This window comes from Brassica napus, chromosome C3 (genome assembly GCF_020379485.1).
Source record: "Brassica napus cultivar Da-Ae chromosome C3, Da-Ae, whole genome shotgun sequence".
NCBI classification, from domain to species: domain Eukaryota; kingdom Viridiplantae; phylum Streptophyta; class Magnoliopsida; order Brassicales; family Brassicaceae; genus Brassica; species Brassica napus.
In genome coordinates, this window is record NC_063446.1 from 14,085,454 (window position 1) to 14,225,260 (window position 139,807).

General features: G+C 35.7%; 14 protein-coding genes, 1 long non-coding RNA gene, 1 other non-coding gene and 2 pseudogenes across 23 annotated transcripts; 14 read left to right on the top strand and 4 right to left on the bottom strand.

Moving 5' to 3' along the window:
- The first annotated feature begins 15,370 nt into the window (after window positions 1–15,370).
- LOC106454363 lies at window positions 15,371–16,490 on the top strand. Its single transcript, XM_013896493.2, has 2 exons — window positions 15,371–16,175; window positions 16,294–16,490. The coding sequence occupies exons 1-2, from the start codon at window positions 15,371–15,373 to the stop codon at window positions 16,488–16,490; spliced, it is 1,002 nt and encodes a 333-aa protein (XP_013751947.1).
- A 12,258-nt stretch (window positions 16,491–28,748) lies between these two features.
- LOC106345671 (pectin acetylesterase 1) lies at window positions 28,749–33,388 on the top strand. The gene is made up of 12 exons (XM_013784839.2): window positions 28,749–29,565; window positions 30,228–30,310; window positions 31,190–31,319; window positions 31,401–31,474; window positions 31,570–31,656; window positions 31,747–31,871; window positions 31,954–32,014; window positions 32,108–32,161; window positions 32,237–32,314; window positions 32,695–32,797; window positions 32,910–33,055; window positions 33,180–33,388. The coding sequence occupies exons 1-12, from the start codon at window positions 29,343–29,345 to the stop codon at window positions 33,225–33,227; spliced, it is 1,212 nt and encodes a 403-aa protein (XP_013640293.1). The 5' UTR covers window positions 28,749–29,342; the 3' UTR covers window positions 33,228–33,388.
- Window positions 33,389–36,873: 3,485 nt separating this feature from the next.
- Window positions 36,874–48,826, top strand: LOC106454365 (pectin acetylesterase 1-like; the record flags this gene model as incomplete). Its single annotated transcript, XM_048749402.1, has 13 exons — window positions 36,874–36,922; window positions 37,626–37,708; window positions 39,827–39,956; window positions 40,044–40,117; window positions 40,239–40,329; window positions 46,001–46,005; window positions 47,064–47,188; window positions 47,529–47,589; window positions 47,687–47,740; window positions 47,805–47,882; window positions 48,253–48,355; window positions 48,512–48,657; window positions 48,776–48,826. Coding segments are annotated over 13 exons (1,050 nt in total), but the record flags the coding sequence as incomplete, so codon positions are not given.
- A 321-nt stretch (window positions 48,827–49,147) lies between these two features.
- LOC125584310 (transcription factor MYB61-like) lies at window positions 49,148–51,880 on the bottom strand. Its single transcript, XM_048752629.1, has 3 exons — window positions 51,577–51,880; window positions 51,370–51,499; window positions 49,148–51,225 (listed from the first exon to the last, which is right to left on the bottom strand). Exons 1-3 carry the CDS (start codon window positions 51,707–51,709, stop codon window positions 50,448–50,450), a joined length of 1,041 nt encoding a protein of 346 aa, XP_048608586.1. The 5' UTR covers window positions 51,710–51,880; the 3' UTR covers window positions 49,148–50,447.
- A 10,915-nt stretch (window positions 51,881–62,795) lies between these two features.
- LOC106386367 lies at window positions 62,796–64,679 on the top strand. The gene is made up of 7 exons (XM_022698108.2): window positions 62,796–63,373; window positions 63,466–63,568; window positions 63,657–63,725; window positions 63,852–63,930; window positions 64,038–64,141; window positions 64,215–64,276; window positions 64,357–64,679. Exons 1-7 carry the CDS (start codon window positions 63,222–63,224, stop codon window positions 64,469–64,471), a joined length of 684 nt encoding a protein of 227 aa, XP_022553829.1. The 5' UTR covers window positions 62,796–63,221; the 3' UTR covers window positions 64,472–64,679.
- A 520-nt stretch (window positions 64,680–65,199) lies between these two features.
- LOC111204438 (60S ribosomal protein L38-like) lies at window positions 65,200–66,056 on the top strand. The gene is made up of 3 exons (XM_022699155.2): window positions 65,200–65,343; window positions 65,595–65,778; window positions 65,894–66,056. Exons 1-3 carry the CDS (start codon window positions 65,341–65,343, stop codon window positions 65,914–65,916), a joined length of 210 nt encoding a protein of 69 aa, XP_022554876.1. The 5' UTR covers window positions 65,200–65,340; the 3' UTR covers window positions 65,917–66,056.
- Window positions 66,057–67,436: 1,380 nt separating this feature from the next.
- Window positions 67,437–69,988, top strand: LOC106388323 (hydroxyacylglutathione hydrolase 1, mitochondrial). 4 transcript variants are annotated; one of them, XM_013828370.3, is made up of 8 exons: window positions 67,437–67,571; window positions 68,006–68,138; window positions 68,218–68,421; window positions 68,741–68,864; window positions 69,077–69,177; window positions 69,306–69,380; window positions 69,478–69,576; window positions 69,652–69,988. In XM_013828370.3, exons 2-8 carry the CDS (start codon window positions 68,028–68,030, stop codon window positions 69,796–69,798), a joined length of 861 nt encoding a protein of 286 aa, XP_013683824.1. In that variant the 5' UTR covers window positions 67,437–67,571; window positions 68,006–68,027; the 3' UTR covers window positions 69,799–69,988. The 4 variants fall into 4 exon arrangements, with proteins under 4 accessions (XP_013683824.1, XP_013683823.1, XP_013683822.1 ...); XM_013828369.3 differs by having other exon boundaries at window positions 67,446–67,571; window positions 67,956–68,138; XM_013828368.3 differs by having other exon boundaries at window positions 67,458–67,688; window positions 67,956–68,138.
- A 6,804-nt stretch (window positions 69,989–76,792) lies between these two features.
- LOC125582935 lies at window positions 76,793–78,198 on the top strand (annotated as a pseudogene).
- Window positions 78,199–79,968: 1,770 nt separating this feature from the next.
- LOC111204437 lies at window positions 79,969–80,515 on the bottom strand. Its single transcript, XM_022699154.2, has one exon. It carries the CDS (start codon window positions 80,407–80,409, stop codon window positions 80,239–80,241), a length of 171 nt encoding a protein of 56 aa, XP_022554875.1. The 5' UTR covers window positions 80,410–80,515; the 3' UTR covers window positions 79,969–80,238.
- A 105-nt stretch (window positions 80,516–80,620) lies between these two features.
- LOC106388322 (U11/U12 small nuclear ribonucleoprotein 35 kDa protein) lies at window positions 80,621–82,750 on the bottom strand. 4 transcript variants are annotated; one of them, XR_001277830.3, is made up of 9 exons: window positions 82,509–82,750; window positions 82,310–82,407; window positions 82,185–82,236; window positions 82,045–82,115; window positions 81,865–81,955; window positions 81,708–81,783; window positions 81,526–81,604; window positions 80,938–81,373; window positions 80,621–80,859 (listed from the first exon to the last, which is right to left on the bottom strand). XR_001277830.3 is itself a non-coding variant. In XM_013828366.3 (8 exons), the coding sequence occupies exons 1-8, from the start codon at window positions 82,654–82,656 to the stop codon at window positions 81,029–81,031; spliced, it is 960 nt and encodes a 319-aa protein (XP_013683820.1). In that variant the 5' UTR covers window positions 82,657–82,750; the 3' UTR covers window positions 80,831–81,028. The 4 variants fall into 4 exon arrangements, 2 of the variants coding, with proteins under 2 accessions (XP_013683820.1, XP_048608587.1); XR_007321283.1 differs by having other exon boundaries at window positions 82,045–82,236; XM_013828366.3 differs by having other exon boundaries at window positions 80,831–81,373.
- Window positions 82,751–82,857: 107 nt separating this feature from the next.
- LOC106388319 (biotin synthase, mitochondrial) lies at window positions 82,858–85,317 on the top strand. Its single transcript, XM_013828363.3, is given in 6 exon segments — window positions 82,858–83,138; window positions 83,416–83,595; window positions 83,950–84,056; window positions 84,204–84,409; window positions 84,585–84,724; window positions 84,811–85,317. Coding segments are annotated over 6 exon segments (1,143 nt in total). The 5' UTR covers window positions 82,858–82,928; the 3' UTR covers window positions 85,111–85,317.
- Window positions 85,318–85,440: 123 nt separating this feature from the next.
- On the top strand, window positions 85,441–87,384 carry LOC106388318 (probable glutathione peroxidase 3, mitochondrial). 2 transcript variants are annotated; one of them, XM_013828362.2, is made up of 7 exons: window positions 85,441–85,693; window positions 86,090–86,166; window positions 86,287–86,348; window positions 86,426–86,544; window positions 86,643–86,810; window positions 86,911–86,962; window positions 87,236–87,384. In XM_013828362.2, the coding sequence occupies exons 1-6, from the start codon at window positions 85,559–85,561 to the stop codon at window positions 86,941–86,943; spliced, it is 594 nt and encodes a 197-aa protein (XP_013683816.1). In that variant the 5' UTR covers window positions 85,441–85,558; the 3' UTR covers window positions 86,944–86,962; window positions 87,236–87,384. The 2 variants fall into 2 exon arrangements, with proteins under 2 accessions (XP_013683816.1, XP_022554874.1); XM_022699153.2 differs by having other exon boundaries at window positions 87,241–87,384.
- Window positions 87,347–88,281, bottom strand: LOC106388321. Its single transcript, XM_013828365.3, has 2 exons — window positions 87,714–88,281; window positions 87,347–87,633 (listed from the first exon to the last, which is right to left on the bottom strand). The coding sequence occupies exons 1-2, from the start codon at window positions 88,174–88,176 to the stop codon at window positions 87,554–87,556; spliced, it is 543 nt and encodes a 180-aa protein (XP_013683819.2). The 5' UTR covers window positions 88,177–88,281; the 3' UTR covers window positions 87,347–87,553.
- Window positions 88,282–94,459: 6,178 nt separating this feature from the next.
- LOC111197779 lies at window positions 94,460–97,328 on the top strand. The gene is made up of 8 exons (XM_022699151.2): window positions 94,460–94,679; window positions 95,238–95,408; window positions 95,511–95,573; window positions 95,852–95,918; window positions 95,989–96,089; window positions 96,202–96,246; window positions 96,324–96,803; window positions 96,910–97,328. The coding sequence occupies exons 2-8, from the start codon at window positions 95,280–95,282 to the stop codon at window positions 97,078–97,080; spliced, it is 1,056 nt and encodes a 351-aa protein (XP_022554872.1). The 5' UTR covers window positions 94,460–94,679; window positions 95,238–95,279; the 3' UTR covers window positions 97,081–97,328.
- Window positions 97,329–97,450: 122 nt separating this feature from the next.
- Window positions 97,451–97,522, top strand: TRNAT-UGU. The gene has a single exon. It is a non-coding gene; the product is annotated as a tRNA-Thr (tRNA).
- Window positions 97,523–102,983: 5,461 nt separating this feature from the next.
- On the top strand, window positions 102,984–103,913 carry LOC106388316 (calmodulin-like protein 5). The gene has a single exon (XM_013828356.3). The coding sequence runs from the start codon at window positions 103,084–103,086 to the stop codon at window positions 103,726–103,728; it is 645 nt and encodes a 214-aa protein (XP_013683810.2). The 5' UTR covers window positions 102,984–103,083; the 3' UTR covers window positions 103,729–103,913.
- Window positions 103,914–108,330: 4,417 nt separating this feature from the next.
- Window positions 108,331–109,241, top strand: LOC111204061. Its single transcript, XR_002656483.2, has 2 exons — window positions 108,331–108,858; window positions 108,959–109,241. It is a non-coding gene; the product is annotated as an uncharacterized LOC111204061 (long non-coding RNA).
- Window positions 109,242–119,172: 9,931 nt separating this feature from the next.
- LOC125582936 lies at window positions 119,173–121,081 on the top strand (annotated as a pseudogene).
- Window positions 121,082–139,807: the final 18,726 nt, after the last annotated feature.

A 139,807-nucleotide genomic window follows, 5' to 3' on the forward strand; every position in this document is an offset into this window, starting at 1 on the left:
CCGAACAAACGTCCCTTCTTCTTTGGAACCGACTGAATAGAAAAAAGCCAAATTTAGAAATTTAAACCAAGAAATAAATGAATTGAACTTAAAAAAAAAGAACTTACGGATTCAACGATTTCGTTGATTCGAAACCGGGACAAGTTGGTCGAAGCCGTCGAAGCGTCATCCTCGGTTTGAAGCTGAGACACTTCGTCTACCACCTGAGTTTGGACCAGGTCGACCACGTCCCTCACAAGACCGTCATCAATCTGGCCGGTCTTCTTGTTGGTATACGCCCTCCTCATTAGGGCGAGATCATCGACCGGCTCGCCATCATTTTCTTCCGCCTTGAAAAAAAACATAAAATTAAAGAAACATTAGAAATTAGAAGAAATGCACAATAAATTTAAATTCTGAAACTCAAATAATTGAAGAAAAAGCGGTTGAACTTACCATGCGATCTCCGAGAGTGGCAATAGATTGAGCACCCAAGTTATGCTTGTAGATGCCCTTCCCTTTACGGTCGCTCCTGCGGTTGGTGGAGTTGGTGGAAGAAGTTTCTTTCGTCTCCTCCTTATCCCAATGCGCACACAACTCCTTCCAGACCGTATCGTTCATCGACTTTGGGACCTTTTAATTAAAAAAAAAGAAAAAGTTTAATAAATTAAAAAATTGTTTAATAAATTAAATCGAACCTTATTGATTTCCCACTTCTTCTTCCACTCGTGGATCTGCTTCCCATAGTTGTCCATTACTTTATGGACGAAGTGGTGATAGATAAAGAGCGTCTCATCGGAATTCCAGTTGAACTCTTGCTGAAAAAAAAACACAATTAGTAGAAAATTTATATTAAAGATTAAAAATATAAGTAAAAAATTAGAATACTTACCGCAAACTGACGAAACCACAGAACCTGCTTGTCGGTTGGGAAGTGAGTGAAAGTCGGATGTCCACTGTCGAGGGCCGAGTACATCATACGGTTGATCCATGCGCTGATCCCGTTCCCGGATCGGTTGAACCTTATTAAAAGAACAAACGGTTAATAATGAATCCAAATTTAAAGAAAAAAAAATGTTTAATTACCATGTTTGACCCCGTCCATGTGGATACGGAGTGAGATACGGAAGATGGTCACGACCGGGCTGTTGAACCAACTCCGCAACCCTCATCACTCCCGGAGGACCCGGAGGAACAGGAGCGGATGCAGCAGCGGGAGCGAGAGGAGCATGAGCGGGTGCAGCAGAGGGAGATGTATGGTTGGAGCTGTGGGGCGAAGGGGAATCCTGAAAATGGCTGGAATCCCGAGACTGGCTCCCCGTACCACCACGACCACGACGCTGTCGAGGCCGGGTCTGATCATCATGAGACCTGTAAATTAAAAAAATATATTTAATAAATACAGAAATATATAAATTAATTTTTTTTATTAAAAAAAAATCCCAAATAATTTAATCACAGAAAAAGATTTATATATATTAAATTTTTTTAATAAATATATAAAAATAGTTCTAATAAACAAAAATAGTTTTAATAAATAAAAATTGTTTAATAATTAAAATGTTTTGTAAAATCCAAAAAATCGAATTTATATAGAAATTTTTTTTTGTAAAATCCAAAAAATCGAATTTATATAGAAAAATCGTTTTGTAAAATACAAAAATCGATTTTATATACAAAAATCGATTTTATAAATACAAAAAATAAAAAAATTATAAAAAAATTCTAAATCAATTCAACAAAACAAATTATTCAACCAAATCACAATTCTAAACCTATTATACAACCAAATCACAATCCTAACCAATCACCCTAACAAAAATCTATCAAAACTACACAAAAACCTAACAAATAGAACCTAAGAGAGTGGGATAGGGTCCTTACATGATTTGTGTAAGAGAAGAGGGAGATCGCCGGAGATATCGTCGGATTTCAGGGGGAAATCGCCGGAGAGAAAGAGAGGAGTCGCGCAGAGGAAGAAGAGAGAAATGGGGAAGAAGAAGGGGCTCGTGGTTATAAAACCTAGGGTCCGACGGACATTATCCGTCGGAATTCCGTCGGAATTCTAATTTCAATTTTCGCGAAATATTTGCCCGGTAAAATGAAAATATTCCGAGGAAATTCCGACAGATAGTAAAATATCCGTCGGAATTTCCTCGGAATATTCCGAGGAAATACCGAGGAACTAGTGTTTGGGGTTTCAAAACATCAATTTTTTTTGCCGTATTTCATTTCTTATACAATTGTAATGCATACCATTGAGGATTCTTTGTATACATGAGCATAAACCATGAAATAACAAATTTCAAAACTAATTGAAAGTATTCCCTTTACCGTTCGTTAAAAGGTATAAGTGTTTCTCTTATGTTGCGAGATTTCGTTCATACAATCGGAAAAGTGTTAATTATACGGTAAGGAACAAATTTTTGACTTCATAATGAACGTAAGACACTTAATAAGGGTTATATAGGTGTTATTCAAACGGCAAAACGTTGTTTTCGGTTTAAAAACCCTATTTCCTCGGAATTTCCTCGGATTATTCCGAGGGAACTCCGAGGAAACCCTCTTCTTCCTCGAAATTTCCTCGGAATATTCCGAGGAAATTCCGACGAACTAGTGTTTGGGGTTTCAAAACGTAATTTTTTTAAAAAAAACGCATCGATCGATGCGTTTTTGAACAAAAACAAATCGATCGATTACTAAGATGGCCCGGGCCGTAAGATTGTGATCGATCGATGAGAGTATCCCATCGATCTATCGACAATCTGAATTGTTCCTCGGAATTTCCTCGGAAAATCTTGTATGTTTTTTTAAAAATGCATCGATCGATGCGTTATAGAACAAAAACGCATCGATCGATTACTAGGATGGACCGGGCCGTAAGATTGTGATCGATCGATGAGATTAACCCATCGATCTATCGACAATCTGAATTGTTCCTCGGAATTTCATCGGAAAATCTTGTATGTTTTTTTAAAAATGCATCGATCGATGCGTTATAGAACAAAAACGCATCGATCGATTACTAGGATTTACGGGGCCGTAAGATTGTGATCGATCGATGAGAGTAACCCATCGATCTATCGACAATCTGAATTGTTCCTCGGAATTTCGTCGGAAAATCTTGTATGTTTTTTTAAAAATGCATCGATCGATGCGTTATAGAACACAAACGCATCGATCGATTACTAGGATGGACCGGGCCGTAAGATTGTGATCGATCGATGAGAGTATCCCATCGATCGATCGACAATCTGAATTGTTCCTCGGAATTTCCTCGGAAAATCTTGTATGTTTTTTTAAAAACGCATCGATCGATGCGTTATAGAACAAAAACGCATCGATCGATTACCAAGATGGCCCGGGCCGTAAGAATGTGATCGATCGATGCGTTATAGAAACAAAACGCATCGATCGATGCGTGTTCGGAAAACAGAATTATAAGGCAAAACCCGACCTTTTTTGGATCTAAACCTTAGAACTCTCATCCCCTCCGATTTCCCCTATAATTCGCCCCCCCCTTTCTCTCTCTATAATCATCCGATTTGAACAATTTTGGGCTCTATTCCACTTGATTTTTCGAGCTCTACCTGATTCCTACACTCGTCTTCACCCTAAGACAGGTATACTCCGCGAATCTCCACATTCTGAAATCGTGTTCTTGAGCAATTTTTTGGGTTTTGTGAATTTCTTATTTCCGTGTTGATTCCTTGATCAAATATGCATGAAACAGATGTTTAAACATGGAATAGAACACAATTGTCTGTGATCAACGAGTTTGGAACATGATTTGAGATGATTTAGGGATAGAGAATTTTTTTCAATTTCGTTTTTTTTATCACAACTCGATTTTGCTTTTCATTTTCATGTTCAGCTTTGCCTTCTTAATTGATTATAACCATGTTGAGAGCAATGATTCTATTTTGTAGAGAATGAAGCGCACGAAAACATCAGCAAAGAAAAACACACAAGAAGCGGGTTCGTCACAGCTGGAGAAGCAAAGGCCAAAGAAGTGGGATAAGTCTGATACCACCCACTACAACAACATGAAGAAGGTAGCCGTTCCGGCTACACAACTAGCATGTCCTGAGACGATGACAATATTGGGAATCAAAGCAGACATTGAAGGACTGTTCCAGAACATGGGTCTAGGCCAACTATGCAACCTCAAGGAACCCACTTATCCGGAGTTGGTACGCCAGTTCATAGCATCCGCATACGTCACCCGTCCCGATGATAGCCATCAGGAAGGTTTTCTGGCATTCGTAGTGCAGAAAGTATACTATGAGGTATCTTTCACAGACCTCTGCGGACTATTTGGATTGAGTGCGGGGGAGAGGACATATGGTCTTTATTGGACTTCAGAGCTGTTGAACTTCTGGGAAACGATTGGCACAGGGGTTTATAGATCTTCTCAGGCAAAGGAGTCACTTATCCGGAGCCCAGTACTGAGATATGCGACACGCCTCATTGGCTCATTGCTATACGGGACAACCACAGCCGCATCAGTCACGCAATGGGAGTTGTGCCTCCTGTACCAAGGTGTGAGGCATTTGCTACCGGCATTTGGAAACTCTACATTCCCACCTGCTACTGCCTTCAACATGGGAGCGGTGCTGGCCGCAAACTTAGCAGGATACAAGGGGAAAGTAACCAAATCCAAGAGCAATGCATGTGGATTTGGTGCAGTGATTACTCGGATCCTTAGACATGTGGGTGTAGACTGTGAGAACCACCAGGTAGCACTGGACAGATCGAACAACATTGCTTGGAACTACCTGGATGTCATTTCTCTAGTAAGTAAGGAGTTCATAGCTGGTCCCCACTCGAGGATCGATCGGGATGGTCCTTACGTCTACGTATTCCAGGACCGAGCGAAGAAAACACTCTACTGCCACCTGCCTCAGATCGGCCTGACTGCTCTACTTTCAGAGGCTGCAGTTGAGTTTCTACCCCCTGCTACCGCACTAGTAGACAAGCCATCCTTCTTCACGCCAAAATATCAGACCAAAGGCAAGGGCGTGGTTGATGAAGAAGGACAAGATGAGGCTGCACAAGCCATTCCAGATGATTCACAACCCCATCAGCTACTCCCATCAGACTCCAGCCAGTACAAGCTGCAAGAGCTTCCACCGAACGCCACTTCGCGCCAGCAACAACATTGGAGAGATCAGAGCATAAAGACAAACAACGACATGCTACACAAGATCTGGGCTGCCATTTCACGTATCAGGCCGTGTCGTTGCCAAAAGGATGATGTAGTTCATCGGGACAACTCTCCATCCAGCTCTGGTTCGGGTTCGAGTGGTACACACATGGTAAGAAAGAGGTCCAAGAGACCCAACGATGCAGGAACATCTGGAGCAGGAGACGAGGAGTAGGAGCTATCACCGGCTATTTTATTTTCTTTTCTATTCTAACGTTTTATGGTCTTATTTTCTGTTAATTTTGAACTGAGTTTTTTTTTAGGTTTCTTAATTATGAGTTCGTATTTCTTTTACATGGTTTCTTTGTTTTATTTGGTTGTGTTTTGTGTAGCTTTTAATTCGTATTCAGCTTTGCCTTGCTAGATAAACCAAATAACTATTATCCAAGGAAAGAGGTTATATCAAGTGTTCCTCGGAATTTCCTCGGTATTTCTTAAAAAAAAAAAAAAATAAGTTCAATGGTAGTCTGTTTCCGAGTCATCATCACCAGATGAATCTGAATCTGGATCTTGGTGAAACTCTCCAATTACTGGTTCATCCTCTACGTGAACGACGGCTTCCTCTCCAAAGTCGGTTAAATCGACTACAAGGCCAACTCCAGCTAAATCTTCTGCTGCACTACAGTTGCCGGATGTGCTTGGTTGTAGTGGGTCTTCCAGCTCAGAACTTCCCTGAACTCGGCCTCTCGGGTTGAGTCTTGTAACAGTAACCCATGGATCATCTCTGTTCCTTACCCGGGGGTACTTGATATAACAAACCTGTAACATTTAGAAAAATTATAAATTAATACACATGATGATGAATCATTCTGAATAATTAACATTTAATTACCTGATCGGCCTGGGAAGCAAGAATGAAAGGATCATAATATTGCAGCTTTCGCCTCGAATTTACTGATGTAACACCAAATGCATCTGTTCTCACACCTCGATCTGGGGTGTTGTCGTGCCAATCACAATAGAAAACAGTACAGCGCAATCCAACCATGCCCAAATACTTGATTTCCAAAATCTCATGTATGTGTCCGTAGTATACATCATCTCCTGATGCAGAACAAACGCCAGCATCATAAGTCGTACTCGAACGTCTCCTCTTCTGAGTTGTGAATGCATATCCTCGAGTACAAAATCTCGGATATGACTTCACAACAAAGTTTGGTCCAACGACCATCTCACGTATCCAATCGTCAAATGTTTCACCTCTGGCCAAACCAGCAGACACCTATTAATAGCACATATATATATATTATATCAATAAATGTGAATTAGTATAAATATGTGATAAAATATATTTTAATTTGTTTAAAGCACTCACATAAGTAAACATCCATCCAGTAAATTCTCTCTGCTTCATTTCTTCTAGTTCGTCCTCTGTGGCGTATCTATACTCGAACCGCTTTTCTGCCATGAAAATCCTGTATATGATGACAATAATGTAATTAATTAAGATTTAAATTTCAACTTGTTAAAATAAAAATTTGTAAGCTCATTTATTTACCTCTCATATTGAAGAACGTCTTCGCAGTTGGTGAGCAAATATGTTTGCAAATGACTGCGCTCCTGCTCAGTAAGTCGACGGTCCTTTGGTTTTCCGCTAAGTCGTCCAACGTCTGTGAAAATGTCTGGAACCGTAACATGATATGTTGCCCGTTCGCCTCTATCATCATGCCGAGCAGGTCTTCTGTTTTTGGTCTGAACTTCTGCTGGAAAGTAGTACTCGGCAAAGTTTGAAGTTTCTTCATTGATCATCTGTGCGACTATAGAACCTTCCACCCTACTTAAATTTTTCACCATCTTCTTCAAATGGAACATATACCGCTCATACAGATACATCCATCTATACTGCACAGGACCACCAAGTTCCAATTCTCTTGCCAGGTGAATAACAAGATGCTCCATAACATCAAAAAATGAGGGAGGAAATATCTTCTCAAGGTTGCACTGAATCACGGCTATGTTAGTCTTCAAATTTTCAATACCTTCAAGAGTCACTGATCTCGTGCATAAATCGCGGAAGAAACCACTTATCCCTGCAATTGCTTCATGAACATTTCGTGGTAATATTTCCTTGAAGGCGAACGGAAGGAGGCGCTGCATCATTACATGGCAATCGTGGCTTTTCAAGCCAGTAAACTTTCCTTCCTTTCTGTCGATACAGTTACGCAAATTTGATGCGTAACCGTCTGGAAATTCCACATCGTTTGAAATCCAATCAAAGAACGCATCTTTTCCCGCTGCATCAAGTCGGTATATGGGAAAAGGAGCCCTACCATTCTCATCAACATGAAGTTCTGAACGAGCACATATATCGACTAAATCCAGTCTTGACTTCAAATTATCCTTTGTTTTACCTTGAACATTAAGGATCGTGTTCATGAGATTGTCAAAAAAGTTCTTCTCAATATGCATGACATCTAAATTATGCCTTAGCAGATGATCCTCCCAGTATGGCAGATCCCAGAAAATACTTTTTTTGTGCCAGTTATGTAGTTCTCCAACAGCATCTACCGGAAAACGCTCATGTCCACCGACTTCTGGCGTCCTTTCTGCACCAAAATCTCTTAGTTGTATCTTCAAATCTTTCCCACAAATTTCCGGAGGTGGACTGTCAAACACCCTCTTGTTCTTCGTAAACAAATTCCTACTCCTACGATATGGATGATCAGGTGGTAGGAATCTCCTGTGACAGTCAAACCAACACGTTTTCCTTCCGTGCTTTAGTTGGAAAGCATCAGTGTTATCTTGACAATATGGACATGATAGCCTTCCATGCGTTGTCCATCCAGACAACATACCATATGCTGGAAAATCACTTATTGTCCACATTAGTACTGCCCGCATTTGAAAGTTTTCTTTACACGAAACATCGTATGTTTCAGCACCTTGAGCCCATAGTTGTTGCAACTCATATATTAGTGGCTGAAGAAACACATCAAGTGATCTCTTAGGATGCTCTGGTCCGGGAACGAGAATCGAGAGAAACAAAAACTCTCGTCGCAAGCACAAGTTTGGGGGGAGGTTGTATGGTGTAAGAATGACGGGCCATAGAGAATACTGTCTTCCACTCTTGCCAAACGGACTGAAACCATCAGTACATAATCCAAGGTAGACATTTCTTCTCTCATACGCAAAGTCGGGATACTTTGATTGGAAATGCTTCCACGCTTTTGCATCTGAAGGATGTCTGATCTCACCATCTGTTGAGTGCTCCGCATGCCATCTCATTGGTTGCGCTGTGCGTTCAGACAGATACAACCTCTGCAACCTTTCCGTCAAAGGTAAATACCACATCCTTTTATATGGCACTGGAACTCTTCCAATTGTATCTTTATAACGAGGCTTTCCACAAAATTTGCATGTAACCCGCTGTTCATCCACCCTCCAATAAATCATGCAGTTGTCGCTGCATACATCTATTACCTGATACGATAAACCAAGACCAGCTACGAGTTTCTGAACCTCGTAGTATGAACCAGGAGCTACATTATCCTCGGGTAGAATACCTTTTACAAAATCAGCAATCGCATCCACACAGTCTTCAGCCAAATTATAATCTGTTTTAATGCCCATCAATCTTGTAGCAGATGATAAAGCTGAATGACCATCTCTGCAACCTTCGTACAATGGTTGCTTTCCAGCATCCAACATATCATAAAATCTCCTAGCTTCTGCATTGGGTAAATCTTCCCCTCTAAAATGATCATTTACCATCTGCTCAGTACCTACACCATAATCTACATCCGTTCTAATTGGTTCTTCTAATCTAACCGCTGGCTGAGGTTCACTAGTACTACCATGTTCATAATCAGTTTCCCCATGATGATACCAAATTTTGTAACTTCGTGTAAACCCACTCAAATATAGATGAGTCCAAACATCCCACTCTTTAATAACCTTTCTATTTTTACAATTAGAGCAAGGACATCTTAACATACCTGTTTTTGCTTCCGGTTGTCGGTGAACTAACCCCATGAATTCAGTTATACCTCGTTGGTATTCTTCCGTAAGCAATCTCGTGTTCGGATCCAAATGAGGTCGATCGATCCAAGAACGAAAATAATTTGAAGAAGACATATTTTTTATGAATCAAATTCGTGTGTAAATAGAGTAAGAGGGAGGATGAAGATATGAAGTGAATGAAGAGGAAGAGGAGTGCTTGTATTTATAGTTTAAATCCTGCCGACATACCGAGGAAATTCCGACGGAATTCCGACGGACAAAACTAGTTCGTCGGAATTTCCTCGGAATTTTGTAAAATCCCCCAACGGCTCTCCAACGGCTATAATATTTCCTCGGAATTCATCGGTTTTTTCCGAGGAACAGAGTTTTCCTCGGAATTTCCTCGGAATATTCCGACGGACTGTAGTTTCCTCGGAATCCCGTCGGTATATTCCGAGGAAATTCCGAGGAAACCCAATTTTGTGTTTCCTCGGAATTTCCTCGGAATTTCCTCGGAAATTCCTCGATATATTCCGAGGATTTCATTTTCCGTCGGAATGTCCATCAGAATATCGCTGTTTTCTTGTAGTGATGGTAGTATAGAGAAAACTCATACAGTCCGTTACCTATCAATCAGCATTTTAACATCGTCATAGGCGGCTAATAGCCAAAGAGAGTATCCGTGAGGATGTTTTTGGTCGAGGACCATAGTCCTACATGTCTGACCAAAGTATAGAGTGGTCGACAGCAAAGGTTTACTTCTTAGCCATGTACACACGATGTCAGAAGACATGAGAAAAGACCGGAAAGATTAAAGTGGTCTAATTACGGTTTAGTAATAAACTTGGCCGATTTGATTACTCCCTTCCTGCACGTCCAGGAAAGATCACGCATCAGATGCATAGACTAAAGAACTTCTACTGAGGTTCACATCAGGGGGAGTAGTACGTGTTGTACTCTTTTTCCTTCATCATGGTTTTGTCTCACAGGGTTTTCATGATAAGGTTTTAATGAGGCAACGTGAAGCGTATTACAATCCTGTATGGTTATGACATCCAAGGGAGAGTGTTATAAATCAAGTGATGAATGTCCATAACCGGTCCGATCCATAACCGGCCAATACCTAGAAGAGAGAGATGACCGAAACCCTAGAGAAGAGAGAGAGAGGCGGCCGACTTTAGAGAGAGAGAGAGGCGGCTACTAGATTAGGAGAAAAAAAAACCCTATTTCATTTTCCTTATATTTGTAGTTATCCTAAATCTAGATGGATTAGGATTTGTACACTTTTCTTTTATCTCTTTCTTGTAATACTTATAAAAGTAACCCCATTGATTCATTAATAATAGACGGACAAATTCCATACTTTTACAACACTGTTGTTTTCTTCTTGAGAGAATTTGATTATTATTACCTAATGTACTTATTACGTAATGTTTGTCTTTACTCTCTTAAGTCTTATCTGTATTTGTTATCAATGAAAATTTGATGATTTTGCACAAATATCCTCTTGACTTTGATGGCTTTTGCTTCTCGCTCCGAATCTATCTCTACGTTCATTTTGTCTCCAAGCTACGCGTCGTCTTTAGTGGGTTTTGATTGGGTCAATCTTCATAATTTAAGTTTGGGGTTTAGCTGTTACTGAGTCTTTTTGGAAGCAAAGCTTGATTTTGTAGTGCAATGTAGAAAGTAAGAGAGATGATGTTAAGGAGCAGGTTTTTGTTATAATTTTCAACTTATAAATCTCTCATAAGACTGGTAATTAATGATCTTCGCTCTCTGGTCTTCGTTTATGAGTGAAGTTGGAGCCTCGCAGGACTCTCTCTCTCTCTCTCTCTTAAGCATTCCTACAACTGGTGTAGTGAGTTTTGATTAAATGGGCCTGTTTAACAAATTCAGTGTCACAAATGTGTTTCAGAAACCTAGAGCACTCATACATGCCCCAAAACTTGAAAAATAAGAAAAGTTCAATATATAATACTTCGTCCGTTTCACAAAGATACATTTTTTATTGTTTCAAACATATTAAGAAAACTCATTAAATCACTATAATAAATGTATCATTTTCTTAAATTTTCAATAACTTTTAACCAATAATAATTCAATAAAATCAATTAATTTTTTTGAAGTCTACAATTTTTTCATAGAAAACACAAAAAATCTATTTATGTGAAACAATTTTTTTTTCTAAAACATCTATCTTTGTGAAACGGATGGAGTATATAATTTCTTTTGAAAAATAACAATATACTGAAATTGTTATAAAAGAGATGCTGTGAAAACTTATTATTACTCATGACCAGAGGTCTATATTTATACAAGTATTAGACCGTCTTATTTACACCGTCATAAGAGAAAAGGAAATCCTATTCCTAATAGGAATAGGAAATAGTACTTATCCTAAATACATATGGAAAAGGATAAACATTAAGTATAGATAAATGTAAACTCTCATTCGCCTAAGTCATTAGCGAATGGGCCGGATGGATAGCTGATGGGCCAGACGGTTTGGGCCTGATATGGGTCGATCACCACTTGGTTTATAACACTCCCCCTTGATCGACACATCCGGTTCAGGGCTTGTGACATGATTAATGTTGCCTCATTAAAACCTTTCCAGGAAAACCCAGTGGGACAAAACCATGGATAAGGAAAAAGAGTACAACACATGAACTCCCCCTGACTTGTACCCCCGCGTATGTTCTTCAAGTTGGCGCATGGACAATTTGATAGTTTAGCTTCATGGGCGCCAAGTCTTGAACTGGTCCTTTAATTGGCACGTCCCAAACTGATAGATAAATTTCATGGACGTGTGGTTGATGTAAACATGGTGAAGAAGTCGGCTGACATATCATATGACTGAACTTGTAGTCCTTTTGAGCTTCTTGAACGTTGATGTAGGAATAGCTCTTGCCGAATTGTAACTTGAGTTATCTTGTAACTCTCATATCTTCTGGAACTTCATTAAGACATGGTCAAGACGTGCATCTTTGCAGCTGACCACTCTATGTCCTGGTCGGACTGATGGTACTCGACCAGTACTCGGATTGACCTCTAATCTGCGTTCAAACTTTACTCGCAAGTCCTCTCATGTCCCACGGATCCTCTAGTCACATGGCTATGCCATACCGTGGACACTTTAATATATATTGAGTCATCGACCCAAACACATACGAATCACTTGGCTTCTCACGGACATGCCTTCGTCCATTCGGACATACATCAGCCGTAAGTGCTAATGGCTTGTCCATTATAGCCGATCTTTCTTCATTGGTCGATCCATGTTGAGTTATAGACCTTGTCTATACTCGTCCATACCTCATGAGTGTCTAAGGTCATATCATTAATAATCATTGCTGCAATGAGTTTTATAATCTCATCAAACTATGGATCTGCAGTCAAATACACTCAAGGACCTTTATACATGGTTATCGATCTTTCTTGCCTTCAGCAATGCCATATCTATTTGACCTCGATCTGACATACTTCTTGTCACTCTCTTGGACTATTATTGTAATACCCCATCTTCATGAGAAAGAATTATTTTTAAATAAATAATTCTAGTAATTTATTTTGAGAAATTTATTACGAGTTCGTAATTTATTTCTCAAAAATAAATTTTTGTGAAGACAAAAATACTAAGCTAAAGTTGAGGAGCTATCGATGCATTAAAAGTAAGCCAGTTGCTTAATTATAATTGGATAATTAAGTAATCTTTTAAGGAGTAGGGTGACCAATGAGAAAGGAGTTTTGGTCACCAAGTTGGATTATTTAATTATCCTTAAAAAAGGGGGATACGTGGCTAAAATAGAAAGGGAGAAGAGTGATTCATATTCAGTTGTGCTGTGTCATTACCACGTGCTCATCTTGGAGTAGAGACAAAATAGAGATGGTGGTTACGTGGGAAAATTATAGAGAGAGCAATTAGCTTAGTCATTAATAAAACATGTCTAAGGAAGAATGTGACATTTGTCACTACCTTATATGATGTGCTTAGCTATATAAGGGCTCCAACTTTCCACTTCCTCTCGACTCTAACGACGAAGAAAAAAAAAAGCAAAGGAGGAGAAGAAAATAATAAAAGAAAGGGGAAAAATAAAGAAAAAAAAGAAAATAAAATAAGAAGAATAGTGTTAGAGGATTGCCGGGAAAAGCAAGACGTGTTACAATATTGGGGGTTAACGGTACGGAATCAAGACAAATATTGGAAGGGATAAAAGGGGTTTGGTCAACTTCCGGAATCAAAAAGTCGAGCCACATCGGTTAATCACTGTGATTCACGGTTAATTGATTGTTAACAAATTTTTAATGCAAGTTCCTGACATCGGAGACGGCTTCCGAGCTAGGATAGCCGGACCGGTCTAGGTGTCAGTTTGTGAATCTGAGGCTTGAGACGATGTCTGGGCTAAGTGGATAGCAAGACTAGTCTAAGCACCCGGATTATTGTGATTATGTGATTATTATATGTTGTTATGGTGTGTACCTCGTGTTGGTACTGTTGTGTGAGAACCTCGTGGTGGTTCTAGTAGTAGTTTGCAGGTCATTGCTTCCTCAAATGGTACCACTAAGCCGGTCGTGGTCCGGAAAGTGGTGGGATCGGTTTAACTTGGCTTGATCACCAAGGCCGACTGTCACACGTGGATGTGACAGCCCCCGGCGAGTCCGATAGAGGACCGGGGCACGGCGATTCCGATTGAGGACCGTGACCGGGCGATTCCCGAGCGTCTACGCCTGTGTGGTGTAATAGTGAAGGGATTGCCGGTGTCCCTTATGTGGAGGAAGAATGATTCTGTTGGGTCCTAGGAGTATATATATGGTTGATTCATGTGATGACACTCATAAAGAGTGTTTGGAATTATTATGGTTTAATTGTTTACTGCTTAATCATTTAGGATTTAAAATTTGAATATTGATTGTTGACCTACCTTCCTTGCTTGTGTTTGGGGTTTGGTTTAGAATGACGGGTAGTTGCATATGCTAGATAGGGAACCCTGGCTCACTGAGTGAAACTAGCTCACTCACTCCTCACATCCTTTTGCAGGTGACCAGTATAGAGGACCGTAGCACTCGCGGAACTGTAGGAGCTGGTGTAGATTGATCATCTTTTGCTAAAGACTCGTTTTCAAGATATATGAATGTATGTTTTACTTTCGATTGCGTCCATGGACCATATGTATAATATTTTGGTCTTGTGAACTTCATGTTTTATATATATGAAATAAAGTATGTTTTATATTCGTGACGTGTTGAATCTGATATTAGGTTAGTCCAACCTAACACAACTCTATTACTTGGTACGGGTTGCAAAGCCTCATGCCGAAGATTAGAGGAAACGAGTTTTAAATGGATATTCTGGGTTACAAAATTATGTTTTGTGACTTGGAAAGTCTATTCTAAACCCGTTGTGACACTTCCGGATTTGGCAGAGGAAGGTCATTCGGACATGTTCTTGTTTGATTGTTGCCCGACTGACTGACTGAAGTCTAAAACAGTTCGGGGGTGTTACAGAGGTGGTATCAGATCATGGTTTAGATCATGCGGTCAATCACGTACTTTCCGTGTTTTATCGAGTCAAATGTGTCGCAAAAGATGTATTAGGAAACCAGCAGAGTTCCGCTCTAATTAGTATTCTAAATAGGAATTCCCTGTTTATGGATTGCAGATGGCAAGGAGGAGAAGGAGTGATGGGGGACAAGATTTGATGCTGGTTATAGACAAAGTCTCAAGAAGAAGAGGATTAGGATATGAATCTGAGGGAAGGGTGCAAACACTGGCGCATACCAACCAAGGATCCAGTGAAGAAAACGCAAGAAGAAACAACAATCTGTTTGGACATGATCAAGAGATACCACTAGAAGAAAACTTTCCACCAAACCGTACTGTAAGGGGAAGACCAGAAACAGATGATAGCGAGTCAAGTGTCCAAGGACCAAGACCAATAAGGCGGAATAACCCGATTGAACCAGAAGTTCATGATCAACCACAACAAGGAGTAGGAATGGAGCACACTTTGAAGATGCTTCATGACGTGATAGCCAGGACCCTCCAACAACCTCAAGTGCAACCGCTACCAGTCATGCCACCACAACCTACAGTGGCTACACCAATGTTACCATTGATAACTGCCATGAAGAATATGAAGACACCCCAATTTGAAGGAGGGACAGATCCATTGAAGCCGACCAGTGGCTTCGAACCATTGAGAAAAACTTTGAGATGCTGACGTGTTCCGAGGAGTCTAAGAAAAAGATGGCGGTGTATTACTTAGAAAAAGACGCGGCAGAATGGTGGGAGAGTAGGGATCGCCATGTAGGACATCTGGTCACCACTTGGGCGGCATTCAAAAAAGAATTTGAACGCAAGTACTTCACTCCTGAATCCAAGCGAAGGCTTCAACGTCAGTTTGCAAACTTGGTACAAGGAGATAAGACGGTTAGAGAATATGAATCTGAATTTATGCGATTGCGACGACATGTGCTGCGAGGACAAGATGATGAAGAAACCATGGTATCTAACTTTATGTTTGGTCTAAAACCAGAGTTGGAAAATAGACTGGCAGTCGGAAACTACGAGAGTCTCACCGAGCTAGTGGAAAAGGCTGTGAATGTGGAGATTGGATTGGAAGCTGAGAAGGCGGCAACTAAGAAATCCAAGCAGCATCAAGAAGGAAAGTATGGTGGAAACCAAAGATCTTTTAAGGGTAAAGATAAGGAAAAGGAATCGGGAGGGCCAAGTCGACGATCTCTGTTCACAGGGAAATGCTTTAACTGTGGCAAGATAGGCCATAAGTCAAGTGAATGCTACGGGAAGAAACCTGGATCCTTTCAGTCAAACTCCTACAATCCTACATGTTTCACGTGTGGAAAGAAAGGGCACATCTCTACCCAGTGCAGCTTCAACCGTCCTATCCTAGCTACGCCAATCACTGTCCATCCTCCTCCAGCTCCACCTGCAATCGCACCAGCGCCAAAAAGGCAAGCTATAGGAGGTAGAGTTTACGCTTTAGAACTAGAGGATACTAAACCTCCAGGCCCATCTAAGGGTCCCATCACAGGTATTTGGGTTCTTTAACCTTACTAATTTGACTTTTTGTTGTGTGATTGCTTGTGATTGATTGGTTAATTTCTATTGGATAATTATTATGTTGTTGATATATATTGATGTTGTGGCAGGAACTTTACATGTTGCAGGGCGTCCCACACATGTATTGTTCGACTCCGGGGCAACACATAGTTTTGTGACCCCTGAGGTAGCTGCCGAGTTTGTGGGATCATTTGTGATTGACAGGATGGATGTGGCTGTGATGACTCCCGGAGACCAAACCCTCCAAGCAAGAAAATGCATCAGAAGAGTTCCGTTAGTCATTTGAGAGAAGATGTTCTTGGCAGATTTGTTGGTGGTGCCCTTAAAAGGATATGAAGTTAACCTGAGCATGGATTGGTTATCAGGCTATCGGGCACAGTTAGATTGTGGAAAAGGTCGTGTTTTGTTCAAGGATAACGGGCAACGGAAAAAAGTGTTCTACGGGATCAGTCCAAGCAAGTCTGTGTCTTTAGTAGCTGCCTTGAGAGTGGAAGATTTGCTTAAGGATGGAGAAGCGTATCTGGTAACAGTAACTGCTAGTAAAGCACCCGCTAGCAATGGAGTTTAAATTATGGATATTGCGGTAGTACAAGAGTTTGAGGATGTGTTTGCGGCGTTAAAAGAGTTACCTCCACCTCGGAGTAACCTTTCACAATTAACTTGGAACCTAGAGCTAAGCCGATAGCAAAGGCTCCTTACCGCATGGCACCCGCAGAGTTAGCAGAGTTGAAGAAACAACTTGAAGATTTAATGGAGAAAGGTTTCATAAGACCTAGCTCTTCACCATGGGGAGCTCCGGTCTTATTTGTCAAGAAGAAGGATGGTAGCATGCGACTTTGCATTGATTATCGAGGAATCAACAATATCACCATCAAAGATAAGTATCCTCTTCCGAGGATAGACGAGTTGTTGGATCAGCTAAGGGGAGAAAGTTGGTTTTCGAAGATCGACATGGCGTCGGGCTATCATCAGATTCCGATTTCAGAAGGTGATGTCATGAAAACTGCGTTTAGAACTCGTTATGGACAATATGAGTTCGTCGTAATGCCTTTTGGCCTTACTAATGCACCGGCGGCCTTCATGAGATTGATGAATGAAGTCTTCCATGACTATCTCGACAAGTTTGTGATAATCTTCATCGATGACATTTTAATATATTCCAAGACAGAGGTCGAGCACAAAGCACACTTGAAGCTAGTGTTGGAACGGTTAAGAAACCAGAAGCTGTATGCCAAGTTCAGCAAGTGTTCTTTCTGGAAAAGAGAGATCGGGTTCTTGGGGCACCGTGTGTCTGGAGAAGGAGTTTCCGTAGATTCAGAAAAGGTGAAAGCCATCGAGGAATGGCAAAGGCCATCAATGGTAACCGAGGTAAGAAGTTTCCTCGGGTTAGCCGGGTATTATCGAAAGTTCGTCAAGAACTTTTCTTCGATCGTTAAGCCCCTGATGAAGTTGACTGGAAAAGGAGTTCCGTTCATCTGGGGAAAAGAAACGGAGGAAGCATTTCAGAGACTGAAGAAAGCTTTGACCACAACACCGGTATTGGCATTACCTGAACAAGGTAAACCTTACACTGTGTACGCAGATGCTTCTAGGGTTGGGTTGGGTTGTGTGTTGATGCAGGAAGGCAAAATAATTGCTTATGCATCAAGGCAACTCAGGAAACATGAAGAGAACTACCCAACACACGATTTAGAAATGGCGGCAGTGGTGTTTGCGTTAAAGATTTGGAGATCCTACTTATATGGAGAAGTCGTGGAAGTATTCACAGATCATAAGAGTCTCAAGTACTTGTTCACACAGCCTGATTTGAACCTGCGACAAAGGCGATGGATGGAGTTTGTAGCGGATTACGACCTGAAGATTCAATATCATTCAGGCAAAGCTAATGTGGTCGCAGATGCACTAAGTCGTAGAAAGTTGGCATCTGATATTGGAAAAGAAGTGGAAGCGCTATCAAGTGAGCTCAAGTTGATGAGTTTATGGGCAATTGAAGGGGAGCTAAGTGAGCCTTTTGGCATGCGTGCCGTAAACCAGGCAGGTTTACTCGCACGGATCCGACAGGAGCAACAACGTGATGAAAAGTTAAAAGGGATCATCGCAGAAGTTAAAAATCAAGAAGCTCCAAATGCAAGTGGCTATCATGTGGCAGCAGATGGTACATTATTACTTAATGGGAGGATATCAGTACCACAGGGAGAAGGGCAACGAGATGAGATTTTGAAGTCGGCGCATCACTCGTTACTCAGTATCCATCCCGGGAGTACGAAAATGTACCGAGATATCCGAAGGTATTATCATTGGCCAGGAATGAAGAAATCAGTGGCGCGATGGGTGGCTCAATGTCAAACTTTTCAACAAGTCAAAGTCGAGCATCAAATTCCAGGAGGGTTGTTACAAAGCTTACCAGTACCTCAGTGGAAATGGGATTCCATATCCATGGATTTCATCACTGGGTTACCCCCGGCTCGAGGTAGATCAAATAACGCAATATGGGTGATTGTCGACAGACTGACGAAGGTGGCGCACTTGTTACCTATGAAAGAAACCGATAAGGTAGAAGTGTTGGCAGAGATGTATGTGGACCAAATTGTGAGGTTGCATGGTGTGCCAACAGATATAGTCTCCGATCGAGATCCTAGATTTACCTCAAATTTTTGGAAGGCGTTACAAGAAGCAGTGGGAACTAAGTTAATCATAAGCACCGCATATCATCCCGAGACGGACGGCCAAACCGAAAAAACCATTCGCACCATAGAGGATATGATGCGGATGTGTATATTGGATTGGGCGGGAAGCTGGGAAAAGCATTTACCATTAATCGAATTCTCCTACAACAACAGATTTCATTCTAGCATAGGTATGGCACCCTATGAGGCGCTTTATGGGAGGCCATGCAAAACACCTTTATGTTGGACCGAAGTTGGAGAAAGAAGAGAGTTCGGACCCGAAATTGTAGAAGAGACGACAAAAAAGTTGGAGATCATTCAAACCAATATGAAGAAAGCGCAAGACAGACAAAAGAAGTACGCTGATCAATCAAGGAGAGAAATGGTGTTCAGTATTGGTGATTGGGTTTATCTAAAGGTGTCAGCTCAGAAAGGAAAAGATCGATTCGGGAAAGTCGGGAAACTAGCGGTAAGATTCATCGGACCTTATCAGATTATAGAACGAATCGGAGAGGTAGCTTATCGTCTCAACCTACCTGAAGAAATGAGGATACATCCGGTGTTTCATGTATCAATGCTACGTAAACACGTTCATGATCCCAAAGCTATTGAGATGGAGCAAATCGAAAACCTACAAACAAACCTCACTTATCCAGAGGGACCAATCCGAATAGGTAAACGTCGAATACGAAAACTAAAGAACCGAGAGATTCCTCAAGTCCAAGTCTTCTGGGGTAAGCGAAACCGTGTAATTATGACCTGGGAGGATGAGTCAAGGTTCAAAGCGTCGCATCCAGAGTTCTTCCATGAAGATGTAGTGATGGAAGAAGGGGGATCATCCTAGGGAATTCGGGGACGAATTCTAATAAGGGGAGGAGGATGTAATACCCCATCTTCATGAGAAAGAATTATTTTTAAATAAATAATTCTAATAATTTATTTTGGGAAATTTATTACGAGTTTGTAATTTATTTCTCAAAAATAAATTTTTCTCAAAACAATAATACTAAGCTAAAGTTGAGGAGCTATCGATGCATTAAAAGTACGCCAGTTGCTTAATTATAATTGGATAATTAAGTAATCTTTTAAGGAGTAGGGTGACCAATGAGAAAGGAGTTTTGGTCATCAAGTTGGATTATTTATTTATCCTTAAAAAAGAGGGATACATGGCTAAAATAGAAAGGGAGAAGAGTGATTCATATTCAGTTGTGCTGTGTCATTACCACGTGCTCATCTTGGAGTAGAGACAAAATAGAGATGGTGGTTACGTGGGAAAATTATAGAGAGAGCAATTAGCTTAGTCATTATAATAAAACATGTCTAAGGAGGAATGTGACATTTGTCACTACCTTCTATGATGTGCTTAGCTATATAAGGGCTCCAACTTTCCACTTCCTCTCGACTCCAACGACGAAGAAAAAAAAAAGGCAAAGGAGGAGAAGAAAATAATAAAAGAAAGGGAAAAAAAAGAAAAGAAAATAAAAGAAAAATAAGAAGAATAGTGTTAGAGGATTGCCGGGAAAAGCAAGACATGTTACAATATTGGGGATTAACGGTACGAAATCAAGACGAAGATTGGAGGGGATAAAAGGGGTTTGGTCAACTTCCGGAATCAAAAAGTCGAGCCACATCGGTTAATCACTGTGAGTCACGGTTAATTGATTGTTAACGAATTTTTAATGCAGGTTCCTGACATCAGAGATGGCTTCCGAGCTAGGATAGCCGGACCGGTCTAGGTGTCAGTTTGTGAATCTGAGGCTTGAGACGATGTATGGGCTAAGCGGATAGCAAGACTAGTCTAAGCACCCGGATTGTTGTGATTATGTGATTATTATATGTTGTTATGGTGTGTACCTCGTGTTGGTATTGTTGTGTGAGAACCTCGTGGTGGTTCTAGTAGTAGTTTGCAGGTCATTGCTTCCTCAAATGGTACCACTAAGCCGGTCGTGGTCTGGAAAGTGGCGGGCTCGGTTTAACTTGGCTTGATCACCAAAGCCGACTGTCACACGTGGATGTGACAGCCCCCGGCGAGTCCGATAGAGGACCGGGGCACGGCGATTCCGATTGAAGACCGTGACCGGGCGATTCCCGAACGCCTACGCCTGTGTGGTGTAATAGTGAAAGGATTGCCGGTGTCCCTTATGTGGAGGAAGAATGATTCTGTTGGGCCCTAGAAGTATATATATGGTTGATTCATGTGATGACACTCATAAAGAGTTTTTGGAATTATTATGTTTTAATTGTTTACTGCTTAATCATTTAGGATTTAATATTTGAATATTGATTGTTGAACTACCCGTCTTGCTTGTGTTTGGAGTTGGGTTTAGAATGACGGGTAGTTGTATATGCTAGATAGGGAACCCTGGCTCACTGAGTGAAACTAGTTCACTCCCTCCTCACATCCTTTTACAGGTGACCAGTAGAGAGGACCGTAGCACTCGCGGAACTGTAGGAGCTGGTGTAGATTGATCATCTTTTGCTAAAGACTCGTTTTCAAGATATATGAATGTATGTTTTACTTTCGACTGCGTCCATGGACCATATGTATAATATTTTGGTCTTGTGAACTTCATGTTTTATATATATGAAATAAAGTATGTTTTATATTCATGACATGTTGAATCTGATATTAGGTTAGTCCAACCTAACACAACTCTATTACTCGGTACGGGTTGCAAAGCCTCAGGCCGAAGATTAGAGGAAACGAGTTTTAAGTGGATATTCTGGGTTACAGAATTATGTTTTGTGACTTGGAAAGTCTATTCTAAACCCGTTGTGATACTTCCGGATTTGGCAGAGGAAGGTCATTCGGGCATTTTCTTGTTTGATTTTTGCCCGGCTGACTGACTGATGTCTAAAACAGTTCGGGGGTGTTACAATTATGGTTTCCTTTTATCCACTGATTTAAACATAATGGCTTGTGCTTACATTGCATTCCAATACTATAATCTTATTACTTGAAAAACATCGCAGTTCACACTTTCTTTGATGGCATCTCATGACCTACTTGCAGTGCTGATTTATTATAAACACAAGGGATTTTTTTTATACGAATATATGGACTGATTTGAGTTGTTCTTTATCGAACTATCTCACTAAGTTTTACTTAGTCTTATCATATTCAATGCAGCTGCTTTTGCTTCAGTCCATGAACAGTTTAGGAACAATGTTGTTCTTTGAGAACTTCTTTTCTCATCTTTTTGGTACCTTTATTTTCTTTATCCAGTGATCAATATACTGCTTACTACATCATTATTTCTTTTGTTTCCAGACTTCATCAATTTCGAGTTTGTGTAGTAGCATCCACCACATAGGAGCATATTTCCTTATAATCTGTTCCTTTTGTCTCTATGAGTATCCTTGTGTTACAAGCCATTCTTTGAATGTTGTAAGTAGTAATGTGAACGACCTCTTGACTACTTGGTCACGTTCCACATCTCACGATTTTCTTTCCCTCACAAGACCCATTTATCCACTGGTCTATATCATCAGATGGAGTTTCTATATATTTCGCCAATACGCCCATCTCTTCTTTAAACTCTTTAAACCTCACGTTTTCTTTTAATCTGATCTTTATTCTTTATGAGTACTCTTACGTGGGTTCATGATCCTCGCTTTATATCTTTACACTCAAGTGCTACTTTCTTTTATGAGCTCTCTTATATGTAAATACATCATTGGTGTTAACACTCTTATGTAGTTCCATAGTGTTCCAGACATGATCTAATAGATTTGAGATCTTATTATCCAGGACCTTTACTACCTTGCAGTTTGCGTCCCAAACTACATGGTTTGGTACCTTAGATGTTTAGCTGGCCAGCCTTATCTCTCTATCTGAACTGGTTTCCTTTGAACTCGGATTTGTATCATTCTATGCACCTTTCATTTCTTTCCGAGGTTTCTTATCTTTTGGAACTTATTGGTCTATCTTGTATAGACACTGTAGCAACTTGATTGTGTCTCTTAGGACATCAAATTCGTGGTGCTAAGCTGGTATGACTTAGTCATTCTTTTCTTTTTGGGTCAATGTGTCTGGCATCTAGTTCTGCTAGCTTTTGTATCATTTGATCACATTCTTTGGACGTCTTAAATCATATTTTCTAGCCCGAGGATCTTGCCAAGACAATGATGGTAAATACCATTCTATTTCTCTTATTATCTTTTACCAGCTTATTTCTTTCTCCCCCTGATGTTGGATAGTCGGATTCATCAGTCATGCGATCCGTGTACCTGGCCATAATTTGATCACCCATATTTGGCACAAGGTCTCTTAAAAAAATGTGGGAGAAAGACATGTTCCTATCCAACATATATTTCCAATCGTTTTCTCATCCTCTTATGAGGTTCCATCATAGATGGCACATATGTATGTGGTGGTTTATTCAAAATCTCTTAGGATGGTATATGTCTGGTTTATGACCCGTATTCATTCTGAGATGGGATTATCTATGCTCACTTATATGGCCTGATGCATATTAACCTTACACATGTAAATCCTTGTGTCTCCAAGCATTAGGTAGTGGCCTTTGTTGTATAAAGAATTCGGCCAAGTCTTACTATGGTCATAGACCATGTCACACGGATTTGTAGTATGTTCATGGATCACAGTTTGTCCTCACTCCCCCTCATGGACATACTATAATCACGTGGTACTTGGGACAATAGAGCCTAATGAGTTTCCCTTGTGTACATGTTACACAACGTGAGATTTTATGGGATAACTTTTTGTGCCTTTTACAATATGTGCATCAATTATTAAAGACCTGGATGGCTAATCCAGTCATGCCATAAAGTGTATAAAATTTCGTGGGTATACAGGTTACCATGACTTTTGCCTTTATCATACTGATCCTTGGCATATTCTAGATCAGTAGAGTATGTAGGTATAGTCTTGACCACTTTCTTATAAGGCCTTAGGCGATTTTCTTATAATCTGAAAGGAACTTTTGTTTCCTTTGCCCATTGGTTCAATGTGGAAACCATTCATGCTCAAGTCTTTATAACTCAATGGGTCTTTTATTGGGTGAATAAATTCGTGCCCCTTTAGGCAATGTCGTGGTCTATAATAGAATGACTATCCTTTTATTAAGTTTTCATTGTCATTTATCAATCAAGAAATCATCAAGCAAATCAAACATGATAACTAAAAACAACTCTTATTATGGCTATAAAATTGTAAATGACAAGCAAATCAAAGCAAAACATAAAACATAAAATCAGAATGTCGAAATCTCATTTCTTTAGTCAATGTATAAGCCGGCCTCACAATCCATATATTTCCACACGGCTTCCTTGGATTCCTCCTTATCATTTTTAGCCTCATTGGCTTCAGGAGGTCTCATCTCACTATTTTGTTGCTCAATGTATCTTTTCTGAAGTTTTTCAAATCTGCTAATGGTATCTATAACTTTCTGCTCTCTTTGCTCAGTTGCCAATAGGCATGACAATAGGTCATTATAGGTGGTGAAACCCTTAGCCTTATGTGATAACAACAGATCATTTGGATGGAATGTGGAATAAGTTTTATATAGTAAATCCTCATTTGTTATCACTTCACCACATAGTTCAAGACTATAGGCGATTTTCATCAAAGCAAAATTATATTCGTCCACAGATTCAAAATCCTGGAACCTGAGAATCTTCCATTCATTCATGGCTTTTCGCCATAATGCCATTGAGTATCTGGAATTTAGTTTTGTCCAAAGGTCACAAGGATCCTCAGTATTTAAGTACTGATCTCTCAGATCCTCAGTGAGATGATAGCGTATAATTGTTATGGCTCTATGCTTTTCACTTTCAATTGCATTATTGCCATCAATGATACATTTCCCGAGTCCTCTAGACTTCAGGGCAACTTAAGTGTTCATTACCCATTCTAGATAATTATCTCCAGAGAGATTTAGGGCAGCATAATCCGAACGCTCAAATTTTGACATCTGAAACATATTATTAATCAGTTCAAGATGCAACCGAGTCAATCAATGCATACGGTTTCACAAGTCTCTCGACCATACAATTAACTACTCGACCATGGTGCGAGAAAAACAAGTATGCGAGGTCTATATGATGCTTTAGGCCACACGACCTTATAAAATTGTGATGCAACAACTCTAGAGGTCGGATTTTATATCTGAATGTAATCAAAGCATCAAACATAACAACAATCATATTCAGACCGATTTTTAATCAATGTGAGACCAGGTCAATAATTCTTATGTTTTACCTCTCTTAAAACATTTAGTATGATCAAGCAATCAGAATAATAATGCAAGTGTCATCAGATCATATTAGGGTTTCAAGGCCCATTTTTCGGTTTGATTTTATCAATATCAAGCTTTACAAAAGAATTAAATCAGATCAATCAGTCAATTTTAGCAATTCTCTAGCAATCCTAACAGTAAAAAGAAAATTTTCAGCAAGTAGAAAATGAAATTTCAGGAAAAAGGAAATTTTCTACTTTTAGCAAAAAGAAAATTCACAATTCTGGACAGATTACGGTTTTAATCAAAACTAGCAATTTTCCTAATCAGTTCATTCGATATTCAAATAATTAATCACAATATGGAAACTTGTTTTTCAATCGATTTATGCAAAAAGGAAAATTAGGGTTTTCAGCAATTTAAGAATTTTACGATCAAATTCGATTCTAAACCGTTCTATTTACTCAAACAATCATCAAAGATAATTCAAGGTTTTAATATAGCAACCTAAACCTCAGATACATAAAAATCAATCAATCAAAACAGTCGGATCAATTTAGGTTTTTGATATTTCAGATTTTCAAAACATTATAAAGGAAATGGTTCATATAATTTAGATTTAGGGTTTCAATGCCCTTACTGATCAATCAATGTTCTAGCAACCCTAACAGCCATTGATTTATCAACTTAACAGGAAAACAATCTAACCAAAACTTAGTTCCATATGTTAGGGTTTCTATTATCCTAGATTAGGGTTCTTCAAATTTTAATGGTTCAGATCTTTATCAATCAACCAAATTCAGTGTAGGTTCTTTTAAGTTTTGAGTTTTACCTTTAGAAACTTATGGAGTGTAGATTTGGACCACCAAAGAGAGAAGGAGGCCGCGAGCTGATCGTTCTTCGAGTCGGGTCGCGGACGGGCTGCTTGCTTGGTCGGATCACGAACATGGAAGAAGGAGAACGTCTGGTTTACTTGATCACGTCTAGAAAGAGCTAATGTAGCAGAGCGTGACGGCACGTCAGTGATCGGATCGACAAGCGGTTTGCAGCGTCTGATTCGTCTCGGCGAGAGCTTCAGTTTGATATATTGCTCGTCGTCTGGGTCCTCACGGTTTGGGAGAACGATCTCTTTGAAGTTCCTTCGGAATTAGGGTTTTGTGATATTCGGCGGAGTTTAAGGAATTTCGTGGGGGCTTAGGGTTAGAGGCTATCGTGCTGATAACGTGTTATAAAAGAGATGTTGTGAAAGCTTATTATTACTCATGACCAGAGGTCTATATTTATACAAGTATTAGACCGTCTTATTTAGACCGTCATAAGAGAAAATGAAATTCTATTCCTAATAGGAATAGGAAATAGTACTTATCCTAAATACATATGGAAAAGGATAAACATTAAGTATAGATAAATGTAAACTCTCATTCGCCTAAGTCATTAGCGAATGAGCCGGATGGATAGCTGATGGGCCGGACGGTTTGGGCCTGATATGGGTCGATCACCACTTGAGTTATAACAGAAATAGAATTTTCAAGTAATTATAACCAAGCTGATCAAGATTATTTATTCTTTCCAAATTCAGAGTTACAGGTTTAAGGATATGCATACTAAATCAGTTAAATGACCTTTTTGGCGTCAAGAAAGAAAGGAGTGTTAATTACAAGCGGAGAGCAATATACAGGTTACAGGTTTCCAAGAAACTCTCAAGCTCTTAATTAAAGATAACGTGAGATCAAAACCGAAAGACTCGGTTACTACTAATGAGATCTGATTACTAAAATATTGTTTCTAACACATGTTTTTGGATTTGAAAGCCTGTAAAATCACTTTGAGAAATAATGTTGCACTTTTTGTTGGAAAAATAGATTAGTATTTGGAAAGAACAAAAAAGTCAAGCTCATAGACTCTGATTATAAATCGCTGTGACAGCAATAATCGTAATTATGATATGTTTATTTTGCATTATTTCCATCAGGTATGGTTGAGGTTGTCACAGAAAGGCAATACTCGATAGCCCTGGAACGGATCGGGTATCCGGATAATTTTAAGGTATCTGGTTCCGGATCCTTATCCGGCCGATCCATAATTTTACTATCTTTATCCGGATACGGGGTTTTCGGATATCCGGGTGTCGGATATCTTTCTAAAAATTGTAATATCCGGCGGATATCCGGATCCGGATTTGGATCCTTAAAATAAATAAATAAATAATATTAATATATATATAAAATATTAACAATAATTTAAAAATAAAAAAAAAATATATAATGTCTTTAATTATTTCTATGTATAATATTACAAAATTTACATAAAATATTAAAATGTATAAATACTATTATAAAAAATGAAAATATATTAAATAAAATTAATTTATATATATATATATATATATATTACTATTTTTGAATTTTTTTAATAAAACTTACGGATCCGGATATCCGGACTTAAAAATTAAGATATCCGGATCCGGAACCGGTTTTGACGGATCCAACATTTTACTATCTGGATCCGGATTCGGCCCTTCCGGATATCCGGATTTTGGGATCGGATCCGGATCGGATCTAGTACTGGAGGGATTCCACAAATGTACTTGTATACATTTATTCACCCAAAAAACTAATCTCTTATATATTAAAGGAGAAACATTGTAATAAATTCGTTCACACTAAACTGAACACATGTCACGTGTAAAAACATTGTAATAAATGTGTTCACATTAAAATGGAAACATGTTACATGTAAAGAGCTTCTCAGCCAAACTCTACATAAATATGTTCACCCTATGTACTTTATGTATTTAATATAAAACTCACATGCATGGTTCTTCTTTACGTTAATTTTATTGTTTACGAATAGAGCTGGACAAATTATTCATAAATTTTGATTCGATTTGTTATCCGTTTTGATTCGAACCTAAAAATCCAGATATCTGTTACACTATGAAGCAAATAAAATACTAAAATGCAATATCTGTAAAAAAACAAATCACAAATATCAATATTTATAGGAACATATATCCAATTTGATGTGTTATATGCATATATATACACATATATTTAAAGAATTATATATAAGTTATATATTATAGTTTATATAAATTTTACAATATTTTTGTTTTAAAATAATTTCATTTTAAGAATTTTAATTTTCATGTATTATTTTGAAAAAAAAGTCATTTAATATTAATTAACAATATCTTTATATATTTATCAACCATCTTTATATACTTTTACATACACATATATGTGCATATTGACGTTAGTACTTTATAACTAAGTATTTGCCACAATTGAAATATCTAATTTTTTGGAAGTTAAAATATTCTTTTTCTTAATGCTTCTTTCACTATCGACCAAATTGTAGTAAAATGATTTGTCTTAATAATTTTCTTTTCTTTTTTAACTATTATCCGTTTAGAAACTATAATATGAAACCATTGGTTCGACATCACGACTATCTAAGATTAATAACATGAAAACAAACAAATAATAGTAATTTTTGATTATCACAGGAAAAAAACCAAAAACATCAAAAATTTTAAACGAACAAACCAAATAACTATTTATTTAAAATGATAGTTATATTTTAAGAGATTAAAAACAAAAAACAACCTAAAACCGAACCGATATCCAGATTAAACAGCTTAATGTCTCCTTATTAAAAAAATATTGAAACTAATAATCACATCCGCACAAGGCGCGGGTTATTACCTAGTAAACAATGTTATATTGATTGATAAAGCAATGATTGGTTCTGCATTAAGCTCATATGGCTAGTTTTCCCATCAGATTCTTATTTTCCAAGTGTACCATAAGCATTTTTTAACAATTCAAATAGCAAAAGGCCGAACATGCGAGAGCAACAATATTTAGTGGAATTCATTTGCAAATCTTGTATGATTTACTGATTTTAAGATGTAGTAAAACTGTAAAAACAAGATAATAACAGAATCCTTACCAACAAAAGAGATCTTTGAAACCTCCGAAGCTTATCTGATCTGTTCTGTACAGTCTGTCTGTCATAATTTTTAATATCTAGTAAATTATATATGGCAAGATCATGCAGAATTCTTTACTGAAGAGTGCAGAAGACAAAAAAAGATTCTAATATATCTTTCATGTGACTCTATGATAGCATTTGTCTCTCTCTGATCTTTATTTTAAAATTGAACTTTTCCATATCAAAACGTGTTTCTAGTTTCTATAAAGGACCATGAACTTATTCGATGCTTTCTTCTCCGTTTATATATACTGACCACTTTGCATACGTCTCTACATGATCATTTTTAGTAAGAGGAAAATGAATGCTCTTTTGTGGAATTGGAGTCTCACAGGACTCTTTCTCTTGAGCATTCTTGCAGATGGGGTAATGGGTTCTGATGAAATGGATTTGTTTAACAATTTCAGTGGAACAAATGTGTTTCAGAAACAAGATGATGGTGCAGATGTTCTGATGGTAGGACTCACTCTGGTCCAAACCGCTGCAGCTGAAGGAGCTGGTAAATCTCTTTCTTCCATTTTGTTTCAGATCTAGGCTTCGAATGTTTCAAACTCTTTTTCCGTTGGTGTGTTTCTGTGAACAAAAAATTCAAACTAGAAAACATCTTCCAGGTTTTGAGAAAATAATTTACATAAAACGTTGGGTTTGACTTTTCCTTTTTACATTTTTAAGAAAACCAAACAATACTACAACGTCCATCATTGATATTGATGTTTCAATTTTATTAAAAATGAATTACATTAAAACATGTATTTAGATTAGTCAATAAAATAATTATATTATATATAATGCACCTGGTCTGGCGGGTTTTGATGATTTCAAAAAGGGAAAAATAATTAATACATAAATCTAAAAAAATGTTGGTTTATACAGAAATAAAATTAAAAGTTGGTTCCTTTTTTTTCTAAACACTCAAATCATAAGAAAAATAATTAATAGATACATGTGGATATAACTTTATAATAGAATAATGTATTTAATTTAAAGTCTTATACAAATTGGGTCCAAATTTTTTTTTTATGTTTTAATAAGAGAGATTTACCTCTAATATAACATGTAAAAGCAATGCACAAACACAACCAAACATTGGAGACCATGTTTTCATCAATACTATTTTATCAAAACGTTCTTAACTGATATTGACTAACTTTGTTGTGGCAGTGTGTCTGGACGGGTCAGTGCCTGGATATCATTTGTATCGTGGGTACGGTTCAGGAGCAAACAACTGGATCATTCAGTTGCAGGTTCGTACATTAGATATAGTCTTTACTCTTTATGTCTATATATATATACATATATACCTGGCGGCGTAATATAGCCTTTCCTAAGATCCATTTGCAATAATTTCCCACGATATCATAGCTGGAACCAGTATAGTATTTTTATTTCTCTTGTTAGTGTAGTACTGTGGTTAAGGTGTTTATAGTAATCCAGATTAGTAGCTCGAGATTAATAAAATAATGGAATAGACTCTACATAGTACAGACTACCTATCTTTTTCTGATAATCTAATTTTGTAGGGATAATACCAAAAATACTACTTCAATTGAAAAAAAGTTGGTCTATCAACTGAAAACATGGACCGTAAAATTGGAAAAATACATTAAAACTTATGATGTATAACTAAAAATACAACTGTTTCTAGACGTTATTGTTATGGAAAGAGGGAGACAGATGGGTGCAAATGTACTTATGAGTTTTGATTGGTATGTCTGCAGAATAATGCAATAGTAAAAGAGTTTTTGCAAAATAATTTATTAGTCGAATATAACACTTGAACTGAATAAAGTTTTTGAGAAAATAACTACAAAACGTTAAAATTTTGGGGTTTAGCAAGCCAGCTATATATGTGTCGTCTTTTAGTTAAATTTCTAATGCATCCAAATTAAGTGTATCTAAACTGAACGTCGTTAGTTTTCGTGAAAACTTAATAAACATTCTGAACAGGACAATATAGCAGAATCACGTGAAAAAACATGCTAAGGTTCATGAACGTATACGAACATTACACATTAACAATTACTTAATGTTCATCTTTACACATTCCGCATTCCGAGTGGGCTATTAGGCAAACTGGGCGGCTTCTCTACCTCATCACCTAATAAGGCCAATTTTTTTTAAAGGGGGGTGCGTGGTGTGACAGCATAGAAGATTGTCAGAACCGTAAAAGGAGTCGTGTTGGATCGTCTACCTTAATGGAAACACCGATAGAGTTTAAAGGAATACTAAGCAATAAAGCCGCTGAAAATCCAGGTTTTTATCTCAAGAACCCATATCGAAAACAAAAAATGTGATGTGGTGGAACTCTTATTGGGTGATTATCATGTTGCGCAGACTTTTACAATTGGAATAAAGCAGTAGTTCGGTACTGTGATGGCGCATCCTTTAGCGGTGATAGCGAAAACAAGGTTAGCTAAAACCATATAAACATCTCTTTGCTTCTGATTGATTATATAATTTGTTAGTAATTTAACTTGAGATTCATATGGTTGCTTACAATTAGACGGAACAACTTCAGTTTAGAGGAAAGCGTATATTTTTGGCCGTCATGGAAGATTTGATAGCAAAGGGAATGTGTCATGCCAAGCAGGTACTTACATTTTATATTTTGCATTTCGTTTCAATATTTCGTAGAACCCTAATAAGTTGGTAATAAATGTAATAATATTACCTTTGCAAGGCTTTGCTCAACGGATGTTCTTCTGGGGGTCTTGCAGCGATTTTACGCTGCGATGATTTCAGTAGTTTGTTTCCTCATACCACCAAAGTAAAATGCATGAGCGATGCTGGCTTCTTCCTCGACGCGTGAGTAATTTTTTTGTTTGGTTTTTATTTTCCGAATTTAATATGTATATTAAATGGTTTTGTGTCTTGTTTGTCAATGAAGGGTTGATATATCTGGAGCTCGTTCTATAAGGCGTATGTATTCCGGTGTTGTAAACACCCAGGTACGAGTAAAAGTGTACAACGTTATGAATTCTTGATGATGATAGGAAAGGTTGAAAGCTAACCAAAAAAAAAAAAAAATTCTTAACTTTTAGGGTTTACAAAACACGCTTCCTCGCACATGTACGAGCCATCTTGATCCAACTTCGGTATGGATTTCACGTTAGCTATTTTATTGTGAATGGTTTTCTCATTTCACTTAACTTGGTTTCTATATTTCACAGTGTTTTTTCCCTCAAAACATAATCAACCAAGTCAAGACACCTTTGTTTATTCTCAACTCGGCATTTGATTCGTGGCAGGTAACTTATTATTCGATCTCTGCTTTCCTTTTCTCGTTTACTATAGATGATGGATCATGGGGTTTGCCTCGTCTTTAACTATTTGTTGTGGCTTTGGTGAAATTAACGAATTAGCATAATTCATAAAAGAGAATAATAAAACTCGAGCAAGTCGCTATTTTTAGGGTTTTCCTTAATTAAGCATGTGAATCAAATAAATTAGTACACTCATGGATAATTTTTATAAGTCAACCGATAAAGATATTCTTATATCTATACTTCTTGATTTATAAGCCCCAACGTACTGACCCGTAACATTCATCTACTCACACGATAAGCTCCGTAGCATTATTTCTTGATTCTAAGTCAAACCAGAAAACTATCTTGTTTTTTCTATGCAGATTGAGAATAGTATAGCTCCACCATCTGCTGATCCGAGTGGCAGTTGGCATAATTGTAGCTCCAGCTTCAAGTGCAACACCTCTCAGATGCAATTCTTGGAAGGTAACTATAATGATGTTTTCATTAAACCTACCACTCTTTGATCTAATGTTTTGTTCAACATGGATACTACAACACTTCACGAGTTTTTATATACTAACAAACGGAGTTACAGGTTTCAGGATGAGCATGTTAGATGCCTTAAAGACCTTTTCGATGTCAAGCAAGAACGGAATGTATATTAGCTCGCGCTGGGCTCATTGTCTAGCTGGGAGAAAAGATACTTGGTCTCCTGGAAATTCTCAACCGGGTGAAGATACGGTAACAAAACAACTCTTGGTTGATGAAAACGAGTTTTCATATATTGTTTCGAACACACTTTTGTTTGGATTTAGAAAGCCTGTTGTTGATGCCTTGTTGTTTGAACCAAAAAAAAAAAAAACAGGGGATGGCTGTAGCTGTTGGAGATTGGTACTTCGAAAGAGCATTTTGAGAAAAATTAATATTTTTTTAATGCATAGTTGTATCATTAACTAGCATATGATGATGGTCAGAGAGTTTTAGAACCTTTGTTGTCTTCATTTCTTTAGAATAACGATTTTATTATGGTGTACTAATTTAGGGAGCATGTGAATTTTTTACTAAATTAATCGATAAAAAAAAGAATGATACCTATGTACCATGAAAAAGAGTTTAGAATACATTAATACAAATATATAATGTGTTTATAATTATTAAAATAACACTAAAGATTATAGGCTTCAGTATATTAACTATTTACCGAAAAACTGAATATTTTGTAGGGGTTAACACATAGATTTTGAGAAAAATTTAAAAAAATATAACAATATTGTTTTAATGCATAGTTGTATCATGAAAGAACATATGATTATGTTCATAGAGGTTTGGAACCTTTGTTGTCTCCGTTTTTCTAGAATAGCGATTTTATTGTGGTTTGTCAACTAATTTAGGAAGAATATGAAGTTTTACTAAATTAATTGATAAAAAAATATGACGATGCCCATGTACCATGAAAGAGAGTTTAAAATATATTAATACAAATGTATAATAATTTTAGAAATTTTAAAATAACACTAAAGATTATAGGTTTCAGTATATTATCTATTTACCGAAAAACTGAATATTTTGAAGGGGGTTAACACATGGATTTTGAGAAAAAATTTGAAAAAGTATGAAAATGTTTTTTTAATGCATTGTTGTATCATGAACTAACATATGATGATGGTCAGAGAGGTTTGGAACCTTTGTTGTCTCCGTTTCTCTAGAATAAAGATTTTATTATGGTTTGTCAATTAATTTAGGGAACTTATGAAGTTTTACTAAATTAATTAATAAAAAATATAATGATGCCCATGTACCATGAAAGAGTAGTTTAAAATACATTAATACAAATGTAGAATGTGGTTAGAAATTTTAAAACAAGACTAAAGATTATATGCTTCAGTATATTAACATTTACCGAAAAATTGAATATTTTGTAGGGGGTTGGTTAACACATAAAATTTGAGAAAAAAATAAAAACAAATATGACAATACTGTTTTAATAGATAGTTGTATCATAAACTAACATATGATGATGGTCAAAGAGGTTTGGAACTTTTGTTGTCTCCGTTTCTCTAGAATAACGATTTTATTGTGGTGTGTCAACTAATTTAGTGAGCATATGAAGTTTTACTAAATTAATTGATAAAAAATATAACGATGTACATGTACCATGAAAGAGAGTTTAGAATACATTAATACAAATATATAATGTGGTTAGAAATTTTAAAATAACAATAAAGATTATAGGCTTCAGTATATTAACTATTTACCCAAAAACAAAATATTTTGTAGGAGTTTTTTTTTTTGACAACGAACGGCTATTCTATTACTCAAACTTGAGGTGATCTGGGTAACCAAACCGGAATAGAACAAAAAATAAAATAAAGTTCCCTATGAAAAGTCCTAGCAGTCCTAGCTAGAGAGTCTGAAATCTGATTTTGCGCTCGTGGAACATAGGTGATCTTGAAGTCCGGAAAGCATATCTGTAGAGTCTCAATCCTTTCTAATTCTGTTGCGAAGCTCGGCCATGCACGAGGCTCCTTGATCATATCAATCAGCTCCTTATAATCTATCCCAAAGCTCTGACATGTCGAATGTTGAAGCATATTCTCCATCGCCCATCGCAGTGCTTCTACTTCTGAATGCAAGGGTGATTCAAGTCGAGGTTTCGTGTCCCCATAATTTAAGCATTTTCAATGCTGTCCATCCATAACCATCCACATTCACTGAACTGATCTGTGGGTGTCCATGACCTATCTATCATGCAAATATTGTTCAAGCTTAAGACTTGAGGTTCCTCAGTGCTGTGATCTCGTACAATTGGCGGCACCCTCTCATTTGCATTAAACAAGGCTTGACATTCACTCTCTGCATAACGAACTAACTCCAATGGATTTCTGTCTATCCCTCTAAAGAGATTGTCATTACGGACCTTCCAAATGTACCATATTATCCAAGGATAAGGATCCATGTCTAATTCAGGTTCAACAATGCTGTTATTCCTCCAAAAGAGATAGTCCATATTAGCATAAATACTCGGTACCGGAAAGATATCTGGACTTGTTGGGGTCGCTGATAGGGACCAAACTTGTAGAGCAGGCGGACACTCGAATATGGCATGAGTTACAGATTCTTCTGGTTCTCCACATCGTGGGCAATAATTATCGCACCTCATATTACGCCGTACTAAGTTCCTCGTTACAGCGACATTTGTGGGAACCAAAATTCGCACTGTCGATTTTCGTTTAAATTAGGAAACTAGGAAAACCCTAATTTCCCAGAGATCCCGGATATCTACTAATACCACACGTCAAGCAATCAGAACACGAGATAACAACGATAAAGTATAAGGAATCGTAAAAAAAGAGCAAAGATAAGTCTTATTACGAATTTGCGTATGAGCGTTTACAACAAGGTATTAGCCTGGGCTCGAGAGCTGTCGGCGAGATTCCTAGTTCTAAAACCCTAAGACGGCAAAAACCTAATTGAGTCGCAGCTCGAATAACAAAAACGGAAAATTACCTAAAATTGCTCTAAGTGCTAAGTTTGTTGTGTAAAAGTTTTTTCTCATGCCTCTCGCCTAGGAATCCTTATATACTCGCTCCTAGGTCGGTTTACGCTTTTCCATTCCTGCCCCTAAGCCGTCATAGCTCAAAATGGGGATATTTCAATTTTTCCGATCTTCGTGATTATCTTCGAAAACTTCAGATTTATCCGCAGAAACTTGACATTTATCCTTTCCTTACGAACCAAGCATAAACCATCATACGACTTATGGGCTTTTGGTTAAGAAATCGTAAGTGGGCTTCGAGCTGCGTTTTAGGCCTCCTTGGGCCGTCTTTGACTCGAAACGTTTATTATGGTTTCTTCGATAAAAACAAACTTCCCGCAGTTTTTATCGTAAAGTTTGACTGATGACTTCAAGTGACGAGAAACATAGAATGATTTAGCCATGGCCTGCGGGAGATAGCATTAAAGAGTAGACGAGAATACATGGATTCGTGGCGTATCGATGTTTTGGGAGAGCTCGGTCGCTGGTCGCTATGTAGCGACCTAGTAGTACGTGTGCTCGGTCGCTACGTAGCGACCGAGCTGTGTGCATGCTTGGTCGCTGCGTATCGATCGAGCTTGGCTTGTCCGTGGTCCGATTGCCATACTCGAGCTCGTCCATGACCAGTCCGGATACGTGTCCGTTGTCTTGGGACAATTGGTATTTGGTTCAATCGAGATTAGAACAAGATTTTGCCGTGAGGTTCTTTGTAAAGATTCTTTTTACGAAGAATAACTTTCGTAAAAATTGTTCATGCTGATTTTTACGGAGATTTGGATGTTAACTTCGTCGTGACCGTTTTTGACCCCAACAGTTAGCCCCCCTGCCCGTTAGAATCGTGGATTTTTTATGAGATTCTAGCGTGCGGTTAGGCGAGTTAGGCAAGATAGACATGTTGGACGAAGTTCGTATCCGAAGATAGGCAAGATAGGCATGTTGGACGAAGTTCGTATCCAAAGATCCGTAGACAAACATTGACGAAGAAAAACTTATGCATATAAAGAAAACTTTTTTTTTTTTATTGGGGCTGCGCCTTATGAAGGCTGCCTACGTACCCTTGTCGAAGGGATCAAGCCTTTCGCAGTTCGTTTTGGAGTTAAGATGCTTACAATCTGTTTTCCAATGAGACATTTATGGTTTAGTTATGTGTCATGCAGAGATTATCAGGCATGTTGCTGCCGATGGCATTTTATATGGGCGTAGAGGGAAGACTACGGGTTGTCATCTCGTAATCTAACTCTATGTGAACTGCTATATCTGTGATCTGTTTCGAGAGTTTTCCGCAGTGTGTAAACTTTGGGGATTTCTGAAGACGCTCGAATATTGGCCAAGAGACAAATTTTGGGATCTCGTATCAGGGTGTTTGATACTATTCCTAGAGATGTTAGAGACCAGTGCGCTGGGTTTAGGGCAAGACCTAGGTCTAATCACGGCTTTAGGGGGTGCGATGACTACTTCGACTTACGTTACCCGTATCGTTTTCGACCTGATTCCATCCCGCTTTAAAGTCCATGATATGTTCTCGGCTTACGTGACTTGTATGGTAGGAATCGAGCATCTCTTCGAGGATAATTTTTAAGTCTCCCGAAAGTGCTGACCAAAATTTCAGATTTTTTTTATATAGCATTATTACCCTTGTTTCGGGTGTACGAGAGTTATCTCTACGAGATGGCTAAGTCTGTTTAGGACGTTAAGAGTTTGTTGTGATCAGCAACAAACTTATCGGTAGATATTACCGTTTTTGAGTCTTCGCGAAGTATATTAATGTTGTGGCAGTATGTCTGGATGGGTCAGTGCCTGGATATCATTTGTATCGTGGGTACGGCTCAGGAGCAAACAACAGGATCATTCAGTTGGAGGTTCGTGCATATATAAGATATAGTATTTATGTATATTTAGTATATACAACTGTTTTTATAAGTTATAGTTATGGAAACTAAAACCCTAAGAAGAAGGCAGGTAAATGCAAATATTGTACTTATGAGTTATGAGTTTGATTGGTATGTCTGAAGAACAATGCATTAGTAAAAGAGCTTTTGCAAACTAGTTTATTAGTTATTTTAAGTATATAGAGTTTCTGCAACATAATTACAAAACTTCAATATTTTTGTTTTCAGCAAGCCAACTATGTATAGTCTTTTACTTATATTTCTAAAACCTCCAAAGTGGATATACTGGCCGGGATCAGTTTTCCTGAAAACGTAAGGAACATTCTGAACGGTTCAAAATAGCAGAATCACTTGAAAACAATGATCATTCATCAGGGCCGGATCTGAGATTTCAAGAGCTCGTATAAATTTTTTTTCATAATTTAGAGACCTTTATCAATGTTAAATCCCTCCAAAAATTTTGGAGACCGAGACCAATGTCTCATGATCGGGCCCTGTCAGTCATCTCCATGTTAAGTTTCATGAACACATACGAACAGAGAACAGTAAACATTAAGATCAACTTAATATTCATCTATACATATTCCACATTTATTAGGCAAACTGGGCGTCTTCTATACCTCATTGCTAGGGATGTTAATATGGGCTCAACTAAACTCATTTGTAACCCTAACCCTCATTTTTTTAAACAGGGTTTAAACATGGTTGGTCCTAATAGTATCAGGTTTAAATTCTAACCCTTTTATTTTAATTCACACAACTATTATACAATATTTAATAATGTTTTTCACCAAAAAAACTTAAAGTCGAGTTTTCTCGTCAAAAACTAAACAACGAAATTTTTCGTCGAAACCGCAAAATCGAGTTTATAACTAAAACAACAAAATCGAGTTTTCCCTCCAAAAATGCAAAATCGAGTTTTTCGTCAAAACTTCAAAATCGAGTTTTCCCGCCAAAAAATCAAAATCGAATTTTTCGCCAAAACCTCAAAATCGAATTTTCCCGTGAAAACGTAAAATTAAGTTTTTCTGGAAAACCCATAAAACTTAATTTCACGGTTTTGGCGGGAAAACTCAATTTGCCGGTTTTGGAGGGAAAACTCTATATTGCGGTTTTAGTTTTGGCGCAAAAACTCGAATTTGCGGTTTCGGCGGATAAACTTGATTTTGCTGTTTCAGCGGGAAAACGCGATTTTGTAGTTTTGGCGGGAAAACTCGATTTTCCGGTTTCTGCGGGAAAACTCGTTCTTGCGGTTTTGGCGGGAAAACTCGATTTTGCGGTTTTGGCGGGAAAACTCGATTTTGCGGTTTTGAGGGGAAAAACTAGATTTTGCGGTTTCGGTGGGAAAACCCGATTGCCGGTTTCGTCGGAAAACTTGATTTTGCAGTTTCGGCGGGAAAACGCGATTTTACAGTTTTGGCGGGAAAACTCGATTTGCCGGTTTTGGCGGGAAAACTCGATTTTGCGGTTTTGAGGGGAAAAACTAGATTTTGCGGTTTCGGTGAGAAAACCCGATTGCCGGTTTCGTCGGAAAACTTGATTTTGCAGTTTCGGCGGGAAAACGCGATTTTACAGTTTTGGTGGAAAAACTCGATTTGCCGGTTTTGACAGGAAAACTCGATTTTGCGGTTTTGGTGGAAAAACTTGATTTTGCGGTTTTGGCAGGAAAAATTGATTTTGTGGTTTTGGTGGAAAAACTCAAATTAGGTTTTGGCGGAAAAAAACACAATTTTTGTTTTTTGACGGAAAAACTTTATTCTTAGTTGTGGAGCAAAAACTCGATTTTGCGATTTTGGGAGGAAAATTTTTTATTTTGATGCTCAACAAATTGGAAGAAAGAATCATATCATATCTTAATTTTTCTAGTTTTATCTTTAAAATTTAAGAACAAAAATAAATGAAATATTTTTTTCAATTAAATGAGCTAATCCTGGTACCAGTCCTAACCCTTGATTATAATTGGGTTGAAATAGAATTGGGTTAAAAAATGGATGAGCTTATAATAAACAAAAGAGGGTTGGACCCTAACCCTGTAGTTAACATCCCTACTCATTACCTAATCATTAAGGACAATTTTTTTTGTGAAAGGGTGGTGCGTGGTGTAACAGCATAAAAGGTTGTCAGAACCGTAAAACTAGTCGTGTTGGATCGTCTACCTTAATGGATAAACATATAAGTTTTAAAGGAATACTTAGCAATAAAGCTTCTGAGAATCCAGGTTTTTATCCCTTGTTGAAAACAAAAATGTGAGGTAGTGGAACTGTCATTGAATGATTCTCATTTTTTTCTAATCAAAGTTGCGCAGACTTTTACAATTGGAATAAAGCAGAAATTCGGTACTGTGATGGCGCTTCTTTTAGCGGCGATAGCGAAAACAAGGTTAGCTTATAAAACCATAAACATCTATGTGCTTTTGATTGATTGTCTATATATGCATTAATTATCATTATATAATTCAGTAGTGATTTAACTTGAGATTCATACGGCTGCTTACAATTAGACGGCCCAACTTCAGTTTAGAGGAAAGCGTATATTTTTAGCCGTCATGGAAGATTTGATGGCAAAGGGAATGCATGTGGCGTGCGAGGCAGGTACTTACTTAGATTCCATATTATGCTTCTTGTTTCAATATCTCTTGAACCCTAAGTTATAAGTTGGTAAAAAAAGTGTAATAATTTTTCCTTTATGTTGTAAATGAAGAGGGGAACTTGTGTGTATTATTAGGTCGACCAACTTGTCTTTAAATACATATGGTAATGACGGTCTAAGCACTGGATCGACATGAGATCGTATTTATCCTTAACTAGATAATGACTAGCAATACGTAAGATAAACACCAACTATAATGTAGATAAACACAAGAGTAGATAGGCGCCAGTATGATCCTGCGGATGGGCTTGGCCCGTCTTGCTACACGGGCTGATAAATGGGTCGATCACTAAATGGTTTATAACACTCCCCCTTGATCGACACATCCGGTCAAGGTTCATTCATGCTTTGGATGTTGCCTCAATAAAACCTCTCTTGACAAACCCAAAACCCAATGTGGTAAAAGGGAAAACAAGACAGGAAAAAGAGTACACACATGAACTCCCCCTGATGAATGCATCACCGAAGATCCTTCAGTCGACGCATGCCTATCTTCCATATGAGCTTCTTGAACGTTGAGGTTGGTAGTGACTTGGTGAAGAGGTCGGCTGAATTCTCACTCGAACGGACTTGCAATACTTGGACCTCTCCTGCCTTCTGAAGCTCGTGTGTAAAGAAGAACTTAGGAAGAATATGTTTCGTCCTATCTCCTTTAATGTATCCATCCTTAAGCTGTGCGATGCATGCTGTGTTATCCTCGTATAGGATGGTCGGTGGATCCTTTCCTTTGATCATACCACAAGTGGTACGAATATGCTGTGTCATGGATCTCATCCATACACTCTCACGGCTGGCTTCATGCATGGCTAATATTTCTGCGTGGTTAGAGGATGTGGCTGCCATGGTCTGCTTCATGGACCGCCAGGATATAGCTGTCCCACCGTGTGTAAAAACATAACCAGTCTGAGATCTAGCATAATGTGGATCAGAGAGATAACCTGCATCAGCAAAACCAACTAAATCTTCCTTAGATTTGTTAGTAAACATAAGACCCAAGTCTTTCGTTCCTTGTAGGTAACGAAGTATATGTTTAATCCCGTTCCAGTGCCTTTGGGTCGGACAGGAGCTGAACCTAGAAAGTAAGTTCACAGCAAAGCTGATGTCTGGTCGTGTGTGGCCAGCTAAATACATCAGAGCTCCTATGGCACTGAGATAAGGCACTTCGGGACCAAGGACTTCCTCATTTTTCTTCTTCGGACCAAATGGGTCAGTGTCCGGACCAAGACTTCTCACGACCATGGGGCTAGTCAATGGGTGAGACTGGTCCATATTAAATCTTTTGAGTACTTTTTCTGTATATGCCTTTTGATGCACAAGAATTCCATCTTTCATATACTCAAGTTGCAATCCCAAACAAAACTTTGTTTTTCCAAGATCTTTCATCTCGAATTCTTTCTTGAGATATTCAACAGTTTGGGAAATTTCTCCAGAGGTTCCTAGGATATTTAAATCATCTACATATACTGCAATGATTACAAAACCCTTATTGAACTTCTTTATGAATATGCATGGGCAGATCTGGTCGTTTTTGTATCCTTCTTTCAGGAGATATTCGGACAGTCTATTGTACCACATTCGACCTGATTGCTTTAATCCATAAAGAGACTTGTTCAATCTGATACAATGTTGTTCTCGAGAACTCTCTTTGTTTTTCAATTCAATACCATCTGGAATTTTATGTATATCTCATTATCCAGTGGACCATATAAGTAGGCAGTTACAACATCCATTAACCGCATATCAAGACCTTCTCTTACAGCCAGACTTATTAGAAATCTTAAGGTCGTAGCATCCACCACAGGGGAATAAGTTTCCTCATAATCTATTCCTGGTCTTTGTGAGAATCCTTGTGCAACAAGTCGTGCTTTATATCTCACAACTTCTCCTTTCTCATTTCTTTTTCTCACAAAAACCCATTTGTATCCCACTGGTTTTATGTTGTGAGGTGTCCGGATGATCTGTCCAAACACTCCTCTCTTTTTCAGTGATTCTAACTCCACATTAATGGCTTCTTTCCATTTCAACCAATCTGGTCGTTGCATACATTCTAGCATAGATGTGGGTTCTAGATCCTTATTATCCATCAATTCGACTGCTACATTATAAGCAAATATATCACTCATGTCGACATGTTTTCTGTTCCATTTTCTTCCAGACATGACATAATTTATTGAGATCACAATCTCTAGTCCGAGGATCCTGCCATGTTAAGGATGTTTGATTCCATTTTATATCCTGTACCAGCTTACCATAATCTCCCCCTAATGCTGGATACTGGGATTCATCAAAATGACAATCTGCGAACCTGGCCTTAAAAAAATCACCTGTTGTTGGCTCTAGGTACTTAATAATAGAAGGGGAATCGTATCCAACATATACTCCCATCCTCCTCTGAGGTCCCATCTTTGTTCTCTGTGGTGGTGCTATAGGCACTTGGACGGCACATCCAAAAACTCTTAGATGGGATATATCTGGCTCATGACCCGTTAGTAGTTGGGATGGCGAGTATTTGTGCTCACTAGATGGCCTGATGCGAATTAGCTCAGCTGCATGTAGTACTGCATGTCCCCAAGCTGATACTGGGAGTTTGGTATTCATTAAGAGTGGCCGGGCAATCAGCTGGATCCGTTTTATAAAGGATTCAGCCAGGCCATTCTGAGTATGGACATGTGCTACAGAATGCTCCACACTTACCCCCATGGACATACAATAGTCATTAAAAGCTTGGGAAGTGAATTCACTTGCATTGTCTAGACGTATAGTCTTTAATGGAAAATCTGGAAAATGTGCTCTCAGTCTTATTATCTGAGCCAGCAATCTTGCAAGTGCTAGATTACGAGTTGATAGGAGACAAACATGTGACCATCTTGTGGATGCATCAATCAGGACCATAAAATATCTAAATGTCCCACAGGGTGGGTGTATTGGTCCACAAATATCAACTTGTATTCTTTCTAGGAAATTTGTCACTTCCTTATTCACTTTGGTACGTGATGGCTTAGTAATTAGTTTCCCTTGTGAGCATGCTTCACATGTGATATTCTTAGGGATAACTCTTTTTGTTTTCAAACTGTGACCATTTGAATTTGATATGAGTTTTCGCATCATGTTCGAACCGGGGTGTCCCAGCCGATTGTGCCAAAGAGTGAACTCTTCTTTGAATTCTTTATTCAAGACGGCATTAGCCTCAACAAGACTGGTCTGGGCATAATAAAGACCAGTCCCACACGCAGGTATAGTCTCAAAGACTTTCTTATTGCCTTGGGTGATTTTATAAATCTGTAGGAATTCTTTACTTCCTTCACCCATTGTTTCGATGTGGAAACCATTCAGTCTTATGTCTTTAAAGCTCAATAGACTTCTGTTTGAGCTAGGTGAGTACAAAGCATCTTCAATCTCAAGATGTGTACCTTTTGGCAATAAGATATTGGCGTGGCCATAGCCTTCAATTAAGCTAGCCGTGCCAGCTATAGTGGTGATGTTAGCTACCTTATGTGTGAGATGTATGAAAAATCGTTTGTCTCTCAAAATGGTGTGGCTGGTGCCACTGTCCACCACGATTGTATCCATTCCACTTTTCATTCTTCAAAAACAATAATCATAAAGTTAATGAACAATAAAATTTTCAGAGATGGTATCTTTAATGATCTAATTCTTAGGCATATGAGAAATGAAAAAAAAATTTATTCATTCATAAGGATAAAGTTAAATCCAAAGCCAAACACTGATAAATAATCTTAAAGAACACCAAATCCAGGGGAAAACAATAAAAAACGATATGGAATTTTAATTCCTTATTTCAGTATGTCTGAAGTTTCAAACTCCATGTGATCAACTTTGTCTGACTCGTGCTGGTGATCCTGGACGTCTTCCAAGTCATCATCATCATCACCATCATATCCCGGGTCTCGAACCATGTTAGCTTCCGGGTTTCTTTTTAAGCTCTCCATGTAAAGCTCACACAAATGCTTAGGAGTTCGGCAATTCTTTGCCCAATGATTACCCATACCACATCTGTGGCATCGATCAGCTTTGATCTGTGGTTTAAAAGACACACTACGGCCTCGGCCACGACCACGGCTAAAGCCGGGTGTGGTACCGCGACCACGTCCTCGCCCGTGTGCTTTAAAAGAACCACGACCTCGTCCTTGACTTCTTCCACGGTTTGGACCGGGATGGTCATTGTGTTGGACAAGGTTACTCTCTTTCTTTGGCTCTATAGCCAGCTTAGAGATGTCGGGTAATGGAGCTGTACCAGGAGGTCTCATCTCACTGTTTTTCAATAACAGTTCGTTGTTAGCTTCAGCCAACAAGAGACATTCTATCAACTCAGTATATGTGGCGAAATTCCTCTCTCTGTACTGCTGTTGCAATACCATGTTGGTTTGAGGAAACGTGGAGAGAGTTTTATTAAGCATCTCTTCCTCGGTTACTTTTTCACCACATAACCTTAACAAGGACACAATTCTGAACAGGACTGAGTTGTACTCGTCTACTGATTTGTAGTCCAAGAACCTTATGTGTTTCCAATCATATTGAGCCTTTGGAAGCAACACCGTTTTCTGGTGGTCATATCTTCGCTGTAAAGCGATCCAAAGGTCATATGGATTTTCCATGGTCATGTACTGAGTTTTCAAGTTCTCTTGGAGATGGTGGCGTATCATGTAGATAGCTCTATACTTGTCTTTGTCACTGGAATTGTTGTCTTTGGTGATTGTGTCACCAAGATCTTTTGATCGCAGCATGATCTTTGCATCAAGCGCCCATTCCAGGTAGTTGTCACCATTGCTTTTCAAAGCACTGAAATCAAGATTCGCAATCTTTGACATCTGAAAAATATTTGTAGTTTATCCCCATTAGTAAGAAAATAATCGGATCATTCACATACTCTTTCAGTCGGATACAAGCAATGCAAGTAAATAACAATATTTTTTTTCAATGATCCAAACGATTTCATGTATATGCAGGAAGGTAAAGTTAAACCTATACATCTAGGATAAAGTTAAATCCATTGCATGAAATCTGATCAGTTTTATCAATTTTCGACATGAAAGTAAACTAATCAGTATGAATGATCTATCCTAATCAGATGATTTCATGTGATATGCAGGAAGGTAAAGTTAAACCTATACAAAATCGAGATAAAGTTAAATCCATGCATGAAATCAGATTAGTATACATTTTCAAAAAAATGCAATCATTTCTTACTTTTATTTGTTTTCGATATTTATCAGATTAAATATAATGATTTGATAATGCTAGTATATCAGTAATAATCCGAAATTTATTTATTTTCAGATAAATACTAGCAATTCCTATTCCTAGTAGGATTAGAAAAAAAAAATCGATATTTTCTGATAAATGCTGAAAATCCTATTTTTTTTTTTTAAGATAAAGATATAAGGTTTTAAAAAAAAAAGGAAAATCGAATTAAAATATATAATATATTGTTTTCAGTCGGATTTATCAAAAAAATCGGATTTATCTTTAAAATTTCAGATTTATCTATAAGAAAAATCGGATTTATCTTAAAAATATTAAAAAAATTCTTTCAAATTTGAGACAGGTTCTAGTCGATTTCAACATATCAGAGAAAGACTTTAAACATTCAAGAACAAGTTTCTAATGCAAGCAAACAATCAGATTAAGTTGATGCAGCAGTCGGATATGTAAAAAAAAATTGGTGTAATTGTCAACCTAAAAGGTTCTAGCAATTAACTCACATCAGGAAGATTAAAAAAAATCAAACAAGCTTAAACAGGGTGAAACAAGACGAGATTTAAGCTTTGAAAATAGATTAGGGTTTTAGATTTTATTCTGCAAAGACATACGGCTAGATGTAGCTGTATGTATGCGGCTGAGGGTTTAAATCCTTTTTGGTTTTGTTTTGAGTTTTCTGAAGATACCTGAACCTTTTGTGATGAGTTGAACGGTCTGTGAGGAGAGAGAGCTGCTGCTGGTTGCTGACAGAGAGAAAAGGAGGCGACTGGAAGAGCTTTAGGAGTCGCCGGAAAATAGCAAGAGATCGTTTGGTTTCTGATTTATGGGTGGTGGATTTTTGGAAGGGTTTAGAGACAAGGTCGTGCTGATAACGTGTTGTGAATGAAGAGGGAACTTGTGTGTATTATTAGGTCGACCAACTGGTCTTTATATACATATGGTAATGACGGTCTAAGTACTGGATCGACATGAGATCGTACTTATCCTTAACTAGATAATGACTAGCAATACGTAAGATAAACACCAACTATAATGTAGATAAACACAAGAGTAGATAGGCGCCAGTATGATCCTGCGGATGGGCTTGGCCCGTCTTGCTACACGGGCTGATAAATGGGTCGATCACTAAATGGTTTATAACACTTTAAAGACTTTTTTTTTTTTTTTTGCTAAGAATGTTAATATCATAAATGAAAGAAAATGTTACAAAGTTGTTTCCTATACAAATGATTTCTTGGCAAAAAAGAGATAAAAAACAAAAAAACATTAGAACTTATCCAGACATGTGTAATTAGACTGAGATTAAATCAGCCAACTAGCCATAAGGTTTTGGAATCGTCTTCTACGTCTCCTGGCATGGATTGTATTGATGATGGTTCGGTTGATTTCTTTGAAGATCACAAGCGCTGGGATCGATGTTTGGTTGTGCAAAACGTTGTTTCTCTGCCCTTTAAAGGCTTTGCCCAACGAATGTTCTTCTGGGGGTCTTTCAGCGATTTTACGCTGCGATGATTTCAGTAGTTTGTTTCCTCCTACCACTAAAGTAAAATGCATGAGCGATGCTGGCTTTTTCCTCGATGCGTGAGTAATTTTTTTTTCAAACGAACTTCGTGCAATTGATGATGAAAATTAATATATACTGTGTTGTAAATAAAGTGAATCAAATAAGAAAAAGCTAAAATACTTAGAAAAGAATACGATTGACCAAATATCTGTTTTAAAGTTTATATATTGATTACGTGAATGTATAATATTTTAGATTCATATTTATATAATTTCAAAACTCAATATTTCTTTTTCTTTTATGAAAAACTTATTTATCATCATCCGGCCCAATTAATGAATATATTTCCGGTGCACCGAGATTGAAATACTCCAGAGTCAACATATTGACTGGTTTGTGTCTTGTTTGTAAATGAAGGGTTTATATATCTGGAGCTCGTTCTTTAAGGCGTATGTATTTTGGTGTCGTAAATACCCAGGTACCAGTACAAGTGTGCAACGTTATGAAGTCATGATGATGATAAAGTTGGTTGAAGACTTGAAGCTAACCACAAATATGTTTTTCTTAACTTTTAGGGTTTACAAAATACGCTTCCTCGCACATGTACAAGCCATCTTGATGCAACTTCGGTATGGATTTCCTGGCACATGTACACGCTTCCTCATTACTTAACTTGGTTTCAATATTTCACAGTGCTTTTTCCCTCAAAACATAATCAACCAAGTCAAGTCCCCATTATTTATTCTCAACTCGGCATTTGATTCGTGGCAGGTAACTTATTACTGAATCATGTGATTTTCTTTGTCTTTAACTATGTGTGCGGTTTTGGTGAATTTTATGAACTCGCATAAAAGAGAATAACAAAACTCTAGCAAATTGCTGTTTAGAATAACAAAACTCTAGCAAATTGCTGTTTTTAGGGGTTTCCTTAATAAAACATGTGAATAAATTAGTACATTTCTAGGAAATTTCTTTTAGGGTAAGGTGATAAAGATAAATTAGGTGAATCTATACTTCTTGATTTATAAGCCCCGATCGCTGACCCGTGGCCATATCTACTCAGTCAATCGAGTAGAGCTCCCTGGCAATATTTTTTTTATTCTAAGCCAGCAAGAAGACTATCTTGTTTTTTTCTATGCAGATTGAAAGTAGTATAGCTCCACCATCTGCTGATCCGAGTGGCAGTTGGCATAATTGCAGCTCCAGCTTCAAGTGCAACGCCTCTCAGATGCAATTCTTGGAAGGTAACTAATGATGTTTTTATGAAATGTACAACTCTTTGAACCCACGCCCTTTAGGACCAGAACCTTAATCCGGTGCCTTAGACCAACTCGGCCATATCAACTAGGTTTGATGATCCTGGAAGGTTACTAATGATAATTTCATGAAACCTACTACAGGTTTCAAGATGAGTATGTTAGATGCCTTAAAGACCTTTTCGATGTCAAGCAAGAACGGAATGTTTATTAGCTCGCACTGGGCTCATTGTCTAGCTGAGAGAAAAGACACTTGGTTTCCTGGAAATTCTCAACCTGGTGAAGATAAGGTGAGAAAAAACGCAGTTGGTTGATGATAATGAGTACTTTTTATATTGTTTCGAACACACTTTTGTTTGGATTTGAAATCCTGTTGTTGATGCCTTGTTGTTGGAACAAAAAATACAGGGGATTGCTGTAGCTGTTGGAGATTGGTATTTCGAAAGAGCAAAAAAGTAAAGTTCACAGACTGATTGTCACAAGAAACGTTGTTAACGAGATGTTTGTTACACTTTATTATATTGTTGAGTCTTTGATTTTCATAGAAAGGCAGTGAAGGGATTCCATAAATGTGTTTGTGTCAATTTATCTGCCAACCAATAGTTAACAGATTTTTTTTGAGAAAACTGATAGTTCATTATGCCAAACAAATTCTTAATATTGTCGTAAAATTTAAAGCCAAACAAACATTTGTAGGTTTCTCCACTCAGATCTAAGATTCGAATCTCAGACTATGTAATTTTTTTTTAGATTGCACGTTATAAAAAGTCCATACTTCAATTCTCGTAGAAAACAATTTATTAAACAATTATACAGACTACGGAAGACAGAAAAAAGACTTACAAAGGATCTTCAATATGGTGCAAGTAAATCCGGTCAGACGTGAATCTTCATAGAACGATTCATGTAACGTAGTTAAGCATAGATCATCGTAAAGCGGATAGTATTATTAGTTAATATTATATTAAATCAGCGATAAAAAAACAAACACTTAATACTTTTTACTTAACAGTCGAGTTACTGCGTTACGTTATTTCTAAAAGGTAAAAATGGTTGGATTGGAATCTTATAAAATATTCGTGTATAAAGTAAATCAATTTTGACTTTCGGATAGTTTTAGTGAAAACCATCACATCATTTCCAAACTGTCAAATCTTCGAACTATATTTTTAACAGATATTTTCCTTTTGTGAAAATTCTTTACCTACTCCGAATTTTCTACGGCGAAAGAATATTCCGACGCCGGCCAAAACATAAGCTTTGGGTCAATGGCGACAAGTCCAATTTTCTGATAAGACTCTTCAAAAAGCACGTACAAGAGAAGAAGACTAAACAAAAATACAGCCTTTTTCCCCAAAGTTTATAATAGCCAGAAATTAAGTGTATTCGATTCCATTTTTTTCATATATGTGATCAGTCATTAAATTCAATAAAAAGAAATCATTTTTGCAACTTTTTAAATAAAAGTATTAGTTTTAAAATATTAAAATATTCTTTTTAAAAGTCAAAAAAATATACAGTTGACAGATATTTATCTCTATTTTAAAATTCGTCCATTTTAAGGAATAAAATAGAAAATACCCTTAAACTAGATCATTTCTAAAAAAATGTCACTTCTTATTAGTTGAGTTAATTCCCACTTTAGTTTACTAATTATGTTTTGCTTTAATTAAGTGTTTTCTTTGTGTCTTCTGTTTTGTCTTGTAATTAATCACAGGTGTGAAAAATGGTTAAGGATGTGACTCAGGATCACAACTCATTCACAGAAACAGACAGAAACTGATTTATTACGTTCATCATTGTTCTTCAACAGAGTAATTGCAAACTTTAGACATCTAAAACCATCAAGAGTACTACACATCATCATCAACAACGAAACAAAAAATAAATGAATATATAGTACTATGAGACTGAAAGGTTTGCATAAGATAGAAGAAGAATTGACGTATAAAACACACTTAACAAATAAAGACAGCTCAATTTTCACCCCCATGAATATACAGAACACTTAGCTCCACTCTACGTATGTGTATATGGTATATGTTTTTGTTCTATACATCTGTTAGAATTAAAAGAAAAGCTAAAGGGACTGACCAAAAGAGACGGCCATTCTCTGAAGATCCTTGGAGAACACGTCACTAGCTTCGGGTGTGCTTAAATTCTCGTTCTGGCTTTGGCTCCAAGGATCTGTAATGTTCGAAACCTTGGCTAAGTACTCTCCCTCTGATTTGATGTAGATCTGCTGAGAGCTTTGACTCTGTACCGTGCTTCCGTTGAAGAACGGTGTGTTCAAATACTCTGACCATTTCACTTCTTCAAAGTTAGGATTAGGTTTGGTTACTGAAGAAGAAGGGATTGACCATGAGAAACCGCTATTTTCGAAGAAGTTCGAAGTGTTGTTTGTCTGAAACTCCCAGTTAGATGCTGTATGGTCTCCTCTGGAGACAGTACTCGAACTGTTATCCGGAGGAAGACTAATCGAAGGCTTTACGCAAACGGGTGTCTGAAAGACAGAACCAACCATGTTTCCGAGGCTAAACTGCCCCGGAACCATGGAGCAGAGTGAAGACTCAGGTGTAAGGTTGGAGTTGAAGTTAAGCTTCTGAAAACCGAAGTAGTCTGAGAAATCAGATGGCCTTTCCAGGAAGAAGTCTTGGTTAGTTGCAGCAGAGGAGCTAGGAGACTTGTGGTCGTTGTTGCTGCCTCTTGTTGGTTTGTTGTTGTCAGCTTCGGTGATGGGTTTGTGTGTGTTCGGGTCAATGCCTCTTTGCTTCAGTTTCTTCTTTATGCTAGAGTTCCATAGATTCTTGATCTCGTTGTCGGTTCTTCCCGGAAGTCTAGACGCAATCTGTGACCATCTGATTTAAAAAAAAAAAAACAGAGGAAAAAAACAGAGTAGGCTTTAAAAACAGAGCAAAAAAACAGAGAAGGCTATGTTAAAACAGAGCATAGCCTTAAAAACAGAGGAGGCTCAAGACTTAAATTTTATCCTCTGTAATTACCTGTTTCCGAGAACAGAGTGAAGCTCGACGATGAGATTCTCTTCCTCTGGAGAGAAAGCTCCTCTCTTTAAATCAGGTCTCAAGTAATTGATCCATCTCAATCTACAACTCTTTCCACATCTCTGCAAACCTGTAGCAGACAGACTCAAGACTTTTAGTTACACAAAGGTAGTTTCTTTTTTTTTATCCTGAATTAAAGAATGTTACCAGCGAGTTTGGGGACAGAGCTCCAGCAGCCATGGCCATGATGGGTGATGTGATTGAGAAGCTTCTCGTCTTCTTCAGGAGACCAAAGCCCTTTTCTCAGCTTTTGTTTGTAACAGCAAGAATGTCTCCCCATTTAGTTTATTAAAAGCTGCAATGCTGTGTAAAGGAACAATGAAAGAGAAGAAAGCTCTATTTTTTTTCTTTATATGAAACTTTTGAAGGCTAAAGGAATCTGAGGAGAAGAAAGGTGGAGAAAATGAAGTAACAGAGCTCCAGGGAGAGATAGTATATTAATAGGACTAAGAAAAGTTGCTTTCTTCAGAATAGTTTGTTGAATTTTATGCTCTCTCTCTCTCTAGAAGTTATGAGGCAAAAAAGTGTGTATTATTAAGCTTTTGTAAAAGCAATTGATTGGTACACGTCGGATTGACTTACACCAATGGTAAAAGAATCATGGTTAACAAATGGAGTTCATGTAGTTTTTTTTTGACATTTACATCACTTTAATCATCATACATTCGTCATGTCCTCTGTGGACTCATTTTTTCATACATTCAAATGCAGAAATTAAAGTGTGATCGACATAAATTTTAATCAATCTTTTTTCTGAGTTAATATTGATAATAAGTGTGAGTGTAAGTAGTGGAGAAATGCTCATTGGTGTTTGGCCTGTTCTCGAAGATGTTACTAAATACTCTACGTACGCAGCCAAAACGGTGTGACCTCAGCAACTCTACTAGAGTTTTTAGTTCGGAAATATTCATGAAAGTCATTAGAGATTTTTATATGAAGATGGGAAGGTATGTTAATTCCATACATATATATGAAGATGGCATGAGTGTTACAAATTTTTGTCAAGTGTTCTCCTAAAATATTTTCGATATGTGGCAAGATTATCAAACTCTTTGAGTGACGATATGTCCCAAAAATATTATGAAGCTACACTCGCTGTAATGTTTAAGGTGTGTGCTTTATTGAAAGTGATTCTCAGTATTTTCTGTATATGAAAAACTAACACTTTAAACTCTCTTTTTTGTGAACCCAAAATAATCAGCGGCTCTACCAACAAAAGTACGTAGAACACTCACTACAAGGAAACAGGGGGATTCTGATGGCCGAAATCGTCAGAAATTCGTCGGAATAGACCGATTCCGACGAATTTCTGACGAACCTGTCCGTCAGTATCGTTTTGTCGGAAAAAAAAATTCGTCGGAATTTCGTCAGAACTTCCGACGACTTTCTGACGAATACCGAGAAACGTCATTCTGACGAACTTCCGACGATATTACGATGCGGACACACGAGATTAGAGTTCATCGGAAAAACTATTTACCGACGGAGAACGTTCCTCGGACAATTCCGACGTAGTGGATTCCTCGGTGTATTCCGACGGACGTTGGTTCGTCGGAATATACCGACGGACATTGGTCGTCGGAATATACCGACGGATATTTGTTCGTCGGTATATTCCGACGGAAATTGGTTCGTCAGTAAATTCCGACGGATATTGGTCCGTCGGTATATTCCGACGCCCAGAGTTCGTCGGAATATACCAATTTTAAAAATGAATTAATTTTGCATTTTTATATATTTTTTATATTAAAAATTAATTAATAAATTAAAAAAATTAGAAATTTAAAACTAATAATATTATATCATTTAAATTCATACAAACCGAAATAGAAAAAAACATTCAGAAAGTTTAAAATTCATACAAACCGAAATAGAATAAAAAAACATTCAGAAAGTTTTAAAAAGCCGAAAAAACTAAGATGAACTCGAAGACATCAAACGATCTAGCTTCTGCATTATCTCGGTGTTGAACTTCTTCTGGGATGCCAACTCAGCAAGGATAGTGGCATTCTCCGAACGGATAGTGGCATTCTCAGAAAGGATAGTGGTGTTCTGCTCCTCCAATGCCCCAATCCGTTCATCTTTGTCATGTAGCTCCTCGAGAATCATGGGATCGGCATACGGAGCTTGCGAAGAAGATGCCGGATACGAAGAAGCACGGCGGGCCAACCCAACTAAACGGCCTCCTTTCCTTTTAGGAACCGCCTACAAAAATATTTAAAGTTAGTAAATAGGGACAAGTTAGTAATCGACATTATAAAAAAAAATATTAATAAAAAAAATTACCTTTTCAACCATCTCATTTATTTGCAATAGAGACAAGTTGGTTGAAGCTCCCGTAGAATCGCCGTCATCAGAGAGAGGCTGAGATTGAGATACTATTTCAGCTTCCACCAAATCAACGACACCTTTGATCACGGGTCCTGAATTTGACCCGTCGTCTTGTTAGTGTGAGCCACCTTAATGAGTTGGAGACGATCAACGGGATTACCGTCATTTGCTTCGATCTAAAAAAACCGCCATTATTAGCCAAGGAATATATAAAATATTTATTTAAAAAATATAAAGATAAATAATAATAAAAAACTTACAAGTTCATCCTCCTTAGTAGACATAGAGCAAGCGCCGAGGTTGTGCACATACATACCTTTCCCGCCACGATCGCTCTTCCGGTTCTTGGAGTTCCTAGAAGACGTCTCTGCAGTTTCTTCCTTCTCCCAATGAGCTATCAACTGCTCCCACACCGTCCCGTTGATGAACCGTGGCCTCTTGTTCTTCTGCCAAACTGTCTTCCACGCGTTTATCTGCTTCGTAAAAGAGTCCATGACCTTTTCGTTGAATTTCTTACGGACTATTTCCGTAAAATCGGAGTGCCAGTTGAACTCTTGCTACAAAACAAACAAAATTTAATAAGTAAATATATTTAAAAAAATGTAAAAACTTTAAAAAATGAAGAGTTACTATACCGCAAACTGACGAAACCACAACTCTCGTTCGTCGGAAGGGATCACACTCCACTTTGGATATCCAAAACGGAGCATAGAGTACATCATCTGGTTGATGCTCCGGCTAATGTCATTTTTCGACTTGGTGAACCTTTAAAAAAAATACAAGTTAGCAAGTTAATTAAAAGAAAAAAACATAATGGTACAAATAAAAAAAATACTAACCAAGTGCTATGGCCTCGTCGTGGGTTGGGTTGGATAACCGGGAGATGCTCTCGACCTGGTTGTTGAACCAATAGATGAACTGGCATGACCCCCGGATCCTGTTGAGCAGCAGCGCGAGGGGCAGCGGGAGCTGGAACGGGAATATATGCGGGAACCGAGTCATGAGACGATCCCGATGCACGGGAACTGCTCACCGAACTACGTCGAAGACGGGCTGCGGGGCGGGGTTCATCCTCGGCCCTAAAAAAAATTAAAACATCAAAAATATTTTCATCTCATTTCTATTTTTAATGTTTTCATTTATATATTTACAAAAGGTTTTATAAACGTTTTAAAAAAAACTATTAAACCTTTTATTATTTATGTATACACAATTATAAAATGTTTTATAAATGAAGAAAAATGTTGTTAAATATTTATAAATTTTTTTAAAGAACGTTTTATTATACATAGTTTAGTGGAAACTTATAAAAAATTATAAAAAATTTTAAAAATTTTATTCCACATGATTTATATATATATATATATATATGTATACAAAATTAAAAAAAATTATAAATATAGAAAAAATTTGTTAAATATTTTTAAAAAATTTTAAAAACTTTTTATTATATATATTTCATTATTGGAAACTTGAAAAACGTTTTTAAAAATCAAAAAAACGTTTTAAAAAATAAAAAAACGTTTTTAAAAATCAAAAAATGTTTTTAAAAATAAAAAAATGTTCCAAAAAAAACTAAAACAACAATCCAAACAACAATCCTAACTTATATATCCTAAACTATCAATCAAACAACCTAAAATCCGAGATCTAACTTCCAAAACCCTAAACAATTGAGATTAAAGAAGGTTTGGGATGATTCTTACATGATTTAGGGTTTGGGGAACAGATATGAGGGTGAGAAGAGGATTCGCCGGTGAAGGGAGGTGGATAATGGCCGGAATCGCCGGTGTAGAGGGAGGAATCGCCGTGAGAGAGAGGATTTTTGAGAGAGAGAGGCGGAAATAACGAAGAAGGAAGAAGAAGGGTTATTATATCTGAAGATTCCGACGGACACGGGTTCGTCGGTATTCCGTCGGTATAATTAAAATATACCAAATGCCGATTCGCAAAAATTTTCAAGAGGTTTGGTTCTCCCGGGCAAATTGAATTTCCGACGGAATGTGTCCGTCAGTATATTCCGACGGACTGTGTCCGTCAGTATATTCCGACGGAATTCCGACGACTTAGTGTTTAGGGTGTTGATTTCAAGTTTCTAAATGCAAAATCCAAATCTTTGATAATATATATAGTATTTCCATAAAGATTTAACAATAAAAATGTTTTATAACACGATTTTACACAACAACATTTTTTGTAGGGTAAGCTTATATGAATATGATTGTATAAGTATATGAATGTTAAGATGAGATGTTGTGAAAACAATGATATGCATACATAAATATTTTAATGAGTTGTTATATTTGAACGGTTGCGATCTAATACTATACTAAACACTTATTATGTGTTATTTTCATAGTTTTGACATCTAAATTTATAGATTTTTATGATTGAATGTTTTTAGAAACACATGTCGTCGGTATATTCCGACGAATTACCGACGACCTTTCCAAATTTCAATGAAACCCAATGTCGTCGCTATGTCGTCGGTATATTACGAGGGATTTCCGACGGACCAAAAAAAAAAAAAAAAAACTAATGAGAATCTTCTGAATCTTCATCAAACTCCCCAACCTCGGCTTCTGGCTCCGAATGTACAACAACATCATGTCCAAACACAGTCAAATTCTCAACGAGTTGAACATTTTCCAAATCTTCAACTGCCTGGGCGTTGCTGGTAGACTCTGGTTGCAATGGTTCATCATCATCAGAAGTTCCATCCACTCGTCCTCTTGGGTTGATTTGCGTTACAGTAACCCATGGATCGTCTCTGTACGTCACCCGAGGGTAACTGATGTAGCACACCTATACATATCAATTATACAAAGTATTAGTAAAATATATAACATTAATTAATTATATTGGTAAAAAATTATGAATAGATTGACATACCTGATCAGCTTGCGAACCAAGAATGAAGGGATCATAATATTGAAGTTTCCGCCGCGAATGAACTGATGTAACACCAAACGCATCAATCTTCATTCCTCTATCTGGGGTGGTGTCATACCAATCACAATAGAATACTACACAACGCAATCCAACCATTCCAGGAAATTGGATTTCCAATATTTCTTTTATGTTGCCGTAGTAGACATCGTCACCGGAAGAAGATGAAACACCAGCATCATATGTTGTCTTAGAATGACCTTTCCTTGTGAATGCATATCCTCGCGTACAAAATTTAGGATATGATTTGACCACATAGTTTGGTTCCTGCACAAATTCGCGTATCCAATCATCGAACACAAGACCTCTGGCCAAACCATCATTCACCTATAAATTAAAAACATATATGATTGAAAAGTTAATTAGTTTATATTAAATTTAAACTAATCATTTGCATAGGGTAATATGATATATGACTCACATAACTACGAAGCCACGCAGCAAATCCGTTATCTCTAAGTTGTCGAAGCTCATCTTCTGTTGCATGCCTGTGAGTCATACGCAACTCCGCCATATATACACTATATACAAAAATATTATCAATATGAAATAAATTTATTGAATATTAATCTAACAATAAATGAATAAATATTTTTACCTCTCATATTGTAGAACATCTTCACAGTTGGTGAGCAAATATGTTTGCAAATGAGCGTGCTCAGTGTCCGTAAGTCTCCGCTTCGTGAATTTTCCACTAAGTCGTCCTATTTCCTTGAACATGCTTGGGACAGTAACATGATATGTTGCTCTCTCCCCTCTATCATCATGCCGAGCAGGTCTTCGGTGTTTTGTATGCACTTCTGGTGGAAAATAATTTTCAGCAAAGATTGCAGTTTCTTCATTGATCACCTGTGCCACTATAGATCCTTCCACCCTGCTTTGATTTTTGACCATCTTCTTCAGATGATGCATATAACGCTCAAAAATATACATCCATCTGTACTGCACAGGACCACCAAGTTCCAATTCTCTTGCGAGATGAATAGCAAGATGTTCCATTACATCAAAGAATGATGGAGGAAATATCTTCTCAAGGTTGCACATGCTGACTGGTGCGTTTGTCTTCAAATTATTAATACCCTCTTCAGTCACTACTCTGCTGCATAAGTCGCGGAAGAAAACACTAATCCCTACATAGATAAAAGACATAATTTTCGTAAGTATTAAGTTTTTATAAGCATAATTGTTAAATATAAAAATAAATTAAATTGTAAAAATATAATATACCTGCAATTGCTTCATGAACATTACGTGGCAATAATGCTGAAAAAGCAAACGGAAGGAGGCGCTGCATAATTACATGACAATCATGACTCTTCAAGCCAGTAAACTTTCCTTCGCTTCTATCAACGCAGTTCCCCAAATTTGATGCATATCCGTCAGGAAATTTCACTTTATCTGTAATCCAATCAAAGAACTCTTCTTTTCTAGCACCATCTAGCCGATAAATGGGAAAAGGGCCGTACCGTTCTCATCAACGTGAAGTTCAGAACGATCACAATATCGACTAAATCCAACCTTGACTTCAAATTATCCTTCGTTTTACCTTGGATGTTAAGGACTGTGTTCATCAGATTATCGAAGAAGTTCTTCTCAATATGCATGACATCTAAATTATGCCGCAATAGATGACTCTCCCAATATGGCAGATCCCAGAAAATACTCTTTTTGTGCCAGTTATGTAGCTCTCCAACCGCACTGACTCGAATGTTTTCATGTCCACCTACATCTGGCGTCCTTTCTGCATCAAAATACCTAAACTGCTTCAACAAATCTTTCCCACTAACTTCCTCAGGTGGACCATCAAACACCTGCTTGTTCTTCGTAAACGAAGTCTTACTCCTGCGGTATGGATGATCAGGTGGTAGAAATCGTCTGTGACAGTCAAACCAACACGTTTTCCTTCCGTTCTTTAGTTGGAAAGCATCTGTGTCATCTTGACAATATGGACATGATAGCCTCCCATGTGTTGTCCATCCAGATAACATACCATATGCTGGAAAGTCACTTATTGTCCACATAAGTACTGCCCGCATCTGAAAGTTTTCTTTGCACGAAACATCGTATGTCTCAAAACCATGCGCCCATAGTTGTTGCAACTCATATATCAGTGGTTGAAGAAACACATCTAGTGATCTTTTAGGATGATCTGGTCCGGGGACGAGAATTGAGAGAAACAAAAACTCTCGTCGCATGCACAAGCTCGGCCGTAAGTTGTACGGTGTCACAATAACTGGCCATAGAGAATACTGTCTTCCATGCTTTCCAAATGGGCTGAAACCATCAGTAGATAATCCAAGATAAACATTTCTTCTCTCTTCCGCAAATTCTGGATATGTTGACTGGAAATGTTTCCAAGCCTTTGCATCTGAAGGATGTCTAATCTCACCATTTGTGGAATGCTCTGCATGCCATCTCATTGCTTTTGCTGTGCGCTCACACTGATACAACCTCTTCAATCTTTCCGTCAAAGGCAAATACCACATTCTTTTGAATGGGATCGGAACTCTTCCCCTCGTCTCCTGATAACGAGGTTTTCCACAAAATTTGCATACATTCCGTGTCTCATCCGCTCTCCAGTAGATCATGCAGTTGTCAATACATACATCTATCACTTCATACGGTAGTTGAAGACCGGCAACAAGTTTCTGAACCTCGTAGTATGAACCCGGTGCAAGGTTATCCTCAGGTAGAATACCTTTGACAAAATCAGTAATCGCATCCATACATTCTTCAGCCAAATTATAGTCTGTCTTAATACCCATTAATCTAGTTGCAGATGATAAGACTGAATGACCATCTCTACAATTTTGATACAAAGGTTGTTTTCCTGCATCCAACATGTCAAAAAATCTCCTAGATTCGGGATTTGGTTCTTCCCCTCTATAATGATCATGTACCATCTGCTCAGTACCTACACCATAATCTATATCCGTTCTAGATTCTTCTAACCTAATATCAGGCTGAAGTTCACTAACAGGTTGAGGTTCGCTAGTACTACCATATTCATAACCAGTTTCCCCATAAAGGTACCAAACTTTATAATTACGTGAAAACCCTTTCATATACAAATGAGTCCAAACATCAAATTCTTTTATAACCTTATTATTATTGCAAGTAGAGCAGAGACATCTTAACATACCACTTTTTGCATCCGGTTGCTGTTGAACAAGCCTCATGAATTCTCCAATCCCTTGAACGTATTCTTCCGTAAGCAAATTGGTGTTCGGATCCAAATGAGGTTTATCCATCCACGAACGATAATAAACTTCTGAAGACATGATTTTCACGGAATTGTTATGACTAAAGAGAATGAAGAGAGAATGAAGTGTGAATGAGTTGAATGAGGAGGGGTTGTATTTATAGGAAATTGCTTACGGCCCTCCGACGACTTTCCGACGAAATTCCGATGGATGTAAAGCAGTCCGTCGGAATTCCGTCGGTATTGTCCAATCTCAGACGGCTATATAACGGTCATATATATTTGTCGGCAACGGTCACATGGTTCGTCGGAAATTCGTCGGAAAATTCCGACGGAATTCCGACGACTGTACTGTCAATCGGAATGTCATCGGAAATTCGTCGGAATATACAGACGAACTTCCGACGACTACAACGGTTACATTTTTTATCGGAATGTCCTCGGAAAATTCCGACGACCCTTGTTTCGTCGGAATTCCGTCGGAAATGGCCGACGGAATTCCGACGACTTCAAATTTTTGGATTTCGTCGGAAATTGGTCGGTAATCCGTCACAAACGTCCGACGACATTGATGTCCGTCGGAACCTCCGTCGTAATTCGGCATGTTTTCTTGTAGTGATTCTATTATTAATACTCACATTTCCTGTACTGCGTGATCTTCCCCTTTTAACACTACCTTTGTCTTCATAAGACGATCTTCTAATGATCTTAAGATCTATCACCGATATGTGAAAAGATTATGTATTGTTAGACTGAACCAAAGATTGCAAATCAGAAGAAAGAGTAACAAACAAGATACTCAAAAAATTTCCTATTACATATACATGCGAGAGAAAAACCTCTCATTTAATTGTTTAAACATTACTTATGCTCAATAAAAAACTTAGTTGTTGAGAACTCAAAGAAAAGTTCCACTGCCCCCGTGAAACAGCCTTAGAGAATTAACAACGCTTAACAATAAAATTGATTGTTGGTCTTTGCACCAAAAAAATAAATGATGGGCCAACTAAACTTTGTCAAATTCATATATAAATGTCAAAGGTCCATTTTTAAATATTTTTGCAAAATAATTATATATTTTTTTTTTGGTTTTAAAATAGAACATCAGTTTATGTGAAATAATTATATTACAGTATTCTTACTTTTAAAATAAGATTTACAAAATTAAAAATAAAACATAAAGTAATAAAATTAAAATAAACTTATAAATTTTATAAATATTATTTATATAAATTATAAGAAAAATTAATAGATTAAATAATTTTAATAAAAATGTAATTCAAAAATTATTTTATCTGATATACAGGTTATTTAATATATTTATTTGATTATGTCAATATCAAAAACCAAATAAGCAACTGACATAACTTATAAATATTTAAAAACATGATCAAAATGTATAGATAAAAAAAACTAGATCTATATCATTTATCTATAAATCAACCAACAATACAATATATAATACTTATGAACAAAGTTAAACATATACAAACATTTACTAACCGAAAACAACTATAAATATTATATATTGCAAACTAAAATAACACCCGCGCGGATACTCGGGTCAAAGTCTAGTTACAATCTAATGCCACTGCTTTAAACACAGCCGTTTTATATATTTTGTATTGATGAGAGAGAGAGAGAGGAAACAGACTTCCTCTTGATTTCATGTTCATCTTCTGCATCCCTCTCCTCCATCTCAGCTGTCTCGCTTTCGCTTTGGGTCCTTCCTCTGCTTTCATTCCCATGATATATTTCCATAGCACTTATCTGATAACGCTAAAGAAGAAAGCTTGGTTAACTTACACCACTGTCAACCACATGAAGGCTACTTCCACTTAGATCTCTTCGCCAACTTCATCCCTCCTTTCAAGTTCCATCTCCTTCTCTCTCTTTCTTTATCTTTCGGCCTTTAATTTCACATCTTTTTCTGAAAGTTAGAATCTTTGCTAGGTTATGTGAATTGTTTTTTTGTTCATGGGTCTGGTCAAAGCTTTGATTTTTTTGTTCAAAGCCATGTACTTTATCCGTTAATTGATCTGAATGATTCACGTATTCATTGGTTCAGACCTCATGTTGTATTGTTTATGCAAGTCTCTATGAAACAATATAATTCCTCATATTAATGGTTATAGAAACATAGCTTCCAGTGTTCCAAAGCTGCTTCCTTTTTTTGCAGGAATCGAGCAAAGAGCGATACAACGTTCCAGATGCTCCTGTTCGAGCTGAAAGTTGATCCGTATATGAAATTTTAGTTGTAAACATATTAGTATAAATTTTTAATAATATTTTTTCATAATTGGTAGGTCGTAAAATTAATGTGTATTAACTTTAAAAAATTAGAAACCAAAACAAATGTTTCAAAGTTTCAAAAAAAAAAACAAATGCTTCAGTCTGTTATGTTCATGATTGGTCCTACTTGCAATTTGTTAATAGTTCATTTAACATGTTTTGGTCACTGTCCGGAAAACGTTATACAGTAAATGTATAGTTGTTTTGAGGATATTTAAACAGTATGATTCATAATCTATAATCTCTTAATTGTATACAGAAAAAAAAAAAAGACACTACGACATGAGAGGATGTCATATATTGCTATGCATTGAAACAGCTGGAAACTCCTAATTAATAATTAGTACACTGGATCCGCCTGTACGATTTCTCATTCGGTGCATGAATGGTTAGCATTTTCCATTTTTGTGTGCTACAGGTGCATTCTTACAGCCAATGCACACAATCACAAGATTCCATAATAAAATGTGAATTTAATTATATTATTTGTATTTGTTTTATGATGCCATGGTATAGCAAACGTGTATACATATCACATATAAACAAATATATGAATATACAAATCAAGATACGTTCTTTTTATGATGCCATTGTATGCAAATACGCAAATTGTAAAGCAAATGTATATTTCTGTCGCCTCATGTATGAACACATAGATACATGAAATATATTCATTCTGTTTATGGTCTACGATACTATTGCACGATGGTTTTGTTACCTTTTAAATAATAGGAGTATTTTTTTCTAATCAAGCAGACGTTTGTGGTTGTCTTTCCAATCATGAATAATTAACTATTTGTTAAACAAAAATCTATATCTTACTATTGCAAACTAATGAATAAGAAAATTAATGAGAACCAAAGGAACTCTACATTATTATACATTTTTATTATTTTTCGGGTCACATATATAGTTTTTGCTTTTTATTCGGAGCTAGGGTTTTATTTGTATCTTTCAATGTTTGAACTCTTTAGAAATCTGTTTCTTTAGTTTTTTCTTGTGGGGTTTGGTGTGTTTAATGGCGAATCATTCATGGTTAAGCGGCGATTGGAATCACCCGAATGCGTACTTCAGAAACTCCATGACGTCGCCTGAAAGCTCAGAGATGAGACACCACTCGGGATATTGGAGCTCCGAAGAACAAGCAATTCTCGAAGATGGTCTTGCTAGGTAATTAGTGACTTCTCTCAATCAATACTAGTTTTCCCAGTTTCTTGATTTTTTGTTGTGATGATTAATTGACTATTTATTTTTTCACAAAGATATTCGTCGGAACCGAGTATTTCACGTTACGCGAAAATAGCGTTAGAGCTTCAGAACAACAAGACCATTAGAGACGTAGCTACGCGTTGCAGATGGATGCATGTAAAAGTCTTCTTAATTATACCTTCCGCAAGTTATGTTGTTTTCTCTGTTTCTTATTCGCTTCCTTCGGTTCTTGTTTATGTGGCAGACGAAAGAAAATAACAAGAGAAGAAAAGAAGACCACAAGGTGTCGGGAAGAGCCAGGGTTGACAATCAGGTTTTTCAACATACAATCTAACTAGTTCTGTTCGGTTTTTATCAGCTCGTCTTTTTGTTGTTATCTAAAATATTCAGGTTTAAGCTGCATATGATGTAATCTCCGTTTCATGTTTGATAACTTCAGGAGGTTATTGATATGGTGGTGGCTTCAAACTCAGCTACACATATGTTTGCATCATCACATCTTCTTAGAGAAGAAGATGGTAAGTATATATATCTTTGATCCAATGATTCTTAAGGATGCTTCAAGATTTTATCTTGAGGAAATAGATATGGAAATATCAATAAAGATTCGTTTAATGGTATGCAGGGATCAATAGCGAGCTTCTTAAACAGAATGAACAACTCCTCAGTCAGATTTCTGCAAATCTAACAAATTTCAATCAGATTTCTACAAATGTCACATCCTTGAGGGTAAAGTATAGATGCCTTACCAACTTAAACTGAGGGAAAAAGTTATTTTAACTTATTCTTTTTTTTTTAACAGTTAACAAAAAACTTGACTCTCTTTTGCAAGAGCAGAGACAACATCAGGAAACTTCTCACAAAGTACGTAAAAATCATCAATTCTGCAAAATGTCTCGTCTATGTTGTTGTATTCAGTGTAATTAGTTCTTTTGATCTTACAGTTTGAGTGAGAATGCCCCGGAGCAGATGAAGCATATGCCACCATGGCCGGAGAAATTGAGAGATGATCATGATGAGCTACTTGATTCAATCCTTCCTCCCTCACCTATACAATGAACTACTCTTTCTCTTTTTCTTTCTTTGCAATTCAATTCTTCAGGACATTATTTTTTATTTTGTTTTCAATTGGATTTCAGTTATTAGGTTTTCTCCCAGTAGAAGCCCTAGCTTACAGCAGAAGTTTAGATATTTGTAACTGTATCAAACAAAGAACATTTGATGCAAAAGCATTTCCGTTGTTAAATGTCAAGATTAGTCGAGCCAAGAGCACCGGTGTTCTTAATATAAAAAGTGGCGGATCAAAACACATACAACAGATCATGTCCATCAATTCAAGTTGCATGCACACAATGCTAAGTAATGATCTAAAGGATTTTAATGCTTAATCATGTTTCTCTCCCAAACTGAACTAGATTACTGTATACAAGTAAAAATTTGGGTATGTAAATAGTAAAAACGAAATTAATAAATACCTAGATGTAAGAGGATTTCGAGGATGTGAGCACGTCTCATATTCATTGAGGAATGGTCGGGTGGACGCGTTAGCAAAAGAAACAAGGATCAGAAGCTTTATTTTTTTCCATATAGACCAGATCCGGCCAGACCGAGATGCTCATCTGAGAATCGGTTCGTCTGATCACCACTTGATTTAGCGTAGATTGACAGCACACAAAAATATATATATATCACAAAATTGGTAATGTGAGAAACTTCCCAATGGATGGGCTAAAGTGAAATTGGTAATGTGAGAAACTAAAGCCCAATAAGAAAATTGTTTTATAGATGGGCTAAAGGGTAAATCTGATATTTCATATATGTCTTAGGGCTTTTAGAAGTGACTCCTTATATCTTGCGGACGGTGCTTTAACGTATTGGTTCTTGCTCTTTGCGTCGACGGCGGCTAGGTTAAAACAACAGATCCGACAATGGTTCGTCGTCTGTCTTTCTATTTCGGAATGCGTCTAGTTTTGTACTCAATCTTAGTCTAGTTAGCATCGTTGTTCCCGTAGCTTTAAATGTCGATTCTTGTATCATTTTAGCTTTAAATGTCTTCTGTTGCTTTTGATTAGGATGTAGTAAAACTTGTAGGTTACAGAGAGCTTGATCTTCTAAATGTTGTTTTGATGTATTCGTCTGATAATTCATTGATGATGATGATGATTGATATAATGTGGTGCAGCCTAAGCAAATCCATGAGATCAAGGACTTCCTTCTTACAGCAAGAAGGAAAGATGCTCGGTCTGTGAAGATCAAGAGAAGCAAGGACATTGTCAAGTTCAAGGTCAGATGCTCGAAGTACCTCTACACGCTCTGCGTGTTTGATCAAGAGAAAGCCGACAAGCTTAAGCAGTCTCTTCCTCCAGGTTTGTTTATATTCTTAAGAACACACCTAAACACATAGGTTCTTTTATTCTGTAACAATGTTTATGATTGGCAATGCTGACACAGTATATGTTTGCTGTTGCAACTGTTATTCAGGTTTGAGTGTGCAAGACCTTTGAAGATGAGATGATGAAGCCCTCCTTGTTATGATGAATCCATATGAGAATATGTTTTTGTTTAGTTAAGTTATTTTTTCAAACTTTTCGGGTATGCGTGTTTTTGGAATACAATCTCTGGATTCAAAATTTCTTTAGTTACATACTGATTCCATACTTCTACGGTTAAGGTACAATCTGTAGATGTTTTTGTCCTTGATCCTAGCACTGGACTTTCATCTATATACTTAAAATGCCTAATAGTAGGTAGGGCTGGACACGAATACTCGTTACTTGTCTCTTACCCGCTTGACCTGTACTCGCTTCATGTCAAGTATTAAATCGTTGAGTTTTGCTACTTGCAAGTAGCAAGTATCACAAAAAAAGTTACACTCGCCTAGTAATGATAACTAAACCATAAAAACCAAAGCCCTAAACAAATATTTATTTGTCGTAAGAAGTAAACAATACCTTCTTATCAAATTCCATCTTTTTTTTTTAATATTAGGTGCAAATATTTTATTTAAAATAACTCTCGTGTTTTTACCAAGTCGAGTAAATAAAACAAACTTTTATAACTTTATCTTGTAAAATATTATATATCAAGTAATTTTTAGAAACTTGAAAATATATTCAAATAATTAATAAATACTTGTAAGTAGTAACTAATCGAACAAAGCAAGTAACTTGCAAGTAACATATTTTTGGACAAGTACTCGAAATAACAAGTAATTTTTTCCGACAAGTCAAGTACAAGTCGAAAAATTCATTAATAGTTCAAAGCAAACCAATTATCTAATGTACATAAAAAAAACAAGTATCCAACTTGAGTCCACCCCTAATAGTAGCACATAAAACCTGTTATTTTGTACACACATATCCAGACTGACCAGACCTATCTGCGGTGTGGTTTCGTTATCTTCACTATTTCTGTAGTTTATGAGTATTGGGCCGGTTCTGCTTTTTAAGCTCAACTAATGTTTATGGGCTGGACTGGAGTGTGTTAGTTTTCCTGCTCTTTTGCTTAGAAATTACATCTTCATCCCGGGTGATTTTACATGTAATTTGGGGAATGAGTTAGTCTAAACTTCCTGTTTTATATCTTTTGTAAAACCATGTAGTAGTTTTATAAGCTCTCTTCTCAACTTCTTGTATCGTCGTAATACCAAATATAACAAATCATGGTTTCAAAACAAAACCAGCAAATGATTGAATAATTGACCAAATGGAATCTTTGCTTTGTGACATTTTTAAGAGACGGGCCAAAATGAGAATGTTTGTTCCCACCTTACAAAAGAAAATCTAATCTACAAACAACAACATATAAAAAATTATTTACCATGTTAAACCCTAATAAAACTATTTCCTGAAGGTCGAATAAGTAAAAAAAAATGAATAATGATAACAGAGGCTTGCTTTTCTTTGCATTGTAACGTTAATCGAAAGGTTGAGAAAAAAAAAACGAATTATGACGATAGATAGATATAACACGGAACAATTCATTAAAAGGAGATGGTAGGTGAGCTATATAAGTTTGACTTAAAAGCAATAAAACAAAATTAAATATATATATAAAAAAAAGGAGCTGTTTCTCGCTCTGACGTCTTTTCTCTCCAAGTCGCAGACTCGTCTTCGTCACAGCTCCTCCGGCAAAATCTATAAGGAAGGCTTTCGAGAAGGTATAAATCGATCGATTCATCACCCTCTCGTTTCTATCTTAGAGATAGAAGATTCCAATGATCTCCAAAGCTTCTTCATCTACCTCCACCAATTCGTCGATTCCTTCTTCTTCTAGGGTTTATCTCTCTCCCCCTCTCTTCTTACTGTTACCTTTGATTCAGTCCCTGCACAAAACCTTTGATAATTCGGATCCAGATAGCATACCTAAGATCTCGTTAGCTCAGATTCTCAACTTCGTTTGGAAAGTTCCTTGTTTTGGGTTTAGTGTTGTGTCGATTCATTTGAGGATAGTGTACCCTAGGAGGATTAATCTCTGTAGATTGTGATTGAATTAGCTAAGCTCTGCTTCTTTTTTTTTTTTTTTAAAAATTATTATTGAACAGATTGGAGGTCAGCTTTGTGTGTGGCCTGGTTTGACACATCTTTGCCTCAGGAAAAGCTTGCTATACGGAGTTATGTGGTTATTCTCCATGCCCCTCAAAACGCTTCGTGGAGCTAGAAAAACGCTTAAAGTTACTCACTTTTGTAGCATCTCCAACATGCCCTCTTCCTTAAAAATCGAACTGGTTTGTATATGCTTTACCTTATCATCACTTTGCAACTTCATTCTACTTGTTCTTTCTAATTTGTCGGCGAATGTTTCAGGTGCCATGTAGTAAAGACAACTATGCGTATCTTTTGCACGATGAAGACACTGGGACGGTTGGAGTCGTTGATCCTTCTGAGGCTGCGCCTGTTGTTGATGCATTGAGCAGGAAGAATTGGAACTTGACTTACATATTGAATACTCATCATCATCATGACCACATAGTGGGGAATGCTGAGCTGAAAGCTAGGTATGGCGCAAAGGTGAGGGGATACTATCTTCGGTTTAAAATTTGGTTTATTTGGTTTCGTTATGCTCTCTGCGCAACTTAGCCCTATCCCGATAGCTATGGAACATAGAGCTCTACAATATAATGTTTTGTTTTTAAGTAAGGTGTTAGTGTTAACAGAAATAATGGCTTTCTGGCCTTAAATACTCTTGCCTGATTTGAAAAAAGAAGATTGAAGTTGACTTCTACTTTGCTAGTCAGCTGTATTGTGGCTATTTGTTTAGTTCTTTTCTTTATTTGTTGCTTCGGTGATGTATTCTCAAGTGTTTTTATGTGACTTGTGTTTCCGACAGGTGATTGGCTCAGCTGTAGATACGGATCGGATTCCTGGAGTTGACATACTTCTCAAGGATAGTGATAAGTGGATGTTTGCTGGCCATGAGGTTCGGGTAATTGACACTCCTGGTCACACACAAGGTTTGTAGCTGCCATTTACCTCTACAGTTGAAACATATCTCTACTATCAAATATTGCCAACCTTAGAAACGTTTCTTAGTTAACTTAAAATGATATTCACCATACACACTGTGAAACTGCTTTCCTTTTTCATCCTTTAGAAAAACTAGTAACCTCTTCACTACGCTGTGGCATGTTTTACTCTCTTTTTAACTGTTCTTATTCTCAAGCAGGCCATATTAGCTTTTACTTTCCCGGGTCAGCCACAATATTCACAGGAGACCTGATACATAGCTTATCTTGTGGTACCCTCTCAGAAGGTACCCCCGAACAGGTAGCATTTACTCGAATAACCAGTAGAGTACTCTAAACCTAACTTCATCGTTTCTCACAGAAGCAAATTTACTGTGCTCTGTTCTTTTTTAAGTTTTAACGATAATACCTTTTTTCTGCCTGTCTCAGATGCTTTCATCACTCCAAAAGATCGTGTCTTTACCAGATGATACAAATATATATTGCGGTCGCGAAAACACAGCAGTAAGTTTGCACACATAAACATTGCACTCTTATCTCACATTATTCAACTCTCAGTGACTCGGTGAAACAAACTATTTACATGTCTTCCATGATACAGGGCAATATCAAGTTTGCACTATCTATAGAACCAAAGAATGAAACTCTTCACTCTTATGCAACCCGAGTCGCCCATCTTCGTAGCCAGGGACTCCCTTCGGTAAACTATCTTCTCTTCTCCTCTCTATCTGTTAACCTCTTTCTTTTTTTTTCATTTGCGATGTTTTGTTTGTAGATGCCAACGACTGTTAAGGTAGAGAAAGCGTGTAACCCGTTTCTCAGAACATCGAGCAAAGATATCCGTAGATCTTTAAGCATTCCGGACTCGGCAAACGAAGCCGAAGCACTTCGTTGTATACACAGAGCCAGAGATCGTTTCTAAAGAAGCTTTGGGGGTTATCTTCCTTATTGTATATATAGTTGGAAGTCATCATCTGCAAAGATCAATATATTATATGGTTTAGTGTTTTTTAATAACCAATTGAATTTGATGTATTAAAAAAGGTATTCAAAATAAAAGCAGTTATATAAATATTTTACTAAATTATGAATTTAAAGTGTAATTTATGCAATTGTAACTCTATGTTTGGATCTTCTTCATCTTTGACATACCTTTTGAGACATGGAATCACCAGAAATCTTTACATGAACATTCACCGTCTTGAAAATGATGAAACCTGTTTAAAAGCAGAGTGGCAATCACCAATAACTCTGAGGTACTTCATTATTTGATGGGCAATGTAGAGTTCCTCTGGGCCATGATGTGGCATTAATAATCTTTGTTCTCTAATCATCTTGCAAGCATTTACTTTTAAGAAATTTTTATTCAAACACTAAAGTTTTCTATCACCAATCCCTTTAATACATATTTTATCCCCAACTTTATATATTAATTAAATTTTTTATTCATATTAATAAATTAGTTTTCATAAAATCTGCTCTCTCTTATCTCTCTCCTATCTTTCAGAGAGAGAGCGTCGAGTTTTGTTTGTCGGATCTCTTTGGACTCAGTCTCCCAATGGTCGGGTTTCTGCCTCTGGAAGCGGTGGATCCCTTATCACCATCTTCGCCGGCTTTAGGTTTACGGGAAGTGGTGGCTTCTATAGCACCGTTCTTCGTCGGCTTCTCACCGGAGTGATCTGGTTGGTTTTGATTTATGCTTCTAGTCCCTCTTTGCCCAATCTACTCTTGATCTGAAGGCCCAATGTCTCTTTCCTCCCCTCGGTTAGGGTTGTCGCCATTTTCAAGCTTATATAAATCATCAAAGATGGAGTTTTGCGCATGCAAGAAAATTGGATTTCTGATCGATTACAGACGATTGATGTTTTCGTTCAACGATCTAATAGGCTTGGTCGACGTCGGAGTTCCATCACGCCTCTTCGCTGGCTCCGGAGGAAGAATGTTGAAACCGCGTCTTGACGCGTGTACATTGATCGTTGGGTGATCGTATATGGCGTCGTGTGACCCTCTTCCCCAACAGATCTTTCTCTCGTGGGCTTAAGGCCTCAAGATGCTTTGTATATTGGGCTTTATATGCTAGGCCTTTCATTTATGTTTTATTTGCCTTTCAGTTGGACTTTTTTGTAATAGTTTTACTGCCCATCTTCTTGGACCTGTTTTATTTTATAGACCTTGTTTAATAAACATCCAGTTCACAAAAAAAAATAACTAGCTTTCATAATTATTCTTATTTAAGACTTCTTAAGAAGTTAGGAGTTATCACTCATTAGATAATAACTGAAAACAATAAAAAATAATAATTTTTTACTTTTATTTTTTATCTTAAATTCACATAAAAATTTCAAGATTAAAAATTTTGTTAACGGATAATTTTTTAATTCAGAAAGCATGTTAAACTGACTTCTTTTATTTTATTGTCTTCAGCAAATGGTAAACATTTATCTTTATGTAATAACTAGCTGATGCTCCGCACCTTGTGTGGACTAATATATATATCTAACAATTCTTAATTCTGATGTTTATTTTTAATAAATTATAAAATTAGATACAAATTTAGATTAATATTATAATTATAAGATTTTAATATTCATACTGGTAATCAATGTGTTAAATTAAGTTCTTTTGTTTCATATTTTTATTTATGGGATGTGGATTTTGGATAAAAAATGTCTAGTAATAATCAAATTAGAAAACTTGGATTTGAAATTAAGCATTTACTCTTTTTGGACTGAAAGAATTATAATTAATTACAACCCACAAACACAAAAATAACAATAACCTAGGGGTGTTCAATCCGGTAAAACCGAACCATTTAAAACTGAAACAAAATAGAGTAAATAGTTTGGATTTGGTAGTATTAAATAAACCGAATGGATGTTATTTTGAAAACCCCAGTATATGGATATGGTTCAGAATATTAACCGATCCAACCTAATAAACCGAAGAAACAATTAATTAAAATATATTAGTATATTTATATATAAATATATCATAATCTGTATTTTGATCAGTATTTCCAATAAAAATAAGAAAAAACAGCTATAATATTAGTCATTAAAACCATAAACTAAATATAAGAAAAACTTCTAATTAGTCTGTATATATAAACTGTCGGGTAAAAAACAAAAGATGGGACTTCAAATACTTTCTGTGAAAGAACAGACACTATGCCAGAACCAAACACTAACCCGATGTATGTCTCTGCCGATGTACTAGAACTATTACTCCTCAGGCTTCCACCGAAATATCTAGGAAGATTCAAAGCCGTGTCAAAGCAATGGAGATCATTACTGGAATCAAACTTGTTCTTAGAGATGCATCTCAGTTTTCCCCGCCGAGTCTCCGCCCGAACGTAATTTCTAGAGGAGGCGAAGAGATTGTTTATTTGCACTGCGACACGACACGACCGTCCATGAGTTGCGATCCCTGAACCAGGTTGGATCAACGTTTTGAATCCGTCGACCGGACAAAGACTCCGTTTAGCCTCCGGCCCAGATCCGTTGAACCGCCATAGCAGCGACCTTTTCACCAACAGAGGACTGTTTTCAGCTTATTTTCCGGGCAACTGGACGATGGGTTTCGGCAGAGACAAAGTTAACGGAAGCTATAAAGTAGTGAGGATGTTCTGCTTGTGTCAATGGTTCTATCTATTGGTCTGACATCTGGAGGGGTTGTAGGTTACTCTCCTTGGATTCTGCACTCTGAAGAGTTCCACCCTGTCCCACTTCCAACGGATATGAGATTCACTGTGGAGACTCAGATAGTTAACCTTGAGGATCATCTAGCTTTAGAGATGTGGATCATGGATGATGATGATGGTGCATGGAGCAAGACTTACTCCATTAGTTGTGCTTGTATACGTATTAACTCAGATCAGCGAAGGGCGTTCATGCTGGTGATGTCTTGATCTGTGACAATTGGAAAAGTGTGTTCAGATATTGTCAGATTACAAATACCATCAGTCTGATCTTCACATGTACTTACATTATATCTCCTTATCTCGAAAACATGGTCCGATTTGAGAATGAACAAGTCGAGCCAAGGACTAGAGTTACATTCCTCTTTAATGTAAATACGTTTATTAGCTAGTGTAATGTTGAGATATGTGTTTTTATCGTATTTTCCTAACTGCTATATAAAATTTGCAGGCTGGGGTTGGTTTTGCTGCTCATGGTGTATCATCTTCTCAACCAAGAATTGATATATTTCACTGTAAGAGCAAAATGTATAATCTTCCCAATGCTGAAAAGATTTATAACATTTATGATTTTGATTGGCCTTGCAGATCTAGGCGTTTTCCTGCGGTGGGCAAGACTGAGATTGTTTGTTTTGGCTGCTCTTTTGACGTGTTCCCTGTTTAGTTGTGATGATGCTTTATCTTGTGCGGGTAGACCAATATTCCTCCGTTGGTTAGATTGTTTTGGTGTTAGGGACGATTTCATCAAGGTAATTTATCTTCTTTAGTTTAGAATATGTTTGATGGTCTTGTTATCAACATTGCTTCACATATTGATGCTTGTTTGTTTACTTTACAGATGATGGTCTCGCTTTTACTCTGGAAGTTATTTTTTGCAAATACCTAAAGGTGAAATGTGTGACTAACCTAGACCCTAAACTTTAGAACGTCCAAAACTGCTTTTTAAGTTAACTAGTTCGAGACAGTTTAGTTAAATTATGTACATTAAAATAGTTTTACAGATAGCCAAAACTCATATGCACAGCTCCCAATATGTCAGCACATGTTTTGTCTATTGCAATTGGCAGAATTATCTGCCCCTAACCTGAGCATGAATAGGTAGCTCAACCACCATTTTTAAAGCAAAGATCATGATGAAAAGATATGAGTAACAATGAAATGATTAAATCAAGCGACCTTTTCCTAAAAGGTTTAATGTCTCAACAACAATTTTAAAAGCAAAGATCACGATGAAAAGGTCTGAGCAACAAGGAAATGATTAAATCAAATACAGTTTTATGCTATAAGGTTTAATTTCTGAGGTAAGTATTCACAGGGAGATAGACCCACATGGCCGTCACACACAATCACCTTCTTACCAGACCCATGAATCTAGCAAACCATCCAAGCCATCCTGCCAACACCTTGATTACGAGAAGTGCACGGCAACTGAATGATAGAACTGTGACAAAAACAAATATAACATAAACCAACAAAAATATTATTCCAATAGAAGCAGTATAAACACTGTTAAGAAATAAGTAAAATAATAAAAGACCAAGAGCAACAGTACCTAATACAACCAATCGTGGGTAGGATTGAAACACATAGACCTTGTATATCAAAGCAATCACGATAGTCTGCATTGAACATTATATAACAAAAGCAATTAACTCACAGTATACCTATATTTATACACATAATAAACATACAAATAATGCCATAAAATGAAAACACAAACATACCTCAAAGATATTTCCCCACATGTCAAAAGCAGCCGCATATAGGTTTGCAAGGCCTAGATTTACTGCACAAGAAAGCTCACTTCCCTCACAGAACGTGTGGCACAAGAGAATCACCACAAGAAATGATGTCAGAAGATTATTCTTCTTTCTCCAAAGTTTTAAAAGGCAATTCCTAGAAACAAATAATCAAGAAATAAGTAAACCAAATATATAAAACTTATCATAACTAATAGCATTAAAGTACCTTTAGTGGCGAAAACAATCCAAAGAGTTCTAGCTAATATAGGCTCACCAACCTTCTCAAAAACACTTTTAACCTATACATACAAATACAATACAAGCAAATAACACAAAGTCAGGAATAAGACAAACAAACAAAAAAACAAAGGAAAAATTCAAGTCGTACTTGTGCTTTAGAGGCACGAATACGCCTTCGCAAAGACTCTTCGAAAATGACAGTAGACTCCAATGAAAGATAATTAAGAATCAAAGAAGAAGCCGCCATTTTTCCACAGCTTCGAATGGGACGCATAGTCCTAATTTCTCCATTCATAATATTTTCATCAGCATCTCCTAATGAAAAATTATGAATTAGCAAAATATATAAATCAAAGTACTACATTTACAAAAAGATTTTTACCTTTAATACAACTAGGACATATGGAGTCTAAACATCCTAGTAGTTGTCATAGTGTGTCACGATCACACACTCCACATGGAGCCTTGAGATAGAGAAAAAGTCAGTAAGAAGCTTGGTTCGAAAAAGTGAGCGTTTCTGGCGCCATGGCGCTAAGTGCCACATGGCGAGGACCTCAACGCTTAGGGACCCTATTGCCAGGCGAGGTACATAGATTCCTGGCTTTTCCTAGCTTTTGTGATTTCCCTAAAGCCCTAAAAACTACGCTTTGTTGTACCTATAAAAAAAATTTTGATTCAAAATTGTACACTTAACAAAATGGTTTAGGAAGAATATTTAGTGTATCTAAAAGTATATACTCTTTTCACGTATTAGACGTATACATGAGAGTATCCACAATCCCAGTAACCTAGGATACAATCCCACTAACCATATTTCTTCTCCTATATAATAACCTTACAAATTTTAAATTAAAATCATTAGCTTATCTTCTCTTGAACTTAAGACAGTAGCATATCATTTGCAAGATTTTTAGTTGATAGTAACTCTCTTCTTTTGCGACAATAGCTTCTTTAATGTAAGTTTATGATCTTTTCTTGTTTATAACATGCGTTTGATTCTCCTTATGTACTTTTCTTTAATATAAGTTTATGAACTTTTCTTGTTTATAACATGCGTTTGATTCTCCTTATGTCACTAGCTTTTTTTAATATAAGTTTATGATCATGTCTTGGTGATATTATAGATTCTTCTCCTTAAGTTAATAGCTTCTTATTTAATGTTAGTTTATTATCATGTCTTGGTTATAGTCAATAACTTCTTCTCATTCAATGTTTGTCTATGTTGTAGCTGTGATCATGTCTGACTCTGGAGCTGGATCATCTCAAGGAGGAGGATCTCAAGGAGGAGGACAACAAGTGGATCCGGGAAGATCCATTGTTAACAATAACATCAACTACTGGAAGTGTATCTTCTGCTACAAGGTGTTAACTGCTAGAGTTTCACAGTTGAAACAACATCTTGTTGGCGGGTACAAGAATGCAAAGAAGTGTACAATATGTCCAAAACATGTCAGGGTTGAGCTGCATGACTGCTTGGCCAGAAAAGCTGAAGAAAGAGCCTCTATTAATGAAGTACCAACCTGTTGCGCATGAAGATGATGTGGCGGACTTGGATGGTGATCGGCCAATACGAAAGGGTAGCAAGAGGAAGAACTGTGGTCCTTTGGATAAGTTCGTGATGTCACTGCCTCCAGACATCTTGAAAGGCGGAAAGGATATGAAAGGGGTGTTTGGAGCTTGTGACAAGGACTTAAGAGACAATGTGTGTGAAGGCATATCAAGGTGGTTCAAAGATGCTGGGATTCTTTTCGATGCTGCCTCTCATGACAGTTTCAAGGAAATGACAGAGCTGATCGGGCAGTATGGTATGAGGTTAAAGCCGCTTTCTCAGTATGCGCTTTGGTTCTCTTTACTTCAAAAGGAAGTTGCCAATGTTCAAGCTGAGTTGGTTCCTAACAGGGAGGAGTGGGCAGTGAAAGGATGCTCAATCATGTCTGATGGATGGCATGATTCTGTGGTGCAGAAGGACATTGTCAACTTTCTGGCTAACTTACCAAAAGGTAGTGTTCACCAGGTCAAAAGAGGTTTCTGAAGTTGTGAAAGATGCTACAATGCTGTTCAAACTACTCGATGATATGGTTGAGGAAGTTAGAGAGATGAACGTGGTTCAGGTTGTTACTGATAATGCCTCCAACTACGTGAAGGCTGGGAAACTTCTTGAAGCAAAACGTCCACATCTCTTCTAGATTCCTTGTGCTGCACACTGCCTTGATTTGAATCTGGAGGATATTGGATAGATGGAGGCAGTGAAGAGTACGATGAAGAAGTGCATGTTTATTAATGCTTACATCTATTGTCGTGTACCACTTGTGAACATGACGAGGAGGTTAAAAGAGCAAAAGATCTTGCACAGGCCGGCTGTAACAAGATTCACAACTTCTTTCATCACCATGACTCAGTTTCACCTTCAGCAAGCGAATTTGAAGAAGATGGTGAGCTCAGAGGAATTGAACAAATCAAAATGGCCTAAGGAAGCATGATCAAGGAAGCTGAAGCAGTATATTCTTCAAGAGAGCTTCTGGAGGAACATAGCTTATGCTCTGAAGCTTACTTCTCCCTTAGTGAAGGTACTATGAATGGTTGATGGTGAGAAAAAAACACCAATGGGATACATCTATGCTGCTATGGATATGGCAAAAGAAACTATTGCAAAGAGTTTCAAATTGAAGAAGGAGAAGTATGAGAAGGTGTTTGAGATGATAGACAAATGATGGGAATGTCAGCTACATCAACCACTTCACGCAGCATGTTACTTCCTCAATCCAGCCATTCATTATGCCCATCCTTCTGATGTTTGTTATGAAGAAGTGGAGACTGGATTGTACAACTGCATCACAAGGTTGGTTCGAGACAGTGTTGTTTAAGACATGATGATGGTTGAGCTTGAAGTGTTTAAGAATGCAAGTGGGCCATTTGGTCTTCCCATGGCTATTAAGCAAAGAGAGATGAAGTCTCCAGGTAATAACTTTATGATTGGTGGTCAACTTACGGAAGCGCATCTCCTAATCTCAGAGATTTTGTTGTAAGGTCCTTAGTCTAACATGCAGTGCAAGCTGTTGTGAAAGAAATTGGGAAGTTTTTCAGCATGTAAGTCTTTTAGATTCTCTAAATTTATATTTAACTTAATGCTATTCATATGTATGACTTAGTTTGATTATTAACAACTACATACTAAGCAAAGGAATAGATTAGCTCAAAGCCGATTGAATGACATGGTATTTTTCAAGTACAATCGGGCTTTGCAGCGTAGGATGAAGAGAAATGATGCAAAAGATCCAATTCTGTTGGAGGAATTAGATGATAGCAACGAATGGTTAATGGGGAAGATGGACGGGAACTCCTCCAGTGATGAAGATGATGCTTTCGTACATGATGATGAGGACCTGACTTGGAGTGTGGTGAGTGAAGCAGTGGGAGTTGAAGAACCAAACTACACTACTAGAGGAGCGAATACTCCTAGTTCGGCTAAGAGCAAAAAGGGAAAGGAATAACAACTTCTTCAACTCAGAGCAAGTGTTATGGTCCATTACCTTCTCATTTGGAATTGGTTGATGAAGATGATGACGTTGAAGAGGAGTTAGGAGAAGGTGTTGGCTACGAGAAAGATTTGGATTATGAGGAGCATGATTCTGAATCTGAGTAGAGATTTATCTATTGGTGTTTTCATTTGCTTTTGAATTTGCTTCTGAATTTGGTGTTTCATTTGGTATTTTCAGTTTGTGTTTTGCTATATGAACCTTTGAATTTTATTATATGAATTTGGTGTTTTTGGTTTCTTACATGTCTTAGCTTTCTTATCTTAACGTAATATATGTATATATACGGTTTTGCAGATTACCTTTTTCTGTTGCCTGTGGACAAGGCGCTCGCCTTGAAGCGCCATGGTGCTATGAGCTAAGCTCCAACCTCATCGCCTCATGTTGCCACACGCCATTTCGAACCAAGGTAAGAAGATTATATATATTTAGAAACAAACAGTGAAGCTATAAATAAGAAAAACTTTATCAAACTCAGAGATAAAAACTAAACCGTAAACTATAGGTAATAGAAAAAAAAATTGTTAAAGATTTAGAAAGTACTTGTCGTAATTCACATGCTACTTCAATACTAGGATTATGGATGAGGCCAAGAGAAGATATTATTGCACCAGCTGAAAAGCTCCAAAAGTTGGCAATCTTGGATTCATCCCAATTATAAACAATTAACAAGGCAACATGGTTATATTCTCAAGTTCCAAGAGAAATTTTTAATCCTTGCAATAGCATCTTCAGGTAGTATAGGCTCACATGAGCAAAAACACGTTTAATATGTTCACTTTTCTTATAAACATGTTCATACAAACCAAAATATAAACAATGTCAGAAGCATAAAAATAAAAATGGGTAATTTTAGTCATTTTAGAGGTACGGAGATGATTTCTCGTGGACCCGTTGAATATAACATTAGCTTCTAATGAAAGATAAAGAATAACTATGGATGAATCAATTATTTTCCCAAAATTTGGTGTGAAGCTAGATACAAAATAAATTAAAAAAATCAGCAATAATCCTCAATTGCGGATAAAAATAAGAAAACAAATAAAAAATCAACAGTTGAAAACAAATAATTTTCACAACAGCTCTACAACTCATAAGATGATAATTAATACACAATGATAATGTCATAAAGTAATAAATAGATTGAACAATGAGTGTACATTGATCTAATTTCATGTATATAGACAATAAGAAGCATGGTGGCATTTACATATGTGTCGTCACTCAAAATCAGTTGTTTAGTTTTATGTTATGAGATGGATTAGTTAATTATCTTTAGTTTTATACTAGAATAGATTATAACTTCATGTCATATATGTATAGTTAAAATCTAATCTGAATTATTCTCATGTAGGACATATTGAGACGAAGTTATGAGAGGTTAATTGAATCTTAGCTGCCCCAAAATAGATGTTTCATCAATCATTTTTTTTTCACTTTTTATCTCTAAAAGCAAATGTCATATTCAAGCAATCAGTGACAAGTCATGTTCTTGCATTTGAAGCACATAATACTAATAATTGGAGAGTTGGCCATAGCGACGGTTATTGTATTGACTGTTTGAATGTTTTATCATTATTAATGAAGAAACATGTAATAAATAAAAAAATGTTTTAAATAATTTAATTTAAATATGTTTTAAATAATTTAATTTAAATTATGTATAGAACTTATACACCAACATACGACTAGTAGTCATATTGACAAAACAATATATTATGTTAACAATAATACAAACCTATATATTTTCTTGTTACTATGTATAAATATAATATAAATTTGGAATCATGAATGGAAGTGAAATTGTAACTAGCTTAAACATTGACCATAAATAGTCATTCATTTCTTTTAATAAATTGATGCTCTATATATATATTACATAAAACTTTTTTCATTGATCAATTTTCTTGCGGATGTCTTTTATATTTCACGAAAAGGAAGGTTAAGAATTACAGTATATGGTTTATTAAATAAAATGTGTCTTAAAAAAATACATACATGTCATTTAAATACATTGCTAATCAAACATGATGTTCAATGGTCCGGTCCACTTAACTAGATATGTAGGTAGATGATCAATCATCCTCGCAAAAAAGGAAAAATACCAGAAGGAATTATTAGAGAGTATGCAATTAAATGTAGTCAAGTTAATGATGAGGAAAACAACATGTATGAATGAACACATTGCAGCAAGCTCCACCAAAGTCATTTAAGCTCCTTCGGACATTAAATCGGCCATCAGCTTCGGTTGCGGTCACTGCTATGATCATTGAAAATATAGCGATTGACATAATCGCAGTTTTCCTTTCACACGCCATTCTTAGTGTTTTTCTGTTTTTTTTTTCTTTTTTCTCTTCAAATTTTCTGGTTGGTGATTGATTATGGGGCTAGCTATTAGGGTATTTATATGTTTAAGGAAGTTTCTAAAAATAGTATGACTAATCTAGACACTTTGAATGGATTTTTCTGGTGGATGGTCTTTAGCGAAACTTATTGTGATAGAAATATTTGTTGACTAGGTCTTTGGTATAGACGAAGCTTGGATATATATAAAACTTGGTTAAGAAGAAAACAATTTGATACAAAGTAGTCAAAGACCTTGGATGCGACATGGCCGTCAATGAGCTGCCACAGTTCGGTTCGGTCTCATACCTCTCTTCCCACACGAAATCCTTTTCTCATATTGGTGTCTCTCTATTTTCTTCTTCATCAAGCAATAAACCTTAGTAACTGAACTTATTTGGTTTTTGGAACTGGTTTCTATATTCCTGTTCCACATATATTTTATAAAAATCGTGAAATTTTACAAATTTAACAATTAATGTCGATTTATAAAAAGTACATACCATTGAACTCTATACTCCACGTCTTGTCAATACGTTGGTTGACTAATTGACTTGATTGCACAAAGAGAAAGAGCTGTGTTTCTATTGAACACTAGGTGTCTAAGTCAGAAGAATGGTGATGATCCCGGCTAGAAGACCTCCTATGATGAAGGGGACGCCTGTGTTTATGACGTTTGTGAGGACGTTCTTCTCCATGGTTTGATCTTTTGCTCCCAGAAACATCTTCCTTATCACCATATCGGTCTTTTCTGTCATACCGAGACTCTATTCTGGAACGCTCCTCTTTGTCTTTGTTGCGTCTTCTATGAGCACTCTCGCTTTCCCTGTGACTGTGATATGACCCTTCTCTCTTGACAGGGCTCCTCTCTTCTCCCCTATAATAATATCCTTCCTCTCTATCGGACACACACCCTTTTCTCCTCGGTGGTGATGGGATCTACATCCAACAAGCAAATTATCATGTGCTAAGTCTTTAGTATTCTAGACACGTGAAACAACACATCAATAAGCCACTTCTTAGCACAAGAAACACGAACAAAAGACTCAACATAAATAGCATCAGAACGACAAATATATAGTAGTGCAGACCTGGGTACGTGACATGTATCTTCCCTCTGGTGGAAGCTGGATCCCAAGCTTCTTCAAATCTTCATGAGGGATTGGCCGCCTATAACAAACATAATCCACCAGTTATATATGATTTTGAAAGAACCTGATAATTACAAGGCTCATGACAACAGGTTTAAAAGGAAGAGGAAATAAAACCGTACAAGGGAGCACGGAACGGTCTTTCTCGTCCTCCAAAACGAAGTTGTCCAGATTCTTTCCTACCACCAAGTCCACCTCCTGCTTCCAAGGATTAAGCAAAGAGATGAAGATCTAACTCTTATAGAATCTTTAGAGAAAAGGGCATAAGAATAGGGAAACCTAATCGTCTTGGTATCCACCCAGGCATCAGTTGCTGTCTATTGTAATCAACAATAATCTCTCTACCATCAATGAATGAATGATGAGCATCCTGTAAAACCATATACAACATGGATTTCAAACAGCTTTACAGACCAAAGCAAGAGACCAAAAAAAGAAAGAAGAAGAAGCACATTGTACCTCGTAAGCACGACGCATCTCCTTCTCAGTCTCATACTCCACAAAAGCATATCCTCGTGATGCACCCGTCACTATAGAAAGGAAACAACATAATGTGAAGATTATGCTAAAGGCAATATTTTGGAAGAACAAAACCTTACCAATGTGTCTGATCAAACGCAAGCTCTTAACTTTGCCATGTTTGCTCATAGCCTGCAGACAAGAAACATTACATGCTCAGTCAAAGTGCTAAACACACAGCACGAACACAACACAAACTCTTTACCTCACGAAGAGTATCCTCTGTAGTAAGATGAGAGATTCGACCGACGAATAAGGTACAGTAAGGATCTCCGGCAGCTTTCGAATCGCCAAAGGGATCATCTTTCGAAATACCCAAAACAAATACAAATCAATGAGCTTTGCAAATTCAGAAAAACAAAGCGATATAAATTTTGAAAGAGGAACAGAGAGAGATAGTTTACATAGACCGGCGTTGTAACATAGGAGAGCTCGACGGACGCCGTTATCATGAGGCGCAACGTCGGTCCCGTCGATGCTTCCGGCTTGGATAGGATGATACGACGTCGCGTAGAACACTTTGTTCACGACGTTGTTTCCTCCGCCGCTCATCTTCTCTACTCTATCACGGCGACTCCGGCCAGTTTAATACACTAAGGAGGTAAACGCTGTCGTTTAACGATAAACGGTGTCGTTTGGGAATATGTTTAAAAAGAAAACGCCGTCTTAAGTTAATTACTGTTTACGGCCCAATAGAATGTCTGAAAGAGGCCCATTAGTGTCACGAGAGGCGGAAACTCCAACGGTGACTTCACTCAACTCATGGATGATGTCTGAAGACGAAGTTTAGCGCAGAAGAAACATCAACTCGAGAAGAAGAAAGAATGATGCTTGCTCGATTTGCATTTCGATCTCAACTGAGGGCTTCTGTCTCATTTCGTCAATCTGCTTCTTGCTGTTCTTCTTACTCGTCTTCATCCGCAGCCTCAGCTGAAGCTGAAAGGACGATTCGGGAAGGTCCGAGGAATGACTGGAGTAGAGATGAAATCAAGGCTGTTTATGATTCTTCTGTTCTTGAACTCCTCTTCCATGGCGTAAAGTTCCCTCCTTTCTCTCTCTCACGCCTCTCTTTGTAGTTGTACCTCCTCTGTTTCATGAATGTGGAGTTGGGTTTCTGTAAAGTATCGATTTTTAATTTTTTAGCTTTTCCATGAACGTGTTTGTTTGAGTAGAGAACTTTTTTGTTGAGCTTGGATCTCATTGAAATGCATCTGCTTTAATAATTGGTTCATTTGGTCGCACAACTGGTTTTCATTGTTCTTTGTATTTTACTCTGGTAATGATATCGTGTGGGGGCTTTGGGGGTTTTAGGCTCAGGTTCATAGACATGTTCATAACTTCAGGGAAGTGCAGCAATGTACTCTCCTCTCTATAAAGACTGGTGGTTGCAGTGAGGACTGTTCGTATTGTCCTCAGTCCTCCAGATATAGCACTGGAGTCAAGGCACAAAAACTCATGTCCAAGGACGCTGTCATTGAAGCAGCAAAGAAGGTTTGTTGTTTCCCTGTCGATTTCCTTTACTCAATGTATACTCTTTTGCACAATGTGTCTAAAAGAAACATGTGGAATGTTGAAGTGAACATGGAGTTTCTTAGTATAATCCTGTTATCTTCATTTGCTTTTACTATTGTTGGGTTTTATCAGTTAATGCTCTATCCAAGGAGTCTAAAATACATTGTGTAGCAGCTCTATTTACTCTCTAAAACTTATTAATAATCAAGCGTCAGGATGATAATGAAAACTGATAATCTAGGATATTGGGATTGTTTTAATGAAGAATCTTGAGAATGTAATGGCTGCTCTTCAATTCAAATGTTAATCTAACAACGTTTATGTTGCTGTTAGGCAAAAGAAGCTGGTAGCACACGTTTTTGCATGGGTGCTGCGTGGAGAGATACAATAGGAAGGAAAACCAATTTCAACCAGATACTTGACTACATCAAATAAATAAGGTACCCATAGTGTTATATTGTTGCCAATATCTGTGCTTGTGTGCATGCCAAATGTGAGATATCTGAAGTGATCCTTTTAAAGTGAACTTGGTTTAACTGTGAGAAGAATGAACATGATGCTGAATATGTTCTCTCGCTTTACAACAGGGGCATGGGGATGGAGGTTTGCTGCACATTGGGCATGATTGAGAAGCAGCAAGCGTTAGAGCTAAAGAAGGCCGGCCTCACTGCTTATAACCACAATCTTGATACTTCAAGAGAGTACTACCCAAACGTCATCACTACTAGAAGTTATGACGACCGGCTTGAGACTCTTGAGCATGTTCGTGAAGCTGGAATCAATGTCTGTTCAGGTAACTTCAAACAACTAAAATCTAAGGTTTTTCATTCTTGTATGCCTCTATTTTAGCCGGATAGAGGACAGACACCTGTCTTCATTTTAGTCATTAGTCTCATAATTTTCTATTATCCATTGATTAAGAAGAGCAAACGTGTTCTCAAGTGTTTTTCTTATAACCGACTTAACAGGAGGAATAATAGGGCTTGGAGAGGGAGAGGAGGACAGAGTAGGATTATTACACACACTGGCAACACTTCCGTCTCACCCTGAGAGTGTTCCTGTTAATGCTCTGCTCGCAGTGAAAGGCACTCCGCTTGAAGACCAGAAGGTATCTTCATAATGCAACAAGTCACAGGCGCTGCTTAGTGGTAAAAGAGCTTTGAGAAAAATCTTGTGTGTGTTTTTTTTTGGCAGCCGGTTGAGATATGGGAGATGATCAGGATGATTGGGACAGCAAGAATCGTGATGCCGAAAGCCATGGTGAGGTTATCTGCTGGCAGAGTCCGGTTCACCATGCCAGAGCAAGCCTTGTGTTTCCTTGCTGGTGCAAACTCTATCTTCACTGGGGAGAAGCTGTTAACAACACCAAACAATGACTTTGACGCCGACCAGCTCATGTTCAAGACGCTAGGACTCATTCCTAAACCCCCAAGCTTCTCCGAAGATGATTCTGAATCAGAAAATTGCGAGAAAGTTGCTTCTGCTTCTCACTAAAGTTTGAAGTAGCCACCTTTTTACTATGTAGCATTACAGTATCAGGCTATCAGTGAGGCTAATTCTACAATCTTGAGTTGATTATAATACAATAGTAACCAGTATAAACTTGTCACAAAATGTGTTTTAATTCTCGTTGTGATGAATGTGTAGTGGTATTAAGTATTAAGTTAAGGTAACACACTAAAACTACGAAAGTGTTGGGAATGTGGCATTGTATTATCTGCATTCTTGTTGTGATGAATGTTCAGTGGTTCTAAGGCATTGTGATCAAAACCCATGTAAAAGCCCATTAAAGTTTTTAACTTTTAAATCTGGGAAACAGTTGTCCATTGTCTAAGTCAACAAGCTTCTTGGGTTGTGTTGTGTTAGAAACTTGGAACATTTTTGTTTGTTCGTCCTCGTCCTCTTTCACCGTAGAGAAGAAGATTTAACAGAATCTGTCTCGATGCCTAGATCAAGAACTTGTGTCTTGATTCTATTATTGCCTCTAGCCTTTGTCTTCTACCTGTACATGTCCCTGCCTTCTCCAGCTATTGTCGAACAATCATCATACAGCTCCATCTACCACATCTCCGTTAAGGTGTAATAATCAGCTTTAAACTACGAAATTCATTAGCTAGTTGTTATTTCTAATTGATTCCGTTCTTCTGGGTACACTTTATGACATGATTAACAACTCTATGATCGGACATTGCTTTCAGTTTTTTCTTATTATGTTGTCTTCATTGCTATTCAGTACAAAGACTTGATCTTTAAGGGTAGATCACAGGGAATATGATGTTAACTTCGTAGAACTAGACGAATGTTCTTGATTACTAATGGTTACTATTGCAAATGTTGACTGTTAGATGAGAAGATTGGCTATTTTTATGTGTGTGTTTAAAGTGAATGTTTCAAGAATCTATCTGGTTTATGTTAATCTTTATAGTTAACGAGCTCTACAAAGTTATTCATGTCTCTAATTGAAAATTTGCAGGACATTGAAGGGAAGAATGTGAGTTTAAGCAAGTTCACTGGAAAGGTGCTTCTTATTGTCAACGTAGCCTCTAAGTGGTAAGCTTTTAAGTATAAGATCCCATCAGTGGTGCTAACTCTACAATGTTTCAGTGATTATGATGCAGTGAACAATATAAGTTTTGTGTGTAATGTGTTTTTTAATCTTTTATTGGGCAGTGGTTTGACACAAGGAAACTACAAAGAGTTGAACATTTTGTATGCCAAGTACAAAACTAAGGGTATGTCTCTGGCTTTCTTAGGCTTGTAATTAATGGAACATGTATAAGTATTGAGGGAATCATCGTGTCAAATGCAGGGCTTGAGATCTTAGCGTTTCCCTGCAACCAATTTGGAGGTCAAGAGCCAGGTAGCAACAAGGAGATTAAGGAAAACATTTGCACAATGTTCAAAGGAGAGTTTCCCATCTTTGACAAGGTTCTCTTGAACTCTTGAACTTGTTTCTCAGTTCCTATCCACACCACGGTGATGTTTCTGCGTATTTTGATACTTGTTTTTTTTTTTCTGATGTTAAGATTGAAGTGAATGGAGAGAACGCTTCACCTCTATACAAGTTCTTAAAAGAACAGAAAGGCGGATTGTTTGGGGATTCTATCAAGTGGAACTTTGCAAAGTTTCTGGTAGACAAAGAAGGGAACGTTGTGGATCGGTATGCTCCTACAACATCACCTCTTGAAATCGAGGTTAGTCCAAGTTTCCCCCACCCACACACATTGATATTCGTTTCTTTAACCACTAAAGGATCTGTCTGACCTTTTAGATTTGTCCTACTTCTTTTCACAGAAGGACATAGAGAAGCTATTGTCATCTACTTGAACATAAAAAAAAATTCAAGGTGAGTTGTTGTGCTAGATAATTTCACTTTCCTTCTATGGAGTAAGACACGAAGCTAATTCATAGGTTGAATGTGAACATATATCTGTAGTTAGAAACTTGGGATGCAACTTTTTCCAAACTCTTAGGAACAGTTAGGTTGTTATAACTCCGAACTCTTGTGTAGAAACAAAGAAGCATCCTAATCTTGTGAAAGTTGTACATTTTTAATTAAGAACAAAGAACACAGCAATAGTTTCTCTATAGACTTATGATGGGGACCGGTTTGGTGCAGGACAGGAGAGGAGAAGCATGGAACATGTCCGAGATTGAGAATGAGAGACACTTTTATATACTGATTCTCTTTAGATGTATGCTTGTGTGAACCATGTTCTTTGTACCAATCTTCATCAAAAGAATAAAATTTTATTTATTTTGCTCTTATAAGAATGCATTGCAAGAAATTTCTCTAGCAAAATCTTTTTATGCATCTGTTTGTACATACAACAAGTGGGTGGTTCAAGCCAGGTCAGTCTCAAAAGCTTAAACAGAACAGCTTGTAAAGAGACATCACTCCTGCAAGTTTTGTTTGTTGTACATCTTCTTCTTCTTCTCAAGTGCATAGTCTCACGGTGCATGCCACAGCTTGTGCCCAGAATCTCAACCTCGCTTTGACATCATCAGGATTGTCGCCTGTTTTCACACATTTCATTTAATCAGAAAATATGAAAAAGAACAAGAAGAGGTTTAACATTTTGAAAGCTGGAGCTTACCAGGACGAGAGATCTTCCAGCTAGCTAGCGAGCTAACGGGTGATTCAATCTTCTCAGGCGAAGAAGTATGGTGATGATCTTGATCCATGAACTTCTGACTCATCGAGTAACAAAGCTCAAGAGCTGGTAAAGTATTACAAAGCTCAGGAATCTCCTCGTAGTTGAACCCGAAACCAAGATCCACACAGCCTTTCAGCTCCTCGAGATCGTCGTCCGTTAAACTCTTGGTCCTCTTCAAATCATCATTCACCACCGCATCTACAACGTACCCTTCAAGCAACACATTGCTCTTCTTCTTCTTATTCTCCAACTTCTTTGTTGATAGCTCATAACCCAAGTCATTGTTGATCTCTTCCTCAGATTCACTGTACGAAGAGCAAGAGCTGGTGGTAGAGATGTCTGAGTCAGAATCAAAGTCTGCCTCGTATGATGAACAGCGAGAGAGGAAGTGTGAGTCGCACATTCTTGGTTACTGCTTTTCTTCCAGAGAGAAAGGTTAAGAAGAAAGAGAGAGAGAAAGAAGGTGAAGAAGTGCTGCTTCAACGGGCGGCAGCTATTTATTGTCTCTTTCTTAATCATGTTGCGGTTACTAATCCATGTATGTATGTATATGATTATTATATGTATATGATGATGATGATGATTAACATGAACGTGTAAGTCCAAAGTGGGCCGGCAAATCGGGGCCCGCCATGTGCGCATAGAATCTAGATGACTAGATCATCGAATATTATTCTCAGAGAGCACCTTTTGGCCAGATATTCCCACTGATTAAGCTTTATAAATATGTGATTTAAAAATGTTATTTGGTCTAATATATTTTGCTATTTCTACGGTGGTTTACTGCATTAGTTTAGAACTATGTTTTGATTTTAGATGGCGCCGTGAAAATCATTAGACAGTTATTTATCTCTCATATTTTGTAAGTAAACACTGTATAAAACATTGACAGAGTTGATATATGTAAAAAGGGACAAAAACCAATCAGACATTATGTGTTTCATGTTCAAGGACTATTTTGAGATTTTGCTGGAGTTAAACATATTAGTAAAAAAATTATAAAAAACTAAATAATTTGAAGACATATTTATTTATATATATTAATTTTTTTTTTTTGAAAATCTAAACTAATACTATTTTATATGGCTATAACCAGAACCGATTCTTTTCTAATATCATATTTCATCCATCAAATTGTAGTTTAGAAGCTAGATCTGACTTGCGTGTTTAAACTACATATCACCATTTATTTATGCATACGCATCATTCGATATTTAGTTATCTTTTTAGCATGTATGAATGAAATATCATAAATTATTGAACACAATATTGTACATGAATAAAAAGATATATAAAAAAGATTATTGTACAAGATTATCCCATTTTCTGATTAAAATGTAAGATCATCTCATCTTATATATATATATATTTAATGTGTATGCAACGAAAAATGAATCTCACGCTATAATACCACAAAATAACAAAAAGATAATGTCGAATGTATTGAGCAATTGGGCTGAGTCGCGAAGGATCAAACAACAGTTTTTTCTCATTGTAAAATGAAATATATATTTGTTCAAAAAAATAAAATGAAATATATGTGGATGTTCTTTCATCATGAAACAAAAATAAAATACATATGTAGGGTTAAGGGGTCCATGCTTTAAAGGGAATATAATGTATATTGAGTTATTATTGGGACCATCCATGTAAGATCAAACTGCAAAATCATGCTTTGTGTATAATATTATTACATGTGTTAGTCACAGTATTATATATGCATTAGAAATTCACATCTAACTCTCGCGGCCGCAACAAGAAGTCGCTGCTGCAAACTCGTTAGGTTGCTTCAATTATTTTTCTGAATACATTTGTACTCGACAACTATAAAACAGTAAAATATATAATTATGCATTAGTTTCTTAGTTTAATAGATAACTGTGTAGGTGAAAGACTAAGCTATTAGATCATTTAATTATTGCAAATCTAATTATAAACAATTCACCTTGGCCTGCCAATATCGACTAAACCCCCAATTTTTAATACGACAAGTAACTTTAGATTCCACAAGAACATTTTTTTTTTAATCCTACTTTGTAGCTATTGGCAAGCAAATAAAAAGTGTGGTTCTTTAATCTTCTTTAGCCTAAATCGACAAATGTTAGTGATATCAAATCGAGACAAAATCATTTGCATCTGCCGCTAATTAATTGATGCATATAAGTAAAATAAATTGCCAAAATTGCTTTCTCTATTTTAATTGCATTAATTTTATTTTACTTATTTTAGTGATTTAAAATACTAACGTCTAATACTTCACTTTAGAATGTGTATATACACATTAAATATGTATATATGCAAAATAAAGAAATTAGAAGAGTATAACTATATGAGTTACTGCTATATATTGTAGTTTATAACGCGTTTTATCATATCATGGATTAATTCATTGCTGTGTTTTCTGTTAAACTTTTGCTCTCTGTGACCGTGACCGAATGTGGGCGTCGTAGGCGCAAGAAAGATAAACTCGCTATCAAGGTTGACATCTGGGGGGTGCGGTACGGTATGCCTTTTGTAGGTTTAGAAAATTTACTTTTTCTATATAAGCATGTATTCGTAAAGGATAAATGAAATCGGGTTTTGAGGCTGATATAAATATGGATCTAAGGGTTTGTAAGATTATTCATTCACACAATAATAAGAAATCCTAAACGAATATTTGCCTCGATACGTTTTGTTCTCTATTGTCTTCTTGCTTAATTCGTGACTGTTCACAACAGTCCCTAACCAAATATACAAAACCAAAGAAATATTAACAAAACAGTTAAGTTTAAATTATATGAATGTATTGATTGGTTTATCAAATGATAAGCTATTCACTAATATATATATATATATGAAAATAAATATATAAATAGCTAACCAATATTAATACAATTTTGTTAGAAAACTCCTTTCTGTGAACATCTAAAATATAAAATAAAAAAAATCAACAAGAAGAAACAATTTTAGAAGCCAAACAAGATTGCTTCTCGAAATTCCTAATGGAAAAATAAAATACGAAAGAAAAGGATCGTGGTCCAGCTTTTAGTGAACTAATTGGTTTCATTGACAAATCAACATGACTTTGATATATGGTGCGCCGGCGTCAAATGGAGATGAACGTGTCTTGTTAATATATATGATGATGTTTGTCATGATGAAATAAATTGAACGTGGTCCAGCTTTTACCATATATATGTATGTTGACATAGCTTAATGTAGATGATATACCATTATGTTTCTTCAAATAAATGTGGATTGTGTATAAGATACATAGTTAGGTTCCTGTATTGTTGTTCGTATAGAACGAAAAGCTCCAAATGAATGTGGTATTTATGGCGCTGTGAACAGTGTTAACATAAACGCGACTATCGCACATTGAATTAAAGATGTTGATTCAATGGGTGAAGGTTCTTGAGATTAAATATATCTTTTTTTTTTTTGTTTAAAGAGATTAAATATATCATATACCTTTTTGACGTAATATATCATACGTAGAAAACTCAAACGTGGTTAAACAAAATTATTTCGGACGTTATAACCCGTCATAGACGTTGGTTTTCACAGGGTTGACTCTTCAATAGACATTAGAGTCCAATCACCAATGAGATCAACCATTGAAAACTGAATTATGCAATTCCAACGTCTATACATTCATTATGAAGCTCTCTCTCGTTTATCTTTATTTGGTGAAACGTTGGGTTTTTTTAGTTTTTATAAACATGTGCAAGTAAATTATAGTTATCACAGACTAAGCTGCATGGAAACGAAAAAAAAACTATGCATAAAACTAGGGCTGGATATAATATCCGCACTCGACAAACTGATCTTGAATCCGGCCTGAATACTTGAATATATCCTATTTTTTTTGTATCTGAAAAATTGATATCGAAAATCTGATCTTTCTCTGAGTACTCGAACATATCTGAACATATATATTATTTATATATATATATATATATATATAAAAGTTGTAATCATACATATAATAAAATTAATATCTTAAATTAAAATCATAAATCAAATATATTAGTTATTTTGAATATTTATGGATATAAAATACTCAATTCAACTCATATCTATGTTTACTTTCAGGTAAAAATAATCGATTTGTACCGTTATTTTTGGTAATATTTTTTTGGGTAAGTTTGAATAGTTTGAATATAAAATATCCAAAGTGAATCCGGCAATTTGGTTATATAAGTTAAAAATATCAGATTCTGCATCCGATACAATGGATAACCGGTCATTCTCCAGTTCCCAAACTTCAAAACCGAACCCACTTAGATTCAGGAGAACCTAACTTAAACCAGATCCGATTTTTTATAATATCTGAATGAAACTTTTTATCAAAACCTAAAATCCTGATATAAAAAAAAACTGATCCGTACCCGAATGGGTATCCAAATATCAAGACTTACATAAAACAAAACAAAATGTATTGAAATGAAAAACGTGTTTGCCAGAATTTAAGAAACATGTATGTTTAACAATATTATAATATATGTATAATAATATATAAAACAAAACATTAAACATCAAAACTTTATAAAAAATATCTAAAAATATAAATCGAATGTATAATTATTAAAAAAAAAATTAAATATAAGACAAAATTCAAAGTCAAATTTAAACATTATATGTATTCTCATTTCACCAACTCCAAACAAAACTGCATTCAACTGTAAGTTTAAAAGAGGCTACAAAATTATGTTCAGTCAAATTCGATTATATATACGACGGAAGAAATGGTAGCATTCAACTTTTATTGAGAACGTCTATACATATATCATAGAAACTTTGTCAGCAAAAAAATATAATGGAACTCAGTTCAGTCTAGATAGTCTAAAAGTTGGTAGTATATATCAGATAAGTATAAAAAGATAAGAAAAAAAGTTGAAGACAGATGATTAAAGTAAATAGATCACCAGTGACATAAAAGGTATTGAATTACCAAATCACAAACCTACATTGTATAGTGACACATAAGACAACGCAACACAAAGGATAAATCATACAAGATCCAATCATACATCTTGGTGGCCCTTTGATGTCCCTAAATATTGTATTGCCATGTCCAAATACAATAAATGTATCTGTTTCACCTCCCTTTGTTTTCCTCAAATCAATTAACGTTGTGACTAAAAGACAACGACATATTTGTTACTATAATTTAACAGAACAAGAAGATAAATGGAACAGAATTCCTATGACAAGTCTTATGTTTGTGAATGCTCTTGTCAAGTTTTCTATGCTTAGACTTTTCTATGCGCAACGTTTTGATCATAGACACATGCATCAGATATAAAGCTCTAGAACATAAGGCATGGAAAAGACTGGAATCCAAAGTGGACCCTATAACCAACACAGTTCCTAACACACTGTACTATTCCAGCATTGCATTACATATCACTGATCTAAACCGGATCCAATCTTGGTTTACCCTGTTACTGTGATACCACAATGTATGAGCATGAACCACTTAAGACCGAGAACCCTGCTCGAGTAACCCTATCACTGCTACTGCCCAACCACTGTTATTTCCCCAAGCCCCTGTGTTTCCAAATCTGTTCAACTTCAGAGAACGTTAGCCCCGGAGTCTCAGGGACAAACACAATCACAAAGATAACAGCTAGAACCACTATTCCCACCAAAATCAAGAAAGTCACTCCTATACCAGCAGCTTCTGCGATTGACATGAATGTTTGTGCCACAATAAAATTGCTGATCCAGTTAACTGTTTCAGACATGCCTCCGCATTTACCTCGGTACTGTTGTAAGTATATCTCTGAGTTCACCGTCCATGGGACTGGTCCCATTCCCGGTGCAAAGAAACATGTTATAGAGCTAAGCCAAGCACAGCGAGCCCTCCATCAGATGGTGCACTATCATCGTAGGGCTATAGTACATGACACAGTATTGATCCCAGTGAATTGCTGAAATGCCTGCAGACATGTTGTTTATCTTTCATCAAACACTTAAGTCCTATTAAAACATCTCAGTCAAGACTGCAAAAGTTGACATGTATGTTACATGAAACCCCAAGCATCCATCTCCATGTTCCTCGAACCTGCCAGCAACAATAATCTCATGAATCCACAAGCTACCAATAAAATGCCAAAACGTTTCTACACTTTCTCTCTATAGTTTCTTAGACACAAACCTACACTTGCATCTATTACAACCTTACACTTTCATATGATCACCTTCATTTTCTTAACTACATCAACATGAGACATCAACATGACTCAATAGAGATAGCTTAACTAACTAACCTGTGTGAAAGCTGAGTTAACGAGGTACGAAAGAAAATGCCCACCAGTGATCATCAATACATTGGTGCAGTCACATGAGCAACACAAATGCCTAAACCAACGAAGAAACAATCCGCGATCAAGACATACGGATAGGGAGCAGCAGCAACCTCCTGATCGATGCAGCACCGATCATACTTTTACAATAGTTTTCTACAAAAAAAATCACATTCTTTCATGGGTCACACTAAGGTATCAGCTTGGAACAGAAAAATTGGAGAAAAAAACAACAGAAAAATTGGGAAGAGTTTTAGGATCCGGGGAATATTCTCAAACTGGGATAATAATATGGTCAGTTTCTTAATTAGCAAAGAATAAAAGGACTAGAATTATAAAAAGTTAGGACAGATATTACAAAAGCGGACCAGCTTGGTCGGAACAGAAGCTTCGATTAGTTTGGCCAAACTCCCACCCTCTTTGCCTTCTTAGATTTTTTTTTTTTGTAATAAAGATTTTTAATTTGTTACTTTAAACGTGTGTGTGAGAGAGAGAGGTCTTTGCTCTGAATTTTCAACCTTGTTTCTGATTGATCCATAAATCTTCGCCTTGTTAGAGAAGAGTCTCATCTTTCTTCATTTCAAGAACTCCTCCACTGATCGCCTTGTCTCTTGTAAGTTGTCTATTTCTCTCCATTGATCATGTAATTTATTCGCTTAGGAAATGAAATTGACTCGAATTTCTTCTTACTTTATTTGGAATTTTTTGGCTATAACAAGTCACCAAGTCAATTTGTTTTTTTCCATTGATGGTTTATGGTTTTGATCGTGATCCATGTTGGTTAGTTTAGTAGTAAGGATGTGGAATTGAAGAGCCAGCGTAGATCTTGCAGTTGGGTCAGTATTGAATCTGTAAACTTTCCGACTTTTGTCTGTCCTTAGCTTCTCTCTACTTAGTTTCCTGTTTGGTTTGTCATATATTCAAAGTTGCAGTCTTTATTAGGTGAAAATCATGATGCCTAGTCTTAAGGTTTTGTGGGTTTTAAGGTTTTAGAGTTCAAAGATGTTGTTCAGAGAGTGGCATTCCCATCACTAAAGATTAGATCTTTTGATCATTTGAGATTGTTACCACCATTGGAGTATTACTAAAAAAAATTCAAAATCCCTTTTGTTGTTTTGAGGTTTAAGGTTATAGGGTGGCACTAAAGATTAAATCTTTTGATGATTTTTAGATTTGATAACCATTGGAGCAAGAGAACTCAGAAGCTAAAAGAATGCGCGCACCATCTTTGCTTGCGCAATGCTGGCCAGGTTTGATGCCCCAGGACTGTAGTGGTGTGTCTGCACTATCTGAGAAGGATTTGCAGCTTCCATCACCAGCTGTTGAGATCTTACCTTCTAAGGTTGTTTGCTCACTCTCGATTAGTTCATCATTACCATTATAAAATGTATTGAGTACAATTTTTATACCTTGCAATTCTGAATCTCTTTCTTTCTTTTTGTAGACATCAGCTCAACACAGGTATTCAGGTGAAAATCTAGATGTGCCCGGTTTACCAATTTTCAAGGTACTATTATTATAAAGACAGTTAACACCTAGTTCTAAGCTTTAATATGTTAGAAGTATTATGTCAAGAATTGCAAGGTTTGCTAACTTTATATATTAATATGATAATTATATTATCGTCAAAATGCATAAAGCTATTTTTTTTTTTTTGTGATGGCATAGCTTTCATATATGCGCTTATTTTGTTGTTCAATACTCAGAAAGACCATGACACACTTCTCTGAGCATACAGAGAGAATCCTAAATCTTTGGGTTGAAACAGTCATCAATTTCTTGCAGGGAAAAGTAAGTGTTGCTGATATGATCGGACTCTCTAGCTCAGAAACTGCTCCTTTTAAATATGAAGGTATGCGCTTCAGAATGTTCTCCTCTCTTTATGAATCACAATAAAACTGAATCAAAAAAATATTGTGTAGGTTCTATGAAAAGTTGGGAAAGTGCTATTGTTCTTGTTGATGTACTTAAAAACGAGATCCGTGATGGACAGCTTAGCTTCAGGGGCAAAAGGGTCCTCGAGGTACTTCCTCTAATGTCACTGAACGGTTCCTTAGATACGAAGTAAAATTTATGAATGAGTTTGTAAACAATTTTGCTAAAGCTATCTAATATTTGTATGGCGACATGAGCAGCTAGGTTGCAACTATGGAGTTCCTGGGATATTTGCCTGCTTGAAAGTAAGTAAACCAACACTGGAAGATAGCTGTTACTGTCACATTTCTCATAATCTAATCTCTTTTGCTTGATTTTAAAGGGTGCTTCCTCAGTCCACTTTCAAGACCTCAACGCAGAAACAATAAGATGCACAACCATCCCAAACGTTCTTGCGAATCTTGATCAAGCTCGGGACAGGCAAAGCCGTCAGCCAGAAGTCCTTCTCACACCATCAAGACAAGCCGTCTCTGCATCTGTCCGTTTCTATGCAGGAGAATGGGAAGAGCTCCCGACCGTTTTATCTATCATAAGAACAGATGTCCTTGAACCAGTTAACCAGGGAATGAACTTGAGTTTCTCAGAGGAAGACTTCATGGACGGATGTAGCAGCCAAGAAGGGAGCATTACAGGACAGCCAGATTTCTCCTCGAGGCGTTCGAGGAAGCTCTCTGGAAGCAGAGCGTGGGAACGAGCAAATGAGACTGAGCAAGGAGGAGAATGTGGGTATGATGTTATACTAATGACTGAGATCCCTTACTCGGTTACTTCTCTGAAGAAACTATATTCTCTCATTAAGAAGGTTGGTTCTTGATCCTTCTCTCTCTCTCTCGCTCTAGTTCTTGAATAGGTGGTTGTCTCCTTGTTATAGTGATGGTTTTGTTGTCTTTTTGTCTGTGTGGAAACAGTGCCTTAGACCACCTTATGGTGTGGTGTATTTGGCGGCGAAGAAGCAGTATGTGGGATTCAACAGTGGAGCGAGACATCTGAGGAACTTGGTGGATGAGGAAACTATCTTAGGAGCTCATTTGATTAAGGAGACTACAGACAGAGATGTCTGGAAGTTCTTCCTCAAGTAAAGTGTAGAAGAACTCACTCATGACCAGATACTCTGCAGCTGCATCAGTTGAAAACAATCAAATGCAAAACATTTTTTATTATATTGTATAATTTAATGCAGTATTATGTTCCTTCATTGTACCGTTTTAACTGTGGAGTCAAAATTTGATCAAAGTTGGGCAGTAATTTTACTTGACTCTTCTATTTGTGAACTAACTCAATTCATTTGTATATAGAAGTGAACATTGTTACAAATGTTCTTTTTTTAGTTTTTTTGGTAAAATATCTTTTTGTTTAGCTAAGTAGTTGTCTGAGTTACAGTCACACTCATTACCTCTTTCTTATCTCAGTTTTTGTTTCTATACTATCAAGTAGAAATAATAATCGAAAGCCCGTATAGCTCAGTGGTAGAGCGTCAGTCTTGTAAACTGAAGGTCCGTAATTCGATCCTGCGTGTGGGCACTTTTTGTAAACTAACTTTTTTATTTTGTTTTTTTGAGTCTGGAGAGAGTAAGCGGCAAATAGTACAATAAAATCGATACAGAGAGAGTAATTTTTTGTCGTAAATCGTAATCACTTAACTGTATATCATTTATTCATTGTTGAAACTTGAAACGTTTTGGGAATTTGGCTTCTTATTGTATTTGTACGTTAAAATGTTTACTTAACTATAAAATCAAAACCATTATGCGGATAGATAGCGTGACTGTAAATGTAAAGCCTGAATCACTTTATCTTCTTTTCTGGGTGAAATTTCTTGAAAATGTTTTGCGTGAAAATAGTTTTATCAAGTTATTAAGTATTATTATTATTCTTCAAAGGATGGATACTTGAGCTTGAAAATTCATGTCAAATATAAATTAATTTTCCAACTAGCAGATATAAGGAAAAAAAATATAAACAGAACAAAGTTATGGTAAATCAGTGGGGTGAAGTTAATTAATAATAAGACCGTGGTCCGTGAAAATGTTTTGCTTGAAAATAGTTTTATCAAGTTATTAAGTATTATTATTCTTCAAAGGATGGATGGATATTTGAGCTTGAAAATTCATGTCAAATATAAATTAATTTCCCAACTAGCAGCAGATATAAGGAAAAAAACATAAACAGAGCAAAGTTATGGTAAATCAGTGGGGTGAAGTCAATTAATAATAAGACCGTGGTCCGTTGGATATGCTTTCTCCATTCCACAATTTATGTGTATTATCCTGCAACCCCAATGTGTCATGTCTATAACTAATATCTTTTTTTTAAACACTGTCTATAACTAATAACTAATACTTATTGTTTGCTTACTCTAATACAAATATTTTTTTAGCAAGTACGCATTGTTTTTCTATTTTTATTTTTTATTTTTATTTTGTCAGTAACGTACCCAGATTCAACTGACTCTGCAAACCAAACTGATAATTCTGCATCCATGTGAACGATAAAAGACACTTGTTTCTTGCACTGCGTACTAGACTATCCATCTTTAAATTATGCGATTGGAGAACATGGATGATCTCTGAGTTGACAATTGTTTCTTTCAGGGTTTTGATATCTTCCAAATAACCTGCAAAATCTATGCATTCTTCTGTTCTAAAACCATCTTCACTGATTGAGAACAATCCGTTGCAAATATGACCTGAAACTGACACAAATTCCTCATACATTCTATTGTCCAGATTAGTGCTTCTACCTCCGAATGAAAAGGTGAGAGACTAGCCCTTACGTTCCTCGCCCCCATTAAACCATCAAAACTTTCTAGTGTACTATACCAGCGTTGTCCTGAAAATTTTTTTTTATCTTTCCAAGATCATCTGTAAAACACTATCGCCCCAAGATACTTGTAAGTTCGTAGCCTCTACATGTGTAGTCGCCCTCTGTGTACGTGTTATATGTGCCTCAGCCCAAAGTGTAGATTCTATTTTTACTAATTTTAGGAGTTTTCTGGGATTAGTGTCCAAATTACTAAAGACTTTATTATTCATGCATTTCTAAATGTACCAAAGTATCAATGCGAAATGATGATCATCCATTTGTGGGATAACTCTGCGGAACATGTGATCCATATTTGTGAAGAGAAAACTAGTGAAAAAAATAGTTGGATCAGATGATATCTTCGAAAGCGCCTAAACATATCTCGCTGGTGGACATTCAAAAAAAACATGGTTTATTGATTCCTCTAGAGCTTCACAATAGAATTTTTTTTTCTTTGGTGGCACTGTATTTAGGAACAGAATATTTTTAATAGATCGATTGTGGGTCTAAATACTATTAGTGGTTTTTCTTTATCTTGATAAATTCGTTGTACGTGGTTCTTCTTTGATTTACTTTCCAAAGCACTCTTCGACTTTATTTCTTACAAAAGTCTAGTAGTTCCTTTTTTTACTAAAATGTTATTCAACTCATATGATAAGTTAATATTTTCAATATGACTGAAACACTGGTAGTTGAGCAAGTGGGTCCACGTGGAAGATGCCCAACCAATGGAAAGGCGACAACATTCGAGAGATGAGGATATCCAACAATCATAAACTAACTGGCGTCATTCTTGGCGCGTTTTTTTGGTCCCCAGTGTCGTCTTTTGATTCTGAGACCCGTTACATTTTTATCATTAAAACGTTCCCAAACACACTTGTTTTGATGGTCCCAGAGAAATGTCCGGGCTCAAAGATATGAGTTATTCTTAAATTAGATCCAGTAATACTATACAAGACACCAATATAGTCTCGGATTAAGATAAGGGTAATGTATTTTTTTTTTTCCCGCAGAGTTTTTTTTTTTTAATTAATAAAACGGGCCAAGTCTAGAATATACAGCCCGAGGCCCAAATACATAATAAAAAAGCCAGAGGCCCAAAAGCCTAAAAACTACAAACGAAACCATTAACCGGGCCATCGGTCCAAACATTAAAAACCCGTACGAAGTCGGCCGAATCACGCGTCAAGGAAGCTGGCTGCTGGACACGTGGGAACATCTACACCATTAGAACAACACGCGTCGCAACCACCTCGACTTGACCGTCTCCGCTTCGAATCACCGCCGAAACCACATCACCGCAACTTCATTTCGTCGAAGCTCAGAACCCGTAGAACCTCCGCCGAAACCATCTCTGTTCTTCCAACTCTGTGTACCCGTCGGAGAGCTTCATCGCTCTTCGATATCTCATCCGACAAGGCCAAAACTCCAACACTAGAGAGACAAACAATAGCCACCCGATCCACAATCGAAATCCAAACCCTAAGAACCGCAACGAAATACCTAAAGCCGGCGACGCAAAGCTGTGGTAGCCTTCACCCCCCGGAGACTAGAGCCGACGACGGCGAAAGTGAAGAAACTTCCACCTCCCGAAGACAAGAGCCAGCAGCGACGGAGCTGTGGGAGCCTCCACCTCCCGGAATCGGAACCCAAACTACGAACGTCTTCACCGCGCCATAACATCCACGCAACCGCGTCTTCACTGCAATATCAGAAACACCACGGGTGGTGGTTGGCCAGAGCTTAGACAAGACAGACGCCGGAGACGACGGGGAAAAGACAAAGGCCGGATAATTTATGCTGAAGGACGACGGACTCCGGCGACGGCACTCACGCTCACGTGCCGGCCGTACGCCGAACCCAACACTAAGATCTACTTTCTCTCTCTTCTCTCACTTTTCCACCACTCAAGCAAAGTGTGATAAGGGTTATGTATATATTTTTGCTTTTTCTTGTCTTAATATATTTTGAAATTCTGCTTTTTGTTTCCAGTAGTAAAATTAGTTCTTTACGTATATTTGTGTTCCAAAAAAAAAGCCATTTATGTATGTGAACGTAGCCAATATAGTATCGATGACCAAAACAAAATTTCCTGTGTTTTTTCTGATATTTTTTGTTTGTCTTTTCACATTTCTTATACTAGGATGTAGCGACTAAAACCTTGGCTTATTAAACCTTGGGTTGTTTTAATAATTTACATCATTCGAGAGAGTTATAAAGATAATTTAAACAAAATCGTCTTGTTGCTATTTTTCTTGTTGTCTCCAAGGCTGGTCTTTTACGTACGTATTTTGAGCTAAAGAATGTTGTAAACTATACGTACGATACAATGAAGACCGGCACATTTCTTATATAAAATAAGTTAGAATAACCAAACAAATGGAGACAGGAACCAAACATCAACAATTATTTTTACCAAAAAAAAAAAAAAAAACATCAACAATTATGACAACGCGTTTTTGACATTACTTCCTTCTTAATTTATCAAAAGCGATGTGTATATGTTTAACTACCCTTCTTCACGCGTTTTCCTGCAACTTCTTTATGCTATATTGAAAAAACGGGTGGCCTCTTTATTTTACTAACTCAGTACTCTTCGGTTTGGTATCAAGTATCACTTTATGACATTTTTTACGAAGACTAATTAAAAAAATTGTATAATAAATTAATACTCTTTCCGTATCACTTTAAGTGGTGTTTAGAGTAAAACAATTTGTTTCAAAATAATTGATGTTTTTATTATTCTAGATAAAATTTAATACCATTTAAATTTTGTGACCAATTGCAAAATACTGAATTTTTTTATTGGTTGAATTAATTTCATTTAATGATATTTTTATGTAACCAAGATAAATTGTATAGAAGTTTGTATTTTTTAATCTAAGTGCAAAAACCTTAAAAATCACTTAAAATAATACAGAATGAGTATATTTTATTTGATATATGATTAATTAAATAAAAATAATTTAAATAATAGTTTATTGGTTATTCAAAAGGGTAAAACATAATTTTAATCTACAAAATTACATTTGAACTGTAGAATGACATTTATTTTGAAATAAAAAATAAATCTAAAGTGACACTTGTTATAAAACAGATGGAGTAAATTTTTCATAAAAAAATATTAAACATTCGTTTATCATGGTTTATACACTAAAATATTTCGCAAGTCGCGGCTTTATCTCCTTTTAGCATTTCATCGTCATTCATATTTCTGACCTTTGTTGTGGGAAGATATATCATAAATTTAAATAAAATATATTATATGAACTTCATATTAGAAAAGATAAAGAATATAAAATTGTAGTTATCACTTACTTTACTTTTTTTTACTCGTCGGCAAAGGTTTAAAGAAATTCTCTAATCATAATTTATCAAATCTTTATGTTTCTTTGCAATAACTTTATAGCTGTCCAAAGTAATAGTAATAGTAATGTTCAATGTATTGTAAAATGTTATTTAGATAGGATTTTGGTAAATAATGGTATATATATATATATGTTTGAGAAGTCATGCGTAGATGACTAATGTATCTATCAGTCGCTTTGTTTGATTCACAAATCGTCTCATTTCGATTTACCAAAAAGAAAGTTAAAATTGAAAGCTAAAGACTAAGAGAATTCCTAATGGTTTACATCATTTTTCTTCTCAAAATGAGTTTGCATTTTGCTCCAATGGTTTCTCTCATTTTTATCTTCAAAAATACTAATTATTATTAATTCCAAAATACTTATAAAACAAATTTATATATTATTTACTAAAGTATTAATAATTTTTCTAAAGAATAAAACATAAATATTGAATCCTTTTAACTATAAAACAGAATTATATAAAATTTTAAGAACTAATTTATAAATATAAAACTTATAAAACATCAAAAAAATGAGAGATAACCTTTTCCAATGGTACATCATTTGAAGAGAAAATGAGTTTGTGAATAGTGAAGCATCAAATTTGAGGAAAATTATTTACAAACTTATTTTTCTTCCAAAATGATGTACTATTGGAGAAAGTATTCCCTAAATTTTTGATATTTTTCCTCAATATGTGACTATGTGTTGATACAAAATAGCTTCAACGGTCATATATAAGAAAAATAAATTCCTATAAATTTATATTCAATTATCTGAAATATATATTATTTAATTGTAATATATGGAGCACACTTTCTCTTCCCTCTATAAAACAACAGTTTTGAAGTTTTTCTCTACCTCCAAAGCTCTTTGTTTATCAGATCTTCTCTCTGTTTTCTTCAGATCTTGGAGAAAGGATCTAAAGTTATGATGAGAATATTCCTTCTCTATCATCTATTAAACTCTTTTCTTCTCTCTTTAGTACCAAAGAAACTGCGAACTCTCTTCTCTCTCTCTTGGTTCGACAAAACTCTCCACAAGAACTCACCACCGTCACCGTCCATGTTACCCTCTCCGTCACCATCCTCCACGCCGACGACAAAAATAGACCCGTCCGAGCTAAAAAGGGTTTTTCAGACGTTCGACAAGAACGGAGACGGTCGTATCACTAAACAAGAGCTCAAGGACTCACTAGAGAATCTTGGAATCTACATACCAGACAAAGACCTAACTCAAATGATCCACAACATCGACACGAACCACGATGGATGCGTTGACATAGACGAGTTCGAGTCTCTGTACAAATCCATTGTCGATGAGCATCACAACGATGGAGAAACCGAAGAAGAGGACATGAAAGAAGCCTTTAACGTGTTTGACCAGGACGGAGATGGGTTTATCACTGTGGAGGAGTTGAAATCTGTGATGGGTTCCTTGGGACTCAAGCAAGGTAAAACCCAAGAAGGTTGCAAGAAGATGATTATGCAAGTGGATGTTGATGGTGATGGTAGAGTTAATTACAAAGAGTTTCTTCAAATGATGAAAGGTGATGGGTTTAGCAGTCGTAGTTGATATTTGTTTAGGATTTAACAGAAGAGTACGTGTGTGTGTGTGTGTGTTTATTTGATTGATTTGTTTGTTTCTTTTTATGTGTGAATAATTTTTCTGATGATGTATCAAAACATGACCAAGGTGTGTTATCCTTTATTTTTTCTAGGGTTTCTCTGAGATTATGTAAGATTCACCTTCTCATTTCATCTGGTTTAGAGTTCTTTAGTATATTGTAAACGTTTCCTATCAAGATAGTATAGATCCATATGTAACATGTTTGTGTATAAATCCTATATATACATGAGTACTATATTAGTTTCACTTCACCAAGGAAACAGCTGAACCAACTAAAATTGTATTAGGCAAATGTTAAATTTGATATCCGAAACCTGATTTGTATGTAAACAGTATCTCACCAAAGTTCTATAGTATCTCACATTAAATTCCATAGTCTATGATTCAACAACATACACTAATGCAATATGAGATCGGGAAAGTCGGTACAGAAATCTCAACGATTTTTTTAAGAAAACACCGTAGCGCTAGTGTGTTCCTACCGAAACGATCGAGTCAATTGCTATTTTTCTCTGTTTTCTAGTTTAATTATAAAATAAAAATGCTATTAAAAAAATATACTATAGTAAAATCCATTTCTATCATACAAATCTTCTATTTAAGAAGATGTATTAGTATTTAAATTCTATTCAATCCAAGTCTTAACATTAATTAGTATGTAAGTATGTATTATAATACTCTTTTTGTGCAGCTCTGTAGTCAATTCTTGGATTATATTTTGACTAAAAATCTATTATAGTATTAGATATAAAACGAAATGTTATATGGTCTTATATATCTTTAAAAATGTTATAGGTAGCAGTGGCGGGTGCTACATATCCTGCTCTAAATGTTCTACAAAGCTGCAACATGGGATCTCTTCCTGCATGTAGTGACTCAACCTCTGTTGGTGTTGCCAGGTATTGCACGACCATTAACTACATTTTGTGTACAACGCACAAATCATTTACGCCAACCAACATATCCTGCTAAGACATTTGCAACATTTAAAATTCGAAGATATCGTGTGGAGCTGTCCATTTCAGATGGTACAGAGTCTGCAGTGTTTGTTGTTTTCGATGCCGAAATGTCTTGGTTGACTAGTGTGCGTGCAGCGGAAATTAGTGAACTCAACGCTATGTCTGAGTGACCACATCTTATCGCCTAGACTTTATTTAACTCCATTCGATTATTTTTTCACTCTCGTCTACATTTAAATTTTAAAAGCCTATGTTGTTGGGACAAATTAAGATCATCAACGAATGGCATTGAGTTATAACAGAAGGTTCCTGCAGTTGATTTTGAGGATAAATACGTGTGGGGTTTCATGCGTGACAATCTAAAATCACAAATTTTGACGACCCTAATTTTATCAACAAGAAGGTTCAAAGATTTTAAATCCCTATGTAAGTTGGGTGACTGGTGTTCCAGTAGTTCATATCTTTAGCTTGCAATACGATCAGATATTGAACGAGTGTTCGAGGATTAATATGACAATGCTATCCATCTTTATGGTATAATAATATTATGGAGAGGAGAGCATGAGTTCGGTCAACCAATGGTCGATTCCTTGGGATATAAACTAAACAAAATCTGGATGGCCAATTGTTGGAATTACATTAAAAAATCAATCCATAAAATAAGGGTTACTTTTTTTTTTGGTCAAACTTAGACAATTGATATGACACATGCATTTATTACAGGCTAATGAACAAATTTGTATACGTTTTTAAACATAATTTGAGCACAATATGTATTTTCATGGTCTCGATTTTCTATTTCAGTTTTCATAATAAATGAAATTCAACTACATTTTTTCCTTTAATTAAACTACATCTTCCTTTTCAAAAATTACGAAGACGAGAACTGAAGCTATAAAATCCATGAATCGGTAACTTTGGACTATGATAAACAAACTAAAACAACATAAGACAATAAATAATCTTCCTAAAGTATCCACGACAATTCAACTTTCTAGATCATACTAATACTAACACATAAAAAATGACCCAAACAAACAAAAAGTTTACGCCAAAACAGCCAACACCGGAAATATTATAGGATTGAGTTACTTCTTTTGGTTTTAGTCTTTGAAGAAAAAAAATTTCAAAAAATATTTGTACGCAGTTTAGTTCATCTTAATTTCTAGATTATTAATGGATGTGCTACATTTAAGTTATTTTTGTTAGATTACGATTTGGTTTATTCTAGCTTATTCGAAATAAATGATTTGATATGATGTGGTATGAAATATCTCTCTGTGATTGTTTTTCACACTCATTGTTCCGCATGATTACTGGAATTTTGCTCTGTCATCAAACTATACAGAAACAAAGAGACATCAATTATCCCTTATAATAACCATGAGATTAAAAACATCTATATTATTTACCTTTTGAAATTGTTTGGAAACATGAATAACATTATAAAAAAAAGTATAATGTCATTTTAATAATTTCGTTAATATAATTACATTAATTGTCTTTCTATATTTCACTCAGTTTAACAATTTTATTAATTATATTACATTAACAATACAACACATCATTAATTATCTTACCATAATAATAATAGTACATGTTTTTATTTATTAGTTTTCAACATTAACTTTGTGTCAATTATAAAATAAAAAATGTAAAATAATTGAGTTTTGCATATGGTTAAACGTTCGGTTTAGTTTGTTCTACTTATTTGTTTATTTATTTTAGTTTCAATCAGTGAAAAATTACGCAGCCAAAAGCATAATTCAAAGACATGTTTTTGTGAATAAAAGAATGACTTAAATCAAAATAATACAAATGTATTACATTTATTGTAACTTAATTTTTCACTCCGTATAATTATTTTAATATAAAAAGAATTCTTTTAATTTCACTTAATTTAACCAAATCACATTGAAATAATCTTTTTTATTAGTTTATAAAATCAGTTAGACATAAACTTTGGTATCCATTTAGGTACAAATTGTTCCTTTTGGGTATCATTTTTTTTTAAATTAGGCTTCAATTGAATATTATAAATTTATGTGCGGATTTTTGAGTTGGAGCATTTTGGATCATGATGAGTCCGATTTTGATGTATAGGAACTTAAAATTATCTAAATAACAAATGTATCTGAAACGAGTTCAGATATTTGTACCAAAAATAACAATATTACCTTATTTGGTCTAGATCTTTTGAATACAATTAGTTATATTACGATACATCTAAAATATATAATACTAATTATGAAAAAAATATCAATATATAAAAAATGTAAAAACCAATATCCGCGCAGATGCGCCGATTAATCTCTAGTTAACATTAATATATGTACTCATTGTAGGTAGAGGATGATTAGAAGGGAGGTCTGATCATCATTGGTTATAATAAGCAATGTCAGTTTAAGTTGTGAATGTTAAAGATGAGAAGAAAACGATAGATTTCTGGTGCTTTATATTCTTTGTGCTTTATACGACTGAGATAATCAACATTAACAGATTCTTAGAGCTTTATACGCAAGGTATAAACTTTCATGTATATAGTTAAGTTGTTAGATAGCTTTAGAAAATGTGGGTCGACTGAGAAAATATTAAATGGCAAATGTAATTATTCTAGAAATTTATGGGTAGATGTATTTTGATTAAGAATGATTCTGAAGCTGACACGTAGGCACAAAAATGCTCTAAGAAAATAATACCTTAGAAAATCTAAAATATAATTAATATAAAATTGAAGTTATATCTTTTTAATGAATCTCAATTGATATACATGAGATATTTATCTTTGGTTTATATTTGTTTTCTTTTAGAAAAACTATATTTGGCGCTTCACTCATTCGTAGTTGTTGATTTTATACTTACCAATATAACGAAAATATCTCGAGATCAACTTATGATTCTTCTTTGAGAAAATCAGCATCCTTTTTGTGTTCTTCTCCTTTCATAAAATATGAACTCAACGATGTAAAATTCTAGTTGACATTACTTTTATAAGATATATATAGTGGATGAATATATAAAAAAAGGTTATGAGGTTTAAGTCAATTAATTTTCTGAATATATATTTTATTGTAGTAGTTATTAATATAAATATATTTAATTTTTTTTCTTCCTATAATTGTTTCTATTTATAAGTTTATATAATATAATCTACAAAATCATTTTTCCTATAATTATAATTACATCAGATTATCTATATTTAAGATTTGTTTGAAATTTTTAATTTTTGGCTTATCTATGATTAGTTTTTCTTTTTATATTTTAATTAAATAAATAAAAATAAACATATTGTCAAGCAGTCAATTCAAGAGAATTAGTTTTGAGTTTCACTTATGAACGATACATAAGGAATAATCACTTAAGTGATGTCCCTTTTAATATAAGTTGATGTGTAATACAATTTCAAATGATTTTCAAATCCCTATAATTATTTATACAATTATAAATAGACTTATAAGCATTTACAAATGATTTTATACTTTTATAATATTTTATAAGTTAGAAATTAATTCCTAAAATTTGATAAATAATTTATTATTTATATCAATTTCTGTAAATGGTTTTTATTCATTATTTTATAGTTTATAATATATAAAAATAATTAATCTAACATTATTACTCTTTCTATAATTTTGACAATTACTACCATAAATCATTATTTAGACTTACCTTTTATTTTAGATCAAATTATAATAAATTAAAATCATAGACCATTCAAATTATAATAATTTTCTTACAATTATAAATAGATTTGTGTCTCTCTATAGCCAATTCTTGGATTATAATTTGACCAAAAATCTCTTTTTTTTTTTATAAAGACCAAAAATCTCTTATATTTGATATAAAAGGAAGTGTTATATTCTCTTATATATATTTGACCAAGAAAATATTTACTTGTAATGTGCATGTGTCACTATATATATAATCAGAAAAAGTACAGAAAAACACACCAAACAAAACGTTAAAGTGAATATTTTACAACAAAGTTTTAAATTTACTTATAAAATTGTCATCACTATGAAAACTTTAGTTCTGTTTGTTTTCACTACTTTTTTCATCATATCTTTTGTTGATTGTCATACTACAACTATGGCTACTACCCCTGCTAGTACTCCTGGTAACAATTTATTTTTATACTACATTTTTAATTATAGATACAATTTTATTCTTTTTGATTAATATACTTATTGGTTTAATAATTTTTTTCACATAAATAGGTTATGGAATAAATTGGGCGACTGTACTGTGCTTCAAGATCTCAACGCCGTGTGATTTAGCAGGGCGATATGGATGCGCAAAGTTTTGTGACCAGTGGGATTATTTTTTTGACAGGTGTGAACCGGGTAAATGTTGTTGTCACAGATAAGTAGTATGCGTTCAGAATAAAATAATCTTATAAATGTATTGGCATTTGTTTGAAAGTAACATCAACAACTTTCATGCTTTATTATCAATATATGATCAAGAAATGAAATAAATCAAAATTATTAGATTGAAATAGTTTGATTCAATCCATGTAATAATATTAAAAAAAAATTTACGAGAAAAATTTAAATTATATCAGAATACAACTTTTTATTAAAATTTTAAATTATGTAATTAATCAAAAGTCACAAATTACTCTGACTTCCACTTCCAGTCATACAAGTTCACATAACCATGAAATATGTAAGACAATAATAATTTAACATGAAGAGATGAGGATGATTGCTTATAGTCAATAGCAACACAACTTGATGGGGCGAGATCTTTACTGAGCTGAGTGATATGTAAATAAGAATTTCAGTATCTTTGCTCGTGCATCATTGGCAATAAGAAACCTTCTCGAGCCTGAAAATATAACGGATTACTAGATACATCGTTTCACACAAGTCCATAGAGATCAAGGGGACTCCACAAGGATTCTTGTGATGTTTTGATTCGTTTTTGACTCATCTTAGTATCAGTCTTTAAATTTCTACTCTATATGGTAATGTATCTACTATATTAATTTAGAGTTTTATTTTTTATCTACTGATAAAAAAATGTTATTAAATTTTAAAGGGTCCAATAAAACATATAACCGTAGTTAGAGCATTATAAATACATTTATTATATTTCAGTTACTAAAATGATTTCCTGTTAAATAGGATATTTGTTTATATTTAGAAATTCCAATTGAGTAACAACCGTAATTAATTGAAGTATTGTCTATGCCATGTTATTTGAGTTTTAAATAAAATATCATGGGCTTTCAAATTTTATACGTCTACATAAAACACATAATATATTTTTTTTTATACAATTTAAATAATTATAATAATATATAACTATAGTATGATATAAAATTTTAAAGTAATAAAAATAAAATTTTGAAAAGAGTCAAATCCTGCATTTTCAAAAGGCATGTCAAAATCTAGGATACTATTAAAACATAAGCTCGAAAAATCTACTTAGAGAAAGTCTTTGTTGGACCATTATATTATTCCCTCTGTTCCGAAACTAAGATTTTCTAAAGTGTTCACACTTATTAAGAATTCAATAAATATTTATAATTTAATTTTTTTTTTACTTCATTATACACTTTCCAATAACTTTTCACCAATGAAATTTAATCAATTCAAATATTGTCATTTAATGTTTTTTAAAAGTATAAAAAAGTACCTTAAACATATAGAAAATCTATTTTTGTGGAACAAGTAAAAAATCTAAAACATCTTATTTTCGGGAACGGAGAGAGTATTTAACTTCCTATTATTGTATATACAATTAACTTAGTTACTATTAAATAAATACTATAACCTAATATATATATATATATATATATTTACATTTAAGTAAAAACTATTAAAAGATATTTTTAAATGTAATCTTAGAAAAATATACTTAAGAGTATATATATATATATATATATGTTGATATTTAAATAATAAAATTTGTAATTAATATTAAATATAACTATATATAAATATTAATTCATTTTTGTTTGTAGAATAAGATATAAAATGTCTATAATATTTATATATATACATAATTCATATTCATAATTAAGCTGGTAGATCAACTAATAAATATAAAATTACTTAATCTATTTGTTAAATATTTTATAAATTTTGAAATTATAAATAATTACATATACAGAATAACATATGATCATGAATTTTTAAAAGGGTTTTTTGCAAAATTGACCTACAACTTAAAGTCAAACACAAAACTAACCTCTTTTTTTTTTGAAAATTGGTTTTGCCCTATTCACGCCACAAGTTCATATAATTTACGAAAATGTCATCAATTTTTTTTTTTTTTTCGAAAATGACATCTTTACTCTCTCACCCTCATCATCTTCAAGTAATTACAAGATTGCCATTGTCATCAATACCACAACCACCATGAACAACCAATTTGAAGCTCTTTATGCTGCCAAAATCGATTTACCCTTCTTTTTTTTCCATTCTTGTGAACTAAACACAACATATCTCTCACTTTCTCTCCACAATGAGCTAAAAAAACCCAAGATTTTGATTCTAAATTTTTTATGGTTCATAGAGTCATAGAAGCTAACGATTCTGGGTGGGTGACTTCCGTTTGTGATTCTGTGTGCTTGGAGAAGCCTTATGTATGCTAAGGAATTTATCTCACCAATTTAAGGTATGACATCGAGTTTTTTTCCAGATCTGTTCGTCAGACGACTTACTTGGGAAGTCGTCTGGCTGTAGACGACTTACCTGGAAGTCGTCTGGCTGTAGACGACTTACCTGGAAGTCGTCTGGTCAACGCAAAGGTTATTTTTGCAATTGACTTTGAAATCTGTAACCTGAGACGACTGAAAGTTAAGTCGTCTACTATTGTTTGGTTTCAAAATTTTTTCCAAAGAACCTAGACGACTTACATTTCAGTCGTCATAGGTTAGTTTTGTATTTGACTGGATAATTACAGAAGTTTGACTTCCCCAGACGACTTACATTTCAGTCGTCTGTCGGAAATTAAAATAATAATATTTTTTTTAAAGTAAACGACTTACAATTAAGTAGTCATAGGTTAGTTTTGCAATTGAAAAAAAAACTTCAAGATTTAATTATACACAGACGACTTATAATTCAGTCGTCCACCAGACGACTTACTTGTAAGTCGTCGAGGATTTTTTTCCGAGATTCTGGTCAAACCTCGTAAATCCTGGACGACTGAATTATAAGTCGTCTGTATATAATTAAATCTTGAAGTTTTTTTTTTCAATTGCAAAACTAACCTATGACGACTTAACTGTAAGTCGTCTACTTTTAAAAAAATATTATTATTTTAATTTTCACTAGACGACTGAAATATAAGTCGTCCAGAAAAGTCAAACTTCTGAAATAATCCAGTCAAATGCAAAACTAACCTATGACGACTGAAATGTAAGTCGTCTAGCTTTTTTGGAGTTTTTTTTTAACCAAACAATAGTAGACGACTTATTTTTCAGTCGTCCGAAATAACAGATTTCAAAGTCAATTGCAAAAATAACCTCTGCGTTGACCAGACGACGTATAGTTTAGTCGTCTGGACAACTTAGATTGAAGTCGTCCGTGTCTTCTCCGCTAGTTTTTAAGTCTTCTACGTTAGTTTTTGAATAACTTGTATTTTTAAGAGTGGTAAGTAACTTCAAGATATGTAAAACTCATATTTACAAAATATGTTCTCTCCCTTAGTTTTACTAAATTTGACTAAGTTTTTCAACGCAAACTTATAAAAAAATATGATATGCTTTGACTAGTTACTATTGTTTGTTTCCATCTCTTAAGTATTATTGTTATAGACAATAATGATGACTATTGTTATGAGTTGGAAGAAGGGTTAAATGTTTCTTAAAATGTTGTATCAATATGAAGCTACCAACATTCTTGTTTATTAAGATGAGAAAAGGCCATTGGAGTTTATTATTGCATATGAGAGATCCAAAGATAAGAAAAAGGCTACTGAAGTCTATTATTTCATTGATTTGTAAATGTGTAAACACATTGTTAGCACATTTAATACATCTTGGAAAACATTATTACTGATTTTACAAAAAATTCACAACTAAAAGAGTAGACATGCAATTCACAAAACAGATCACAAACAAAACTATTATAGATCATTCCTCTACAAAGACAAGCTTGGATTCCACTTGAGTAGACAAGACCAGACGACTTCTAAGAAGTCCAGACGACTTCTAAGAAGTCCAGACGACTTCCAGGAAGTTCAGACGACTTTGTCAGAAGACTTTTAGGAAGTTCAGACGACTTCCAGACGACTTTACAGGAAGTCCAGACGACTTTTAGGAAGTCCAGACGACTTTCAGACGACTTCCAGACGACTTCCAGACGACTAACAAGTAAGTCGTCCCAGAAGTCTTCCAGATCTGAAAAACCTGCATATTAAATCCAGATCTGAAAAACCTGCATATTCAAAAACGTTCAAATGGCTTAAAAACAGAAAAAATGAGTGGAAGATTAGATAAATCTACTTTTACAGAACACACAAAAATACATATATAAAAATAATTGATCTACCTTTAAATTAGTGGAAGATGAGTACCATCTAATTAAAAACCTGCAAAAAAGATAGATTAGTAAGAAAGACATGAGACAAAACTGAAAAATTCATATAAAGTTTGGTGTTTTCAAGTCAAAGAGATTAGAGTGGGTTTGGAGAGTTTTAGTTTGAGAAAAAAGTAAGAACTTTATACAACAAGAAGTTACCAAATGAAGAAAAATCAGACATAAGAACTTACCAAAACGCTCAGAAAAATCCAGACGACTTTCTGGAAGTCCACACGACTTTCTGGAAGTCCAGACGACTTTCTGGAAGTCCAGACGACTTCCTGGAAGTCCAGACGACTTTGTCAGAAGACTTCCAAGAAGTCCAGACGACTTCCAGACGACTAACAAGTAAGTCGTCTCAGAAGTCTTCCAGATCTGAAAAACCTGCATATCAAATCCAGATCTGAAAAACCTGCATATCCAAAAACGTTCAAATGACTTAAAAATAGAGAAAATGAGTGGAGGATTAGATAAATCTACATTTATAGAACACACAAAAATACATATCTAAAATAAATAGATCTACCTTTAAATTAGTGGAAGATGAGTACCATTTGGTTAAAAACCTGCAAAAGAGATAGATTAGTAAGAAATACATGAGACAAAACTGAAAAATTCATATAAAGCTTGGTGTTTTCAAGTCAAAGAGATTAGAGAGAGGTTGGAGAGTTTTAGAATGATGAACATTACATTTTTGTTGCAGCCATTTGAGAGGAGGAGAGAGAATGTGTAAATTTTTCTTTATATAGGGAGACAAAAAATCCAATTAGGTTAATTATTTTTGACTCAGACGACTTCCTAGACGACTTACATTTCAGTCGTCTGTTGAAGAAATTAAAACAGACGAAGTCGTCTAGAAGAGTTTAATATTTTTAGTGGGAAATTAAATATTTTTAGCGGGAAACTAAAATAGAAGACTTTCCAGACGACTTACAAGTAAGTCGTCTGGTTTAAATTATTTAAGCGGGAAAATAATTTTTTTAAAAAAATTTAGGCAGAAATATTTGGACGACTTACATGTAAGTCGTCTGTTTTAATTTCTTCACCAGACGACTGAAATGTAAGTCGTCCGAGTAAAATGTTCCGGTTAGGTTAAAACGTACATTGGTAAAATTAAAGGTTCGGTACGATGTGGACGACTGAAATATACGTCGTCTGGGTAAATTATTCAACAGACGACTGAAATATAAGTCGTCCACACCCTAAACATAACCCCTAAACTTAATTATCTAATTAAACACTTCGTAAAACCAAATCAAACTTGAAAAGTGTTTACTATACACAAAAATAAACACATATAGGTGAAAACTAATTTTTGAAAAAAAACATTTTAGTTTTCCAAAATCTAACCCTAACAATACATACAATACTACAACATATGTTTGCCAAAGTCCTAAACCAAAGTATTTCATGATTCACTACTTCCACTCATCTATCTTCAAAACAAATCAATTTTATCATATCTTAATTTATATCACTTAAAACTGTTTATAATTACTTGATTTTTATTTTTCACGCATCAAAATATTTTTTTACAAGATTTATAAATTATTTTTAAAATAAACTGGTACCAGACGACTTACACTTCAGTCGTCCAGACGACTTCCAACATCTCAGACGACTCAGACGATTTACTGTGGCTATATTCGTAAAAATGACTTCTGTTTTTTTGTTTGGTCACAAGGGGTTGAGCTGTAATTTCACTAGGCTTTTAGGTTAGTTTTGCATTTGATTCAAGTTTGGGTATAGGTTTGGGATTAAAATCAAGTTGTGGGTTAGTTTTGGCAAAAACCCCTTTTTAAAACTACTTCAACTTATTAAAATAGAATATTAAAGTAAGATATCTAAACTAATAAATTTTATATTTTAAATATTATAACCAGAATATTGGAATATTGAAATAAAATTTAAATATTTTAATTTGATAAAAATACAATACTAAATGTAGTTGGTATTAATATTATTTGATTATAGGTTATATCGAACTATAGGTTATGTTTAACAATTACTGTTTTTTGCGGATTATTTTATAATCATGAAAATATTTATCAAGTATGAGAAGGGTTGAATGAAATATATTTAATTTATATTATAATTAAATAAGTTTTGACCAATATAAAAAGTTAAAGATAAATTCATATTATAATTTTTAGCTTTAAAGTATAAGTAAAATTATAGGGGATGGGTATATAAATGAAGTATCTTATTCTCATAAAATTATGTTTATAGAAATTTTAATTTAATTATATATACTTTAAAAATATATATAAAATACATATGTATATAATATCTAATTTTTAGTAAATTATTATTCGAAAAAAAATTTATCACACGTTTTAAAAGTACGGATTAAAATCTAGTTCTCTTTTATAGCTCACTTTGTCGTTCTATTGGTGTTAGACTTTCGACTGGGAACATAGTCATAAGCAAGAGGCCACATCTCCATTAGTCAAGGTGTATTGAAGAGTTCAAACTATGGAGAAGATGAGCTCAAGGCTGCAGTCAAATCCATAGGAGAGACAATCATCACCAAGAGACAACCTAAAAGTCCAAGCATGGTTTCATGACCGAGGATATGACCATTGGAGACTGTCACTCCAATCTTTACGACGTTGTCAACGATCTCAAGAGTGGCTACTAAATTTCCATTTTCCCTTGGTATTTTGCACTTTGTTTATACACGAAAACTGATTATAAATTATGTATACGGATGCAATTCATTTGTTAAACTACTTTGGTTCTTGCGTTGTCTTTTATAACAAACAACCCTTGCTACAGTGTCTTCTTACATTAAATGGACACATTATTTTTCCATTTGATGAATCTAATTTCTTTGAGTGGAGGCGTTGGGTACTCTTTTCTTACATGTAGCTAAAGTAGTGAACACACTAAAAAATGAAGCAAAAATTGTTCCGGGTCTAAAATAGTTCTGGTTTCTATTTTAAAAGAGTCAGGGCATGACTCGTTACCCTGCTACCATCCGCAAATGCAGCTTTTGCGTTTGGTAGCGGTTGTTGACGTTTTGCAACAATCACAAAAAAACTCCATAAATCGTTTAAACCACTCTAAACTTCTAAAGTTCAAAAGCTGATTCCAGCTAGCGTTTGCGGTTGCGGACGGTTGCTGGAGGGCAAAACAATTTTTTTTCTTTTAAAAAATGTTATATAAATTGATCTCATAATCTCCATCAACGAACCCATCGGAGCCTTTATTGTCGTTCCACTTCCATTTTTTATTTTCTTCGAATATGACATCACGGTTTACTACAATCCGCTTGCTCGGAGGGTCGACCAGTCGGTATGCTTTTGATCCCGGTTCTGTTTCTAGATGAACCAGAACTCTAGACCTATCATCATGCTTCCTTCTACCGGCTGTTTCTGTCCTAGCATAGCACACACACCCGAACACCTTTAGGTGAGACAGGTTCGGTTTTCTACCCTTCAAAGCTTCGTAAGGTGTTTTTCTGTCTAACGATCTCGTTGCCACTCTGTTAATTAAGTAAGTAGCATGTCTTATAGCTTCACCCCAGAGATGATTTGGCATATTCATATGCTTTAAGATGCTCCTAGTCATCTCCAAGAGAGTTCGGTTTTGTCACTCCACTGCGCCGTTTTGCTGAGGTGAGTATGGTGTTGTTAAGTGCCTATTCACTCCATGCTGCTCACAGTAGTATCGAAACTCATTAGAAGTAAACTCACCACCTCGATCAGTTCGGAGGTTTCTTAGTTCTTCACGTGTTTCTTGCTCAACAAGCTTTTTGAAGTGCTTAAATTTCTCAAAAGCTTCACTCTTCTCTTTTAACAGAACTGTCCACATGTAGCGTGAGTGATCATCAATGTGAACGAAGATATATCGGTTGTGTGCTGTTGTTGAGGGCGAGATAGGTCCACAAAGGTCGGTGTTTACTAACTCAAAAAGTTTTGTTGCTCGGTAGTGAGTTGCTTGTGGGAACGATTTTCTGCTTTGCTTTCCACGGAGACATGATACACATGTGTCTGTGCTCCGACTGATAGAAGGTAAACCCGTAACAATCTCCTTGTTGGCCATCATTCTCATTGTCTCTTGATTGAAATGACCTAAGCGGGCATGCAATATCTCACCTTCTCCGCAATTATTTACTTGCAGGCACTGGATAAGATCAACTTGTAGAACCAATTTGTATAGACGATTCTTTGCTCGTGCTGTCTTGACCATCAACTGTCCTTGCCTATCATAGAGAGTTAGTGTGTCATTCTTCATACGTACCTTACAACCTGCCTCAGTTGCTTGTCCCAAGCTGACAATGTTACTGCGTAGTGATGGTATGTAATAGACGTTCTTTAGCACCTTCTTCTCGCCATTCTTGATAATGAATCGAATTGATCCTTTACCCATGATGTCAATTCTTGAGTCATCTCCGAAACACACCTTCCCGGTGACAGTGTCGTCAAGTTCGAAGAAGAACATACGATTGCCGCTCATATGGTTGCTAGCGCCGTTGTCAAGATACCGTACATCCATTGTATCTGATTCGGACTCAAAGTTTGATGGGTTCACCTCTTTCTCGTTCAAATAGACTACTTCGTGCATCATGAGAGTATCAGCTTCTTGGGTATCATAATCCTTCTTCTCAATAGTCTCTTGGAGTTTTAGATGTTTATCGAGACAGTCCGTGGCGTAATGTCCTTGTTTATCGCACTTAAAACAAGTGATATGAGAAGCATCTCCACCTCGTCCTTGTCTATATGCTTCCCTTTGTTTCTGGAACGTTCCGCGGCCACGACCTCTTCCACGGCAATTAGATCGACCGCCGCGTCCTCGACCTCTAGAGTTATATCCATATCCTTCAGAGATCGTGTCAGCATTGCTATACATCAATTTTCCAGTGTCCTCATGTGTTTCTTCTTCTTCATCAGCAACTCTCTCTTCAAACGCCTTTAATCTCCCGACAATATCTTCAAAGCATGTCATGTTATGATCAAGCATCTGGTCAAGAGAAGCGACCATATGAATGTACTTCTTTCTTGGCAAACACTTTAAGAAACTTTTAACAAGCTTTGGCTCTTCTATCATCTGTCCCAAAGAAGCCGATTTGGAGGAGATTTCGGATAGCTTCCCGGAAAAGGTATCGATTGTATCTTCATATTTCATCTTGAGTCTATTGAATTCTGTCTTTAGGGTTTGAAGCGTAGCCTATTTTACCCTCTCAGCTCCTACATGTCTTGTTTTTATAGCATCCCATATCGCTTTTGTTGTGTCTAAGTCGCCAACTTGCATAATCAAACCCTCCGGTATAGACTGGAACAAAAGCACAGTGGCCATACTGTTTTTCTTCTCGTCTTTGGTTCCAGGGTCTATTGCTTCCCAAACTTCGCTAACCTTGAGTGCAATCTTCATTCTCATGGACCAGACGGTGTAGTTTATGGAGGTTAACATCGGGTATTTGATGGATGCTGGTCCGGCTTCTTTGTGTAAAACGATCTCACCTTTAACGTCTCCCATGGTTGTATGTAAGCCCTTCAAAGAAACCTTGTAAGCTCTAATACCAAATATAGAACCACAATATCAATAAGAAATCCTTCTCTTATTCAATCAATCAAAAGCTTAAAATCACAAATCACAAATCACACACAATGCATCTCATTATGCGTCCATATATATAGGACTTTAACAATTCCTAATTCAATCATCATTATCATATTTCCTAATCCTTAAGATAAACATAACTTCATAAATAAAAGGAAACTTGTGTCTCAAGCTTTATCCAAGCTTATCTAACATCCATCACCCTCACCGTCCTTGTAAGAGGTGGATTGCATCCCCCACACAAGGTCCATCAGATAGCAGACCCGGCCCATTATAACTAGGTCCCAGCTCGGCTTCGAGAACTGAGCGGCAAATTACCGGCTTAGCTTATGATTATTTTTAGCCGACTCAAGCAGTCGCCTAAAAATAGATTGTCTCAGCGGCTTAACTCAAACGGCTTAACAAATAAGCTTGACGGGCTGAAGCTCACCAAACGAGGCGAGTTAGGGTAAGGAAAAGTAACGACCAACTATATAAGGAGACAAAGAGACATCAAGAAGGGGATCCGAAAATCAACTACACACTTGGCGACTAGAATTAGGGTTTTACTTCTTCTTATTCTCGGCGACTTGTATTTTCCCGTTGAACTTATCTTCGCCGGGTTGTTTTTACTGTTTGTTTCCTCATTTGAAAACCGACTAAACCTCTTCCGCCTCCGCTCCAACAAGAAAAATAGACCCATCCGAGCTAAAAAGGGTTTTTCAGACGTTGGACAAGAACGGAGACGGTCGTATCACCAAACAAGAGCTCAACGACTCACTAGAGAATCTAGGAATCTACATACCAGACAAAGACCTCACTCGATGATCCATAACATCGACACGAATAGAGATGGATGCGTTGACATATACGAGTTCGAGTCGCTGTACAGATCCATTGTGAATGAGCATCACAACGATGGAGACACAAAAGAAGAAGACATGAAAGCAGCGTTTAACCTGTTTGACCAGGACGGAGATGGGTTTATCACTGTGGAGGAGTTGAAATCTGTGATGTCTTCCTTGGGACTCAAGCAAGGTAAAACCCTAGAAGGTTGCAAGAAGATGATTATGCAAGTGGATGTTGATGGTGATGGCAGAGTCAATTACAAAGAGGTGGGTTTAGCAGTAGTACTTGATCTTTGTTTAGGAGTTAACAGACAAGAAAGTGTGTATTTATTTGATTGATTTGTTTGTTTTCTTTTTTGTGTGTAAATAATTTTTCTGATGATGTATCAAAGACATCGTAGTCGGGACAAGGTGTGTTATCTTTTTCTTTCTTTCCAGGGTTTCTTTGAGGTTATGTAATATTCACCTTCTCATTCCATCTGGTTTAGTGTTCTTTAGTATATTGTAAACGTTTCCTATCAAGATAGTATAGATACATATGTAACATGTTTCTGTATAAATTCTATATATACATGAGTATATTAGTTTCACTTCACCAAGGAAACAGCTGAACCAACTAAAATTGTATTAGGCAAATGTTAAATTTGATGTCCGAAACCTGATTTGTATGTAAACATTCATTTCATGTTAACATGTCCGAAACCTTATTTGTATGTAACCATTCATGTTAAACTCCAATCTATGGTTACACATTATCTCAAATTAAATTCCATAGTCTTTGATTCAACAACATCTAGATTGCACTAACACAATTTGAGATAGAGAAAGTCGGTATAGAAATCTTAACGAATTTAAAAATACACTGTAGAGCTAGTGTGTACGTTTTTTTTTTTTTTTTTGGTAAAAATCTAGTGTGTACGTTCCTACCGAAATATATCGAATCAATTAATATTTTTCTCTTTTGTTTGAACGAACTATTTTTCTCTATATCTAAGAGTATTCCTCTGTTTTCTAGTTTAATTATAAAATGTTATTTAAAGAAAATATATTATAGCAAAATCCATTTCTATCATACAGATCTTTTATTTAAAGACTTAATTAGAGGATGTACTAGTATGTAAATTCCACTCAGTCAAGTCTTGACATTAATTAGTATGTAAGTGTATATATTATCATACTCTTTTTGTGCAGCTCTATAGTTAATTCTTAGATTATATTTTGACTAAATATCTATTATACTAGATATAAAAGGAATTGTTATATTCTCTTATATATCTTTGACCAAGAAAATATTTGCTTTTGATGTGCATGTGTCATTATATATATAATCAGACAAAGTAAAGAAAAACTCAACAAACAAGAAAAGTTAAAGTGAATATCTTACAATAAAGTTTTAAACTTACGTATAAAATGGTTATTACTATGAAAACTTTAGTTATGTTTGTTTTTACTGTTTTTTTCATCGTATTTTTTGTTGATTGTCATACGACAACTGCGACAGTTACCCCTGCTAATACTCCAGGTAAAATTCATTTTATAAGACATTTTAATCATAGGTACAAAGCACGATTTTATCCTTTTTGATTAATATACTTATTGGTTTAATTATATTATTCATCTAAATAGGTTATGGAATAAATTGGGCGACCAAAGTATGCTTCCAGATCTCATCGCCGTGTGACATAAATGGACGATTTGGGTGCTCAAAGTTTTGTGACAAGTGGGGTTATTTTTATGACCATTGTGAACCGTATAAATGTTGTTGTCACAGATAAGTCTGCGTTCAAAATAAAATAATCTAATAAAATGTATTGACATTTTTTTGAAAATAACATCAACAGCTTTCATGCGTTTTTATTAATATATGATCAAGAATTTAAATAAATAAAAATTACTAAATTGAAATAGTTTGATTAAATCCAAGTAATAATAATTTTTAAAAAAAGATTTAAGAGAAAATAAAATCATATCAGAATGCAAATATTTATTAATTTTTTAATTTGTGTAATTAATCAAAAGTCAAAAATTACTATAACTTCTAGTCATACAATTTCACATAAACATGAAAACTGTAAGACAACAAGAAATTAACATGAAGACATGAGGATTGCTTATAGTCGATAGCAACACAATTTGATGGGGTAAGTATAGACTATATATAGATTAGTATAGATGTAAGGACTAGCTTGTAAATACTTTAACCTAATATCCCTCTCTTGTATATGTATATATAGTCATCATAGACTCTAATAAGAATATAATTTCCATAAACCTATATGATATCAGAGCTTAGCTCCTAGAACCTAAAAAATTTCCGATCTCAAGCTGCCTAGCCGCCATGAGTTCTTCATCAAACACAAACGCAAATGAGGTGATCTCCCTCAACAACAACAACAACTCCACATCAACATGTCGAATGTGTCCAAGCTCACTAACACCAACTACCTAATGTGGAACTTGCAAGTCCATGCTTTGCTAGATGGATATGCTCTTGCAAACCATCATGATTCTGTTCCGGACATACCAACTGCAACACTTACCAATGGTGGTGATGCTGTCACCCTGAATCCAGATTTGTTCGCTGGACAAGACAAGACAAGTTGATCTATAACGTTTTACTTGGTGCTATATCAACTTCCATTCAACCTACACTACAAGGAAAAAGGTAATATATAGCGTCCGTAAAACACTATTATAGCGATACATAGCGTTCTAGTGAGCGTTGTGTCTGCCCCGTTATATTTTCCTGGACACTTAATATAGCGGTTTATATGTTCTATGTTAATTAATTCTTTCGATAGCGATTTATTATTCTACAATTGTATAACTTACGATAACATATAATAATGATATCATAGCATTATTAAAAAAAAATACAAATAAAAGTATTTTAAAAATTTTATATATTGAAATTGGTTATATAATTATGGCTGTATATCAAACTAAACCAAAATGTTTTAACTAAAAATTAAACCTACACAAAAAAATTCCTAAAGTTCTATCTCCTAGAACCGCACCACACACCACGACCATGCTTGCACAAAACTAAAACTCATACTCTCTTATACATACGGCCTATCCATAAAGAAGAACAGAGGCAAGAGAATAGTCCGAACCCGCTTTCAGATTAGGCCGGTGTGTCGCAAGCGGGTTGACATTCACGGTTGTCGGCATCATGGTCGCCTGAACATCAAGATATTAACACAGAAATAATTAGCAATTAAATCATCAAAATGTTCTAAAATTCTCTGGGAAAAATGACTAACAAAATCTGAAAAGAATATTGAACGGTGGAAATGTATAAACATGAAAAATTAGTCAAAACAATCATCAAACGTGCAAATTGGCAAAGTGAAATTATTTAACAGATTCTAAAAAATTCCAAAATAATTTTGTAATCTAAGTTCAAGGCGGAGGAGATGTGTAAAGCATCTAAACCGTGAAATTACTCTGACGGTGAAAATATATGAACATCATAAATGTACAGAACAATCATCGAAAGCTGGAACAGAAACTTTAAAACACAACTAGCCCGCGGGGTGAGCTTTTATACTAATATTTGTTCATTAAATGATTTTAACATTTTGCAACACTACAATCTTTATCGATCGTAAAATAACATAAAAATGTTGGTCTCTTAAATGTATCATCGTTGTTGAATAGTAAATTTATTACATCTTATTTTAATTATTTTTAAGACTTCATATGCACAAAAGAAAATTAAGTTTTACGGCTAACACAAATTACTAAAACCAGATAGGCAACATCAATTGTAAAATAACGAAAGAGGATTAGGTTGTCTTCTCTCGATTTGTTTGCTATTGACTCTCCATAAGTGATTTCATTTTCTACCTCTATAAAATTCTGATTTCGTTCTCATTTTTGTTTCACTGATATGAGTTTTGTTTCGTTTTCAACTTCTTCTATGAATTCGGTGAATTACATAATTGTCAATTTAAAAATATAGACATCTGTAAAAATTAGTTCAACTCCTGATACATATCTAAGAATCAAATTTTTGAAGAAAATCACAGGCAAATTCTATTCACATGTTAGTGTTCAAATCTAATATATCCAGTTGTTATAGAATATAAGTGAATACTAAAAATATAAATGCATGTCTAGTATATATTTACCAGTTTGGTCTATAAATTATTTAATTGTAGAACAACAAAACAAATTACTTATTTTATTAACCTATGCTTTTGAGATTTAGTTACTAAAGAATATACTGTTAAAAAAATATATAATATTTTACCATTCTAGTATATGTAAACTAAAAAATATTAGACGAATGATCAAATATATCATTCTTCGAACAAACTTAAAAGGAGGTGATTGAAATCTTGTCATGATATTTCATTAAAAGATTTTTAGAAATAAAAATCAAGACTAAATTATTTAATATGAATGAAATATATATATATATATATATATATAAGTGCTTCTAATATTAAAAATTATTTCGATTTAAATAAGTGTATTTCTGAGATTGTCATAATCAAATAACATATTAGAAATCACCTTTTTAAAAACAATTTGTATACATAATAGTATATACATTAAAGCAATCATATAAATCAAAACCAATATATTTTGTTTAATTTACAATCAGGTTATTGATAAATAAATAAAAATATATATTTTATTTACTTTATATGGTATATAATTAAACTTTAGTGATATTGACATACATATATATATATATATATATATATATATATATATATTACATTTCAATATAAATATTTATTATTAACACTTCTACTCATATGATTTTATTAACATTTGTATATTTGATGTAACAGAAATTTAAACCGTTAATCACAAAAAATTTAAAGTGGAATTTTTCAATACAAGTTTCAAAATTAAAATATTAAGATTTCAATAAATTTTTCACTGCAAATTTTAAAATTAACATATTTATATATTTAGGGTTGGTTTGTGTTTAGTTATTTTGGTTTGTTTCAAATAACAATAATAACAGTGTTAGGAACCCGATTAAATTTTAAGTTCGATTCGAACGCGGGGTCAGAATAGAGATAAGAAATTTTCGATCTTGATTCAAATTTAAGTAGCTATATTTTCAGTTATATTTTTTTTTGTTTTTATTTTTTCTTTATTGAATGTTTTTATATTTTAAATATGTTTAAGATTTCGATAAATCTCAAGGTTATATTCCAATTCAGAATATGCCAATATAATTTCGAAATAGTAAATATTTTTAATCTAAATAGAAATTAGGTAGCTATATTTTTGGTAATAGGTCGCTATATTACCAAATTTAATAGGTCGCTATATTTCAAATAACAATAATAACAGTGTTAGGAACCCGATTAAATTTTAAGTTCGATTCGAACGCGGGGTCAGAATAGAGATAAGAAATTTTCGATCTTGATTCAAATTTAAGTAGCTATATTTTCAGTTATATTTTTTTTTGTTTTTATTTTTTCTTTATTGAATGTTTTTATATTTTAAATATGTTTAAGATTTCGATAAATCTCAAGGTTATATTCCAATTCAGAATATGCCAATATAATTTCGAAATAGTAAATATTTTTAATCTAAATAGAAATTAGGTAGCTATATTTTTGGTAATAGGTCGCTATATATTGGTGGTTATTAGAAATTAAGTACTGATATATTTATTGTTTATGTGAGGAATATATTTGTTTAGTTTTGAGTTTATAGTAATCATTTTAAATTTTAAATTTATTATTTATGTTTTTTTATTCAACATTATTAGTATATAATAAGTTAGTTTTAAACATTATTAATTTGTTATTTGTTGCTAATACATGAATATAAATATTTTAAAATAGCTAATAATAATAGTTAGTTAACAAATAATTTTATTTATATGAACAATATAATTTTGTTGTTTATATTATTGAAGAAATATATCTAATGCAAATATATATTTACATATATAAAAAATAAAAATTACAAATCATTTTGTATATATTTCATTTATTTGTTATTATATAGTTTGGGAAAACATGATATCTTAGATTAAATAAAAGGTAAGAGCAAATAAAAATATGGGGCATTAATCTTATGTAGTGAGCTAAATCTGAAATGTGATCTCTTTCACATGGCCCGTATCAAGTTTATAATTAAGTAAGAATGAAGGCCAGTTATCTAACTAATTTACGCGCAAAAGCGAATAATGAATCCTCATTATTTTATTCCAAAAAAATAGAAATTTATTATTGGATACTAAATATCATTTTTTACCGAAAAGAATATTGCATTAAGAATATCTATTCTATTAATTATGATTTTATAAAGGATATATCAAAGTTAAAATCTTCATATAAGGATATTTTGGTTTTGGTTTGAATGAGACAAGTTTCAATAAGGATATTCTTTAAGTTTGTTTGGAAAGTAGTAGATACGAATATTCAGCATATTCTCCAATTCTTCACATATCGTCTTCTTCGCCTACTGTTACAGAAAGATGAAAAGATTGAAGAAGCTCATGTACATGGACAAATAATAACAACGATAATCAACCCTATTTTGAACAAAATATTTATGTTCAATGTTGAACATTTTTCTCTTCGAATTATTACCCAATAATATATCCTTTCGGGAGGCTTCATTAATTCTGGGTCTTCTTGTTGGCATTTTAAATATCTATTGTTTTTTTTTTTTTGTAACTTTAAATATCTATTGTTCTATAGAATTGACCTAGCAAATGATAAGGACGTTTCTGTTTTTTTCTTCCATTTTTCTTTCACTCGTTTTCTATATAGTTGTTGACTTGTTTCACAATTATTTATCGGGCTTTTTGCAAAAGTGGCTCAAAACTTGGAGTCAAACAGAAAACTAACCTTTTCTTTTGACTCCTTTTTTTTTTGAGATTTTAACCCCACACCTGCAGTTTATCTACGAAAATGCCATTAACATTTTTTTTTTTTTTTCGAAAATGGCTTCTTTACTGTCTCAACCTCATCTTCTTCAAGTATTTACAATATTGCCACTGCAATGAATAGTGGCAACAACCTTGTACGAACTGTTTGAAGCTTTTAATGCCCTTTAATGCACGTAAATCTCTTTACACTCTCTCTGTTTCAATTGTTATGAACTAAAAACAACATTTCTTTCACTTTCTCTCTATATTCATCCAAAAAACTCAAGCTTTTGATTCAAAATATGGGCTATGGTTGACAGAGCCATATTTCTTTCGTTTTGACTTACGGTTGCTTTCGTTTGAGGTTCTGTGTGCAAACGAAGTCATCTCACCTAGTTTAAGGTACGAATTTGAATTTTTTTTCAAGATCTGTTCGCGTAGAAGACTTACTAGTAAGTCATCTGTATGTAGAAGACTTACTGATGAGTCTTCTGGTCAAACGGACGACTTAAATTAAGTCGTCCAGCTTTGTTTGTTAAAAAAAAACACTCCAGACGACTTATATATACGTCGTCTACGAGAAACGGGCTAGTTTTGCATTTGACCGAATCGTGTCAGATCTTTGACTATTTCTGGACGACTTATAATTCAGTCGTCTCTGGGAAAGTTAAAATTTCAATATTTTATGAAAACTTGACGACTTACGTGTAAGTCGTCCTAGGTTAGTTTTGTAATTGAAAAATAAAACTTCATAATTTAACTTTAACCAGACGACTTAATATAAAGTCGTCCCTCCAGAAGACTTAATTTAAAGTCGTCCGGGGAAAGCAAAGTCGTCCAGAATTTTTCCCAATTTTCTGGTCAAACCTTGCTTATCCCGGACGACCTTAAATTAAGTCGTTTAGCTGGACGACTTTCATCTAAGTCGTCTGGAGAAAGTTAAATTTCAAGTTTTATTTTTCAATTACAAAACTAACCTAGGACGACTTACACGTAAGTCGTCAAGTTTTCATAAAATATTGAAATTTTAACTTTCCCAGAGACGACTGAATTATAAGTCGTCCAGAAATAGTCAAAGATCTGACACGATTCGGTCAAATGCAAAACTAGCCCGTTTCTCGTAGACGACTTATATATAAGTCGTCTGAAGTTTTTTTTTAACAAACAAAGCCGGACGACTTAGAATTAAGTCGTCCCTTTTAATTTTCAATTGCAAAAGTGACCTCTTTAGACGACTTACCTTTAAGTCTTCTGGACGACTTAATGCTAAGTCGTCTGCGGCAATGTTTATTGAACTTCTTCATTTTCTCTATGTTTACTAATGTGTTTTATTTTGAATATTTGCAGATGATTTTTCAGTTACATGCAGTGTATGGAGAATGGTTGTTGAGAGATTTCCGTTGGGATTTTGTGGTTGATGATCTCAAAGGAGCAAGATTGTTTTTATTGAATGAAGATTCAACACATGCTGAACTTGTTGCAATGGCTCAAGAAGATTATAACCTGGACATGAGAACAGTGAGTGTGGAGATTAGCTACTCATTACCAGCAGAAATGATGATGGCTCCAGGCAGTCTTCCCATTCATGTTACAAGTGATAGACAAGTTCGAAACTTGCTGGAGATACTCAAAACCCATAGAGTATGTCTTTGTGTATCAAGCCGCAGCAAGGTCGAAACGGTTTCAGAGAAAAGGGATATTGATGAAGCTGGTGAATGGGAAAAAGATGTTGGTGATAATGATGAAGCTGGTGAATGGGAAGAAGATGTTGGTGATGATGATGAAGCTGATGAATGTTTTGAAGATGTTGGTGATAATGAGTTTGTTGAAGATGAAAATCAAGATGGGGAGGAGGAAAATGGGGAGGAGGATGCTGATAATTCTATTGTTGGTGAAACGGATCAGAATGGTGGGGATTACAGTCTTTATGGAAAGGTTCCAGATGAGGACGAGGAAGATGATGATAATATTTGTTTTGAAGAAATCCAAAAGACATATGCTAAGACAAATGCTATTGAAGGAGGAAAATCGAATGGTACCAGTATCTATGTCAACCAGAGTTTTGTTAGCAAGGGTGCACTGCTTTCAGAGCTGCGGTTGGCAGCAGTGAGGGGTAAGTTTTCTTTCAGATTATACAAATCAACGAAAACTCTCGTTGTGGCAACATGTCCGGTTAGCTATTGTGGATGGAAGGTCAGAGCGAGTGTCAAACATGGGACAAACACGTTTTGGGTAACAAAGTATGTGGAAAAACATTTATGCTCAGCGGGAGACCGAATCGCTCAGCGGAGACACTGTACTCCGAAGTATGTAGGTAGTCTTTTCATTGATCGTGTTGGAATCATTGATGGGATAACTCCGCAGCATATCACTGATGCAATGAGGAACATGTTTGGCATGGCGCTTGATTACACCACTTCATACAGAGCACTGTTATATGCACAAAGATTGGTGAGAGGATCAGCAGAAGAAGGGTATTCGCGTCTGGCATCATATCTCGAGCAAATCTCCATTGCAAATCCTGATTCTATCACGGCGATAGAACTTGATTCTATGAAAAGATTTAAGTATCTATTTCTCTCTTTTGGAGCTTCTATCAAAGGTTTTAAGTATCAGAGAAGGGTCATTGTGGTGGATGGAACTCACCTAAGTGGAAAGTATGGAGGAACTATGTTAGTTGCAGCCGCACAAGATGGCAATTTTCAGATATTCCCATTGGCTTTTGGGATCGTGGATGAGGAAGATATACCTTCTTGGGAATGGTTTTTCACAAAATTGGCTAGTTGTATATCTCATGACAAGCCTCTGGTGATAGTCTCCGACCGGCACAAGGCCATTAAAAGTGCGTGTGATAAGGTGTTTCCTTGGGCAACCCGAGGAATATGTTATTATCACCTTCAAGATAACATTGTCAAAAAGTTTAAAGGGAAACATCTCATGTACTTGGTGAAAGGGGCTGCTTATGCTCACACGGTTTACGATTTTGACCGGTACATGGCTGAGATACGGAGTGCAAACCCGGAACTTGCAACGTATTTGGAGAAAGCCGACGTCAGGCTATGGTCAAGGGTTTATTGTAAGGGGAACAGGTTCAACATAAAAACAAGCAACATTGCTGAATCTATTAATTCCGCACTGAAGCGAGCAAGAGGATTTCCGATTACGTTCCTGCTGGAGTTCATAAGGCAGAAGTTAGGAAAATGGTATTGGAAAAGGAGACAAGATGCTTTGAGTCTCACAACTGAACATAGCGGGGGTGTTGAATACTTGCTTGCTGTTCGAGAAGAGATAGCGGGTACGATGACGGTCGAACCAATTGATGGATGGCATTTCTTTGTCAAAGGTGGCAAAATGGACTGTGTGGTTGATTTGGAACATGCAAAGTGTGATTGTGGTGTATATGGAGTGGAGAAAATACCTTGCTCTCATGCTATAGCTGCTGGAATACATGCTGGTTTGCATATCTCCACACTTGTATGTCCACTGTACTCAAAGAATTATCTGTATGCAGGATACTCAGAGAATATATATCCTATCGTGTCACAACATATTGAGGAACGAGAATGCTTTCTTCCAGAACTAAAGCGTGGTCGGGGGAGACCGAAGAAATCAAGATGGCAATCTTGGTTGGAGCTATCTAGGATGAGAGGACACAAACCCAGGAAGAAACACAGGGAACGGAGATGCTCAAACTGCAAGGAAACTGGCCATACGAAACCACAATGTACACAACCAGTTGACTAGTTGTCCAGACGACCTAAATTTAAGTCGTCCAGTCTTGATTACCCGTCCAGACGACTAAATTTTTAGTCGTCCAGTGTATTTTATTTTTAGACGACCTTCTACTAAGTCGTCCAGTGTATTTTATTTTTAGACGACCTTCTACTATCTCTTCAAGTGTATTTTATTTTTAGACTACCTTCTAGACGACTTATTTTTAAGTCGTCCAAACCTTCCAGACGACTTATTTGTAAGTCGTCCAAACCTTCTAGACGACTTATTGTAAGTCGTCCAAACCTTCCAGACGACTTATTTCTTCCAGACAACTTATATATTTACAAATCTATACAAAGACAAGCTGAAATACAAATACTTCGCTTGTTAAAAAAAGACAAGCTGAAATACAAATATATTTACAAATCTATACAAAGACAAGCTGAAATACAAATACTTCGCTTGTTAAAAAAAGACAAGCTGAAATACAAATACTTCGCTTGTTAAAAAATCATGTTCAAATGCTAATCATACATGCTCACGAACTTATCACCATCCACATTTTCTTTCAGATGCTGATCAACAAGCTCCTTCCATATATCCACCGCCATATTATCCCTCATTTTCTTCGCGTTGCACCTAGCAAAGTCTTTAGGGTCAAAGGAGACGCCAAGAGCATGACATTCAATGTACTTTACAGAGTACACGCCACAATCACCATTGTTGGCCGTGGGTACACCTTTCAGCGGTCTCTCATATGTGTATGGCTCCAACCAGTATTTGACCCGTATTTCGTCGGTGGCTGCGCACTCAACAAGCAGATAAGGGACCATCTGGAGAAAAGGCTCCATTATCGCATCCCATGCGTCTGGTACACTACATGAAGGTATGCTGTCCCAGACGACTATGTGCCTCTTAGGGATCGATATCCAAATAGCAACCCAATGCTTGTCGTCCAAGTTCACTGGCGCATAGATATCATCAATGTCCTCCCCCCACTTCTTGTTTGATTGGCAAAATGAAGGTATTGATCCGTCATAAAAATCCGACGCCCCACCAGGTAGAACTCTTCCTAAACCTTTGTGATCAGGTTCCGATGTTTTGAAGAGCTGATACTGCTCTCTCCAAGACTGGGAAAAGTTGTGATCCAGGAAGCACATTCGCTCGCTCCTGAAAGCTTGTGGGTTCTTCTGATACCTCTGCCTTAGCACATTAATCCAAGCATCTATATGCTGCATATTAAATATAACAAGTTAGAAGTTACCAGACGACTTAAATATAAGTCGTCTACGTGGTCGTCCAAGTAGACGACTTTCCAGACGACTTATCTTTAAGTCGTCTGGAAAGTAGTCTACTTGGACGACTTTGTAGACGACTTTCCAGACGACTTATCTTTAAGTCGTCTGGAAAGTAGTCTACTTGGACGACTTTGTAGACGACTTAAATCGTGTGCAGAAGACTTACGCAGTCTTCCAGCCATCCTCTGGCTGTCCGGAGGAAGTGGTACCACCTTGTTGGTGATGTACGTGGTTTGTCCTCGGTCTTAGTTAAATAATGACTGCAAACAAAAAAGCAATCAGTTTTGGACGAGTAAATCAAGCTATTATGGGTAAAGCAATCACTTACGGATCAGTTTTCAACCAATCAGCGAGTTCCTTCAACTTCTCTTTGTTTACTGGCGGAAATGGATTATAGGCCGCCACTTTATCTTTTTTTTTTCTCTGTCGTATAAGGAGAACTCACAGTGGGAGCAGGTTTCTTCGCTCGTTTACTCTTTGCACGCTTGTCCAATACAACCAGGCTCGGTTCTGAAACTGGATCGCTTGGCTCGGTGGAAGCTTTATCCTGCGGCAAGATCTTATTTATAGAGTTCCCCTCGGTTGCTGTATCCTCCGGCAACCATCTCTGCAATAAAAGTTGCACACAAGTTAGCTCTGGACGACTTAAATAAAAGTTGCACACAAGTTAACCCTGGATTTGATACTAACCTCTTTGATTTGAGGAGGCTGTTTCTTTTGAGGAGGAGGCTGTTTCTTTTGAGGAGGAGGAGGCTGCTGCTGTTTCTTTTGAGGAGGAGGAGGCTGCTGTTTGGTTTGATGAGGAGGAGGCTGGTTACTAACCACGGTTTCATTGGCATGAGGGGTAGCCTGTTGTTTCTACCCCCGGTTTCTTTGGCAAGAGGGGTAGGCTGTTTATCTTGAGGGGTAGCCTGATTGGTTAGAGGTGGAGGGGTAGCCTGATTGGTGACACCAACCTTCTTCTCCACAGCTTCCAATCTATCGGACAACTTCCTAAACTCCCTCATGCACTTATTAAACCATTTTTTCATGCAGTCAGCTACGCCCTTGAACATAATTTCCAACTCCTCTCTGGTCACCCCTCTAGCCTCTTCTCTAGCCTCTTCTCTAGCCTCTTCACTAACCTCTTTACGAGCTTTCTTCCGAGGTCTTGGATTGTCTTCCTCCTCCTCCTCCTCCTCCTCCAACACAACCATCTCTTTGGCCTTCTTCGATGGAGTCACAACCTTAGGTTTTGTATTGACCTTAGTACCAGTGACTTCCCAGCAATCCATGGTCCACTTCCACGGTCTCCGCTCATACATGACTTTAATGATGTTCTCCGCGGGCAGGTCCTCAACCTCAGAGTCCCATTTTGGCCACATTTCACAAATGTCCTTCTCAACAAAGTTGATCACGCGGGTCTGCAGTAAATAGAAGAATCGAGTTAGATTTTTGAAAAAAAATACTAAATAGACGACTTAATTATAAGTCGTCTACTAAGTCGTCCAGCTGGAAGACCTTCCAGACGACTTATAATAAGTCGTCTAATAAGTCGTCCAGATGGAAGACTTATCAGACGACTTAATTAAGTCGTCCGATAAGTCGTCCAGCTGGGAAGACTTTCCAGACGACTTATTATAAGTCGTCCGATAAGTCGTCCAGCTGGACGACCTTCCAGACGACTTATAATAAGTCGTCTGCGCAGTCTTTTGGATTGAAGTAAATACCTGACTCAAGATAGCAGCTTTCATTGATCTGCGGCCTCTGCTACCCTCGTAAGCCAGTATCGGTGGAGACGGACTGTCTGCTCTGGGACCACCAATACTAGCACCCAATTCCGGCATAGCTGTGTACGTCCAGACCTGAAGAACTTGTATAAACCCATCCACGGTGTAACAGCCAGCAATTTCTTTGTTCCACAAAGAGTCCATCAGCACCTTAAACGCGACTCTCCCCCATGGATAATTCTCAAACCGTTCTAAATCCATCACTAGCCTTGCCAGAGTAGATCGTGTAGCGGTTGAAAACTTTCTCCCTTCAATGAATCCAGTGAAGATGGAGAGGTACGCGAGCCGCTTGCGATCTTCCCTGGACCAATCCCCGCATCTCCTCAGTGCTGCTATTATCTGATCAGTAGTTGGCCCAGCTTCCAGATGAACTCCCAGCATCCCCCAGAAAGAAACCATCTCTGGGGTAACGTCACATTTTGGTGTCTCAAGGTCCTCGATGTACTCGCAGTTTAGACCAGTGAGGTTTTCAAACTCTAACAGTGAAAACCTCAAAGGTTCTGGACCAACGAGAGACCACATCTCATACTTCTTCTTAATGTCCAGCTTGAAACTGAGCATGTAGTGAACCAGCCTTGAAGCCCAACCAAATCCCTGCTCCTTGAACTTGATGAAAACTCCCAAACTCGACTCCTTCAGCTCTTCAAATTCGTCATCAGTAAGAGCTTTCCTAAGAGCAGTATGCAACTTGCTGTTATCCGTATGATACGAAATGCTATTGTGGGCTTCTGGCTCTTCCCCTGATGTGTATAACCTACGGGGGAGTTCTGGAATATCCATCCTTTTTGTCTGCAAAATAATCAAAGACAACAATATAAGTCCAGACGACTTAGTAGACGACTTATAATTAAGTCGTCTGGAAAGTCTTCCAAATGGACGACTTATATTTAAGTCATCTACTAAGTCGTCCAGTTGGAAGACTTTCCAGACGACTTAAATTACTTACAAGTCTTCCAGTCGCAGAAGGAGTTGGAGTACTCGTCATTGCGGTTATAGATCTGAAAAAATAAACGTGAAACGGTGAGAATGAGTAAATTGATAGAGACAACGTTTTATGTTCATCTTTTCCTCGAGATTGATGACTTAGCGGCGTTAGGGTTTACAGAGAAACGGCGCTAAGGTTTACAGAGAAGAAGCGGCGGCGCTAGTGTTTAGAGGAAGCGGCGGTGAGAACGTTGGTGACCACGGTGGCGAGGGCGACGGTTTGTTCGGAAATAGTGGAAGCGGCGGCGCTAGGGTTTAGAGGAATCGGCGGCGCTAGGGTTTAGAGGAATCGGCGGCGCTAGGGTTAGAAGAAGCTGCGGCGACAACGGTGAGATAGATAGCCGACGTTGAGAACGATGGTTTGTTTGGAAAGCGTGGGAATTCGAAATCGCCTTTGAGAGAGAACTGTTAGGGTTTCTGAATTTCGCGAAAACGAAACAAAAAAAATAAAAATCACCTTATATATTGGGTAAATAATCCGGTTAGCTTTAAAAGTACATTGGTAAACTTTAAGGTTTGGTCCGGTTTAGACGACTTATTCTGGCTGATAATGTACAACAGACGACTTAATATTTAGTCGTCTGTTTTTAGACGACAAAATATTAAGTCGTCCTAAACCCTAAAATGAACCCCTAAACTAAAATGACTAGATTAACTAACTAACCACGTTATAAAATCAAATTATACTTAAATAGTGTTTACTATACACAGAAATGAACACGCATAAGTAATTTTAAAAATTTTCAAAAACGGTTTTAATGCTTTCCAAAATCTAACCCTAAGAACACATACAATACTACAACATATGTTGATGAAACATAAACTTAAGAATATCATGACTCACTACTTTCATTCATCTATGCTGAAAACAATTGAAATTTGTTATATCTTAATTTATACCTCCTAAGACATATGTTAATTACATAATTCCCATTTTTCACTTATCAAAATATTTTTTACAAAATTTTTAAATTATGTTTAAGACTAACTGTCCAGACGACTTTCAGTTAAGTCGCCTGGACGACTTATTTTCAAGTCGTCTAAACAGACGACTTGCGAGGGGTAGAAACGTAAAAAAAATTCCGTTTTATTGTTTGGTCACAAGGGGATAGTTGTAATTTCAATAGCCTTTTAGGTTACTTTTGCCTTTGACCCAAGTTGGGGTATTGTTTTGGGTTTGACTCCAAGTTTTGAGTCACACTTGGCAATTCTCCCTTATTTATCAGTTTTTTTGTAATTTTGTAATTTTCTAAGTAAACAACTATTCGAATCACTCCCAAAAGAAAGTCAACCCTTTGGGTGTGTAGCGTGTCATATACGAGATGCATATATAAGTAGGAGATGGTCAATTTGGTTACTAATAGCAAAAAAGAAAAGATTTTGGAATTAGTAACATGATAAAAAAATATGTGATATTTGTACATAAACTATAATATCATACAATTTACTGAGAACACGCTTAAATAAAAACGTTATATTGATTAGCCAAAGTATAAACATTAACGAATGTTAAATATTTGCGAATATATAATTATTAGATTCTATTTTACATATAATAATGCTATAATACAAATTTTTGAGAAAATTTAACCTCCTCAAACTTCTCAATATAAAGAATGGAAGTCCCTTCTTAATTACTCATACCGTAAACTTTCACAAGTCTAGTTGTATTACTTTTCTCTCACTTCTCTATTGTTTTGTTTATATTGCCATTGATTTGTTATTGTTTTATTTACCACCATATTTTTATCAATATAGTTGTTTTTCTATTATCTGTATAATACTTTTGGTATAGTAATATATTTGTTATCTCCATCATGTAGATGGATATTAACCACATGGAAGGTCAAACAAGTCGGAAGGAAATGGAGCAAGTTTGAGTATTATTACTACTCGAATGTTGTATGAACAATTTGATGGAAAAATTTTCATGAATTGACAGCGAGAGATTATATTTGATATATTTGAAGTTGGATATTATCTAAGTGAAGATAAACTAGTAAATCATGTTGGAAGTAATGATGTCTTCATTTTAGCACTTGTTAAGGTCTGGATTCATGATATGATTATACGAGTAAATGGATGATATTAGGTCGATTTGTGGACTTTTTTTTTGTTTTATATTCACAGGTTCAAAATATTTGTGGATATTGTGTATTGCAGGATATCCACAAAATATTTGTTTATTACAGAAAGATGAAAAGATTGAAGAAGCTCATGTACATGGACAAATAATAACAACGATAATCAACCCTAAGTTGAGCCGGAGATAGGTGAATCTCAAGCTTCTGATGATTCAATGTGAAATGATATTTGCGTAATGAACATTGAAAGCAATAGATTATGATAAGATATGTCATCTTCGAGAAACCAAAAAATTGAGAGTTATGTTTGATGAAATGAACCCATGATGATTAGTGTATGAAGAAATTTTGTTGCTCTGTTTTTTCACTCATTCATAGGTCCGATGGTAAGCAAGAGAAGTCTATCCCCTATATCCCCTATATATTATTTGTGAAACATTACAACTTCTTTTTGTAGTCACATGTCATCACTAGGATGATTCTTAGAATTATTACAGAAATAGGTTGGTCCATCTAATTATTAGAATTATTACAGAAATAGGTTTGTCCATCTAATTATATAATAAGCTTTTTATTAAACTAACCATAAATTCATTATTAATGTCATTTATTATTTCCTTAAATAAAGATTACAGAATTTCCTAATGTGGGTAAAGTATATATGATAATTAATGATTTTGAATAATAAAGATCTGATAAAAAAATGTATCTTCTATCAAATTTGTTTAATTTAAAACTATTAAAATAATTTAAAAAAAAACACAATAACCATATTAAAAAAATTTAGATTTTTCTGTATATTTTATATTTTGAATTTTAAAAAATGACTATAAATTACTAAAATTGTTAAAAGTCTCACATTCAAATTTTTCGATCCTTGGTTTAAAATTTTTGTTATGACAAAATACAAATGATTACAAAATCATATAAATAAAAGTCTAATTTAATTAATCATTAAGATTTAAAATATGTATGTATATATATCATTCTAAATTAAACTATAAACCATATTGAATAAATAAATATTTTTGTTTCAAAATTTACTTTGAATATTTTTTTTTGATAAAAGCTTTGAACTAACATTGATAAAAAATTTTAAATTATCAATTACTAAAATTATTAATCCCACAATGAAAATTTTGTTATCAGTAATTTAAATTTTTTGCTATTAAAAATACACATGATAAAAAAAACATATGAGTAGAAAGCATCATTAAAAAAAAAGACATTAATATTAAAAATATACTATGTATGTTAATATCATTTAAATTTAATTACATATCCTATCAATTTTTTTAAAAAAAATGTTTGGATTAATAAAATTGATTTATACGTTCGCACCAATTTAATTATATATGTAATAGTTACTGATTTTTAATTATTCAATATATATTTATTATTTCATAATATGTAAGAACATATAATATATAAAATAATTTATATATATAATGTTTATCCTGCGCAAGACGCGGGTCTTAATCTAGTTGTTAAGTTAAATATAATTCTATAGGAGAAGTTGATATGTACGTTTGATTAAACCCTTTGTCAAAAAAATATAATAATATGAACGTTTAAATAAACCCTTTGTCAAAAAATAATAATAATATAAATGTTAAGTTAGTATATGGAATTATAATATAGATAAGATTAAAAGTGTTTTATATTTAGTCACAACATATTCAACAGGTTCAAATTTAAAACATGCCACTGTAAACTTCAAACAGAACTTTGTTTTAATAGATTAGAAGTGAAGACGGTGAATACGGCGAAGACGTGTAAAGAATTTAACCGGTGAAATTAATTTAACTATGAACAAAAGGCGAGTTAAATAGATAACCTGAAAATCAAGTAGGAGCATGTCGATTCCCATGAGATCTCCACCGCAGCGTACATTTCTGGCCTCCCAGAATCGGAGCAAGCACACTTCAACGGTGGAGGAGGAGCGGCAGAGTTTGCAAATCGGAGAGGAAGAAGATGAAAAATCGTATTCAAAACTCTAATCTCCATTAGCTCTGGAGACGGGAAAGAGACGAACACGCTATACCTAATAGAAAATGTGGCGTTTCATCAAGGAGAAGGTAGTGGGCTCGACGGAAGGTGAATCGGCCCAAAAAACGCAAAGCCCTTACATATGGATGAGATGTTTAAATGAAGGGCAGCGTTTAAAAATAATAGGACATATGGCGTGTTCTCCTTACCATATTTTCTGACGTGCTAAAAAGAGAAAAGAGGCAATATCTTCTCTAAAAAAATAATTAAATATAAGATAATGACATTTGCACCAATCACCTTTTTTCTTTTTTAAAAAAGGTTAACAGACCAACTTTTCTCGTTTTTAACGAGAAACATTTTAATTTGATCGGTTTAGAGCATGATTATTGGGGGTTTTTAGGATAGAGTTCTTAACGAAATATAAGAACCTGCCTCTTAACTTTTAACTAAAAAAGCTAAGAACCGGCTCTTAAATCAGCGTGGATCCCCTATTTTTTTTTCAACACCTTGAATTTAATCAACATAATGTAAGCCATGTCCTTTTGTTTAGTTTTTCAACACTCTTGTTGAATTGGTTCAACAGTTCAATTTCTTTTTCAACTGGTCCATTTTACAGAATTCACCCTCCCCAACTTGAGCTTCTCTAGAAACTGCAACATTAGTTTACTTTTCTCTTAAAATTCTATACATATCGTAAAATCGTTTATTCAAATAATATTTGATCCGGTTAAATTTGGTTATGTTAGTTTTCTTGGTTTTGAAAATTAATGTATGTTGTAAACAACACGAATCAAAACTCAAAGATGTGTATATAATTATGTGAATACATAATTTTGCAATCATTTAGACCAATATTTATAGTAGTCTCATACTCCAATTTTGTTTTCTCTTTATGAATACATACTTATCACAGAAAAAGTAAAATTCCTACGTTCGGTCCAACGAATGCGCTAGGCTTTTACGGATTCTGTCATTATTTTGTGGAGTTATTTACAATGCTATGCCATTGGGCATATTTTGGAATTAAGAAAAAAAAAAGTAAATTTAAACTCCAAAAATTAATGTGACTTCTTATATTGACTATACAATTATTTATTCAGTAATAATCTATCTCTCTCTCTTAGATCAATTGCTTAGAGGCAACCTTTTCCCATTTCACTTTCGACATCAAATCTTTTTGCGTTCAAATCGTTAATAAATTTTCATTGAGTCCTTTTTGAATTCATTTTCTTTTCTCAAACGTAGTAAATGATTAAAGAAATTGATAAATCTATTGTGAAAACTTAACCTAGATTTATTGGGGTATAATCATTTGTATCGATTCTTATTGGGAGTTGAAATTTGTTATCTCATCTCATAGATAATGGAATCTTAGCTCCACTATACTTTGCTTAGCGATTATCACTATGATGCACAACCCTAATTTTTGGGGGTGTCTAT

What these genes read in the sequence shown, in the direction of transcription:
- LOC106388321 (XM_013828365.3), bottom strand. Translation starts at nt 88,176, where the DNA reads ATGTGCGACTCACACTTCCTCTCTCGCTGTTCATCATACGAGGCAGAC. An exon ending in CTGGAAGATCTCTCGTCCTG is followed by an intron (nt 87,634 to 87,713) that starts GTAAGCTCCAGC and finishes GTGTGAAAACAG; the next exon opens with GCGACAATCCTGATGATGTC.
- LOC106345671 (XM_013784839.2), top strand. Translation starts at nt 29,343, where the DNA reads ATGATCATTTTTAGTAAGAGGAAAATGAATGCTCTTTTGTGGAATTGG. An exon ending in CGCTGCAGCTGAAGGAGCTG is followed by an intron (nt 29,566 to 30,227) that starts GTAAATCTCTTT and finishes TTGTTGTGGCAG; the next exon opens with TGTGTCTGGACGGGTCAGTG. An exon ending in GCGGTGATAGCGAAAACAAG is followed by an intron (nt 31,475 to 31,569) that starts GTTAGCTAAAAC and finishes GCTTACAATTAG; the next exon opens with ACGGAACAACTTCAGTTTAG.
- LOC111197779 (XM_022699151.2), top strand. Translation starts at nt 95,280, where the DNA reads ATGCGCGCACCATCTTTGCTTGCGCAATGCTGGCCAGGTTTGATGCCC. An exon ending in GGATATTTGCCTGCTTGAAA is followed by an intron (nt 96,247 to 96,323) that starts GTAAGTAAACCA and finishes TTGATTTTAAAG; the next exon opens with GGTGCTTCCTCAGTCCACTT. An exon ending in TATATTCTCTCATTAAGAAG is followed by an intron (nt 96,804 to 96,909) that starts GTTGGTTCTTGA and finishes GTGTGGAAACAG; the next exon opens with TGCCTTAGACCACCTTATGG.
- LOC125584310 (XM_048752629.1), bottom strand. Translation starts at nt 51,709, where the DNA reads ATGGGGAGACATTCTTGCTGTTACAAACAAAAGCTGAGAAAAGGGCTT. An exon ending in CTCTGTCCCCAAACTCGCTG is followed by an intron (nt 51,500 to 51,576) that starts GTAACATTCTTT and finishes TGTCTGCTACAG; the next exon opens with GTTTGCAGAGATGTGGAAAG. An exon ending in CACTCTGTTCTCGGAAACAG is followed by an intron (nt 51,226 to 51,369) that starts GTAATTACAGAG and finishes TTTTTAAATCAG; the next exon opens with ATGGTCACAGATTGCGTCTA.
- LOC106388323 (XM_013828368.3), top strand. Translation starts at nt 67,629, where the DNA reads ATGATCTCCAAAGCTTCTTCATCTACCTCCACCAATTCGTCGATTCCT. An exon ending in CAGAAGGTACCCCCGAACAG is followed by an intron (nt 69,178 to 69,305) that starts GTAGCATTTACT and finishes TGCCTGTCTCAG; the next exon opens with ATGCTTTCATCACTCCAAAA. An exon ending in GTAGCCAGGGACTCCCTTCG is followed by an intron (nt 69,577 to 69,651) that starts GTAAACTATCTT and finishes TTTTGTTTGTAG; the next exon opens with ATGCCAACGACTGTTAAGGT.
- LOC111204438 (XM_022699155.2), top strand. An exon ending in TAAGCAGTCTCTTCCTCCAG is followed by an intron (nt 65,779 to 65,893) that starts GTTTGTTTATAT and finishes ACTGTTATTCAG; the next exon opens with GTTTGAGTGTGCAAGACCTT.
- LOC111204437 (XM_022699154.2), bottom strand. Translation starts at nt 80,409, where the DNA reads ATGGCGTGTGAAAGGAAAACTGCGATTATGTCAATCGCTATATTTTCA.
- LOC106388316 (XM_013828356.3), top strand. Translation starts at nt 103,084, where the DNA reads ATGATGAGAATATTCCTTCTCTATCATCTATTAAACTCTTTTCTTCTC.
- LOC106454363 (XM_013896493.2), top strand. Translation starts at nt 15,371, where the DNA reads ATGGCGGTGTATTACTTAGAAAAAGACGCGGCAGAATGGTGGGAGAGT. An exon ending in ATCTAAGGGTCCCATCACAG is followed by an intron (nt 16,176 to 16,293) that starts GTATTTGGGTTC and finishes ATGTTGTGGCAG; the next exon opens with GAACTTTACATGTTGCAGGG.
- LOC106386367 (XM_022698108.2), top strand. Translation starts at nt 63,222, where the DNA reads ATGGCGAATCATTCATGGTTAAGCGGCGATTGGAATCACCCGAATGCG. An exon ending in CGCGTTGCAGATGGATGCAT is followed by an intron (nt 63,569 to 63,656) that starts GTAAAAGTCTTC and finishes TTTATGTGGCAG; the next exon opens with ACGAAAGAAAATAACAAGAG. An exon ending in GAGCCAGGGTTGACAATCAG is followed by an intron (nt 63,726 to 63,851) that starts GTTTTTCAACAT and finishes TGATAACTTCAG; the next exon opens with GAGGTTATTGATATGGTGGT.
- LOC106388322 (XM_048752630.1), bottom strand. Translation starts at nt 82,656, where the DNA reads ATGAGCGGCGGAGGAAACAACGTCGTGAACAAAGTGTTCTACGCGACG. An exon ending in ATGTTACAACGCCGGTCTAT is followed by an intron (nt 82,408 to 82,508) that starts GTAAACTATCTC and finishes GTATTTCGAAAG; the next exon opens with ATGATCCCTTTGGCGATTCG. An exon ending in CAGAGGATACTCTTCGTGAG is followed by an intron (nt 82,237 to 82,309) that starts GTAAAGAGTTTG and finishes TCTTGTCTGCAG; the next exon opens with GCTATGAGCAAACATGGCAA.
- LOC106388318 (XM_013828362.2), top strand. Translation starts at nt 85,559, where the DNA reads ATGCCTAGATCAAGAACTTGTGTCTTGATTCTATTATTGCCTCTAGCC. An exon ending in TCTACCACATCTCCGTTAAG is followed by an intron (nt 85,694 to 86,089) that starts GTGTAATAATCA and finishes GAAAATTTGCAG; the next exon opens with GACATTGAAGGGAAGAATGT. An exon ending in GTCAACGTAGCCTCTAAGTG is followed by an intron (nt 86,167 to 86,286) that starts GTAAGCTTTTAA and finishes TTTATTGGGCAG; the next exon opens with TGGTTTGACACAAGGAAACT.